We start from the raw sequence: 144,179 nt of genomic DNA, 5'->3' as shown, positions 1-144,179 counted from the left end.
AGGATCCTGTTTCAAAATAGCTCTCATGTGCTCTGCAATTCTTTCTTTCAAGGATCTGATTGTACTACCTACGTATTTCTTGCCACACTGGCATTCGATTATGTAGATTACGTATTTGGTGGTACAGTTGATATTGGCTCTAATTTCATAGGTTTCTTCAGAGGGGCCCTTGAAATGTTTCGTTTTGTGTTTAGCCCATTTGCACATCGTGCAGAAGCCACACTTGAAGAAACCGTTGCTGCGTTGTGTCAACCAGTTAGGGTTCATGTCAGAGCGAGGTACTGTGGGGCTGAGCCTGTTTCTCAGGGTTCTCCCTTTGCGAAATGTAATCTGAGGCGTTATAGGGATCATTTCTTTTAGTGTTGCGTCCTCTTTAAGTAGACTCCAATGCTTGGTCATGCTTGTCCTGATTAGGTTGTGTAGAGCATTATATTCCGTGATCATTCTCACTGTTTTGTCTCGTGGTTTCAGTTTGTCTTTCGTTTTCAGGGTTTCGTGTCTCTCAATTTTGTTTAGCTTGATTTTCGCTTGGGACAGAATGGCTTGTGGGTAACCTCGTTTTTCAAATCTCATGTTCATGTTCCTTATCGTATTGTCAAATTCATTATCGTCGCTACAGTTTCGCCTTGCACGAAGAAATTCGCCGAATGGTATCGACTTGATCTGATGGAACGGATGAAAACTGTCTGCTCTCAGAATTGCATTACAGGATGTCGGTTTCCTGTATAGTTTGCTTTGTAGGGTGTTGTTCAGTATATAGAATTCCAGATCCAAGAATTCTATATGGGTTTTGCTATGCTTCATAGTGAAGCTCAGTTCCCATGTATTCTTGTTGAGGTATTCGAAAAAGCTTTGTAATAGATCATCTGTCCCAGTCCATAGTAAAATACAATCGTCTATATAGCGACCCCAAAATAGGATGGAATCAGTGTATTGGCTGCTGTCAGTACCCCACAGGTGGTCCGCTTCGAATGCACCCATGAAAAGGTTGGCAAACGAGGGTGAAAATTTCGAACCCATGGCCACTCCTCGTTTCTGTTGGTACCATTTTCTATTGAAGATGAAAAAATTGTTGTTTAAAATTATGTTCATCATAGAAATTAACATTTCTGTGTGAGCCCAAAGGGAGGCCGGACGTTTGGATAGTACTTTAGTAATTGCCGCAATGCCTAGCTTTGGATTGATGCTGGTGTAGAGGGCAACAACATCCATGGTGACTAGCGTGGTCCCTGGTTGCCATTCTAAATCACCTAACAAGCTGAGAATGTGTTTAGAATCTTGGATATATGATGGTAAGTTTCTGACCAGTGGGCCCAGAAACAAGTCCACATATTCCGCTATCCTTTCCGTCGGGCCTCCGATGCCTGACACTATAGGTCTTCCTGGAGGAAAAGGAAGATCCTTGTGGATCTTGGGAAGGGTATACAGCCACGGGTAGGTTGGTTTAGAAACTTTCAGATACATATGTTCATTGTCATTTAGAAGACCATCTTCTTTCCATTTGAGTAAATGGTCATTTATAGTCTTCGTGAGTACACCCATGGGGTTGGATGCAAGGGGTTCATAGCAAGAGGGGTCTGCTAATTGATTCGATATCTCATTGTTGTAATCGCCGGCGTTCATTACTACAATGTTTCCTCCTTTGTCAGCCTCACGGATAGTGATGGAGGGATTCTGAGTAAGTGTGGACAATGCAATGCGCTCTCCTTTGGTTAGATTATCTCTAAATATGAATGTTTCATGTAGTTTTTTAATGTTGATTTTGTTAAGGTCTTCTAATACATGTTTGTGAAAATTGTCAATACTATTCCCACCTGGTAACGTTGGTGTCCATGTGGACTTGGATTTGAGCCCACTGGCAACCCCCAAGTCCATGTCTATGTTTAATTCTTCTAGAAGTTGACCCATTTCCATGGGGCTGTCTTCTCGCTCGGTAATAGACAACAATAGATGTACTGCTTGTATATCATTTATTGTGTGAGAAACATTTTCATCCAATACAACAGGAATGTTTTTAACATTTCTTTTGTCAGAAGGTTTGCCTGTAAAGTACTTTTTAATCTTTAAGTTACGGACAAATTTAAAAAGGTCTATTTTTGTTTGACAGATGTCACCAGTAGAGTATGGGTTAAAGCTTAAGCCCTTGGCCAGTAAGTTTGTCATGTCAGAGGTAAGGGGAAAAGAGGATAGGTTAATAACCTGAACTTCGTTGTTGGAGTTGTCTAGTTCTTGGGTCTGCCAGATCTTAGTTTTTTGCGATACTCGTCGTTGTCCCCCTCTGCTCCCTCTGTGGGTTTTGGAGGACCTCTTCTTAGTTGTGCCCGATTCCCCTTGCAAATTCGCTCCATTTCTAATAAAAAAGGATTGCTGTTCGCATCTAGGTTATCCTCTGTTTCAGTTTCTGGTTCGCTTAATCCTACAGTGTTTAGAGATGTATTGCTCGAGGAAACAGAGCCAGGGGCAGAGTTGTTTCCTTCTGGTTTTCTAGATTTGGTGGTGGGAATCATGGCATCATATTTACGATCAAAGGTGAATACTCTACCGTTGCGGTAGTCCCCATCATCTCTTTTAATCTGTCTGGCTTTTCTAGTTTTAATCTCTTCCTGATGTTTGAGTAGGATCTCATCCAAAATTGTATAGTTTTTTACAGTGGGTTCTGGTAAATTCAAGTCTTTTATTTCCTGTTCAAGGGTCGAAATTTCTCCCTGTAGTTTTAGGGTCTTCCGGTCTGCGCTTTCTATTAGGATGTCCATAAGGACAAAAGAGTTGTTATTGACCGAGTCTTCCCATTTCTTCATCAGATCTACATCTAGGTTGTCATAGGTAGGAAAGATCTGAGAGCGCAAGCCTCTAGGTATTTGTTTCAGGCGCATGTATTGTTTGAGAGTGGTGGCATCCCACCTACGTGAGTTCTCTTGCAATTTAAGTTTTTCAAGCCTTTTAAATTTTTCCTTGAGGCCCTCCACACGAGGGGGACCAGAATTCGCTGCTGCTGTATGGGTTGGCATGCCTTTGGCTAGATTTTCGAACAGGTCCGCAGCCACTTTGTCTCTGTTCATGTTTAGGAAATGTGTTTGGAAAAATTAGCCTTTCACAATATAGGTCTGCTACAATTGTATTAGCGGGGGGCAGCCTACTCTGGAAGTCTGTGGATTGCAACAACTAGGAGGTCTTTTAGTGCTACAGAGTATTATGGCGCACACCTGGGTGACCGCTGATTGGTGTATAAAAGCAAAGTAAACAGTGTAGGCAATGGGGCGAGTGGTAACACCTCCCAACCACTCAATTAGATCAGAAAACTGGTCTGTATCGATTAGAACTGCAATGCCCCTGCACCAAACACAAATTGTATGGTATGATAGTAAAACGTGGTTAAATACAATGGTTGATATAATTGCAGCACTCCAAACACATAGTGAGTATTCACAGTTCAGTGATCATGAGCACAAAAAGAAGCTGTGATAAGGTCAATGGTCCGTTCATATGTTCATTTTCTGTTTAATGTTCCCAAAAGATAAGCCAACACGTGTTTCATCGCAGGGAACAACTGCGAATCTTCAGGGCTGAACAAAAAATACAAATGGGGTTGTGTAAGAACATATTCTGTTTGTGCCAAACTTCACGTAAATGACTGTATGGTGTGCACCAAAGTGACAGAAAGCATGCCTATGGGGTGACTTGGAGTGTTTGTGTTGGGAAAGAAACATACATCAGGTGACATATGTGATTGAGAAACGACATATGTCAGGTCTACAAAAAGAGATCTGTTATCATAAAAACATTTATAAAATAATACACTGGCCGGTTTGAAAGGTGAGTGAGGTGAAATAAGGGTGTCCGGTAGGCTGGACGGTATCCCATGTGACTCCTAGCTATAACATCTCGCAATCGGCTAAGATGAAATGTCTGAATTATACATTTGTAAATTTGGGCTAGTATTAGTAGTGCGTTAAATATTCTGATGAGTCTGGTACATTTCTAGATATAGATTCGTGGCAGGTCACGCTATCCGATTGCAGGGTTATTGTACGAAGTATGGGGCCTTATTTAAGAATATACACTCAAACATGGAAATCTCATATTAGTCGTTCCGAAAAGTCACTGGCCTACCTGGAAAAGATGGCTCATATGATAAGTGTTCTAAGTCAGAAACATCAAAGAGTAAGGGCGCGAAAGAGCCGGTCAGTGTGTAGACTCTGGTTCTTGTCTACAGAGAGGAGTGTAGATTGTACTTAGTCAAAAAAATTAATATAAGTATTGCACCAGAAAGCAAAAAGCAGAAAGCTTAAAAAGCAAAAATTAACAAAAGAAAGCAAGAAGGAAACTAAATGACTCGTGTATTCTGATATCGCGATAATTGATTGGATATTAAATACACTACTATTTAGGCGTGTACGCATAGAGACTGCCTGTTACAACATTAAATATTTTGGTGAAATGAATAGAGAGCACACTCTACAGAGAAGCCACTCTCTATGAGCGTACGTCCACCCAGTATTTCTTCGCTTTCTTTGCCTACTCCTCGCACATGGAAATTTGGGCAACGCTCTAGTTCTTTTCTTTTCCGGCTTATCCACCGGTATTTAAGGGAATTCGTCATCCGGTCACGTGTCCGTACCAGAAACACGGCGCCGGGAAACTAAAGGAGGGGGAATTACGTTACTAAGGTAAGCGGCCGACTCAGTTTGGAGCTAGGGACTTCCTTTCGTCCTTAGAATTGTCCGACTTACACGTTGTGTGGCTCCCCATGTGCTGGTTGCTAACTTTCTGCCGCTTCTATTTTTCTTACGCAAAGACGAAACACTCCGTGAATAGAGGCACACCCGCCCTATCACGAAGACTTATCTCCTCCCGGTTTTCACTCAACTTGTGAAAAATCGAGGTACGTATTTCGCTACATGTTATTAGTTTTGCAAAACCGAGGGTGTATATTTTTCCTGTCCAGAACACTGGGGGTTCTACACCCCCTAGCTACAATATTCAATATATGTCTTTACTCATGCAGATTTATGGTAAATCTTTACTAATCGGCCGTCCATTGAGGTTGACAGAACTGGAAATCCTTAGCTCACCCAGACCGGGCCACAGCTATTTAAAATTACTAAGAATCGCAACCTCCATTTCCGGTGAGTTGATGTGTAAACACCGCCCCACCCTCATTTGCGAACGCATTGACTCACAAAAGATAACATGCTTCCTCTAATACGAGTATAATTTATCTTATCCCCCTTTTTGTGTGGAAGATGACATGCTTCCTCTAATACGAGTATAATTATTCTTATCCCCCTTTTTGTGTGCAAGAGATTTTTGCCCAATTACGTTTACTTTGCACCGTCATTACCTCATCACCATAGTATAATTATCACTATGCTTACGTAAGATTATACCTACACCCAGCCTTTGTTAATTATATGTATCTCTCACGAGTCATTTAGTTTCCTTCTTGCTTTCTTTTGTTAATTTTTGCTTTTTAAGCTTTCTGCTTTTTGCTTTCTGGTGCAATACTTATATTAATTTTTTTGACTAAGTACAATCTACACTCCTCTCTGTAGACAAGAACCAGAGTCTACACACTGACCGGCTCTTTCGCGCCCTTACTCTTTGATGTTTCTGACTTAGAACACTTATCATATGAGCCATCTTTTCCAGGTAGGCCAGTGACTTTTCGGAACGACTAATATGAGATTTCCATGTTTGAGTGTATATTCTTAAATAAGGCCCCATACTTCGTACAATAACCCTGCAATCGGATAGCGTGACCTGCCACGAATCTATATCTAGAAATGTACCAGACTCATCAGAATATTTAACGCACTACTAATACTAGCCCAAATTTACAAATGTATAATTCAGACATTTCATCTTAGCCGATTGCGAGATGTTATAGCTAGGAGTCACATGGGATACCGTCCTGCCTACCGGACACCCTTATTTCACCTCACTCACCTTTCAAACCGGCCAGTGTATTATTTTATAAATGTTTTTATGATAACAGATCTCTTTTTGTAGACCTGACATATGTCGTTTCTCAATCACATATGTCACCTGATGTATGTTTCTTTCCCAACACAAACACTCCAAGTCACCCCATAGGCATGCTTTCTGTCACTTTGGTGCACACCATACAGTCATTTACGTGAAGTTTGGCACAAACAGAATATGTTCTTACACAACCCCATTTGTATTTTTTGTTCAGCCCTGAAGATTCGCAGTTGTTCCCTGCGATGAAACACGTGTTGGCTTATCTTTTGGGAACATTAAACAGAAAATGAACATATGAACGGACCATTGACCTTATCACAGCTTCTTTTTGTGCTCATGATCACTGAACTGTGAATACTCACTATGTGTTTGGAGTGCTGCAAATATATCAACCATTGTATTTAACCACGTTTTACTATCATACCATACAATTTGTGTTTAGTGCAGGGGCATTGCAGTTCTAATCGATACAGACCAGTTTTCTGATCTAATTGAGTGGTTGGGAGGTGTTACCACTCGCCCCATTGCCTACACTGTTTACTTTGCTTTTATACACCAATCAGCGGTCACCCAGGTGTGCGCCATAATACTCTGTAGCACTAAAAGACCTCCTAGTTGTTGCAATCCACAGACTTCCAGAGTAGGCTGCCCCCCGCTAATACAATTGTAGCAGACCTATATTGTGAAAGGCTAATTTTTCCAAACACATTTCCTAAACATGAACAGAGACAAAGTGGCTGCGGACCTGTTCGAAAATCTAGCCAAAGGCATGCCAACCCATACAGCAGCAGCGAATTCTGGTCCCCCTCGTGTGGAGGGCCTCAAGGAAAAATTTAAAAGGCTTGAAAAACTTAAATTGCAAGAGAACTCACGTTGGTGGGATGCCACCACTCTCAAACAATACATGCGCCTGAAACAAATACCTAGAGGCTTGCGCTCTCAGACCTTTCCTACCTATGACAACCTAGATGTAGATCTGATGAAGAAATGGGAAGACTCGGTCAATAACAACTCTTTTGTCCTTATGGACATCCTAATAGAAAGCGCAGACCGGAAGACCCTAAAACTACAGGGAGAAATTTCGACCCTTGAACAGGAAATAAAAGACTTGAATTTACCAGAACCCACTGTAAAAAACTATACAATTTTGGATGAGATCCTACTCAAACATCAGGAAGAGATTAAAACTAGAAAAGCCAGACAGATTAAAAGAGATGATGGGGACTACCGCAACGGTAGAGTATTCACCTTTGATCGTAAATATGATGCCATGATTCCCACCACCAAATCTAGAAAACCAGAAGGAAACAACTCTGCCCCTGGCTCTGTTTCCTCGAGCAATACATCTCTAAACACTGTAGGATTAAGCGAACCAGAAACTGAAACAGAGGATAACCTAGATGCGAACAGCAATCCTTTTTTATTAGAAATGGAGCGAATTCGCAAGGGGAATCGGGCACAACTAAGAAGAGGTCCTCCAAAACCCACAGAGGGAGCAGAGGGGGACAACGACGAGTATCGCAAAAAACTAAGATCTGGCAGACCCAAGAACTAGACAACTCCAACAACGAAGTTCAGGTTATTAACCTATCCTCTTTTCCCCTTACCTCTGACATGACAAACTTACTGGCCAAGGGCTTAAGCTTTAACCCATACTCTACTGGTGACATCTGTCAAACAAAAATAGACCTTTTTAAATTTGTCCGTAACTTAAAGATTAAAAAGTACTTTACAGGCAAACCTTCTGACAAAAGAAATGTTAAAAACATTCCTGTTGTATTGGATGAAAATGTTTCTCACACAATAAATGATATACAAGCAGTACATCTATTGTTGTCTATTACCGAGCGAGAAGACAGCCCCATGGAAATGGGTCAACTTCTAGAAGAATTAAACATAGACATGGACTTGGGGGTTGCCAGTGGGCTCAAATCCAAGTCCACATGGACACCAACGTTACCAGGTGGGAATAGTATTGACAATTTTCACAAACATGTATTAGAAGACCTTAACAAAATCAACATTAAAAAACTACATGAAACATTCATATTTAGAGATAATCTAACCAAAGGAGAGCGCATTGCATTGTCCACACTTACTCAGAATCCCTCCATCACTATCCGTGAGGCTGACAAAGGAGGAAACATTGTAGTAATGAACGCCGACGATTACAACAATGAGATATCGAATCAATTAGCAGACCCCTCTTGCTATGAACCCCTTGCATCCAACCCCATGGGTGTACTCACGAAGACTATAAATGACCATTTACTCAAATGGAAAGAAGATGGTCTTCTAAATGACAATGAACATATGTATCTGAAAGTTTCTAAACCAACCTACCCGTGGCTGTATACCCTTCCCAAGATCCACAAGGATCTTCCTTTTCCTCCAGGAAGACCTATAGTGTCAGGCATCGGAGGCCCGACGGAAAGGATAGCGGAATATGTGGACTTGTTTCTGGGCCCACTGGTCAGAAACTTACCATCATATATCCAAGATTCTAAACACATTCTCAGCTTGTTAGGTGATTTAGAATGGCAACCAGGGACCACGCTAGTCACCATGGATGTTGTTGCCCTCTACACCAGCATCAATCCAAAGCTAGGCATTGCGGCAATTACTAAAGTACTATCCAAACGTCCGGCCTCCCTTTGGGCTCACACAGAAATGTTAATTTCTATGATGAACATAATTTTAAACAACAATTTTTTCATCTTCAATAGAAAATGGTACCAACAGAAACGAGGAGTGGCCATGGGTTCGAAATTTTCACCCTCGTTTGCCAACCTTTTCATGGGTGCATTCGAAGCGGACCACCTGTGGGGTACTGACAGCAGCCAATACACTGATTCCATCCTATTTTGGGGTCGCTATATAGACGATTGTATTTTACTATGGACTGGGACAGATGATCTATTACAAAGCTTTTTCGAATACCTCAACAAGAATACATGGGAACTGAGCTTCACTATGAAGCATAGCAAAACCCATATAGAATTCTTGGATCTGGAATTCTATATACTGAACAACACCCTACAAAGCAAACTATACAGGAAACCGACATCCTGTAATGCAATTCTGAGAGCAGACAGTTTTCATCCGTTCCATCAGATCAAGTCGATACCATTCGGCGAATTTCTTCGTGCAAGGCGAAACTGTAGCGACGATAATGAATTTGACAATACGATAAGGAACATGAACATGAGATTTGAAAAACGAGGTTACCCACAAGCCATTCTGTCCCAAGCGAAAATCAAGCTAAACAAAATTGAGAGACACGAAACCCTGAAAACGAAAGACAAACTGAAACCACGAGACAAAACAGTGAGAATGATCACGGAATATAATGCTCTACACAACCTAATCAGGACAAGCATGACCAAGCATTGGAGTCTACTTAAAGAGGACGCAACACTAAAAGAAATGATCCCTATAACGCCTCAGATTACATTTCGCAAAGGGAGAACCCTGAGAAACAGGCTCAGCCCCACAGTACCTCGCTCTGACATGAACCCTAACTGGTTGACACAACGCAGCAACGGTTTCTTCAAGTGTGGCTTCTGCACGATGTGCAAATGGGCTAAACACAAAACGAAACATTTCAAGGGCCCCTCTGAAGAAACCTATGAAATTAGAGCCAATATCAACTGTACCACCAAATACGTAATCTACATAATCGAATGCCAGTGTGGCAAGAAATACGTAGGTAGTACAATCAGATCCTTGAAAGAAAGAATTGCAGAGCACATGAGAGCTATTTTGAAACAGGATCCTAAATACCCGGTGGCTTTGCACGTTGCGAAATGCCAGCCAAACAAAGAGGACTTTCGAGTCTCATTTTTCGGAATTGAGACCGTGCCAATCCATGTGAGGGGTGGCAATCGAGAATTACTGCTGAGACGTAAAGAGGCAACATGGATCATGCGTCTGCGTAGTATCGAGTGCGGTTTAAATTATGACCCAGAGTTACAGTTCTTTTTGGGCGATTAATTATGCACCTAACTCGAAATTGTTTATCTCAATTTTTCCTTCTGTCGTTATCACATAGCAATATAACATGACTACTAACATGCACGATTGAAAACTATGTATCTTTCGCTATAGTACTTAAGTGTTGTTGTCGTCGGTTTTTATTTTATGCCCACTAGGAGTTTTTCAACATAAACTTAGTCTGTGACAAATAGCGCTGTACATACATAAAGCGGGAATATAAACTCTTGCAGTATACCATATCCGGTATTCTTCTAAATACCATGTGTCCACATTGTCTACGCGGAGACTAAGTTTAGTACATTTCCCTATCCGCTCTCATTGATAACTTTCCAAACAAGACAATGTCACTAGCGTGTCTTAGACACAATTGTATCTGGCTGGGTGTGTGTTTTTGACATCCACCTTCCTACTCATTTTACAATGCGAAAATTATTTCCTTGCTTGTATTCTGATATCGCGATAATTGATTGGATATTAAATACACTACTATTTAGGCGTGTACGCATAGAGACTGCCTGTTACAACATTAAATATTTTGGTGAAATGAATAGAGAGCACACTCTACAGAGAAGCCACTCTCTATGAGCGTACGTCCACCCAGTATTTCTTCGCTTTCTTTGCCTACTCCTCGCACATGGAAATTTGGGCAACGCTCTAGTTCTTTTCTTTTCCGGCTTATCCACCGGTATTTAAGGGAATTCATCATCCGGTCACGTGTCCGTACCAGAAACACGGCGCCGGGAAACTAAAGGAGGGGGAATTACGTTACTAAGGTAAGCGGCCGACTCAGTTTGGAGCTAGGGACTTCCTTTCGTCCTTAGAATTGTCCGACTTACACGTTGTGTGGCTCCCCATGTGCTGGTTGCTAACTTTCTGCCGCTTCTATTTTTCTTACGCAAAGACGAAACACTCCGTGAATAGAGGCACACCCGCCCTATCACGAAGACTTATCTCCTCCCGGTTTTCACTCAACTTGTGAAAAATCGAGGTACGTATTTCGCTACATGTTATTAGTTTTGCAAAACCGAGGGTGTATATTTTTCCTGTCCAGAACACTGGGGGTTCTACACCCCCTAGCTACAATATCAATATATGTCTTTACTCATGCAGATTCATGGTAAATCTTTACTAATCGGCCGTCCATTGAGGTTGACAGAACTGGAAATCCTTAGCTCACCCAGACCGGGCCACAGCTATTTAAAATTACTAAGAATCGCAACCTCCATTTCCGGTGAGTTGATGTGTAAACACCGCCCCACCCTCATTTGCGAACGCATTGACTCACAAAAGATAACATGCTTCCTCTAATACGAGTATAATTTATCTTATTCCCCTTTTTGTGTGGAAGATGACATGCTTCCTCTAATACGAGTATAATTATTCTTATCCCCCTTTTTGTGTGCAAGAGATTTTTGCCCAATTACGTTTACTTTGCACCGTCATTACCTCATCACCATAGTATAATTATCACTATGCTTACGTAAGATTATACCTACACCCAGCCTTTGTTAATTATATGTATCTCTCACGAGTCATTTAGTTTCCTTCTTGCTTTCTTTTGTTAATTTTTGCTTTTTAAGCTTTCTGCTTTTTGCTTTCTGGTGCAATACTTATATTAATTTTTTTGACTAAGTACAATCTACACTCCTCTCTGTAGACAAGAACCAGAGTCTACACACTGACCGGCTCTTTCGCGCCCTTACTCTTTGATGTTTCTGACTTAGAACACTTATCATATGAGCCATCTTTTCCAGGTAGGCCAGTGACTTTTCGGAACGACTAATATGAGATTTCCATGTTTGAGTGTATATTCTTAAATAAGGCCCCATACTTCGTACAATAACCCTGCAATCGGATAGCGTGACCTGCCACGAATCTATATCTAGAAATGTACCAGACTCATCAGAATATTTAACGCACTACTAATACTAGCCCAAATTTACAAATGTATAATTCAGACATTTCATCTTAGCCGATTGCGAGATGTTATAGCTAGGAGTCACATGGGATACCGTCCTGCCTACCGGACACCCTTATTTCACCTCACTCACCTTTCAAACCGGCCAGTGTATTATTTTATAAATGTTTTTATGATAACAGATCTCTTTTTGTAGACCTGACATATGTCGTTTCTCAATCACATATGTCACCTGATGTATGTTTCTTTCCCAACACAAACACTCCAAGTCACCCCATAGGCATGCTTTCTGTCACTTTGGTGCACACCATACAGTCATTTACGTGAAGTTTGGCACAAACAGAATATGTTCTTACACAACCCCATTTGTATTTTTTGTTCAGCCCTGAAGATTCGCAGTTGTTCCCTGCGATGAAACACGTGTTGGCTTATCTTTTGGGAACATTAAACAGAAAATGAACATATGAACGGACCATTGACCTTATCACAGCTTCTTTTTGTGCTCATGATCACTGAACTGTGAATACTCACTATGTGTTTGGAGTGCTGCAATTATATCAACCATTGTATTTAACCACGTTTTACTATCATACCATACAATTTGTGTTTAGTGCAGGGGCATTGCAGTTCTAACCTATTATATACTAATACATATAATTATTGTGTATATGTGTTTTAACAGCACTACTGAATTGGTCCCACGTATTCCTTCATGAGTTTGAGCCTGAGGGGATGTGAAAAAGTGCACACATGTTGTGAGGCGTTACCTCAGAAGTCATTTCACATCCTGTTTCTTTGCATATCTACAAGTCAGTGGGCACCTCTATTACTCTCTACTTCATAGCTTGCTATGTTGTTATAAACCTATCACCTGAGAATTGGTTGTGGCATTTATTCATACAGTGGCTGAACCACCTTATAAATTCATTGAACTTTCAATCATTGATCATCTATTTCATTGCAGGCTCTCTACTATTAAAAAACGACAGGTACATATCGTCAAGATTGCTAGTGACTCCCTTAACCTCTTGAAAGCATCTTCACTTGGCACTGAACCTAAAAGAGCCAAAAATGATCCTACATCTCCCTCCAGTCATCTTCTAATCCGGTCTTGGACTCAATTTTAGATGAACTACGTGCATTAAAACAGTTCATGAATACTACCAATGAAAACTTACAACTGACTGTTGGAAGGTAAAATGGAAGGTAAAATGTTCAAAATGTAACAACGTATAGGTAATCTTCAGGATGTGGCTAATAAAATACCCTTGCTGGAACAAGAAATTCATAAGCTTAAACTACATACCAAAGATCTTGGAAATCGCAACAGAAGGAAAACTCTTCAACTGTATGGTTTACCTGAAAATGGAAGGTCCTGATCTTCTTTCCTTTTTTGTCCGACCTTCTCAACCTTCAATCTTCTACTCCTCTTAATATCCAGAGGGCACATCGTCTTGGTCGCCATCAACCTCAATCTAACAGACCAGGTGGCATCATAATGCTCTTCTTAAAATTCACCAACCTGATGCATTTATTAAAATCTGCCAGAGAAAAACTATGTCTTCTCTGGTCATAACATCTTTTTCTCACAGGATCCTTCCAATGCAACGAATGCCAGACGTAAAAAATTCCTAGCACTTCATCCACAAATAAGATCCATGAACATCCATTATGGCACATTACATCCTTGTCTATGCAAAATTACCCACGAAGGTGTCTCTCCCTTCTTCGAAGATCTGTCTAAGCTAAGACTGTTCTTGCATACCATCACTAAGACACCTATAGACACAAATGCTCAATTTCCTTAAACTGTTAAATTGATAAGGCTTCTCATTTTTGGCTATAATCTCTTTGTTCTGCCTTTTCAACATGGGTTATGCAGCCTGAGTATCTCTATTTTGTCCCTCTCTCAGTTTCCTTTTTCTCCATTGTTATTCTTGTTTCTGAGTGCTGACATGCCTGGTTCATGTTTCTTTCTCTTTTTACTTCAGATCTGTCTTTATGTCCTTGATCTGTCCCTTTTTTCTTTATTTCCTTTATTCTCTTCTCATTCTCTCGATCCCTATATCCTCCCTTTCACTTCCCTTTTCTTCTCCTACTTCCCTTTTCTGTCTTTATATTTATACGAGTGCCTATTTGTCTTACTTCTTTATGTGTGTATCAATTCCATCATGGTACCCGACTTTTAACGCCCGGTATCTTTTTGTTTTCATTGTTGTCTTTGCAATTCATCATCATTGTGCCTGTACCCCTGCTTTTTAAACATCAACCTGTTGTAATGTTGTATCGTGGAACGTCCGTGGTCTGCTTCATCCTGTTACATATCAAAAGGTACTTTCTCATTCATCGAAACTTGATCGTCAGATTGCTTTTTTTGCAAGAAACTAACCCAGGGCTGAGTATGCAGGGCGGCACTTCGCGTAGTTCCACAGAGTTAAAAAAAAACGTAGTGGTACTCCATTCGGCTCCACTCCACTCCACTCTGCGGGCAGCCCTCCTCCTCACTGTGGTGTCTCCTTCTTGCCACCGTCCTCCTGCTCGTTGCGAGTTGCAACCCCCTCCGGCAGTCCATGTAAGATGTAAAATGTAGGGGTTTGCAGTGAGGACAGCTTAAAGGAGGAAAGACACCATGGTCAGCTGTCAACTGTAAGGGTGGTGTTACCATCCTATCCCATAAATCTCTGAAAATACAAATTGTATCAACTGAAAATGATACGAGTGGACGATGGGTAATACTTAATGCTACGGCCTATAATAAACAGGTCACCCTCTTTAGTATTTATGGGCCGGTTAAGTCTGATCTGGATTTTGGGCACACTATTAAGCTAAAATTATCTTCAATTATTAACACCAATATTATTTCAACAATTGGTTAGACCCCTTTTCTGATAGGAAATTAAATTGTAAATTTAAATCAGATAAATCACATAAAACAAACTGCTACTGCCTTTTGTCTGCTCCATGAGGCATGGAAAACTAGTAATCCTGATATACATGAGTTCACACATTTTTCAAATGTTCATCACATCATGTCTCGCATTGATTACATTTTAATCTCAAAACCTTTACTCCCTTCTCTCCAATCTTCTGAGATTGGCTCCATTTTTATTTCTGATCATGTCTCTGTTTCAGTCTCTTTTGATGCGTCCCTCATTACCCCCAAACATGCTTGATGGAGATTTAACAACTCCTTATTTTCTGACCAAACTTATATTTTAGATGCCACCTCCTTTATAAGATAATTTTTTTCAGTTTACCACATCCAGTGATACCTCTGTTCACAATAACTGGGATGCCTTTAAAGCCTCTTTTAGAGTGTGTACCATCACCTATGCTGCCAGAAAGAAAACGTTTTTATATTGCCAATACCTTTCCACCCTCATACATATTAAGTCTCTTGAACACTCTTATTATACATCTTCACTGAACACCTCTGGGACCTCATAAAGGCTACATCTGATTTAACTACAACTGATGCTTGTAACATTCTACTTAAAATAAAATGCAAATTATAATGCCGGACAGAACAAAGCGGGTAGAATGTTGGCCAATTATTTAAAAGTTAAATCAGGAAGGAAAACCATTGAACCTATTCGTAATGCCCTTACTAACAATTTACTACACTCTGACTCAGACATTGTCAATGCGTTTCAGACCTACTGTCACTCATTATACATGGAAGACACCCACCCTCCCGAAAATGACACTCAGCTGTTCTTTGACGGTCTCCCCTCTCCTCTCTCTGTACCGGATGCTACGGCCCTCCTGGAATAAGATATAACTTTTTAGGAGAATTTAGATGCAATTAAATCGTTAAAGAGAGTTAAGGCTCCTGGTCCTGATGGTTTCCCTATTGAACTTATCTCTTGAATTTGAATTTGAATTTTTGAATTTTAAAATATTTATAGAGCGCTCTTATACCGGATCGGTTTCATGGCGCTAGATAGCCGAGGATCGGTGAAAGGCGGGCTAGGCTACAACGGATCTGGAGAACAAAAAGGTCTTCAGTTGCTTGCGGAAATCCAAATAGGAGGGAGACATCCTGAGAGGGAGTGGGAGTGAGTTCCAGAAGGATGGAGCCAGCACTGCAAATCTGGCCCCCCCGGCCTTCTGTTTCCTGAAGCGTGGGACTGACAGGAGAGCCAGATGAGTGGAGCGAAGTTCTCTGGACGGGAGATAGGGGGAAATGGCTTCGCACAGGAAGACGGGGCGGTCCCAGATCTAGCCTGGTAGGTGATACATCCCAGCTTGAAAAGGGCCCTCTCCCTCACTGGGAGCCAATGGAGGGACTGCAGCAAGGGGGTCGTATGATTGAACCTGGGGAGGCCAAAAATCAGACGGGCCGCCTGATTTTGAATCAGTTGGAGTCGGCGGATAAGGTAAGCCGGTGCACCGTTAAAGATAACATTCCCATAGTCAAGGCGCGAGAGCACCATGGCCATGAGAATGAGTTTGAGTGCAGCGGCAGAAAAAAAACATGAAACCCTCCGGATAATCCGGAGGGAGAAAAAACAAGCAGACACAACAGAACTGATCTGAGTATGGAGGCTAAGCAGTGGATTAATGAAAATACCCAAAGTTTTGACTTTGGGAGCTGGGAGGGGGGGAGGACCAAGTGAAGGAGGCCAGAAGGAAGGGGACCAGGGACTGCAACCACCCCCCGTCAGGACCCCCCGTCTTCTTTTTCATCATTTTTTTGCACTATACTTACTTGAGATCTTCACTTTTTTCCTATTGCATTCTAAACCTGAAGGCTCCTTCCTTGATGCTATCATTGTATTTATCCCCAAACCTGATAAAGTTCCTTCCCTTTGTCAAAACTATCGCCCAATTTCGTTAATTAACTATGACTGCAAAATATTTGCAAAAAACCTTGCATCTAGGCAAGAAGTTCTACCCCTACTTCTTAAATCTCATCAATCTGGTTTCCTTAAGGGTAGGCTCACTTCAGATGATGCTAGAATGTTCGCTAATATTCTTGCTCTGGGGAAAGGAAATCCTGATCTTTTGGATGCATTATCCCTTGATGCTGAAAAAGCATTTGATCGCATAAATTGGCAATTCATGTTCAAAACTCTTCACTGGTTTGGTTTTGGCCACAAATTTATTTTGTTAGTCAAGCTACTGTATTCAGAACCACATGCTTGTGTCCCTGGCAATGGTTTTTCTATCCCCTTATTTTAACTTGCACAGAGGCACCAGGCAAGGTTGTCCCATCTCTGTTATTTTATTTCTTTCTATGTCTCCAACCCTTTCTTGATCACATTTTCCGTAATTCTTTAATAACTGGCTTCCAACACAACTCCCATTAAATTAAACTATCTGCTTATGCAGACAATTTTCTGATCTACCTTACAAAACCCTCTAATCCTCCCAGCTTCCCTTCTCACAGCAAATAGATTTATATTCTAAATTATCTGGCTAAAAATTGAATTTCTCTAAAACGGAGATTTTGCCCTTAAATTCCTTATACTACCAATTCATGTTTTCGGACACCAACTTTAAATTGTGTCCATCTAAAATTAAGTACCTAGGTGTCTGGTACCCTCCTACCATTCCTAAAACTCTTATTCACAATTTTAGTGCATTAAAAATTAAGATTCAAAACTCACTTTCTTCTTGGTCCCTCTCCATTTATCCTGGTGCGGTAGACTGGATGACATCAAAATGATGATTGTACCGCTCATCTATTCTTGCTTTCTATGTTATATATTTTTTTTAATCCTCAATTACTATTTTAATCAAATAAATTCTCTCTGTACCTCTGTACTAAATTCCTTGGGAACAACAAACCTGCCCGTATTACTTTATCTAAATTTATCAAACCAAAAAACAAGGTAGATTCCCTCATTTTAAATTATATCACACTGCTTTTTTAATTAGACAAGTGTATGCATTGAACAGACAATATAATGATGTATTGATACCTAGCTGGATCAATTTTGAACGTTCTTTATTACAGGAATTCTCTATTTATGACATTTGTTTTATGCCCAATTGCACTTTTATTTCCAAACATGCTATCTTAACCCCTTGGACGCTGGTGACGGAACCACTCCGTCACCAGCCACGGGTGAGCTGTGCTAATGACGGAGTGGTTCTGTCACGGCCTGCGCTGAGCGTTCCATTGAGCGGGCGGGGCCGTGATGGAACCACTCCGTCACAAGCACAGCGCGCCCGTGGATGGTGACGGAGTAGTTCCGTCACCAGCAAGGCGGTGCCACGCGGCCCCCCTCCCCCCCAGCGCCGCGGCGGAATTACCGCCGCGGCCAAGGGGTTAAAATATCCCCAACACTTGATACATTCAATGTTCACAGACTGCTCTATTTTTTGTCAAGCTTTTTTTGCCTCCTCTATTTGGTATAATAAATGTATTAAGTTTGCCATATATGCTTCTACTGCAAACACTGGAAGGAGAAGAATATTCTATATGTCCACCAACTTGTTTCCTAAAACTCCATTATAACCTTTTATACTACTGCAATCATTTCTCTATCTCTGACTTTATTTAACCATTGCTACTGAAGCTGAGGGGAATTCGGCGGAGTTTTCCAGAATGACCCTTAATGGCAAGCACAACCTTTTCTATGCTCTGAGAATCTGCATGGGTTTCTATACAGTAGTTTAGGCTCATTAGTTAGATAGGGACTGATTCTTTTATGGAACACAATGTTAATTTATGCTGTCATTAATCAACCTTTTTCTTGATATTTCTGTAATTGGACTAAATTGAATAAAAATAAAAAATAAACTATACTAACCTTTTAAAAAGAAAAAAGGTTTTAGAAACGTTATCAACCTCTCGTCATTGACTGATGATTAAGAAGCTGACAGTTGATGATAAATGACTTACACTTTTATTTTAGCTCCATTCCAATACAGTGGCAAAAGTCTGTCAACCTGACAATGAAGCGCCACAGGTTTTCGAGGATCCCAATTGTAATTTTGAGGTGATTGATTTAAAACCCGATTTTGACTAATCCTTGGGTAATAACACTGCTTATGACTGAAAGGTGGCTGAAGGAAACTTCCAAGCTATACACAGCTTTATCTGTGATAGATGGATATTCCCTTGTGTAATAGGCTAGGTTCACAGATCATAGGTAATAGTTTCTAAGGTCATTCTATTGCAGGTATCTCCAACCAGTTGATCACGAGCTACCAGCAACTCTCCAAAGCATTCAGAATAGCTCCTAGCCTTGAATTAATTTTTAACTAAGAACTGAAATAAAAAAGTGCTGCATTTCCATTTTAAAGTTAAGGTAAGGCTATATTTAATTTACATTATTATCAGGCTGCAAATAGCAGAGCCTGATAATGAGCAGTTATTATAGATACACCAAAAGATATTTTAGGGAAATTGATAATCTACTTAGGATATTTATATGAAAACAGCAAATTCCACGTATTAACTTGATGGTTGTCAAATTAGTCAAGAACCAGGGAGGGCTGGCCCTACTCGATTTATATTATTTTTATCAGGCATTCTTTGTAGATTATCATGCACGTCTGTATGCCGATCCACACCCACCTGAGACATTTTCCAAGAAAGTTGGTGTAGGAGGTCGGATTGCAGTTTTCTTTCTTTCTGAAATCGTAGAAATGCCAAAAGAAATCTGGGTATAAAACTCTAGAAGAAGTGATTCTGCGTAAGAATGAACTAGGGGTAAAACGTAATATAATTAATTGTCATCCTTTTTTCTCTGTACAAGATTGTAATATTTTGGGCTTGCGGATTCCGGATTCCACAATTGCACTTTCAATAAGATTAGGGATTTCTATTTTATCCGATTTCACTGTAAATGGTAGATGGAAGATTTGGCAGCAGTTAGCTCTGCACTATTATGAGAATTCTTCAGCATTATGGTTTCGTTTTGCACAAATTCTTCTTTTTGATAGGAGTCGGGAGTTGGTATAAAGTACTGCATCAGAAAACTCAGCAGAACTATATCTCAAAGTGTCTTCAAAATGCAACATTAGTTACAGGGGGTCCTATCTCTCAAAACCATTGGTTGGATATGTCGGCTTTTGGATGTAAACTATTTAGAGCAGCTCATTTAAAAACAATGAGTTTTTTTCAAAATGGGGGCTTTAGTATACCCCACAATTTCTAAATACATGTTTTCCTAATGTTTTATTTAACCCATTGTATGCGTTGGATGGCCGGGTGCCATCCGACGTCACAGTGAGCATGTGCGTTGAACAGCTCCCGGCCGTCTGACGCACCCACCCAAGGGGGAAGTGCTGGCGCTCCCCACGTGGGCCACCCTTCATGCTGCCCCCACCAGGGAAGGCGGGGGAAGCCCTTCCCCTGCCCCTTCGCCCCCTCCACGTCATCTAATGACGTCAGCATGCGAGGCGCGCTGATGTCCTTAGAGGATACCGGACTCGCTGGAAGCCATTTTCATCCAGTGCGTCGGCAGGAGAGAAGGTAAGTTTCTTCTCGTGGAGGGTGGGGGGGTTTAAAAAGAGGCATTGGAAGACAGGAAAGTGTTTTCCTTTCCTCCGATGTCTCTTCAAGCATACCTGCTGCACCATGATGCATGGGGCGCGATCGTGCAGCAGGAATGCCTGGTTTTCTTTTTAAATGCCCTTTGTGTCTGTGAGAGGCCCCTTGTACAAGGGACGCTCCCCTTGGGGGAGAAATTTGTTTGGCTGAATCAGCCCCCCTTGGGGAAGGCTGATCGGATATTTTATTTTTTAAAACTAGCTGTTTGCCCTATTTGGGCTGTTTCTGCACCCCTGGGATTGCAGATTGGCCCAAGTAAACAATTAATTTTATTGTGTGCCTACTAGGCCACCAGCGATTTTGTTTTTTTCAAAAATATGTTTGTGGGAAGCGGCCCCTTAGGCAAGGGTCGCTCCCATTTGGGGATCATTTATTTTGGCTGTTTCTGTCACCCTTGGGGCCAGATTGGTTTGTGATTCTAGGCCCATCTACCCCCAAGGGGGCAGAAGCCATTAGACACCAGGGATGGTTTTAGCGTTGTTGGGGAGCGGCCGCTTGGGCAAGGGCCGCTCCCCTTTATGGGGTGAATATTTTTGCTTTTCCTGCCCACATTGTGGACAGATCGACCTTATGTTTTTTGACCCATCTACCCCTAATGGGAGCAGAACCCATTAGACACCAGGGATTGTGTTCATGTTGTTGGGGAGGGACCCTTGCTCAAGGGTGGCTCCCCTTTATGGGGCGATTATTGTGGTAGTTTCTGCCCTCTTTGGGGGCAAATCGCCATATGTTTTCAGGTTTATCATTCCCCAAGGAGGGCAGGAGCCACTAGGCACCAGGGTTTTTTAAATGTTGGTTTTGGGGAGTGACCGCTTGGCCAACGGTCACTCCCCCTTTATGAGGGTAACTTTTGTAGCTGTCTCAGCTCCCTGTGGGGCAGGTCGGCCTTATGCTTTTAGACCCATCTGCCACCCTTGCTTGGCTGGTGAATTGTGTGTGGACTAGTGCATTATTTGCATATGTTATTGTAATGTTTTATTTCTCTTTTATATTCTAGTGCAAAGCTTTTGATTCTTCTTTGCGGTTTCGGCAATGGTTGATCTGCAGTTTTGTATAGTTGCATTTATTTGGTAAGAAAAACATTTTTGCTGTGTTTACTCCAAAATGAGTATTATTGTCATGCATGAATGTCATTTTTGTAAGTGGTGTCATAATAGCAACATATTTAGTTAGTATTTTGAGCATGAATTTCTTTGCGATGTGTTTTGCGTTGTCTCATGTGTAATTTTCTTTTCTTTTTTAGTTGGATATTGTTGGTTCTGACTGTGTCTGTGCAGAGTAGATGGTGGTGAGTCTAGCTGCTTCTGGCAAGTGAGTGGTATAGTTTTGCAGTATGTAGGTCTTTGTGATAAAGCCACATTTTGCTTATTACTTATTTTACAAAGTGTTTGTTGTTGTTGACTTGTTTGAAAAGTTACCTTTATTAGTAAAGATTATGAATAGCCGTAGAATTACTACTCAGCAGGTAGTTGGTATCCTGTTTGAATCGTCCTCTGAGAAGGATTATGAGACTGGGGGAGAGGAGGGAGTGCAAGATTCTGGCAGTGAGTTTTCTGTCCACGAGGAATCATCTGATGATAAAACTACTCTCAGTGCTGATGAAGCTACTCTCAGTGCGGATGAAGTGCCTGTTTTAGAGGAAGACACTGATGTGTCGATGGTGCAGCAAGAGACATCAGGATTTTCAAAGCTTTCTACTGGAAGTGCGGGACTCTGGGTTGATCCAAACATGGTGCAGCCGGTGTTGCCTGCCTTTAGTGGTGATGCAGGGTGTAGAGTGGATTGTGATTTTTTTGCCTATACAGTTTTTTCAGTTGTTTATGGATGAAGTATTTTTGGCTGAGATTTTTAAGCAGACTTATGTGTATGCTGAACAGTTTTTGAGGGACAACAGTGCCAGACTTAGGCCCTGCTCTAAAGCTACCCGATGGACTCCCACAAATCTGGATGAGATAAAGAAATGTTTGGGTTTTACTTTTTTGATGGGCTTGATAAGGAAGCTGTCCCTGGCTTCATGTTGATCTACCAATCCCTTGATGGCAATGGCCATATTTTCTGCAATTATGAGTCATGATCGGTATTTACTTTTGTTTCGGATGCTGCATTTTGTTGATAATGCTTTGGAATTGCCACATGATCACCATGACTGTGACCGTCTTTTTATGGTTTGGCCTGTTCTTGATCATTTTGTAGATCGATTTTCAGAGATCTAGACTCCAGGGAAATAAATAGCTGTTGTTGAGTCTTTGGTCCTGTTCGAAGGCTGTTTGGTTTATAGGCAGTACATTCCTAGCAAGAGGACATGTTACGGAATTATAATGTATATGTCATCTGAGAGTAGGACTGAATATGTCTATAATTTTGGGGTGTATACTGGTAGGGATTTCACTATTGACCCACTGGTTATCCATCACCTTTGGCATTTAAGAGAAAATTGTGTGGGTACTTGCTAGAGGACTGTTTAACAGAGGTCAACATTTGTACCTTGATAACTTCTACTTTGCTGTGCAATTCTTTAAGGAATTGTTCAAAGTGGACTCTTTTGCTTGTGGCACAATCCGCTCTAACTGTAAAGGTTACCCAAAAGAGCCTGTTTGCAAAAAGCTTCAGAGGGTTCAGTGCAGTGCCTTGCGTAGTAAGCAACTGCTAACTGTGAAATTTGTGGACTGGAGGGATGTGTACATGCTGACTACCATCCATGATGACAGTACTTCACCTGTGACTGTTTGGGGTCAGGTTGCTGAAGTGCGCAAACTTGTGTGCATTATAGACTACAATAAGCACATGGGTGGTGTTGATAGAGTAGATCAGAGGTTGGAGCCTTACACTGCTGTTTCTTAAGGTTTAAATATGGTATAGGAAGTTGGCCATGCATCTCTTCAATTTAGCAACTTTTAATGCTTTTGTTGTGTTAAGGAGTGTTCTCCTGCGTCAAGAATGGCTTTTGTTCAGTTTCAGGAGTCTGTGATAGGCAGCCTTGTTGTAGTGGAACAGTCAAGTGTTTTATTTGATTTGATTGTGGTTTTTAGTGATTTTTGAAAGGAGATAAATGTTGGGCTATTTTTGATCTCTATAGTAAGCGAATTCCAAAATTTCACCGTGCCCAGTACGAAACTCTTTCCTCCCCAGCAAGCTTTCTTGTATGTTGGTGTCTGGAGGAGTCTATAATGGGCAGATTTTAGGTTTCTGGTTGGCTGGTACCAGATGAGATTTTATTTCAGGAACGCGGGTCCTGTTCCATGCTGAACCTTGTGCGCTATACAGAGGGACTTGATATCTGTGCTCTTGTTTACAGGGAGCCAGTGGAGCTTTCTTAGGCTTTGTTATATGGACTGGAATTTGGGTATATCCAGCAGCAGTCTAGCGGCTGCATTCTGTGCCCTCTGGAGTTTGAGCATGTATTGTTTTTGGAGTTCTCCATATAAGGCGTTTCCATAGTCGAGCCCAGCCATGACTAGAGCAGTTGCAAGAGTTTTTACCGCTTTGCTGGGGATGAAGGTGCGCACTTTCCTGATTAATTTTAGTGTAAGAAAGACCAAAGAGGAAACCTTGCTGACTTGATGTTGAAAGGTAAGTCTATCTGTTCCTAGAGTTGGAGTGGTGGAGGATGTGGCTAGATTGAAAGATTGTCACTTTCCTGATTTAATTCCTCCGACGCCCCCCAAAAAATCCCTGTAAGAGATGTAGAGTGTGCAGAGAGTTATGCTGAAAGGAAAGTCTTATGCACTGTGCTGATTGTCCTTCTAATCCTGGGCTGTGTGTGCCCCCTTGTTTCAGATTGTATCACACTCAAAACATTTTTGAGCAACTGTGAGTCTAATAGTGTACTGCCTGGTCTGTATGGTTTTATATAGTTTACTTCAGTTTCACGGTTGGCATTAGAATGATGTCTTTAGTTACCTCTGTTGTTTTTGTAGTTATAGTTTTGTATCTAGTTCCAATTGGTTTGTGTTTCCTTTCCTGTTAAAAAAAATTTGATGACGTGTGTGTGGACTGGCATTTGGCTGGTGGTGTGTATGGACTGGCGGTGTGGCTGGGCTGGAGCTTGTCTGGCGGTGTGCGTATGCTGGCGCTTGGCTGACAGTGTGTGTGGGCTTGTGGTATGCATGGCCTGGTGATATGGGTGGGCTGGTGCTTGGCTGGCAGTGTGTGCGTGGGCTGGCATTTGGCTGGCAGTGTGTGAGTAGTGACTTGCTGCTGGTAATTATACACTCTGCTAGTCAAACTCCACTGTACACACTATGTCAACCACCAGCCGGTGTGATTGCTGTGTCAGTCATGTGGGTGTATGAAATTGGTGAGCCCTTGAATGCTGCTGTCATTTGATGTGGACGTTGTAATGTGGTGGGCCCGCGGTTGGCAGTGTGAATGGTCTTGTGTGTCATGTATGAAAGGTGAGTGAATGGCCTGGAAAGAGGTCATGTGCTGAGAGTCATTGGTTCAGGTTTTTAACATTTTAAATATGAAATTTTATACTCTCCACCTTCACTCACCCTCGTGCCAAATCCAACCAATATGTGTGAGTACTTAAGGAATTGTTCATTATGAACTAATATTTGTCGAATGTGATTTTTTCTGCTAAATGTGAGGTTTGCATAGGATTCTAGGTAGGAATATGTTGAGGGGCCCATGCAAACCATACCTCGCTGGACTCCCCTGAGTGTCTAGTTTTCAGAAATGTGTGGGTTTTATAGGTCTCCCAAGACGGCCGCCGAGCCCTGGGCCAAAAACCCAGGTGACCCCCCTTGCAAAACCAGGTTGTTTTGTGTTAGTTCATTTTGATGTCTCCTCAATATGTTTTGGGCCCTTGCCTGTCATGGGTACTTGACTAACCCTGAGCGGAGACATCCGCTCCGCCCGCAGAGTATGCAGAGATTTGCTTTCTCTGCGTTCCGCAGAGAACGCAGAGAAGGCAAATCTCTGCACACTCCGCAGCATAAAATACTTAAAGACCTTAGGACTAGAAAAGCGGATACACCTATTATATCATCTACGCATCACTGCGATGAGTTAGCGACCTTCTTTGTTGAAAAAGTTCGCATCATTTATCAATCCTTTCCTAATCCCTCCACCTTCCCCATCCTTGTCAGGTCTAGTGGGGGTCCAATGTCTCCCTGGCAACAATTCCATGCCTTTCAGAGGAGGAATTTATTTGGCTGAGTGGCAAAATCAAAACTGGCTCCCCTTTGGACCCTTTGCAGCCATCACAATTTATGGAATCCCTTGCCATTTTTATGGATCCGCTCCGCAGAATAATCAACTCTTCCTTCTCAACTGGGACTGTTCCGGCCTCCTGGAAACAGGCATGGGTCTCCCCTATCCTGAAAAAACCGGCACTGGATTCCACCAAACCAGAGAATTTCAGACCTATATCCCTCCTTCCTTGGGTAGCCAAAATCGCAGAGGTACATGTTAACAACGTGCTAACTCAGTTTGTGAATTCCTATAACCTTCTGGATCCCTCTCAGAATGGGTTCCGTCCGGGCCATAGCACGGAAATGGCCCTTCTGGCCACAACTAAGTACCTGCGGTCTATCATGGATGCTGGTCAAAGTGCGGCGCTGTTCTTGTTAGACCTCAGCGCCGCCTTTGACACGGTATCCCACTGTATACTACTTCTGAGGCTTGAGGAGGCAGGGATAGGGGGCCTGGCCCTGGAATGGTTACGTTCCTTCTTGGCCAATAGATGTTTTCGAGTTTCTGTTCCCCATTTTTCCTCCCAGATCCACTCTATCGATCAGGGGGTTCCCCAGGGTTCAGCCTTGAGCCCATCGCTCTTCAATCTTTACGTCCAGCCTCTGGCTGCGGTCGCCAAGCAATGGGACCTTACTATAGTCTCCTACGCTGACGACACGCAGCTTGTTATCACCTTGGCTGAAGGTTTTTCCCCTTCTGCTTCTAGATTTAAAGAAGGTATGACTGCGGTAGCAGAATGGATGGCGGCCAACTGCCTGCAATTAAATGCTGGAAAAACGGAGATTCTGTTGGTGGGGAAAAACGCCAAATTGTGGAACGAGCAGTGGTGGCCTACTGCCCTGGGGGCAATACCAACGCCCAAGAGAGTGGTAAAAAATCTCAGAGTCCTGATGGACTCGTCTCTCTCTTTTCAAGCTCATACAAAGCAACTCGCCGCCATGTGCTTTGGCATTCTGCGAGGCCTTAAACTCATTTTGAAGTACTTTGATCCACCAATACGACAACTGATCGTTCAGGCTACTATTCTATCTCGCCTGGACTATGCGATCTCCCTTCTTCTGTGTGCAAATAAGGTGGAAATACTCTGAATGCAGCGTGTCCAAAATGCGGCGGCCAGAGCTCTGGTGGGTCTTCCGCATTTTTGCTCTGCCACTAGCACTATCCGGAGACTGCATTGGCTTCCCGTTGAGAAGCGTATTCACTTTAAGGCTCTTTGTCTATCTTTTAAGATCTTGAAATCCTCGAGCCCTACCCTGTTGGGCAACATGCTTAACCCCTACGTTCCATCTCGTCCACTCCGCTCTGCCGAGCAACATCTGGTGGTTGTGCTTGGAGTTAGGCTTTCCCGGGCGGGTGGACGTTCTTTTGGCTACCTCGCCCCCAAGCTTTGGAATTCCCTGCCCGCACATATTCGTGCTATTGACTGCCTACTTGTTTTTAGGAAGGCTATCAAGACCTTTCTTTTACCTTCATCATAGTTGGTTATAGGTTCTATCGCTACTGTTCAGTCTGGTATTTGCTGTCTGTGCCCTCTTCATGGCCAGCACTGGGACGCCCCTTCGCTGGGGCAGCTGTGCGCTTTACAAAACTGTTAACATAACATAACATAACATAGCGGAGATGGCCAGCCCCCACCTCCACCCCTCCATTATAAAAGAAATTAAACATTCTTAAAAAATAATTTTAAAACCCCTTACCTGGCATGCGGCGTCCCCGGGCTGCCCTCCTCTTCTTCGCCGCCTCGCTAATCCTTGTGAGAACAGCGCATGTGCGCATACCCGCGCATGGGCATTTCTCACAAGAAATGCACGAACGCATGCGCAGTTCTCATAAGGATTAGCGAGACGGCGAACAAGAGGAGGAGGGCATCCTGGGGACGCTGCATGCCAGGTAAGTTGTTTTAAGTAATGTTTAATTTCCTTTTACATTGGGGGGGTGGAGGCGGCTGGCATAGCGTATTTCCACTGAGTTTGTTTTCAACTCTGTGGACCTCCGCATAGCCCCGCCACGCACACTCTCCACACTACGATGGGGTTATACTTGACCCACCCACATGAGTGAAGTACCATTTTTATCGGGAGACCTTGGGGAATGCTGGGTGGTAGGAAATTTGTGGATCCGCGTAGAGTCCAGAACTTTCCACCACAGAAATGTGAGGAAAATGTGTTTTTTAATTTACAAAGTTTGAGGTTTGCAAAGGATTCTGGGTAACAGAATCCGATGGAGCCAGACAAGTTACCCCATTGTGGATTTCCCTGGGTTTTCAAAAATGTATAGGTGTGCTAGGTTTCCCTAGGTGCCGGCAGGGCTAAGGTTCAAACTCTACAGCTAGTCACTTTGCATAAAAAGAGTCCTTTTTCCCTATGAAAATATTGTGTATCGACATTGCGTTTTGGGCCGTTTCCTGTAGCGGACACTAGACTTACCCACACAAGTGAGGTACCTTTTTTCTCAGAAGATTTTAGGGAATGTGGGGTGTGTGGAATCCTGTGGATCCACACAGATTCCAGAACTTTCCACCACAGAAATGTGAGGAAAATGTTTTTTTTTCTGTTTTTCAAAGTTTGAGGTTTGAAAGGGATTCCGGGTAACAGAGGCAGGTGAGAGCCAGACAAGTCACCCCATCCTGGATTCCCCTGGTTGTCTAGTTTTCAAACTTTTTTGCTAGGTTTCCCTAGGTGCCGGCAGTGCTAGGGTTAAAAATCTATAGCTAGGCACATTGCAAAAAAAAGGTCTGTTTTCAATGTGAAAATGTTGTGTGTCCACATTGCGTTTTGGGCTGTTTCCTGTTGCGGGCACTAGGCCTACCCACTCAAGTGAGGTACCATTTTTCTCAGAACACTTTGGGGAATGCGGGGTGGGTAAAATTCGGTGAATCCATGCATATTCCAGAACTTTCCACCACAGAAACGTGATAAAAATGTGGTTGTTTTTTCACAAAGTTTGAGGTTTGCAAGGGATTGTGGGTAACAGAATCTGATGAGTGCCAGAAAAGTCACCCCATCCTGGATTCCCCTGGGTGTGTAGTTTTTGAAAATGTATAGGTTTGCTAGGTTTCCCTAGGTGCCAGCTGAGCTAGGGTTCAAAATCTACAATGGGCCTACCCACACAAGAGAGGTACCATTTTTCTCAGAAGACTTTCAGGAATGCGGGATGGGTGGAATTTAGTGGATCCATGCGGATTCCAGAACTTTCCACCACAGAAATGTAGAGGAAAATGTGTTCTTTATTTACAAAGTTTGAGGTTTGCAGGGGATTCTAGGTAACAGAACCTAGTGGGAGCCAGACAAGTCACCCATCCTGTATTTGCCTGGTTGTCTAGTTTTCAAAAATGTATAGGTTTGCTAGGTTTCCCTAGGTGCCGGCAGAGTTGGGGTTCAAAATCTACGTCAGTTTTCACTGTGAAAAGTTGTATTTGAGTTTATTGTCACGGGCACTAGGCCTACTCACTCAAGTGAGGTACCATTTTTCTCTGAAGACTTTGGGAAATGTGGGGTGGGTGGAATGTTGTGCATCCACGCATATTCCAGAACTTTCCACTACAGAAATGTAAGACAAATTTGATTTTTTGTTTACAATGTTTGAGGTTTGCAAGGGATTGTGGGTAACAAAATCTGGGGAGAGCCAGACAAGTCACCCCATGCTGGATTCCTCTTGGTGTCTAGTTTTAAAAAATTTATAGGTTTGCTATGTTTCCCTAGGTGCCGGCAGAGCTAGGGTACAAAATCTACAGCTAGGCACTTTGCAAAAAAAGGGTCAGTTTTCAATGTGAAAATGTTGTGTGTCCTCATTGCATTTTGGGCCATTTCTATTGCAGGCACTAGGCCTACCCACTCAAGTGAGATACCATTTTTCTCAGAACACTTTGGGTAATGTGGGGTGGGTGGAATTTTGTGGATCCATGTATATTCCAGAACTTTCCACCTCAGAAACTTGAGGATTTTCTTTTTTTTACAAAGTTTAAGGTTTGCAAGGTATTCTGGGTAACAGACACTGGTGAGAGCCAGACAAGTCACTCCATCCTAGATTCTCCTGGGTCTCCGTTTTCAAAAATGTATATGTTTGCTAGGCTTCCCTAGGTACTGGCAAACCTAGGTTTCAAAATCTAACAGCTAGGCACTTTGCAAGAAAAAAGTCATTTTTCACTGTAAAAATGAAGTGTGTCCACGTTGTGTTTTGAGCGACTTCCTGTCACGGGCACTAGGCCTACCCACACAAGTGAGATACCATTTTTATCGGGAGACTTAGGGTAATACAGAATTGTACAGCAACTGGTATTACCCATTAACTTTCAATGCATTTCTGCCTTCCAAATGAAAGACAATGTGTAAAAAAGAAGTCACTTTGAAAAATGTACTATAATTCTCATGCTAGTATGGGTACTCACAATTTCTTAAATGTGCAAATAGCTACTGTTTCTAAACTCTCTATTTTGTTCTAATTTCATAAATACATAGATGTCTTTCATCCTGATTTTTCACTGTATATATTTTCCCAAATTAATTGCTTTATACCCGGTACATAATAAAAAAACATTGCAAGACGCAAGACGCTGCTCAGTTATTGGCTCTGGGTTTGTCAGGTTCTTGGTGAACCTACAAGTTCTATTTTTTATTCTTTTTTTTAGAGTTTTATATAGCTTGAACTAGACCTGAGACATCGGGTATAAGTGCGCTTTACATGAACATCAGTTTCGTTACAGATGGACACATTCACTTTTGTTAGGCAAAGGGAATTTAAGTGATTTGCACAGTATCACAGAATGCTGACCGTGGTTGCCGAGAGTCGAACCTGGTTCCCCAGCTTCTAGGCCAGCCTCTCTAGCCGTAAGGCTACATCCTTTCCCCCAATATATCCCCACAAACAGAACAGTCCAACGGATGTAAAGGTATATTGCTTTCAAACATCTGTCATAATTAGGAGAAGTTACAGGTGAATACGTTGGTACAAATGGCTGTTTTTTCAACTCATTTTCAAACTTTCTTATTTTCAACTGTTAGTTTCTATAAAGAAACCTTGAATGATCTACACAAATGACCCCTTGCTGAGTTCAAAATGTTGTCTACTTTTTAAAAATAAAATATTTAGCTTTCTAGGACCCATTATTGTTTTATACCCATTTCTACCATTAACTGGAAGAAGGCTGAAAGCACAAAAAATAGAAAAAATAAGCTATGTCCCAGTAAAATGACAAAACTGTGTAAAAAATGTCAATGACAAAAGTCTGTCATTTCCTGAAATCTGGGAAATGGATGATTTCAGCCCTACAAATCCATTGTTGATACCATTTGCAGGGAAAAAATCAGACGCTTTCATTTGCAGCACTTTATTCCCATTTTTCTACAAAACCACTAAAATGTAGCTGTATTTTGGCTAATTTCTGGGTCACCTCCAGGGAAATCCACCACCCCTGAGTACCTTTAGAATCCCCATGATGTTTGAAGAAAAGGACGCAAATTTGGCGTATATAACTTATGTGGTCAAGAGTTTGCAGGGGCCTAAGCACGAACTATCCCAAATAGCCAAACAAAGGCTTAGCACGGGGGGGGGGGGGAGGGGAGGCAGGCCTAGCAGCAAAGGGGTTACATTTTTTGAAGATATGACCGCAGTACTTGGAGACTGGGTGCAGATAAACTTTAGCTGCCCTGCTTTGCAAGTGTTTTGGCAACATATATGTATGTTTATATCTAAACAATTATCTAATAGGGTGCAGCCAGGTTTATTAGAAGTTCTTTTTGGGGTGCTGGCAAATAATGTGCCTTTTGCAAGATCTGAGCAAAAGTTTATCTTTTTGGCAGTCTCAATTGCTAGATCACTCATTTTCCAATTCTGAAAGACTCCTAGATGTCCATCATTTGGTCAATGCAAACTAAAATGAGAAAGATATGGCAATTGCAATACACTTATGCCAAGAGGAACCGTCAAACTGTTAAATTTGAGCAGTATTGAGGTTTCTTTTCTCTGGAAATGGCAGGGAGATAATGATACTTAAGAAAAGGGCCGGCTATGTCATCCTTATTTGCACTTTGGGATTTAGATTGTTTTACAGTTGCATATTTGCACAAGTATATTTGCACTTTATAGGCATTATTGCACTATGTTTGATTGCAACTTGCACTTTAAAGAATTTGCATTTACTTTGTTGATAAACTTTTTCTTTCCTTTCCTTGCCAAGTTTTAAATACTGTCTTTTATTTCTTGGCGAACATTGCACTTTAATGTTCTGCTTTTTGCAAGTATTTATGCACTTTGCACTTTAAATATGTATAAGTATTTCTAGCTCTTTAAATGTATATGCCACTGCCGCACCAAAATGATGTTTGTTTGTACCAGGTATGACTATAACTATCTACATATGAACAGTTTGAATTACTTGCAGTATACCCAGAATTTGCAACTATACAGGATTTGTCTGCTTTACCTATGGTACCTATGATACCTCTATAAATGTTGATTGGTACTGGACTGGTGCATGGGTACCAGTTAAGGGACAAGATGCCAATAATATCTATGGATGTTTTAAATGTTTTGCCAATCTGTACTCAAAAGATGGTTTGCCTACTTATTGACTGTTTGTGATTCAAATGAGAGTGTATGCTTAATGTACCACCTAAAATAAATAAGAATTTAATAAAATAACTTCTATCAAGCTATATATGAGAAGAATTGATCCCTTTAAATTAGCTGTTGAAACATTTTTGAAAGAGCCAGGACTTAATTAACATCTGAGAAACAGAAGTCCTTAAATACATATATTTCACAGAATTTGGAGCAGAAAACTATACAATCCCTTCCATCTGCCCTGGCCCCAGGTAGGATTGCTTCCCAAACAGGTGATACAAACTGTTTGCTGATCATTTTATTCCAATTTTGAACATGATTTTTCAACAATATCATACAACGTAGGGTATCATTAAATCCTTTGAAAGAGGGAATCTAGAAGTATTTGTGAAACCTGGAAAGAATACTGTGGCCAAGGGGTGCTATTAACCTATTAGATATTAAATTCAAATGAAATGACCTTCAAAAATGTAAAAGCATTATGATTAGCTGGGATAATATATCAACTTGTGTCCAGTACTCATAGGAGGTTCATCCTGGGGAGTTTATCAGCTGTTAATGTGTGCTGTCTCTAAGAGGCTGTGGACTATGGTGAGGTAGAGAAGACACCTCTAGTAATATCGTTTTTGGAAGCTGATTTCTTTTTTAATTTAGTGAATTTGCAATTTGCATGCTTGAAGAGAAAAGAATGTATTGAGTGTGGCAGGATAGGACATTTTGCCAAGGCATGTAGAGATGAAAGGAAGAAAACTTGTATCAAGCGAAAAGGGGTTTCCTGTAAGAGTAGCGAAGTCTCCTGTGTGAAATGTGCCCATGTTTCTGATGTTGAACGTGCTGAAGGAAAAGGTATTGTTGTTTCTGTTATAAGTCTTGGTGCTTTAGAAGCTGAAACAGACACAATAACCATTTGCTGAAAAGCAGCATCCTGTGCCAGTTTTCCCCTCTTAATGTGCTAAAATTAAGTTTATGAATAGTTGACCAAATATGGGGCGACATCTCGAAATTCTCATGATCCGACCATTTCTTAGTGGCTTTCAGCTCAAGATCCACTCCCTTAGTCAAGGCTAGATATTTCTTCCAGGCACCTGGTTTTTTATCCAAAGCTCTAACCAATAGTTCATCAACCAACTGGCTCTGGTCAATAAAAAAGAGACATTTAATTCTACAAAATATTTATATAGCATATGATATGAATTTACCAAAATAAAATCATTTGAGATCAACTGTGACATTTCAGCTATTGTCACCCAGTTCCCATTCCTCCAATAGTCTGATACTTTGGTAAACCCAGCCGCTGCCCATTTTGGTGCCAGATGTAAAGGCTGTCTTACCCCTGTCAAGGGCAAAATTCCTTCTACCAATGTGGCTCAATTAATTGCAGGAATAGAGTACTTTTTAAGAAAGGCCTGTCGTTTTTTAAAAAAACAGTGAAGGCACTTATAACGCACCAATTTTTCAGGGATCTAACAATCAACAAGGGGGAGTGAATTTGACTGTCTTTACAAATTAGGTTCATAAAATTATTACAAAAAAGGTTTGGTTGCGGTGAAAGTTTGAATCTAGATAAGTATTTTGCAAAATAAGCATCATAATAATCCCTTAGGTTTGGAAGGGCTAATCCTCCCTGTTCCAGATCCTCATATAAAGTGCTGAGTGCAATTCAATGGTTTTTTTTTGCCCAGAGAAATGCTGTAAACATGGACTCTACCTGAGTGAAAAAGGAACCTAGTAAAGTGCATGGTATTGAGGAAAACAGGAAATTAAATAACGGAAGAACAGACATTTTGATTAAAGTCACTCGCCCCAAAATAGAAAGGGGGAGCGTGCTCCAACGAGAAAACAAGCCCTGCACTTTCTTGATAAGAGGAACAAAATTAAATTGAAATAAATTGTTGATAGATTCAGAAAAATAATATATATATATATCTCTTTGGGCTGCTATTTACAAAATTACGAATGTCGGGGTGGAGATCTAAAATTGCCCTCCCGCATTGCAATACTTCGGTCTTCCCTTTATTTATACGATAGCCACCGAATGCCTCAAAGTCTTCAAACAACTGGAAGACTTTTGCTTGGACCTCAATTGTCGGTTTGATTCTGAGCATGATGTCATCTGCATACAGTTTTAATTTTGGCATTGATGGAATTGGGGGGCAGATATCAGCACAGTTCCGAATGGCTATTGCCAAGGGCTTGATGAAAAAGGCAAACAGAACTGGCAATAAAGGGCACCCCTGCCTTGTGCCTCGCTTAATTTTCAACGACCCTGCCACAGCCGTATTGATAACTACATTGGCTACGGCATCAGCATACAGATTACGGATTAAAAATATAATCTGAGATGGAATACCAAAATGCTGCAAAATTGTAAACAGTGTCTCCCAAACCACGAGATCAAAAGCCTTCTCGGCATCCAATAATGAAACTAGGGCAGGTATCTTCTGTATATCAAAATAATCTAAAGCCTCTGTCAAAAAGTGGGTATTCGTAGCTAATTGTCTGCCAGCAATAAACCCGTTTTGATCCGGATGGATCAAATCCGCCGCATACTTATTGTGACTAAGTGATAAAAGTTTGGTGACGATTTTATAGTCAGTATTAAGTAGCGTTATTGGGCGATAGGAATTGGGATCCCTCCTGTTCTTATTCTTTTTCACAAAGCTCCCAATATTCCCCTCTCTAAAAGATTCAGGTACTACCCCTCTTTCTAACACAGAATCAACTGAAGAAGAAATTCTGAAACTGAATCAAAAAAACTTTTAAAAATTCAGATGGAAGACCATCCGGGCCGCAGGCCTTCCCATAAGGTAGGCTTTTCACAACTTCCTCCAGCTCTTTCAAGGAAAAAGAGGTAACCATGGATGATTTCTCGGATTCCGAGAGTATAGGTGGCGGATTATCATGAAGAAATGTTTCTAATAAATGATCATCCACCGTCTGAAGCTTGCTGTAAATAGCCTTATAATGATTAAGCATTATGTCCCCGATTTTATCTGGGTCCTCTGTACATACGGCAGTCAAGGGGCAAGTTAGTGATTTAATTTGGTTTGCAGCAGCCTGATCCCTGGCCTGCCACGCCAGGAGTCTACCAGTGTAGTTATAATACACAGAGCAGAGGGGAAACAGGCTATGTAGAATCACTTTATCTACTTTAGTGAAGGCTAACAGGAGGAGCACTCTGCCTTCACTTGCTGGGAGCTAATTAGCCTTCTTTCCAGAAGGGACAGAAATAGACGATTATGGTTTTACTTTGAACTAAATCGTCATTGCAATTATGAGAGTTTGAACCAACTTTGAAACTAAAATTAGGTTTTACTTCTACCTCTTAATTTAGGTCATTTAGCCAAGGCAAGGATATGAGGCTGGCATTGATATAAAGTTAAACAGTCAAAACGTTACTCATAAACATTGCAGGTACTATTCTGTTTCTTTTTATAGTAGTTACAACACATACTGTGTGCACTAAGATGGAATTTAGATGTTTAAATACATCTTTAAAATATATCAATTGTTTTCTAGTGTTCTTGAGAATGCATTTCCAACATGAAAGGGGGTTTAGGTTCCACTAATTATCCCTGTGATATTTTACAAGATTGATCATTACCTGAGATGCATCTCAATCAAGTACTGTTCAGTAGGTTGCAGGATGGTTGCAGTCCAATTACATTTCTGTCTTAAGTTGACATATTTAAAAAGTCCTTAGTGCCAGGGATACAGAAAAATATTGGATAGTGGAGGGAATAAAATTACTATTCCAACTCCAGAGAGTTCAACAGTAGGGAAAGTGTTGGATAGCGTAGGGGTAAAAATTACTATTTCCACTCCAGTGAGTGCAACAGTAGGGAAAGTGTTTGCTAGCGTAGAGGTAAAAATTACTATTTCCACTCCGGAGAGTGCAACAGTAGGGAAAGTGTTGGATAGCGTAGGGGTACAAATTACTATTCCAACTCCAGGGAGTGCAACAGTAGAGAAAGTGTTTGATAGCGTAGGGGTAACAATTACTATTCCCACTCTATTGAGTACAACAGTAGGGAAAGTGTTGGATAGCGTATGGGTTTGAAATAACTTTCTTATCATTTAAATTTTTTTTAGTTACATAATGAATTAAAAGTAAATCAACAATACATTAATTATAAATACCAATAAAATAAAATTAATAATTACTTTAATAACATTAAATTACTCTCTATTCCCCAATAAACCCCCAACCTGCTCCACATAAAAATTACCACAATTAATATAATTATCAATTAATCATTCAATAAAAATTAATTACCAATTAATATTTAATTACCAAGAAATTAATTATCAATACCAATACATAATAATGAATAAAAATTAATTAGCAATTATTAATGTATTAACAATAAATTAATCATCAATACCAATAAATATTATTTTTTAATTACTTAATTATAATACATCACTTCCCTCCCTATTCCCCTACATTGATAAGCGCACAAATACCCTCAGGTGTCTCAGCACTATGGCAGCTGAGTAGAGAAAGACTGAGGAAAGGAGATTTATTGATTGAATAGCCAGGTTTTTAAGTGTTTACCGAAGGAGAACAGTGACGAGTGTGCTGATGAGAGTCCTGCCCGCATTAGGTGGAAGGTAAGGTAAACGTTTTTTTATCATCCTGATGGTGAAAAAGGATGAGGAGACGACAGTGTTGGCGTGATGAATAAAAGATAGTTTGTCGTCAAACATGACCCCTAGGTATCTAACTTTTGTGACAGGGGACGGAGGTGGGCATAACTCTGCTGCCCACCAGGAAGGAGACCAGCTAGGGGAGAGATTGCCAAAGATCATCAACTCCGTCTTATTGGAGTTTAGTTTGAGACAATCGTTTGCCATCCAGGTGCTTATAGCAAGCATTCCCTCTTGGAAGTTAGCTGAGACTGTCCCACCATTGTTGTGGATCTCTACCACAATCTGTGTATTGTTGTCATAGGAAGTTTGTCGCAGGTTGTAGGACTTAATGATCCTGGCCAAGTCCGACACGTATGTATGGAACAGGGTCGGACTTAGCGAGGATCCCTGTGGGACCCCGCATGGCAGTGAAAAGAGTGGGGAATTAAAGTTGCCGAGCTTTACAAGTTGGGTGTGGTTAGACAGGGAGGATGTCACATTTGTGGTACAGCTTGTATCCGGCTCCTGGTTGTCCTCGACATCTCCTGGTCCTGGTGGCTACAGAGTCAAAAAAACCCTCAAAGCACCTGAAGCACCCGACATTGGTGGGCATTTGTCTACGGAGCCACTGGTCACTCCTGAGTGACCCAGACTCTGTCCCCTCTGTTTTCAGGTACTCTTCAACAAGAATCCAACTTTGGATTCCAATAAAACAATTTTCTTCCTACCAGAAGCATTCGACAGCGGTTTCTGATGCCACTTCAGGCCAATGCACACTGCTTCCCTGGAATAGGTAACTCTGGTACTTCGGAATCCACGGGTGGGGTGGCTCTCCAACCTTCTAACTTCCACAGTTTTCTGCCGCTAAAGCGGCGATAATTGTAACACCTTTCCTTGATAATATGCCCCGTAGTTCGTTCGGTATGAGGCTGTGCACCTGGGTTCTCCTGCTAGTGCCAGGACGCTCCTTGGAGTTGCTGTGTGCTTTAAAAAAATCATCATTAATTCACAGGAAGCTGTTGTCACTGGTCTACTAAACTTGCATCTTTCTTCCCCTAGACATCTCTAGACTTAAGCAGATTATTAATAATTTGCATGGATCATGGATGAATACATTTGTATAATTAACACCACAAAGAAAGGTTGCTTAACATTAATTAATTTAGAGACAGTGGAAATACATTTGGGAAATATATTTGCACATCAGAATAAGTATGTCCTCAATGCACTACTGTACAATACTTGTTTCAGTTTTTCTCATCAGTTATAGTACGTTTGCAGGACTTGAAACTGAATACCTTGCAAACATGGTTATTTCAAATAATTATGTTTATTTCAATTACAGTGTGTGCAATCAATCATCATTCAAAAATAGAACACATTAATTATAGAATATATCAGTATATGTCTGCCTATCTATATTTTGCAAGCTTTATGCATTGGTATGCATGGCTGTTGGTGTTTTCCAAATACTTATTCTTGTCCTTATATACTCTACGGAGCAGCAACGGAATTATTTTGGTATTTCCAACCTTGTTGCCACAAGCATGACAGGAGTCTTACGACAATTCTTTCATCGAATTGTAGTCGGAATGGTTTATTCTACTGTTTGGTATTATAATCATAGTATATAAAAGTCAAGAGTTGATGATTGGTTGTGTTTTGAAAGAATAACACGTTACTCCAAGTGTCTCATATGAAAAAGAATTTGATTATGCATGCGTAAAAACGTAGCAAAAGATAAGGGGGCATATTATCAAGAACGGCGTTAAAATTATCGCAGCTTTAGCGGCAGGAAACTGCCGCTAAAGTGGCAATAATGGGCTTGATAATATGCCCTTGTGAATTCCCATAGAAGCCCATGTTCACACCAGAACATGGGCTTCTATGGGAATACTCAAGGGCATATTAGCAAGCCCATTATCGCCGCTTTAGCAGAAGTTTCCTGTCGCTAAAGCGGCGATAATTTTATCGCCTTTCCTGATAATATGCCCCAAAATTCTTTTAGAAAAACATCTGAAGTACTGAAACTTAAGAAAGTTCCAATCCCACCACCAGCTGTCAACAGGCGCCCATATTGTTCTTTTTTTTTAGCCCCGATTTGATTTTCCATAGGTCAAAGCATTTCAAACTGGTGTTCCATAGGTTAAACATCGGCATTCCTGTGCATTAACCCATGGATTTGGCACAATTTCAGATTTATAAAGGTTTGTAAACCTGGAACTGTGTCAAAACGGAATGGTGCAATGAGAATATTTTTTTTCTTATTATTTCTCCTTTGAATTGTTATTTTACAGGAACGTATGCCTTTCTGTACATGAACAATCCTGCCCGTAATGCAGTCACCCTTGCAGTATGGAGAAAGGGTGCCTGCTTTGCACTGTATTTGCAGTGCATGAACCATTAATACATATGCCCCAACATTCATAGTTGGGAGATAATCAGGTTAAATCTCACCACCGTAGACATTACCTATGGCTGTACCATCAGCATTCCATAATCGGGCTGATTCAGAAGATTCAACAAACACGAACATTTTCAGGTGCTTGAGAGTGGCACCTTGGACAAGTACCGGAGATCGAAGGATTTACTTGATTTCTTTTGTCAGGAGACTTAGGAAAGCCTGTTGACAGTGTAACAGCAGGTTCATTTTTACATGAGGGGATCGAGCACCTCATTGTAACATGCTCAGAGATGCACACCATAGAGTTTCCAGCTCTCAGGCCCTTGTTATGAGTTTGGTGGTCCTCCTGCAGCACCGAGATTGTGTCATCTGCAGGAGGAAGGCCAAAGCTGTGGTGCCCCTGCCCACCGGATAATAATTGTAATCCATGGTGGGCAGGAGGTGCGGCAGCGGTTGCATGGCGGTGGGCTTTTAGGCTCATGGGAGAGCCTATCATGCACAATGCTGACGTGAGAGTGCCTTGCCCATGTTACTGCATGGAGTGGCATGCATGCCACACCATGCAGGAACAGGGGTACACAACATGTGCGTCCCTGCATGCACCCTCAGGCCTAGGAGTAGCTCAGGGGTCTGTTAGGGCACGATTAGTTGCCACTCCCCCACCCTTTCCATGTCGGGCTCACAACCATAAAAGGGCGGGGGACACCGCAAGCATATTCCTGCTGCTGACCGCTACATTTCCATTTGAGCAGCATGAATCTTAAAACAAATACTTTTGCTGAATGACGTTCACCTCATTTCATCTGAAACCATCTGCAGCTTGCTCTGACGCTGATACTGTGAGCAACAGGTTGAAGTGCTACAGGTGATATGGCCTCAATTTCCCAAGAGCCCTCCTGACTATCCTCTTCTTAGTTCTTCTGAAAATCTCTCTATTGAGTGAACATATATAAAGACCAAGAGCCCGATTTCTAACCTGGAGGCCGGAGGTAGTACGAAGGCATTTCTTCTGGCCACACTTGTCTTTCTTTGTATGAAAAATATGTACTGTCATGTGAGATACGCAGAAAAAAAGTAATCATGAAGAAATAATTTATTGAACCAATTATAACCCATTTAAGCAATGAAGGCAAACAAAAAAAACACATACATACATATTTCAAAATCAAACCCCACAATAACAAATAAAAATAACGTATTATAACATAAATGAATAAAAACTAACTAACTGACAACTTCTCTTTTAAAACTAAGACCACAATTATTTAAAGAATCAAACGAAATAAATTGTTTATGACATAATACTATTTTACCACCCTTTCAAAAGAAACACCTGTGGCAAAAGCCATCTAAATTGACAAACAATTAAAATGGTGCTCGTAAAAACCACAAAAACATCTACATCGTAGGCATAAATGTACAGAAATCTTTTACAAATGTATAAATAGATATTTAGTAAAAAAATACTTCTATTAGAAAATTAGTATAATTTACTATTGTCTTATCCAAATGGTTGACAGAGCCACATTCACAAGATCTCAGAAAGGAAAATGATTATTGGACAACATAGGATTACTGTACTGCAAAGAAAGTACAAGCAGTGAGGGAACACACTATACATTTACAAAATATTGCTTTAGCTCATGTTACAGCAGGGCAACTACAAAAAATATATTATTTAAAAAGTAGAGCATATTCATCCCCCCAGCAGAACAGAAACTGAAGAACGAAAAGTACTGCAAAATCTCAGGAAGCTAGTACGAGCTCATAGGAGTTTACTAGGGCAATTTTATTTTTTATTTTCCTTTTTTCTTTTAATGTTTTTTATCATTCAGCTTGAGAACAAAACAATGACACATAGTATTTAAGTTTACATGGATATCGGTATGAATAAAACATTACAAATGTCGTATATAGCTTAATACAGCCAAAAGGAAAAAGAAGGAAAGAAACAAACAGATACAGTAAACCGTTAACAAAGGTAGTTCTTCTGCTTCAATTATTCAACCATTGCGTAAATGGAGCCCATATTTGTACCCCCCTCTCCCACCTCCTCCTACACTCCCCCCCCCTCAAAAACACAGCTGATTCTAAATTATGGAGAGCTAAAATCCTTGCCCTCCAATCCGCAAAGGTGGCGGCGGCGGGATTAATCCATTCAGATGTAATACATAAACGTAATAACGACATAGCAATGAACATTAGGGCTGAGGCATAGCTCGTTCTAACCGACAAAGTATCGGTCTCACAGACCAGTATTACTAATTCGGGGGATAAAACCACAGATATTTTAAGACTTAAATTAATAAATGATTGGATGTCTTGAAGAAACAAATCAAGTTTGGGGCAAGTGAAGAAAATATGGACATCATTGGCAGCTACTAACCCACAGCGTGGGCAGGAATGGCCGCCCCTTCCACCCCATTTGGAAATTTTGGCTGGGGTGTAGTAAAGATCATACAGGGCCATATAGCTTTGGGAGCGTAAGCTCCCTGAAATTATCACCGTATTAGATAACTCTAGTGCCTGGGAGATATCCAGACCAACCTTACCTAGCTTATTCTCCCATTTGATATTATGAAGAGATAAGTCATCAGGGAGGCCTGAAAGTAAATTTTGGTAGAGTAGTCCGATTCGTGACCGCTTCAGGATCAAATCCATAAGTTTATTCTTAACAAATAGACTTGGGTTTTTACGCACAAGTTTATCTAGATAGCTTCGAACATGAAGGTATTTAAAAAAATCATGCGTATCCAGGGCAAATTTATCTTTTAGAAAAAGAAAGGAGGCCATGCTCCCCTCTTGAGTTAAATCCCCTAAAGCAGTAATGCCATGCAACCTCCAGCGGATTGTAATTTGGTCTTGAAAAATGGAAGGTAGCAGTCTGGCTGCTGCGAGAGAGGTATAGAAATTAATATTGGGAATTAACCATTTCCGCCGTACCTTCCTCCAAACTAAATACATAGAAGCAATAACTTTAAATTTTTTTTTTTTATAATAACTAGTTTCAAGAACTGACAGCAGTATCCCCTTGGCGTCCTCTCCTAGGCCGATCTCAAAGATGGAAGGTCTATAGCATGGTGGAATTACTGCTCTATCACCAAAGAGTGGTACGGCAAAGTGTTGGAGCAGGGCTGTCCAACTGTAGAGCAGAAGATTAGGAACTGACCACAAACCCCTATCCAGTGGCAATTGCATCCATTTCGCCGCCCTGTGGGGCAGGTGATAGCCCCATAGGAACCTACTGCAAGATCTCTCTGCATGGGCAAGACTTGACTGAGCAAACTCTAACGGAATGGTCCTAAATATATAAAGACATTTCGGCAAAATCAGCATTTTTAACACATTCCTAGGGCAATTTTAAAGAATATAATACCCAGTGATCCAGATTAGACTACAGACCAGCTCTCTGAAATTTCCAACTTAAAAAGAATCATAACCAGAATTAGAACCAGACAAACACCTGGTGCTCCAAAAAGATTCAAGAGAAATTAGACTTTCCTCTCATACGACAATAGCAACAATGAAAAGAGAACAATTGTACATGCTACTAGCAATAACATACTAACACACATCTAGAACAACACGTGGATGATGGGTGGCATGGTGAAATTGTGCACCTCCATCATTCACACAAATCTACATAATCCATGGTCAGTACCAAAACGCCATCACTTTAGTCTTTTTTTTAAAACAAATTTTATTGGCATTTGGTTCAAGTACAGTTCCACTGCAGCCATCGTGCCTAGCATAGTGTTATTATTTTTGCCTCCTCCGTTCCTTTGTGCGGTCTCTGCTTTAACCTTAGGCTGCTCTTTCTCTGAGTTTCTACTGTCCGCCAGCCATCTCACAAGCCATTGAAGCTGTGCTGCAAGATAGTACGCCTCAAAATCAGGGACTGCTGGCCCTCCTGTCGATGTGGAGCGCAGCATTATGGCCAGAGCTATTTGTCTAAAGCCTGCCTCCCAAACAAATATAATTATCTGTGAGTTTAGGTCCCGGAATGTCATGCTCGGGATCCATAGTGGAAGTGTCCCAAATAGAAACAGCAGGTGTGGCAGTGCCATTTTCAGTAGGGCCACCCTGCCTGCCACTGACAGTGGCAGTGACCCCCAGAAGACCATGGAAGAGCGGAGTGCCCTTATGCCCCTACCCACATTGCTCTCCACCAAGCGTCCAGTGTAATGATATACTGTCACCCCTAAGTACTCTAGGCAAGTGGGTTCACATTGTAAGGATCGTAGCCCCTCTGGGTTTAATCCATCACCGTTCTTTAGCCCACTCTGCCACCCCAGTTCAGACATGGCCATATGCAAATTAGTCTGACACTGTGCCTCATGGGAACAGTCGAGCCCAAACTGTGTGTATTATTGGTTTTCAGCGTCGTGGGAAATAGCTTAGATTTCCGCCAGTTCACCTTCAGCCCATATAATCCTGTCCCATCCTAGAACGGCATGGTAGTGGCTCCATGGCTAGGGTGAATAGTAAAGGGGTTAATGGGCATCCCTGCCTAGTGCCCCTCTCCACCCTTTGGCTTTGGGATATGGTTTTCCCGGTATGCACCCTGTCTCATGGGTCTGCATATAACAGCCGTACCCATCCCACAAAATCCCTGCCTAGTCCTATTTTCTCGAATACTTGGTAGAGGTAATGCCATTCCAGGCTATCAACCGCCTTTTCAATATCGACTGTAAAAATTCCAGTCTCGTCTTTGGTGCATTCCTGTGTTCCAAATATAGCCATGAGGTGTCTAACATTGATGGCAGTGTCCCTATTTGGGATGAAACCCTCTTGGTCTATATGGACCATCTGGGACATATACGGTGATAAGGTAAAACCAAAGGGGATGATGGACGGAGTGTTGAACATTGCAAGCACTCACCCCCAGTCAACTGATCTGGGTTTAATCCATCATCATTCTTTAACTCACTCCGCCACCGCAGTTCCGACATGGCCATATGCAAATTAGTCTGACACTGTGCCTCATGGGAACAGTCGAGCCCGAACTGCCAAACTATGTCTTCCCTGGACCGGAAACAAGCATCCTGGGTTTCTACAGTAATAGTCTGTTTGCCATTATTTTACTCAGTATTTTATAGTCCGTGTTCAGCATGGACAACGGCCTATCGGCTGTTCCTGCAGGGTGACGTCCTTCCCTTAGTCCTCTGCCTCCTCAAGGATCTAATCGGGGTAGCACCAGATTGTCTAGGTACTCCCCTATAACTTCTTCTCTGCAGCTAGAGGCACTACTGTACAATTTAGTGTAATATCTGGCAAAAATGTAATTAGTTTCTACTTGTGTGTATCCTCTGTTTCCGGCTTCATCCTCCCTTTCTACTATTGGTGACCCCCTGTTGTTTGGGATGGTTAGCCACCCCAGCAGAGAGCTTGACTTGTCAAATTCCGCGTGTGTACGGTCTATATATTTCTTTTAGTCAAAACTCCATAGTCTCTCTGTTTGGTGTGCTACTGTCTTGAGCGATTCTAAAAGCTCTTCCTGCAAGTCTGGGCGCCCAAGTCTTCTCTGTTCCAGCTTTCTAAGCTCCCTTTCAGATGATCAAACTTCTACTGTTAATCTACGCCTAACCCTTGTGGTCTCAGGTATGCAGTGGCCTCGTATTGTTATACTGAAGGCATCCCATTCCGGTAACATAGAGGTTGCCGTCCCCTCATTCTCCTGAAAATATTGTGTAGCCTTTCCCGATTCCTTCCTTAAAGACCTGATCCACCAGCGTCTTGGGCGTAGTCTCCAAGCAGGGATGGCTGGAATGGTGCTTTGCCAGTGGAGACCCAGTAATGCAGGATTATGATCAGATATCGTCCTAGCAAGGTATTTGGCATTGCCTACCTGTCTGTGTATGTCTGGGGTGCACAGGAATTAATCCAGACATGTGTGTAGGTTGTGTGTCACTGACATAAATGAGTAGTCTTTGTCATTGGGATGTAGAGTCTTCCAAGAGTCTACCAGTTCCGAATGTCTCTGCCAGTCTCCGAACACCCGAGCATGTCGGACAGTTGGGGAGTCTAGTAGTGGTGGGTGTGATCTATCCATATTCGTGTCAAGTACAGCACTAAAGTCTCCCCTATGAGCACTGCAGAGGTCAGGTATAGGGCTAGCTGCTACGATAATCGTGCCAGAAACTGTGTTTGGTCCACATCTGGAGCATAGACACTTATAATGCTCACCTCTTGACCTTCCAATCTACCTCTTAGTGTAACATATCTGCCTTTGGGGACAATCAACTTGCTGGTTACCTGAAAAGGTACTCCGGCTCTGCCCCAGATCATTACCCACCTAGCATAGGCCGAGTATGTGGTGTAAAATGTCTGCCCGCTACCTCTTCTGAAGGGCCTGACCCTCCATGGCAGTGAGGTGGGTTTCTTGGAGAAGTGCAATTTGCACCCCCTTCTGTTGAGATAGGAGAAGACATCATACCATTTGACAATAATGTGCATGCCCCGTATCGTCCAGGTTAAGCACTTGTGTTGCATAACATTCACCAAATATATATGCCCCATCTCCACTTTCCCCCCTCCCCACTCCCATCACATTCTCTCCCCAGATCTGATGACTCCACACATATCTGCCAGTGTGAGATTGTACTGCGACTCGTGGTATCCCATCCCAAAAACAAACAACTGTTTAACATGTTCCCCACAGCCCCTTCCCCAGGACAAGCAGGAGGTGCCCTCCCATCCAAACTGGTAGTCCAAAACCTTGGACTATCATCCATAAAGTTAGGGGGTGAGTCTGGGGATGTATCTGGTGTGTCCCCCCACCAGCTCTCCGCTCGGCTCATTTATTATTGTCATTGCAAATTAGCCTTTAATATTGTCATTGCGAGTTAGCCTTTCCCCAATATACTTAAAGTCAACTGTGCGGTGTATTGTCCATTGCCTGCTTGCCAACACTCTGGAACCCCGCTACCTGCATCTTCATATGATCTTGTCTGCTGTTCCAGGCTTCACAATGGGGAGCTCGCCTCTCGGCGCCTCGGAGATATTTGAGTCTTGCTCTGAGCACGAGTCTGCTCCTGACCCGCCTGCCTCTATGTTGTTTCGGTTGGAACTTTTCCCGCTGATCAGTGTCATTACATGCATGGTGTGTCGCCTCTCCTACTGTTTCTCTGCTTGAGTGGGTGCCATTGCACCTTTTTTGGGTCCCCTACTGTGAGATCTCCTGCTACGACCTCACCCTCTCCAGGGTATAGAATGAAGAAAGACCCACTGGCCGTGCGGAGCCATCCCTCCAGATACCTCACCATATCTGCTCCTTCTATTTCCTCAGGTAGGCCAGTCACCCTGATATTATTCCTCCGCGAGCAATTTTCGGCATCCTCTGTCTTGAGTTCTAATACTTTCACCTTTGTCTCCAACACCTAAAGTTGTGTTTTCATTTCTGCAAGTGCGAGGGCCAGTTTCAGTGATTTGGTGCCCAGTTGTTGCCAATCTTTCAATTAGCCTCCTATGGTCGTCCCACAGCAAGCCTACATCGCCCCTATTGAGTCTATATTGCTCTCCAACCTTTCGCTGGAAGCATTGGTGGCCTGTAGTATGTCTGGTAGGGTTGGGTTCTCATTGGTATCCGTCGAGGAGGAGTGCATTTCACTCCCTTCTGGAGGACTGTCCGTCTGCGCCTCCTCCTTGTCCTTCCGCTTGGTTTGTTTTTCCACCCTCTTGTCTTTAGGTGACTCATCTTGCTTCAGCGGGTATCATTCCCACTGCTCTGCTAGGGAGCACCCCCTGTCATGTTGGCTTTGTTTCAGCTATTCCTTGAGCCACCGACTCTTCAGGGTGTGGATAGTAGGTGAGTACAGGACTTGTGGTTCGTGTGATCAGATCTTGCTCGCGGTCTCGTCATCGAGTGTACGGGGAGAAGCTGTGCAGCGGTTACTACCTGTCTGAATTCGGGGTTCTCTCAAAACCTTCGATCCATGTCCGCAGCGGCTTTGGCATTGCTTGGGTCTCCCTGCTCACTTTGGGTGATCACCGATCACCAGGCCTGGCTTGCTCCCACCTGTGCCCCCTTATAATGACTCGGATCCGTGTCCCCAGGGAAAGAGGGGGGAGTCTGCCTCGTCAGCCTGGTCCCCCCTCCGAGTAGTCCCAGTAGTGTCCCAACTTCTAGCGCGTCTCACCTTTCCTGTATCTCCCAGAAGTGGGATCAAGCTGGGGGGTCGGGGTCCGTGTCGCCTCTGGCGGTTCCACAGTCTGTTATCTCGCCCTGTTCTTCCTCACTGGAACAGCCTGCTCTCCTGACCCCAGGTTCTGCGTGCGCCTGTTATCAACTGTTACCATGCCTGGGTAGAAGCTGGGGGGCACCTCTTGCTCCAGATTCATCTCCCTGGTCGTGAGGCCCAAATGTGCTATCTACCTCCTACCGGCATTCGGGATGGGGAGGAGGGTTCAGTCTGCCTTTGGCACGTTCAGCGCTGCTTCTGAGAAGCCTGCTTCTGCTCTGTCTTTTCCTGTCCCTCAGCTCCACAGCCAGACCACTGCTGGGTGCGATCGCGCCAGTGTACACGGAGCACCCCGCTTCTCACGTCTTGTCTCTACATCTGATGAGGGTGGGAGGAGGAGGGCTCAGCCGGAATTCAGCACGAGCACCGCTGCCGACTATCTTACTTGGGCCGTGCTCTTCCGCGACCTCCAGCCCTCAGTCCTCTGTCGCCAGCACTTTCCCTTCTTGCCAACCTTGTTGTAGGAGGCAGGATTAAATCAGGCTGTCTTGCAGTGTTTTCTCGACTTCAGGATGAAATGGGTGTGCTCGCCATGTCGTCGCTCCCGATGACCACTGCCATTTTTCGGGGTGTATCTCCTGCCTCTCGGGCTTGCTCAGCAGCATTTCTCAGCGAGTGCGTGCCGCTGGGGAGTTCAAATTGTCTTCCTTCAACTCCTGGGCCCTTGGGCTGTTAATGTGGCTCGGTATGTTTCTTTATGGCAGTCAGGATAGAATCAAGCAGGGGCTGGCGGGATGGAGTTCACAAGGTCTGCCACTTACTCCATCGGCTCTCAGGCTGCGCCCCCTCCTCAACATCACCTTAGTCTATGCAATTTTACTGAAAAGTGCAACATGCTAATGTTAGAAATGGGGTTGCTGGTTAGCAGAATATAAACACTGTCCAGTCAGGAACCACAGTCCTAGTCAGGATAGGTCACTAAACAACCTATATTATACTGTGCTCACACTCTGGTCACTTAGAACAGAGCAGTCAACTAAAGAGGCAATGTGTAAAGTAGTTGTGAAACACTTAAAGAGTAATACAGAGAAAACACCACAAAAAGCCTCCATAGCAGTTTAGAAAAATAAAGTATGATTTTATAAATAAAACAAGAGCAAACCAATAAGAATCTTTTCAGTATAATTTGAAGTGAATGTGGACAGAATCCAAAAGTGAGAAAAGCTCTTAGAGACAATAGGAGCTTATGTGTATGATCAGTTTGCACTAGGTCAGGACACAGACAAGAAATCAGGAGGACTACAAGGGAGTACAGGCTGGAAGCAACGTCCTCGTTCGGTCCGCTGAACAAAGGTACCTTTGAATCGGATGATGTTGTACCTATGAAGCCACGTAGATCATGCAATTAACAAGCTGCTTAGAGGTCCTCGACGTAACTGCTGCAATGCGCAGAGTTCACTACACATAACAGCAAGAGAGCGCTGGTTCTGACCCACACTGTGGCAGAGAGGCATCACATCTGATGTGGATGTGTGAGTGTGGGTTGTCGAGCACCTTAGGGCCTCACTTCGAAAAGTCCAAGACTGGGAAGGCACCACTTGACAGGGCAGACTCATGGCTAGGTGCAGATGCAGGAGGTTCAAGTCTTTGATATCTGTGAGAGTTGGGAACAGGAGGCAAGTCAGTAATCCTTGGAGTCAAACTGGGTTCAAGTGATGCGAGTTCAGTCATCTCACTCACTCGGTCAAACAGAAAGCGGCAGGGCTGCTCAGCATGGCAAGTGCATAGCAAGGCATAGTTCAACAAAGCAGTGGTCTGGCAGTGTAGCAGTCCTTTTAGCAACATCGCAGGAGTTTCTTCCTGGTGGGGTGGTCACAGGTCCAGAAGTGCACTACTTGGTAGGGTCAGCAACCTTGTACTTATACCCAAATGTGCCTTTGAATTGGTGGAGACTTCAAAGAAAGGTTTTTGAAGTGCAGACAGGTCCTTTCTTCCCAGCTCCAGCTCCTAACTATCAGTAGAAGGTAATAAACCCTATGTGTAGGGTCGGGTCACTACCTATTGAAGTGTGATTACATGCCATTCCCTCACTTCCTGCCCAGGAAGAGGCATCACAGGAGCCCTACACATGAGGTGCACTGTGACACAGGCCCTCATCACAGCCGACTTGATTACGGTAACGCCCTCTTTGTAGGAATCGCCACACACCTCCTGCAGAGACTTCAGACAATACATAACGCTACAGACAGACTCATCCTCGGCCTTCCATGATGAAACCATATCACACCCCACATTAGGCAACTCCACTGACTCACCCTACAGAAGAGATTTCAATTCAAGCTGCTGACCCATGCACACAAGGCTCTACACAACAAAGGACCCACACACATTAACCACTGCCTGAACTTCCACCAACGGGCGAGAAGTCTATGCTCTGCCTCCCTTTCACTTGCCCATACTCCCCCCATCTACTGAAGCAGAAGTGAAGGATGCTTCTTCTTCCTCATTGCAGCAAAGACCTGGAGCAGCCTCCCAAGGTACCTTCGGACCTTCACCTCACTTATGGAATTCCGAAGGCCCCAGATGACCTGGCTGTTTGAACAGGCGTAACAGACCTGTAAGTGCCTGGATACCCTATCGGGTGATTAGCCACACTTTATAAATCCTGATTCATTGATTGATTGATTGAAGGGTATATATGAATGTATTGGGACTGAAATGCAGTTGCAAAACATTCAGATTTTGTCCAGCAGGTAAAGGGGCCGTGTGTGCTATTTGGGGCGGCCTTGAAGCAAGTGTGGCTCCGTCTGGAGTTGAGAGCGTGCAGAGTGCTGGCGTTGTAGTGGCGGCGGTCGTCGTGGAAGGTACAGGGGCCAGGGGTTCTGGCGCTGGGCGCGTACTTGGTGCGGACGGGCACAGAGGGGCTTGCAATAGGCGTGACTTCGACGCACGGCCAAGCAGCGGCCGGCATATATGGGGAGATGGGAGGGCGGAGCAGCTGGGAGGCGGGAGGTGGGGGCAGCGAATGGGCATTGGGCCATCAGTGGGACGGGGTCACAGGGGACGCAGCGGCGAGGGTGGTGAGGGACAACAAAGGTAACAGAAGAAAAAAGGGGCACAAAATCGAGAGAAAAATGAGTGGCACAGAGGGCAGGAGGGCACTAAAAAAAAACTGGAACAGAAGGCAAAAGGGGCACAAAAACAAGGGAAAAACAAGTGGCACAGAGGGCAGAAGGGCACAAAAAATGAGTGGTACAGATGTCAGAAGGGCACAAAAAACGAGTGGAACTGAAGGCAAAAAGGGCACAAAAACAAGGGGAAAACGAGTGGCACAGAGGGCAGAAGGGCACAAAAAACGAGTGGAACAGAAGGCAAAATGGGCACAAAAACAAGGGAAAAATGAGTGGCAAAAAGGGCAGAAGGGCACAAAAAAACGAGTGGAACAGAGGGCAGAAGGGCACAAAAAATGAATAGAACAGAAGGCAAAAGGGGCACAAAAACGAGGGAAAAAAACGAGTGGCACAGAAGGTAGACGGGCACAAAAAGCAAATGGAACAGAAGGCAAAAGGGGCACAAAAATGAGGTAAAAACTAGTGGCACAGAGGCAAAATACAGAAGACAGAAATACTGGGGCAGCTAAGAACAGAAGGTAGAACGGGCAGAAACGCACGGGGGCAGCGAGGGGAACAGAAGGGAAAACCGGGGAGAGACACGGGGGCAGTGAGGGGTACAGAAGGAAAGACCGGGAAGAGAGAGCACGGGGACAGCGAGGGGAACAGAGGGAAGAAAAAGGGGCACGGACCACGTACAGGCAGCTGGGGAAGACAGACAACGGCAGTCACAGACACAACAATGAAAATACAGGCAATACAATAAAAGCAATAAAGCGGAGGATGAACAAACCTACCTTCGGCCTACCACTGGCCACCCAAGATGAGGAGCAGGTGGTAGCCAACGGGTGGCGGAGGGCCTCGAACTTCCTCAGCAGTGGCAGCTGGGGCAGGGAGACACAGGCGGTGCTGTGCGGAGGGGGAGCGACCTACCTGGTGGGGTCAAGGGTTGCTCTCCTCACCACGCAGCGGCCGGCCTATATGGGGAGGTGGGAGGGAGGAGCAGCTGGGAGGTGGGGCAGCGAATGGCAGTCAGGGGGGTGGGGCCGCATGGGACGCAGAGGCGAGGGCGGTGAGGGACAACGAAGGTAACAGAAGGAAAAAGGGCACAAAATCGAGGGAAAAACGAGTGGCACAGAAGGCAAAAGTGCACAAAAAACAAGTGGAACAGAAGGCAAAAGGGGCACAGAAATGAGGAAAAAACAAGTGGCACAGAGAGTAGAAGGACACAAAAAATGAGTGGAACAGAGGGCAGAGGAGCACAAAAAACGAGCGGAACAGAAGGCAAAAGGGGCACAAAAACAAGGGAAAAACAAGTGGCACAAAGGGCAGAAGGGTACAAAAAAACGAGTGTAACAGAAGGCAGAAGGGCACAAAAAACGAGTGGAACAAAATGCAAAAGGGGCACAAAAACGAGGGAAAAAACGAGTGGCACAGAGGGCAGAAGGGCACAGAAAAAGAGTGGAACAGAGGGCAGAAGGGCACATAAAAAGAGGGAAAAATGAGGGGCACAGAGGGCTGAAGAGCACAAAAAACGAGTGGAACAGAAGGCAAAAGGGGCACAAAAACAAGGGAAAAACGAGTGGTACAGAGGGCAGAAGGGCACAAAAAACGAGTGGAACAGAGGGCAGAAGGGCACAAAAAACCAGTGGAACAGAAGGTAAAAGGGGCACAAAAACGAGGGACAAAATGAGAGGCACAGAAGGCAGACGGGCACAAAAAAGGAGTGGAACTGAAGGCAAAAGCGGCACAAAAACAAGCGAAAAACTAGTGGCACAGAAGGCAAAAGGGCACAGAAATACCGGAAAAACAAGTGGCACAGAGGAAAATACAGAACACAGAAATACAGGTGCAGCTAAGAACAGATGGCAGAACGGGCAGAGAGGCACAGGGCAGCGAGGGGAACAGAAGGGAAAACCGGGCAGAGACACGGGGGCAGCGAGGGTTACAGAAGGAAAGACCGGGCAGAGAGAGCAAGGGGACAGCGAGGGGAACAGAGGGAAGAAAAAGGGGCACGGACCACGTACAGGCAGCGGGGGAAAACAGACAACAGCAGTCACCGACACAACAATGTAAATAGATGCAATACAATAAAAGCAATAAAGAGGAGAATGAACAAACCTACCTGCGGCCTACCACTGGCCACCAGGGATGAGGCGCAGGTGGTAGCCTACGGGTGGTGGAGGGCCTCGAACTTCCTCAGCAGTGGTAGCTGGGGCAGGGAGACACAGGCGGTGCTGTGCGAAGGGGGAGCGACCTACCTGGTGGGGTCAAGGGTCGCTCCCCCTCCACAATAATATGCAGAGTAGACATTCCCATGCTTAAATAACAAAAAAACACCACTGCCGTGATATTTTCTAAGCAGCCAAATCTGGGGTGGGATCCAAAAACAGGCAATAAGCCGCGGTAGCAGTAGGAATCTAACATTTCCCTTTTACTGGTGTAAACCTGGACGACTACCTAAAATGTGAAAGGGAGCCCAGCCCAGAATCACATCTGAAGACCAACACATATCATAGAGTTACTGATCATGCAGCTCCGATACCCATGAAGGCCACAACACCCACTGCCACCAGCCTCAGGACATCCCCCCCCGGACCACCCCCTCCATACTACCAACAAGGTAGCGCAGAACAGGACAGCGGATGTTTCAAAAATGGCATGGTCCCTCAGCCACACAAAACTTGAATGTTGGCAGATATGGCAGCCAAGTATGTGGGAAGAATGCAAGTCACCCATCAATAATAATGCACACAATCCCAAGTGTAGTAGTGATGTGCTGGACAGACCACACTAAGCAGAGCACAAACCTCTCCACGTGTACATATACTGCTGGTGCTTGTAGTGCTGTGGACAGTGGACCCAACCATGTCACATCAAGCAGTGGGGAAGATCCCGGTCATGTAGCTGTGTTGTCCCCCCCCGGAAGTAGAAGTGGAGTGGGCTGGTCCAACGTACGCCACTCTAGCGTAGGAGTATGTAAGCCGGGGCTCTGGGGGTGGTTCACTTGTGTGAAGACCAACGACTCTGCCAAAGCGGCAGCCCTCACCCTGCCACGTGGCTGCACCCAAGACCACGGGCCTCCTCCACACAACCTCCCCTGCGAACACAGAGGCACAGCACTGCAGACTTATGTCTCTACAGCTTTCGATCTACACTGCGGACATCAGGGCTCACAATTCATATGGAGTAGCGATTGAAGATGACGCAGTCTAATACACAAGACACATTGCTCCCAGTGCGGCCCCCCTGGACCACATATCATCGCAGGGTGAACACACGCTGAGTGCTGCAGGTGCCACTCACTCAGTGCACCATAAGTCATTGCCACGTGGCCCTATTAAGGCAGAATTCAATAGACAAAATACATTTCCCCCAGTGTGGCGCCCCAGGACCACGCATCATCACAGGGTACGTAGACGCTGAGCGCCAAAGGTACTACTAACTCAGTGCAGCAGAAGTCAGCACGACATGGCCTTATTAAGGCAGAATTCAATAGACAAAAGACATTGTTACCAGTGCGTCCCGTTTGAACCACACATCATCGCAGGGTGCACACACGCTCAGTGCTGCAGGTGCCACTAACTCAGTGCACCATTAGGCATCGCCGCGTGGCCTTATTAAGGCTGAATTCAATAGACAAACTACATTGCTCCCAGTGCGGCCCCCCGGACCACGCATCATCGCAGGGTACGTAGACACTGAGCGCCAAAGGTATTACTAACTCAGTGCACCAGAAGTCATCGCCACATGGCCTATTAAAGCAGAATTGAATAGACAAAAGACATTGTTACCAGTGCAGCCCGTCTGGACCATGCATCACCGCAGGGTGCACACACGCTCAGTGCCTCAGGTGCTAGTAACTCAGTGCAGCATAAGTCATCATCACATGGCCTTATTAAGGCAGAATTCAATAGACAAAAGACATTACTCCCAGTGCGGCCCGTCTGGACCACACTTCATCGCAGGGTGCACTTATCCTTGCTGTTTGCACACACGCTGAATTGTCAATACTGTGCACCTCTACTCAATGCCACGTGGCTGTGGGCCCTTGCTCACTGCTGCCTCCTGTCTACACTGTGGTCATCAGGGCTCACAATTAAAATTGAATTTTCAGTCAGTAATTACAGAGTGGAGTAGGCAACTAACTACAACCTCCCCTAAAACCTACATAATATCCTTTTAGTATCCTTGCTTCAAGAACTTTTTTGATATCAATTATAGCATCATTCCAGGGTGCACTCACATCGAGTGCCAAAGGAGCCACTAACTCATGGACCCTTTATGATACAATATTTAGTTATTTTCAACAAAATAGATTACTGCATGCCGTTCATAACTGTGGTCGTTCCTATGAAGTGAAAAATGTCTCTTCAATTGAAAAAGAAAAGATAGTTCCTAGAAATGTTGAACAAGTAATAGCTGAAGAAGTTCAAGGGAGACGTACCCAGGCTCCAATTTTTACATGGGATTGCAGTAGTATTTGTAGTATATGTCAACAATCTAATGATATGTTACTAAATTTCTAAAGACAATATAGAAAAAAATTGTGAAACAGAAGATTCAAATATTACAAGAACTAAATCTTTCCAAAGTGAGAAAAAATACAGGGTTGCAAGAACATTCTCTGGCTTGTCTTTCTAGGAAAGTCTATCAAAGTTGTTTTCATCATTTAACAATGTTAGCAGTACATCATTCTGAAATGCGAGTTAGTTAGAAGATTATACTACATGAAAACTCCTGCATTATGTCTGAATGAAATGAGTACAGCTCTTTTGCATGGTTTAGAGTTGGATATAAAACAAGTTTGTGATGATATAGAGTTACGTTTCTTTGCTAGTCAAGAGGAGTGTACAGAAAATAAGAGTTGGATAAGTGTACATGTTGAAGAAGAGATGGAAGATAGTAGTGATGTGAAGTTTGAAAAAGAAATAACAAAGTTTAAAGTAGTTTTTGGTGAAAATCCCAACTATGTTTGTATTTGTTTTCGACGTACTCATTATAAAATTCAAACTAGGAATGTAGATGTTTTTTTAAAAAGTGAAAAGGAAATCAATGATAAATAAAAATAATTTGCTGCTTATCTGTTTGTGGGAGGTCGTTTTGAGTTACGTACTGTACAATGTATTTGTAAATGTTGTTACAATAATTTAGAAGAAAACAAAATGCTAGCTAGAGCTGTCCATAATGTCTTAGAATTATTTGCTATACTTCCTAAACTTACAGATTTAAATACATATGAGGCCATCCTTATACAATCTGTTCACCCTTTTCAGGCTATAATCGTATGCAGCCTAAAACAGGTAAGCTGCCTCCAACAAATCTATAAAGAGGTTTAAAAGGAAGAGTTGTGTATTTACCTTCAGATTTCAAGACATTTTTTGAAACTGTTAATGTAGAAAGAGAGGATACTGAACCTGTAGTCATTCTTGTTAATGGTATACCTATAAAGAGTCAGAAAATATGGCAAGAGTTACATCTCACAAAAGTCCAAAAGGCTACATTATATCTGGTGCAAAACAATATTTACTATAACATTGTAAATGTAGAAGAAAAAGAAATGACTTTAGAAGATGAAACACATATTTTTCAAGTGGACAAATAGCAAAAGTGGACAATTCAAGAAAAGAAGAAATGTATGAACATTATACTATACACCCTTTACGTTCAAAAGAACTGATAGGAGATGCTATTGAATTGTTCCAGATGAAAAAACCAAAAGGACCTCCCATGAGTGTGTGGGAAACAAGTTTGGAAGCTCATTGTTTTCCACAGCTGCTACCTACTGGAAAAGGTGGATGATATGATGAGCGACCAATTCATATTCTAGCTTCAGAATTCCGTACTTTACAACTATAATCAGATGAACCAACATTTCCTCAGTGTATTCCATAAATGTTTCATCTTTTGTTCCATTCACCTACACTGCGGTCAGCAGAGCTCACAATCTAAATTGAGACATGATTTATTTATAACAGAGAGAATTGTACTCTATGTCCTCGAACCTTGTGAAGAGGAAGTGACTAAAAACATTCCTCAATGTCTGTGCTGATTACTGCCTTATATGTACACTACCAATATCAAGGCTCACAATTCCCATTGAGTTGCGATTACAGATAATGCAGTCCAGTAGGCAACAGGCATTAATTCCAGTGTAACTTGCTCGCACCACAAATCATCATTGGCTACGCAGATGCTAAATGCTTCTGAGGCCCCTATCTCAGTACAGAACAACTCATGGACCCTTTATGATACAATAATTTGTTAATTTCACATCTGCTGTCCTACCTCGGTGTACCACAAGTCATGAACCCTTTACGATAGAATCTTGTCTGTTTTATTTCACATCTGGTGCCCGTACCTTAGTGCAGCACAAATCATTGACCCTTTATGATTGAATCTCTGTGTCTGATCCAATGATTACTGTTGTACTTGTTGCCAGCACCAACCATTCCCGGAGGGTTAGCTTACAATCACCCCACAAGCATCCAGCACAGTCGTCACCGGACATGTGACCCTGGTAATAAAAAGGAGTCGAGCGCACGTGCTCATGCCCAGTGCCACTATCTATCTGTGTCCGTGTGTTCATTATGTATGCAACCTGCTGCCCCTGGGCCCTACCACATTACATAGTGCTCTGGACAGCGTATGCAACCATCTTACCTTTGACAGTGGGAGAAAACTTTAGTTATGTAACTTTGTCTCGGTCATTTGTACAAGTACGTACGTAGAGACTGGATTATTCGAGTACTGCAAGGAGAGTCTATAGTGAATTTATAAGTGCATGGGGATTGGTGTAGTGATTGTAAAAGTACATATGTTGGGGCTGCCTAACTTCAATAACAAGCTTGTCTCTAATTGGCTGCCTTCCATGTGCCAAAAACTTAAACTTCAACTTTCCATATCTCTGTATTGCTTCAGCTGCAACAATCCACTGAATGTGCAATAAACATTCATATCCACATAGATGTGTCATGTCCACCATCTTTCTTGTGTAGAACTATGGATGAATGTCGGGTCATTGATTCCCTGTACCTTCCATGTTGGCCATGTTGTGGGACTTGGCTCACAGAGTGACCCTTTGGCTTTTGCAACCCGAGTGACGGCAGCACTACAACAAGAACACCCGCATGCCAGAGTTTCCAAGTTTGTTTAAGCATTCTGTCGCCCAAAGCCCACCAAAAATAACCCAAAGTAGCCCAATATTGTTACTTTAAGGAAGGAGGGACAGGGACGGCTCCACTAGGTCCCGGCACAGTTGGAGACATAGCGGTGGCATAAAGCTGAGCTGTGAGAATTTTGTCCACAGTGTGGCCACTCAGTGTCCCTCCTCATCTCTTCCTTTCTCTCCCTCACACTCTTTCTCTCTCCTTCTTCCTCTTACACTATTTGTCTCTTTCCCTCTTCTTCTCTCTCTCTCTCTTTCTCTCTCTCACTCTTCCTCTGTTTCTCTGTTCTTCTTTCTCACACTCTTTCCCTCTTTCTCTCTCTCTTCCTCTCTCTCACTGTTTCTCTCTCTCTTCGTCTTTCTCACTGTTTCTCTCTTTCTTCCTCTCACTTTTTCTTTTTTCTCTCTCTTCCTCTCACTCTCACTGTTTCTCTCTTTCTCTCTGTCTTCTTCTCTCCTTTGATGGATGTATGACACACAATCTTATCTTGCTTTTTATCTAACAGGCTGTGATTCACAAATCGATATCCCCCAAACACCACCAGAGCTGAACGCGCGCAGAACCTGTGATGATGCGTGGCCATCCTCAATGCCTGAGAAAGTTCCTTCGGCATGTGGTGGACCCTCTTACACACACGCCGGTGGTGGAAGGTGAGCAGAGAAACTTCTTTCCACAGCAGCGGCAGTCACCTCTGGGCAGTGGGAGTGGATAGTGTGCAGCAACCCGGGTGCACAAGAACGCACAGACACCTCTGAGCAGTGTGAGTGAATGGAGTGCAGCAGCCTGAGTGCACATTAGTGAAACAGAGATTTACGCGTGTCCAGTTGTATGTACTCTGCAATTACTAATTCTATACTATCTTTCAGATCACTAAACTTGAGGGTGCACTATGTCCGGGCACGTGGTTGGAGACACACCGGTGACACAAAGGTGAGCTGCGAAGATTTTTTCCAGTGTCAACACTCCCTCTCCCTTTCCATCTCTTCCTTTCTCTCTCTCACACTTTTGTCTCTTTCTCTGTCTCTTCCTCTCTCTCTCATTCTTTCTTTCTCTCTTCTTCTCTCTTCCTCTTTTTCTCTCTCCCTTCCTCTCTCTCACTCTTTATCTCACTCTCTTCTTTTATCTCACACTGTTTCTCTCTCTCTTCCTTGTATCTTACTCTTTCTCTCTCACTCTTTCTCCATTTGTCCTTCACTCTCACTTGTTCTCTCTTTGTCTGTCTTCCTCTCTCTCACTCTTTCTCTCGTCCTCTCTCACTCTTTCTCTCTTTTCCTCTCACTCACACTGTTTCTCTCTTTCTCTCTTCCTTGTATCTTACTCTTTCTCTATTTCTCTCTCTTTCTCTGTCTTCCTCTATCTCTCACTCTTTCTTTCTTTCTTTCTCCCTCCCTCCCTCTCTCTCACTCTTTCTTTCTTTCTCTTTCTCCTTTGCTGGATGCATGATGCACCATCTTATCTTTCTTTTTGTCTAGCAGGCAGTGATTCACAAATGGTTTAGCGATGACATGCTATGGCTGTACATAGTTTTATATGTTGTTGTTTTGTTTTAATAAAATGTTATATATGTAAATCCATACGTGAATAAGATTCTTATTTGTCCAACAACACAAGCATCTTGTTATTAATGGTTCGCAGAGGGACACTTGCGGGACCAAGAAGGTTGTTTGGGGTATGCTGGTGATGTGGGAAAAGGGTGCTTTACCTGCTAATGTGGGGAGATGCAGCTTGAAAGGAGTATCTCTCCCAGACAGAGCTCCGGTACGTTTTCAGAAATGCCTCGGACAGATGCCAGCTGATGGACTGAATCACAAAATGGCTTTTCAATGCTCATGTAGTGTGAATTATGAACAGTTCGCATCCAGGCTCGCAGAGGGACAACTGCGGCCCGTGGGCTCGACTCGAAGAGGCAGAACTACGGGCCGTCCGCTCCCAAAGGAACAGCAGCGTAGTAGCTCGCAGACGTAGAGGCACAGCAGCATACTAGCTTGCAAAGGTAGAGAGCTGCAAGCCGACGGACTGGCTTCTAAAGGCATACCTGCGAAGTGGTGATGTTAGACAGAGGGAGCGTTAAAGGGTTATCTTACTACTGGTGTCCTGGAGTGGAAGTCCTGCTGCCTGGCGCTCACCTGTTACTCTTTTATTATTAATAAATCATAAACCTGCATCCATATCATCATTACCCAGAGCTCTGGTATATTAAATTGCCCCCGGGACCTTTATTTTATATTTTCACTCAATGCAAGGCACACAATGGCTGCTAACACTTCCTGTTTGAAGTGTTAGCAGCAAATCAGAGGACACTTCCTGCTTTGAAGTGTTAGCAGCCAATCAGAGGCAAGCTCGTGCTCGGGAGTTAGGCACCGACCAGATATATATATATATATATTTTTTTTTCCTTTAATATCTCAAAAACTACTGAACGGATGTACACCATTTCAACAAAAGCGTGCTTTCTGGACCAAGACCTTTCTACCTGCCAAATGTGACATAATTCCATTCAGCAGTTTAACCTGTAGCCTTGTCTAAAGTTTCCTATGCAAAATGTATTGAGAAAACACGTTTTAGGACCCCACTTTTTTCTCAGCCCCCCCTTGACCAATCACCGCTAAACTTTCAAGATAGGAGCTGATCATAAAAGCGGATCTTTTTGGAAAATTTCGTAAACATTTGTCAAACAACTCCAACGTTATAAGCATATGGAGGGCTCCAGGAGACGGGCTGAGCAACACCCCTCCCAACATGAGTGAAGCCCCGGACTGCGGGGACCACAGCGTGCCCCCGCAGCCCCAGCAAGCCCCCGCTATTTTTTTTAAACCCCACCCCAAGACCTAGCCCACCCCGAGGTCTCATTAAAATAAAACGCGGGAACCCGCGACCCCAGCGCGAATTGCGCCTATTTTATTCCTTTATAAAAATGCTTTCTTTGGCCTTGGGGGTCTTTCTGAGACCACCTAAGCATGCCTAGGGGGTCAGGGTGTTTCTACCCTACCCCCTTCTCTTCATTTATACCTTTGTTTCTCTGTTTTCTGGTGACTTGATTCTACCGAGTCACAAGATGGCTGCCAACACTTCCTGGTTTGGAGTGTCGGCAGCCAATCACAGTGAAGCTCGTGCACTGAACTTCGGCTCTGCACAGATATCGAAACTTTTATTTTTCTAATTTCTCAGCAACTACTGAACGGATTTACACCATTTAAAAAAAGGTCGCTTCCTGATCCAAGCACTACCTTTTTGCCAACTTTGGGGTAATTCCATTCAGAAGTTTCGGCTGTAGCCTTGCACAAAGTTTCCTATGGGAAATGGATTTTTTCACTCTTATTTTTTGAATTTCTCAAAAAATACTGAACGGATTTACACCATTAAAAAACAAGGCCGCTTTATTAACCAAGCTCTACCTTTCTGCAAAATTTGGGGCACAAAAAATCCTATGTAAATTAACATGGGGTTAATGTGTTTTGGGACCCCCCTTTTTTCTCAGCCCCGCTTGACGAATCACCTCCAAATTTTCAGGATAGGAGCTGACATGGATAGACTTTTTTTTAGAATTTCGTAAAGATTCATCAATGGACGCCAAAGTTATTAGCAAATCAAAAACTGCTTTTTATACATATATTTTTTTCTTCAAACAAATGGTCCTAGTTAATGACACACCTGAAGAGGGCTTAGTTATGGTTCTTTTTCAACAAACGTATGTTATTGCATGAAAGATAATCCACTTTCAGGATTTCACTCAAATGCCCCTGCAGGAATGAAATCAGGACCAGCACCTCTGCAAGGATTAATTGACCTGTTTGTTTTAGAGATTAATTCTACACTTATCTACTCCAAGAGCACATTATTAACAATAGGAGTGGCCATCTGCCCGAATAGCACAGAAACCCAACAAACATATAGGAGATATTTGATTTATAAAGATTTGGAGATGTTAGACTACAACTTTCGACATAGTTTTTCTATATCCATATTTATTATACATCAAAACATACGACTGGTGGAACCAACAGTGGAGGTGACCACAGGCCATTACAGGACCAACTATCTAGTAACATTGAAGAATGGCCATAACGGCAATTCTCCTTAAGTGGCAGTACACAAATGATTAATATTACAATTCTTCCAAGATTTAGTGATGTCTCCAGCTTGATATCCCTAGTTGAGTTGTCACCCGTGCACTTATTCGTAACATCGAATTCCAAATCAAAGGTTATACATCGCAAACGGAATCTCTTAGAATAGCGATCTCAAATCTACATGCTGTTACACCTTTAGGAGTGATCAGGCTGCAAGAATTAAGCCTCTATCATGACAAGCAAACACCTTTTTCGACTAGCCTATCATCTCAGGGCCTCTGCCTATGCTGGAGGGCTTTTCACCCTCACCGCCCTGAAGTCAAAGCAGCTATGCTGCTGGAGCGTGACCGCCGCAGTTTCCCCTGATGGGAGGCTGACCACAGCGGAAGTTTGTCAGGAGCGGTCTGACGGCCAGGGCTGCAGCATTGGAGCATGGAGACTGCTGTTCGGTGCTCTGTGTGTCTTCCTCTGGGACAATCACCTCCTCCTGCCTGCAGAGGGAAACACCAGTTACATCGAATGGATAGCATCGCGCTGCCATCGCAACGCGACTATAACATCGTGGCCGGCTTCACAACGCATGCAATCAGGACGCATGCTATAACATCGCATGGAAGTTTACATCGCTAGCAATTACATAGCTAGCGACTTTGCCGCATTGACTTTTTGCAATATATCTAAATGTCGCAGTAATGGGGAGTCTAAAAGAATATAATTGGTAAAGAAGTTAAAAAATACAGGCATTTATAGTTCGACATCTAAAGAATATAATTGGTAAAGAATTTAAAAAATACAGGCATTTATATTTCGACATTTAGATAATAAATTTACACAAAGAGAAGATTTTGCGTCGGGGGCGGGGGAGAGGGGGGTGGCAGTGGGGGTCAGGGGTTAGTCTAAAAGCAATTTCGGCCCGACAGGTGAATAACTTAAACATGTGCAAAATGCAGGCCCACACAAAGGGAGAGGATGTGGCCTGAGGATAGCGACACTCACAAAAAAATTGATACACTGGGGTAAAATCTAAGACTGCAGCTTCTTCCAGTATACACTATTACACTCCCCCGTTCACCGCCACACTTAGTGCCCGATGCGCCAAGAAACAACAGCAGCAGTACTCTGCACTAGGGGGTTCACGCCTGACCCAAAGTTCACCAGTCCCAAACTGGAGCCCTCCGGGGTCAAGGAACAGAGGTCATGGGGCTGGGGCAATTTAAACACTGCAGACTGTGCTGCACGCATGCTTGTGCCAATGGACGCAGTTCATTTGACCATGAAACACCCTGCAGTGGTGATACATTTGTAATAAATAAATAATAATGAATATAGAGCCACATGGCTTTCCCTGAGATCGGATAATAAGTGAGCGTTTGGTATCAAATCCATGCACCACACACCCAGCAGGAAGTGTGCACACGGACAAGACAGCCAGACAGGGGGCGTGACACACCCACACAGGTGCATAAACATATGCACAGTGGTGCGCACACACAAGAACAGCACAGCCAGCAATTCCAGCAAACAGGACACAACCTATTCCGAGCAGATACAGAGAGGGCTTATGCGAGCAAAACGTATACACTAGACTCTCATATTGCGTCATCACATAGAGCCACCAGGCACTCGAGGACAGGTGGAGCAGACATGAACCCCCTCAGATTCACACATGTGACGTGCAAACACTCCGGTGTATATGGGGGTCGCCTATAGAAACCCGACAACCCACCGGCGCAGTCACAACTGTGGTAATATACACAACAATGTGCCAGAGGAAGGGCGTGTGCGGCTTTGGAATAGAGCAGCCACAAACAGGTGTTCGGCAAGTGAATGTATCCACGAAAGAAGATCTTTTTTCCTGAAACTGCATTTTTGCCTCTGTAACCCATGCTTTTTTATGTTAATAATATTCAATAAAAACTCTTATTTTAATTTTGAAGTTTTTCATTATAAAAACAGCTCTATGCCACTTAGCATTTCACTTTAAAGCGCTTCTTAATCGAAGGTTGTGAATAAATGGAGACCTGTATTGAGAAGTGTGAACCGTTTGCACCCCATTTGCCCCAGAGGTAACTAGACTGCAAATGACTGGACCTTGATAACTATTTATAATATCGGGAGAAGCGGCCCTCGGAGGTGTGTCCTAGTAGCAACTGCAGACTCCATGACCAGGAGCTCTGGGTTTCAATGAGGTTTCTAAATGTGTCCGAAATGTGTGATCTTGGGCAAAGGACGCTATCACCCCGTTCTTCAGTTCCATCATCTGCCGAACGTGCAACTATCCAGATGTAACAGTGGCCGATATACAACAGCATTCTTCCATAACCTACTAATTCCACAGGTGATAAGTCTATTGACTATGTTAAAGAAGTGCTGCCATGTGGGGAGTTCTGGGGGGTGTTTCCTGTGGCAGTCCCTCTCGCTATCCAGACTTTCACGGGGCGGGAATGTGGTTATTTTCTTACAGCAGTATTTTTATTTTAGGCACGGGGAGATCGAGTGATTTGCCCACAATCACTGGATGTTGAGCGTCCCTGCCGACCTGCCTGCCATTAGGCCAGGTCCTCGCGCCTGAACTCTGACCCCTCACCTCTGCCAGAAGCAAAGCACACGCTGTCATGACGTGCGATTTAAGCGCCTGCGATGTTTCATGCTTGCCAATAGGAATCAACGCATTGCCGTTGTAAATACATGCGATGTAAAAGATGGCGAAGTGTTGGACATTGCGATGTATTCACCGCGGGGTTAAAGCCCACGATGTCATGGTGCGCGATGTATGATCATACATCCGCCTGCAGAGGGAAGTGGCACCTTGACAGATTCGACCTAACAGCAGATGCAGAGTTAGTTAACATCATTGTATGGGGGCATTGCAGTTCTGTGGAGATCTTTATTGCCCCAGCCATTTTCCCCCTTCCTTTAATACTGTACTGCTTGGAAGCAAAATGGCCATGAGCTGAACTATCTCGAACTGTAGAAATAGAAAGAGAGTAAAACCACATGGGATCGGGAAAAAATAAAGGGCTTCGTCGATTAGTTGCCTACAAGAGGCAGCCAAGTTGGAATGACTATAAACTGATCGGATGTAACTGTAGAAATAGAAAGAGGGTAAAATGCCCTGGGATCAGAAACAAAAAGTGCTTCTGTGATTAGCTGCCTACAAGAGGCAGCCATGTTGGAATGACTTTAAACTGATTTGATATAACTGACCCAGCCGGATCATTTCTATGCATCTATCTACTGTGTGGGGGTCCTACGCACTCTCCAGAAGACCCTAGATGTACTCCCAGTGTCAGCAAGAAAGTCAATGGTCCATGCCCTTGTGACATCGCGTTTGGACTATGGGAATATTCTGTATCTGCGAGCCAACATCAAGTGTGTTCAGAGACTCCAGCACATTCAGAATGCGGCTGCACAGCTTGTTTTAATGCTCCTGAAGAGAACCTCATCCAGTAAGGCTCTTGCTTCTCTGCACTGGTTTCCAATGAAGAAACGTGTTTGTTCAAAGCTATGTGTATCAGTCACCGTATTCTGCAGAAGAAGGGCCCCTCTTATCTACATGATCTCCTCACCCCGTATGCTCCTACGTGAGGTTTAAGATCTAGCGAAACAGGTCAGGTACGCATTACTATAATCAAAAGAGCTAAGATGGGTGGACGCTCTTTTAGTTTCCTTGTGGCCTCCTATTGGAACGAGCTCCCAATGGGGCTTTGGCTGGAATCATCTGAAACGATCTTCCGGAAAAAGCTCAAGACGTGGCTTTTTCCTTCTGATAATTCCATTGTCTGATTTTTTACTGTTACGTCTGCCTGGCACATGATCTTGTCACAGCGCGAGGACGCACTACCTAGTGCAACCAGGCGCTCTATAAACTTAATTTGATTGATTGATCTAGGTCTCTCTGTGAAACTATTTTTTCACCTATCTACCACTATAGCTACCCTGACCCACTTAAACTGCCCTACATCTTTGATCTCCTGATCCTATGCCAGCTAAGGATAAAATAGTTACAAAGTCTAACTCTGCTCAACAAACATGACAGGAATAAATATGAAACTGACAGGAAGCAATTCCTACTCTATTCTTTACCCCTGTAACCTCTCTAAAAATGCACCCAGAAACTTCATACACATCCTGCTCAGAATGAACCCAGACATACTTTTCCTAGACTCTTCCTTCAACATAAAATATGGCACCATTATCAATGACCTAATATTTTCACCATAAAAATGGCAAAATAGAGGACTACCTTTATCAAGTGAATAAACACCCAGGAAAAGATAAACATTCCATATGGCACCAAGATACTAATGGCAACCTCACAATTCTTGAAGCAAATTTGAATATAACTTCCTATAAAAACGGCACAGTTCTTAGCCAAGCAGAAAATAAGGATCTCAAACTATTTGATGACTATTTTGCCAAGCTAAAGGTTCTTGTGTACAACAAGTCCTATCCTACTGACCATCAAGATGACAAGTGACAGCAACTCACCTCTCTTAGATCCCATATCACCTCCCATTTCCATTACCTTCACTGCTCCTAGTCCTATCTCAAGGTCTTGATCTACCCTCCTTAATCCTCTACTGATCCCACTTGGATCACAACGTGACAAGCTCTTGGGAGCAAAAAAGGAAAAAAAACATATACACCCAGCTCTACCTCACATATCACTGAACATTAGTTCTTCACTCACACAAAAAGCCTTCCTTTCGGATCCATCTAATACTGCTTAGGAAAATCGAAGGATAAAACCTAACCTAACCTCTATATTAATCCCAAGCCATCTCCCCTAAAGGATCTAAAATTGTCAGATGGAACTTTTACCAGACCCACTCACATGGATGTCTAACCGTCTAGCATTTCTACCCCCAGAACTCCTGCCAATCTACTCCAACCATCTCCTTCGTCCCAAGTAGAACTAGCAAAATACCAGTTTAGAAATTAAGAATATTTTACACCTCTCAGAAAATTATGTTTGAAAAATAAACCATTTAAAAAAAATGTAAACTCCCAGCCCACAGCAAGTTAAATACTATTCCCCTGCCTCTGTCCAATCTCCAATACCAAACATGCTCTGGTGTGAACATGGACTTCTATTGGAATTCTCCAGGGCATATTATCAAGTCCATTATAGCCGCTTTAGCAGCAGTTTTCTGCCGCTAAACCGGTGATAATTTTAACACTGTTCTTGATAATATGCCTCTTGGTTCAATGCATCTCTCAATGAAGAAAAACGCAAACTGGGACTGGCTGGATGGCAACGGAGACAACATCCTTCATCCCCCTGTTAAGAAAGTCCAGGAAACTCCTACAACAAAAATATCCTAAAATAAAAAATTTTTTTATTTTGATCGGAAATTGACAAAGAAGAAAAAAAGTAACGAGGAAACTATTCAAAATATTAAAATAACAATCAAACAAAATGGCCAAATCCGCATTCTTTACATCAAAATCACATTTAAGCAGCAAAGAATTCTCTTCCTTCTTTACTGCTAAAGCCATTTCCCTAGAGAATGAACTCAAGACTGCCTCTGGCAACCCAACTACCCCTAACAATTCTCCAACCGATCGTTCAACCCAACCTTCTCTGTCACTGCCCAAAAATAAAGCCCATTGGTCTTCCTTCAAACTTTATGACCACAGAGATATTACCAAAACCTTATCAACTATAAAACCACACAATCGCTACAACGACCCTCTCCCATCAAATTGCTTGTCATCTATCAACCATACTGTCATCCCCATTTGGACCAAGATAATCAATGAATCGCTCCCGCAAGGATCCATACCAGATTGCCTAAAAACCAGTCAAGTCATCCCCATCCGAAAAAACCCATCAGAAAACCCTTGGGAGCCAACCACTTTACGACCAATAACCAACATTTCCAATATAGCCAAAGTAATAGAAAAATGTGTTCAGCAATAGACATTGGCCAATCAGGTTTCAGTCCTGGGCACAGGACTGAAACAGCAATTCTACATATAGTAGATGACGCCCTACTCGAGTTAGACTGTAATGAAACATGTCTGCTTGTGCTGCTTGACCTCTCATCTGCTTTTGACATTGTTAACCATGGCAAAATACTCGAGGGACTTGAGAACAGTATGGGAGTAATGGGAACGGTCCTAAAATGGTTTACATACTTATTAGATAACAGAACGCAAAGATTTCTGGTGAATCCAAATCTATCTTCACCATCCCCTAACCTATTCGGAGTACCACAAGGCTCAACACTATTCCCATCACTATTTAATTTCTGTATTTAACCCATAACCAAAATATTACAGCAGGCTAACTTCTCCTTCCACATGTATGCAGATGACACTCAGCTGTATATTAAGATCACTTCCCTAGAACAGATTAAGACAATGTACCAAGCATTAAAAAAGACTGTTCAATGGCTAGCAAACTATCATCTTAAGCTAAACTCTCGAAAAACTGAATTTCTCCTAATCTCCTCCCAAAAAGCCACGATGATGAAGGATTGGACCAGCTGATCACCGCACTAAACTGTAATCCGTTCTTGGTAGACTCTACCAAGTCGCTATGAATCACTCTAGACAAGTACCTAAATATGCAATCACACATCAAGATGATGGCAAAAAAGGCCCTTTTCACCTCAGCTATCTTAGAAAAATGTAACCTTTCATCGGATCACCAGATCTCAAAACAGCAGCTCAGCCATTAGTCATCTTGAGACTTAAATACGGATGTCCAACTTCATCAGGACTACTAAAGATCTCAACAGCCCGCTTAAAACCTGTCTTAATGCAGCCGCAAAACTCTTAACAGGATCCCAAAGATTTGATCACATCACCCCACATCTGAAAGCTCTCAACTGGCTGCCTTATGAAGCAAGAATTCAACTTAAGATGGCCTGTATAACTCATAAAGTGATCCATCACAAAACTCCACTGTACCGAGCACCGAAAAGTTTGGTTTCTGAAGGAAGCAGACTCTCTCGGAGCGTATGTAATCTTCTTCTGAAACCCTCATACTTCAGTAAGAAAAAAACATACAACAGAGCCTTCTCTGGAGCTGCACCAAGAATATGGAACTCGCTCCCTCTGAGCATCAGAAAAATATAATCTTTGTCTATATTCAAAAAAGAACCTAAGTCCTTCCTAATGAGCAAATTCCTCCCTAAATCCATAGCAGCCCGTTCACACCATGTTCTAGAAGCCCCAATCAGACAATCACTCAACCTACTTTAGCCTGCTGAGTGATATTCTCTATGAGTTCATCCATCACAAGACTCTAGATGGAGCTCTTCACTCTATAGGTAGGCACAATCAGCTTGTCCTTATTTCGCACTGAGATATCCTTTTAGGACAGCTCCATCTAATGTCACCGTTGTGAATACCCAGAACAAGTACAAATGTATTATAAGTTAATAACCTAGTTTCTTTCTAACAGTATTATTGATTGTACAAATGTTTCCTCATGTAATTTTTTTTTATTTATATACCTTGCAACTGTATATAACTATCAATTTTACTGTTTAAAACTACAATGCTATATATATGTGAAGCACTCTGATACCCATTTCTGGGTCGTGTTCACACTATACAAAAGACTAAATAAATAAATAAATAAATGGGACAGTTGCCCAAAACTGATCTCAGGCTTGAATGAAATATACATAGAAGTTTCATTCTCCAAGTCCACACCCTCAAACATGCTATTCTACATCATACCGCTGAGGTGGATGACGAACAGCCGCAAGAAAAGATCATTAGGACTGGGTCTAGCAGTGGTGAAACTGTGTATATTGAGACATTGGATGTCTGTGACCACCTCATGACCTTTTAGGATTAGTTTGAATCCATTACATTGCTAAACAAGCATTGGCAATGTCAGTAGGTCATACTTTAAAGAAATGTTGCATTGTAATTTTAAGCATTACAAGTAAATAGGAAATGTATTCATGTTGACACAAAGAACTGTAAAATAATATTGGTATAGATTAGAAGGTCAGGTGACTGTTGCACTGTCGAGTCAGTATTAAAAATCCATGTAGGTTAATGACAGGCCCTCCTCTCATCTGTGCTGCTGCGCAGAAAGATAAACACGATAAAGTATCTAGTTATCTAAATCACTTTTACAGTATTATGTCATGTTTGCACCTGAAAGTTCAAGCTTAGCCAGCTGGATAAATAAGTAAAATGATCACAGCTGGTGGAGAACAAGCACTTGTTTTTTGGAAGCTCACAACTTCTGCCCAATCAAAACGTCCTCCTGGCTCCCAAACAATGGACGGAGCCAAAGCTCCTCTCTGGTGGTACTTACATAATTGTATGGTGACAGCTGCGCTGTTAAGTCAGACCATAAAAGGAATCTTTTATAATCTTAATGTACGAGCACAGATCTTTGACGCCGTCTGGGATCCATACTTGAAAAATGAAAACGCTCTTTTAACTATTGTGGTTAGCTAATACCTGTTATAGTCATTTGCTATTGAGCTAAACCAGGGGTACCAGCTTATCTTGTGCCATGTTTCATGCTTACAACATGTTGACAGGAATCCTTGCTTCCTCTCCATCTCGATCCCATGCTTCCCGTGCGTTCACCCGCTTTCAAATGTGAATTTCTGTACATGACCGTTGTCTTTTTTATTTTACTGTATTATCACATTTTTGAGACATTGTTACCCAGATTGCTGGCCTTCATATACTTTTACTCATACTTTTCAGAAAGAATGTATATTAAAAAGTGAAAACTCACAATAAGAAATTGTTTGCCAACCAAAAAAATCACCACAAAAAACAAATGCTTGTTCTCTTTTAGCATCTCTTCCTAATAGTTGGTAAAAAAAAAATCTTTTATATTCTGACTATAACCCTCCTTTTCTCCGAGCAAGATTTGATAATCAATTCATTGTATTCCCTTTTTAAGATACTTGAAACCTGATTTTTGTGTATTTTAATACTTTACATTCTTTATCGAACCGACTTAAGTACAAGAAGAATCTTACTATAAAGACATGATGTACCAAAGCTGTGAGGGCTGCAGTGAGTTAAGGCTGGGAACCTCTTCCTATAATGAACATACAAGTACTGAGCCTGGGAGAGGAGTTTTAAGCTTACTCCTGCAGTATCTGATGTGATAGGAATGAAAGATCAACATGTTTCTGAAGGGCACATACTTGAGGCTGTGATCAGATGGCATGTCACTGCCATGCACAGCTTCAGCATCTCGGGATTGCAGGCATTCATGTTACTGCAGCGCACTACTGCAAAGAGTGTAGGAATTGTACGTTCCTGCTGTGTGCTGCAGTTGAAGGTAGTATCTATTCCTGTACGGCACCGGTAATCCGTGATGAAACCACACATGCAGCTGCAGAATATAGCTGGTGAAAAGTATGGGTAAGGCAAAAAATACTTCTGCAGCTCATTGTTTCAGCATGTGGGGGTCGAGGCACAGTGTCTGTTTCTGCAGTTCCTAGCTGCTGTGTTTGCAGGCAGGGCATCCTGCTGCACTAAAATGCTACTCTATACGCAGGGCCTGCCACTCTCTTTGGCAGGTGCTGCAGTAAAGGGATAAAAGCATGACATGCTTCTGCAGTGCATAGGTATGGCAGCAGGGGTGGGGGACTCTTTATTTTCCTGGTGTGCAGTATACAGTGGTTGAAGACAGTGCACGCTTTTGTAGAGAAGTGCTGTAATTCAGCTGAGATGAGGCCATACTTCTTCATTGCACAAGTAGTGCACAAGCAATAGAGCAGTACATGCTCCTGCAGCGCACAGGCACAGCAGGACATCTTTTCGAGGTGCACTTACGTCCAGCCGCGCTCGGTAGTAGGAGTTCCATGCAGGGCGGTGACGTGGGGAGGGTGAGGGGCAGGAAGGGGGGTAGTAATGTATGGATTACGGAGTTTCGCATGTAAGTAAACATATAAATAAATAAAACAAATTTCGTTGCGTGCACTGCATCACCAAATACGATGCAGTGCGCGCAACGAAATTCGTTTTATTTATTTATATGTTTACTTACCTGTTTTTGTTTTACAAGCATTTTGTTTGGCCATGACACTGTACAGAATGTGATGGCTTCTCCTCCCCCTCCTGTAAGGACATTGCAGCCCCATACACAGATAGGTTCCTTCCCACCTCATTGTTCCCAGCTGCACAGGTCTTACACACTTTGTAACTGCTTCTTTTTTTGTCATAGCATGGCACAGCTGCACCTTTGGTTTATTTTTTTCTTTATTCGTTGTTTCGTGGGGAGCAGGGTTTCTTGTTTTAACATGTCTCTTTGCTTCCGGACTTGGCATTAGATCTGATCAGTGCTTGAAATGGAAAAATAGAAGTGCTCTGTACAAGAGTACCTGCGTGTTTCTGGGAAATGCCGGTACTCTCCAATTAAAAGTATTACATTTCTTTTGAGAAGTGCCGGTACTCTCCCTCTCCAAAAAAAAAGTGCCAGTACTTAGTAGCGGACAGTACCGGCCCATTTAAAGCACTGGATCTGAAGAACAGTGTTTTTTTTCATTTGCAGCACATTTCAGCGCACTTTCACTGTTAACAATAGCAGCCTTCCCCATACCGCCAGGCCCTGCCCTCCAAACCTTCCATGTTGCATCCCGACTATAGCGTTAAATAAACAGTGCTTGTTTGTTTTTACAGTGCTTGTTTTTATTTGCAGCACGCTTTCACATTTAACATTAGCGGCCATTTCCATCCCGCCCGGTCCCTCCAAACCTTCCATGTTGCTTCCGGACTATAGCTTATAAACAGTGCTTGTTTTTATTTGCAGTGCATTTCAACGCACTTTCACTTTTAACAATAACGGCCTTCCCCATACCGCTTGGTCCCTCCCTCCAAACCTTCCCGGGCTCCGTCACTTCCTAGCAGTCTGCCTGCTAAAGTTCCTTTGCCCCCACAACCTCTGCCAAGATGTCCAGGTCCCTGCTCACAGCGGTACAAAAAGGGGTGGTGATGGACAGAGCATCTGAAACAATCAAACACTCACACCCAGTCAACTGATCTGGGTTTAATCTGTAACTGTTCTTTAGCCCACTCTGCCACACCAGTTCAGACATGGACCTATGCAAATCAGTCTGACCCTGTGCCTCATGGGAACAGTCCAGCCCGAACTGCCAAGCCATGCCTTCCCTAGACCGGAAACAAGCTTCCTAGGACCGGTTTCTGGCATTTCAGCCGTCTTCAGCCAGGCTTGCTTGAATCCAATGGCAAAGTGAGAAAGGGACTCACGTCTGAGCATACCCTGCTAACTTATGGCGAACAAAGCGGTACAAAAGGGGGTGGTGATGGACGGAGCATCCGAACCAATCCAACACTCACACCCAGTCAACAGATCTGGGTTTAATCCATCACCGTTCTTTAGCCAACTCTGCCACCCCAGTTCAGATATGGCCATATGCAAATCAGTCTAACCCTGTGCCTCATGGGAACAGTCAAGCCCAAACTGCCAAGCCATGCCTTCCGTGGAGCGGAAACAAGCTTCCTAGGACCGGTTTCTGGCATTTCAGCCGTCTTCAGCCAGGCTTGCTTGAATCCAGTGGCAAAGTGAGCAAGGGACTCACGTCTGAGCATACCCTGCCAACTTATGGCAAACAAAGCATTACAAAAGGGGGTGGTGATGGACGGAGCATCTGAACCAATCTGGTCTCTGCTCACATCATCTGCTTCGGGCCTCACCAGGGGCACTAGTTACCACATGCTGTTACACTTAACACTTCCCTACAAATCGCTGACACTGCTCTACATTCTTAGTGTGCTTCCTCGATTGCATTTTAAAGGTTGTCATTTGTAGCTATTGTTGCAGGCACTATAGCAACTGACTTCTCTTGTGACATTTCCCCAACCCTAATGGCAATATTGTTTTTTTATTTGAACTTTTATGTTCCCGAACAAATTTACACGATTATTGTTTCTAGCTAGTGTTGCAGGCATCACAGCTACGTATCTCCCTCAGTGTATCTTTTGTGGGAATTGTTTACACGCCCCAGGCTCTAAGCGCTCTGTAGCACAATCTGCTTGTGCTTTACCGGCCATAATACATTTCCTTTACTGTTTCAGTTTTTTTTTTAAATGGCACTAGGGTTCTTAATGCACCTTCACATATTGTAATGCTTCTCCTAAAGTTATGCATTTGAGTGTGTAGCTACGGACTTCCCCAACTGTCTTCGGTGACTATTTGTTAATCCCTGGCTGAAATTGCACTGTGATACATGTAAACCATATGACATTTTTTAATTATGTTACAGTGCATACCAACTCTTTAATGTTGTCACTGCTGACCCAAATATAACTTTCTTTTTTAAAGATACAGTGGCCTACAATACGGCACTTACAGGATCCTAATTTTTATTTAGTGTTGCAGGCACTACAGCTATGGAATTTACTGACTGACTATCCCCCACCATATTGGAATTATTCGTTGTTATATACTACGGACATCCAGTACCATTTCACTTCATTACATTCAAGACAGGGGCAGGGGTACACACTTGATCACAGGGCTTCCGCCTTCACTGAGGTCCTAGTTGCCAGCAATGCCTGTGCTGGTTAGCTTCACTTTGGCTTCAAGCTGGACTGGTGCTGACGCTGACTCCCCTGGCTGAATCTGATGTCCAGGCCCCTCTAGTAGTGGTTTGTACAGCAGCAAATATCTATTGGTGGACAGAACAAAAGTTCTTTAGACAAGGCACAGAAACAGTCTATCAACAGAGAGGATAATTAAAAAATAATTCCTAGTCTTGGGACGCCCCATATATTAGCAAGGCACCCAAGAACCACTTTCATCTATCTATGAGAGAGTTAAAAAAAAAACAGCCTGGACCTATTGGCAAGTATAAAAGGAACTCTTTGGTGAACAAGATTAATAAATCACCCAATCTTAAGCAGCCAAGGACGTGTGTATTCATTTTCTAAATTCAGAGGAAAAAGAGGAAAAAGAGAAAAACAACACAGACATACCCTAAATCCTTACATTGGTGTATTTCTGTGTACTAATCTGAAAAACCCTAAAAAAAAAGGAAATGTTCTACACATTTACTCGTAAACTTTACATTACGTCTACAGGACTGCAGACACTTCTAAAATGATTCTTCTTATTTATTTATTTATTTATTTATTTTAGTGTATAGAGCGTAAACTTGACCCGTGAGGGTATCAGAGTGCTTTACAGGGTATACAACGTCTACAAACCAACATAAAATGCAGAGAAATACTAACACATCTTACCCTTACTCCTACATGTAAATGATTACAATCATAGTCAGCTTTAGTGCTCAGAACTGAGATAGGTGTTACAGATTTGTTGGCTATACCTACATTGTACGCTATAGGACCATGCTCTCATGCTATAGGAGCAGCAGGACAATCTAAAACTGCTAATTTAACAGGGTTTCTTATCTATAAAACAACATTCTCTTCAAAACATTTTTTGCGAAGGATCGCATGGGCATCTTCCCTGCGTTCTACTTTTCATGATCCAAACTATGCAACATCAGTTCTAATAAGGACTGTCAGTTTATTTACATAGACTAGCTAATAAAAAAAACTAGCAATGCCCTTGCAAAACTACAATAATGGTGTTATCACCTAAGACTTGTAGAACAAAACTACCCACATCTAATTCCCCTTAAAGATAAAAAATAAGGGAACAACAATCTAGACTACTTATCCTGTCATATTTTCATCAAACAGGATGGGCAGTAATAAAACCTATATATTTATTCATTTTATTAATGCTAACAATGTTTAAAACAGTATTACTGAATAGCCAATTAAATGTCTGGGAAACATCCTTTACCACGCAACTTTTACCACGCAGTGCTTTTACAACGCAGGTTTTACAACGAAAACCATTACAACGCATTGCACTGGGGGGCGCTCTAGGATAGGGATTAGTTTTAATTTACTATCCAACACCTTCCCTACTATCCACGGGAACTGGAGTTGGAATAGTAAATTAAACTATTCACCATCCAGCACCCCTAAGCGCTATGCATTGTAACAGCATGCGTTGTAAAAACTGCGATGTAAAGGCATGTGTGGTAAAAGCATGCGTTGTAATGTCATACATCCAAATGTCTCATTGCTATTTCACAGGCAGTTTAGACGTGCTAAGGAGAGAGCAACATGCATATTACCTAGCCTTAATTTCACTTCTGTCAACACTATCAACCCCTATGTGTAGCAACTGGCCATAAACAAAGTTATAGCAGGTACATAGCACTTTTGAGGAGGTAAAAAAAATATGAATACCCAAGAACCCCAATCCCTTTATCAAATGTACAAATGTAACATGAGGGTGAATTAATTCAAACTAAGGGGCTCATTAGGATGGCGGACGGACTTGCGTCCGTCCGCCACCCTAGAGCAGGAGGGACCGTCCGCAGGGGCAGCGGCGGTCCCTCCGTGCAGATTAGTATGTGACCACCAGGGTGGCGGTCACATCCTCTATCTTTAACATTGCGGCGGGTGCAGCTTCAAGCTGCACCCGCCGCAATGTGAAAAATGTAAGCTGTGCATTTGCGTGCACACAGCGGCAGACACCGCGCGGTGCCTGCTGCTTTGTTCACGCAAAATGCAGGGCGGTACCATAGGTACATATGTGCACCCCCCACCCTCCCTTCACCCAGGGGGCCCGCAACGGGCCCCCGAAGTGAAGGTCCGTATGCTTTTCCACGGCGGAAAAGCCACCACGGAAAAGCATACATTTTACACCATCCTAATATGGCTGGCGGTGTCTGATAGACACCGCCAGCCATGTTAGAGCTTTTCCGCCGCGGTTGTAAGCCAACCGCGGCGGAAAAGCAGCGGACTGAAACCAGGACCCACCAGCCATCCTAATGTGGTGGTGGGTCCGCAGAAGATTTTCCGCATCCGCCACGGCCGGCAGTGGCTTCCGCCAGCCCGGAGGATGCGGAAAATCCTCCATCCTAATGAGCCCCTAAATCCCATTGGCTCAGCCCTAATAAGCATTAGTGCTGTATAAATATGGCAAAGCTTACATATGCAATTGTATCATGGTATATTCATATGAGTGCATAAAAACTTGCTTTGCCAACAACAAAATGCCAACGCTGACCTTCTCTTGGAGCCCTGCCAGGCTTCTAAATATAGAACTGACATTTAACTCTTCCCAGCTATCCTATTCTGTGTGCAAATTTTCCATGCAGCTTTCCCTATTCAAAATCACCCTGAAAACGGAAAGCTGACCTATTCCCCTGTTTGTCAGTTTAATAACTTCTGCTGGTTTTTTATACATTTTTTCAATTATAAGCAGTGTGCAATATATTTGTCTAACAATATAGTAGTCAGCTATTTGTATTATACCTAAATGTATGCATTTACTGAAGCCTAAGGCACTTTAAAACAGCACAATTTGTTTTTAAATCAGTGAATTTCACCCAATTTCAACTTGATATTTGGGGCACTTAAAAATGAATTTCTTTGTATAATATTCATTATCAGAATGTTCTCTACATAGCCCAGAGATTGGACATCAGAAATATCTCATGTTTACCCTTATAAAAATGAGTTTTTTACGTCTGCGCAGAGTGATATTTCATATGCAAATTTCCTCATTATGTGATACAACACAACGTAAATTTAATTTTAATGCTAGGAGGTCACAGTATGAGTATTAAGCTTTATAAATAATAAAAAACGAATTTAAAAGCTCTTATTTTTTAAATAATTTTTCATAATTAATTTAAAAAAAAATTAAACCAATTATTTTTGATAATTCCACATAGGAAAAGCAAGCTGCATCCCTTGCCTATCATATTTAGACGCATTCATTCACAAGCCTAAGCACAGAAGCCTAACTTAAAAGATGGCAAATTTTTGCGCCACTTTTTTAAAAGGACAGTTATTATTTAACATCAGAACCAAGAATGTGCTTATAAAAAAAACTTTAAGAAAGGAAATCCTTAATTGAATTGTTTTCCTGGTATCTAAAATAATTAACCTAATTTTTGTAACTTTTTTAAAACAGCAGTCTAAAATGCAACATTTTACCCCGTGTTTAACTGGCAAAGTCCTTGCTGAGTGAACATTCCTTTCTCTCCGTGGCCTACAAAAACAACAGCTGCTTGCTTAGCGGCAGTAAAAACACAGCCATCGTAAAGCTTTTCTTAGTGTTGAAATGGAAGCACAGTGACTGTCTATTTAAAACTGAGGCCTTTCAATGCGTGTTCTATAATATGCGTTTTAGTTCAGCAAAAATTTACTTCAGATGAAGTGTTTGCCTGTTAATATCTAATACAATGTATCTAAGAAAAATGCAGTAAGTTTATTTATTGCAAAACACACAATTTCGTTTTTGAGGCCTTTTTTTATTCCTATTTAATGTGAATTCTAATTTTATGTTTTACGGATTGGCAGTTTGTAAATGTGCATAGTAGCTTACTCTATAATTTAAATAGTAACATTACATTTATTTAGCATATCATATGGTTCATTTCTGGATTTTTATTAAATTTTTATTTAATATTAATTAAATTACATTTTGCATAACAGACTGAAGACAACAAGAAAACCCACAAACACACGCATTGAGCTCATTTTAGACATATCCAGAAGGGGTCAAACACTCAGGACACATAATACAGAGCGCTTAATAGCCATTATTTCATAAAAAGCGCAATCGCTATTTGCTTACAGAAGTATCGATAATGTGAAACCACGAACCACATAGACATTTAAACACACATTTAACCCGCAGATCAACACTTAGGACAGAACCAAAGGACAGCCCACAGACTGTACTTAAACCAAACCATTTGTAAATACTAGCTGTAAGTCATATTTACAAGATGCGCTTATCAATAGTATTGCAAAAGACTGCAAAAAGAGCCCAACAAACTGTTTTATTTCCAAGAAGCCAAAATACACTCAATTCACTGGCTTTGGCTGGCAGAACACCAAAAATCGCTCTGCATATCTCCATTCATAAAATTGCGCAGAAAAAAGATTCATATTTTAATTCCCTGGGGATCCAGATTCACCAAGGAAGAAATATGTTTTTATACCTAACTATTCCCTCAAGGAAGCTGGCTAATTTAATTCGCATCTCACTGTGGTACCTCCCAAAAGCAACACATTCTTCGATGTGTGCTTGAAACAGGCATGCAAAAATATTGCAGAATATGCAAATATTATAATCAAAGTAGTGCTTAAGGTACTCTTCGTACATTGCTCCGTTCAAACAAAGTCAGTCAGAGAAAAATCTCCCCATTTCCTGCCTACATGAATTGCAATTTACGTATTACATACTTACTAATCAAAAGTTGGCCAACACAAATCTAAGTCACAGTAAGTGTTACTAAACTACCTTAACAATCCAAGGCATCAAAACCAACAGTAAGAGCCGCAGAACGACTCTTACCAAACAAATGGTTGTCCAAATCGTAACTGCCAAGTTCTGAATGACCTAATGGTCTTTTTTTAAAATACTCACGCCAAAAATGTTCCCAGTCAGGGGTGACATCATATGGAGGATCACTCCTTAGTAGAGTCCTGTCCTGTCCTCCACAGTAGATTTCTGTCTCCTGACAACATCACTCCCTCAGATAGCCACTTCTCTGATGAGGTCCACGTTGGAGCGCCATTTGAAGAAAATAGAAACCTTCTCAGGGGCCTCACTGATACTTGGTCCTTTTAAACCAACAAAGAAGAAATTGGTACAGAAGCTGAAATATAAAAAGAATGCATTTATTCACCTCAGATGAGGGAGACTACGTCACACAGAAGCCTTAGCAACTGAATGAGGCAGTCTAAGGAGTACAGAAAACTGGGGCCTTATATATGCTTAAAGTTACATAGTCAGCATAAGACTAAGGGGCAGTCCTGGCTCATGTAAACATGCAAAATGCCTAAAATGGGCATGCAAGATCTGCTTGCTCAAAAAAGTGGGAGGAGAGTTACTTCTCCATGCAGCAGCAAAAATAGCCTGACAGTTATACTAGAGAAGCAGGTGCATTCTACTAGCTAGGCCCTTCTGGACGTGTGCGAAGGTGGAAGATGCAAAACATAGTTTGTCTCTAGGCAGACTACAAGAGCAGTTAACAGAAAGGTAGGGCAGAGCACATGGCAAACAAAATGGTTGCCAGAAATACAAAATGGCTTTCAGCTCATGCTAACAAATCCATCCAATATTTAACAATAGTGTCATGCCTCATCTTTGAGCTGACAGCACTGCCTCTGTCATCCCAGGCCACATGCCTCCACAGTGGCCCAGGGCCAATCCCAATTTCGCCTCTGACTCCGCACCATGGGGTCTAGCAAGTTAGCAGAAGAAGGCACCAGGAGGGGTTCGCTTCAGGGGACAGATGAGGACAAATAGGCTAGCCGCTGTTAATAAAAAGCTAGTATCCCCTGTAGTGTAGCTCCTATTTTCCCAATAGGCTCTGCGCATTGGAATAGTACCTACAGCAGTAAAGGCCTAGGCCAGACGTTAACTAGGTCTACTACTGTCGATACTAGACTTAATTTTTGGGTTTGCCAGCTAAGCTCAGAGTTCGCTAGAAACTTTCTCGAATGTTCAAGGAAGGATTAACTCCCCTGATTAGACAAGAAGGGATTTAGTTTCTGACAACCATAGAACATGACAACTTTGCTCTCCCCTAATCAAGAGTCAATCTCAAGAGTCGTGTGAGCACAAGGCAATTATTTTACTCAGTCAGTACGTGCATTCTTAGTCTCATCAGAATGTAGAGAAAAGGAGGAGACGGGCGTGTTCAATAAAAGATGTTATTTATTGATCAGTCTCTTTTCTCGTACAAGAGAAATGGATCGATATTATTGCAATACTTATAGTTAAGTAAAGTGCATACATTAGAAGCAATAGTATAAAATAATACTGTAAAAACATTGATATGGTTTCTGAGCCATATGATGTTTAAAATGATTAAAATATATTTACATACACATATACATTTGACTAAACGTACTCAACTGGTGTTTCTAAATACGCCTACCCCGTGTACCTGACCTAAGTCTAATACGTGGGCGGGAATAGAAAGTTACAGTTTAAGTTAAGTTTGTTTTTGCCAAGTGGATAACTAAAGAATTCTCTAGGAGGGGTTATTCAGTTCTGTACCTGGAATTTAGGATGAATGAGGAATGGTATCTCTTTCTCTGCTCTCGATATTCCAGGCTGCCTGCGAGGGCTGCCCAGAAGCGCCGGTGCTGGGTCTCTCGGCTTGAGATAGCAGCGCGTCTCTCAGCGCGTCAGGAAGGCGGGGCTGCTGCCTGCGGGGTCTGCTTCTGCTCTCGGCTTCGGCAAGTATGGCTGCTCCGTCTTGTCACCACGCGTGTGTTTGCATAGGGCAAGGTCGGCAATATTTATACCTTAAAGGTGCCGGGATTGACGTAAGGATGGACATAGGTACGTCAATAAAGATGTCATACGACTTGCTCGTTAGCACATTCTTTACTAAAGTTCTCTGTGAAATCAAAACAATGGCCGCACGGATTATCCAGGTTGTCATAGGTTTGATTTGTTATGAGAACGTCGTATGCCTTATCAGGGGCTGGAGGAATGTCGCTTGTCTAATTAGATCTCAAGCGTTATGACCTAATCAGATAACACGTTCCTGTGCCGTAGTGTGACTGCGTCAGATAACGGTATCTGCATCATGGGGGTTTTCTTGCCTCATGGGCTGACTGTTAGTTAACTAGCTAGTAAGTTTAACCAGAATAGGGTCAGGAATAGGGGGATCGATTCAGAACCTATAGAAATACACGACACCCACTCCACGCTAACTATGGTCATATCTACTAATCTATGCATAGTATAACATAGTACAACATACTATAGAGTATAGTGTATACCTTACCACCCCAAAATACATAAATGCATTTTGAAATTTTCAAATATACTGAAAAATTGCAGTCATATATATTGTATGCACTTAAGCTATGAATTAAATGCAAAAGTAAACACGCATTGTTATGCATTATTGCTTGTTGGTATATGAGAAATACACATGAAATGGCTCTTAATATGGCTATACAGAAAAAAAGTCGAAACCATTTCATCACATAAAATATATCGTGAACATACCAGCGGGCAGCTAAAGTCTATATAAAGTCTATAAAGTATCTAAAAAAATAGAAATCTTAGTTCTCTAGGAATAGTTTCTTACTTTAAGCAGAAGATCAGTGTCCCGGGGAAAAAATATATAGAAAAATATTTTAAGGGCTTGCTGAAAAAAGTTGCTGTCCGTGAACTGGATTGTAATTGTTCATGTGACTTTATTTTTAAAGTTGAAGGCCGAATTCAGGGAACGCCGTGTGCGAGTTTACTCAAAAGTCTCTATTTCTGTTCCGGAGAGAACATCATATCATTCAGGCTTTCGAAAAAACTGTCAACAGCTTCATGGGAAAGTTCCACTAAGTCGGAAATAGGGGTAACCATGCATTCATGCGCATGATTGTCTGCATTGACATTCTGATTTGCATTGCTGACAGAAGGTCGTACCTGTTCGATGCTGCTTTCATCTCGTACTTCACTACTCTTCAATCGCAGTGGTGAAGATTCCAGGAATGCCGTCATCAGAATTGGCAGCCTTTGAGGGCAGCACAAAGCGTGAACCTTGGTAGGAACCAACAGTGTATCTGCATCCACCGGCGCATCCGATTGTAGCGTCAGACAGGTGTCTAACACGCATTCTTCTCCGCATAGCAGACACCTTAGTACAGGTAAAACACACCTTTGCCACATTGGTCGAAATGATAGAAACCAAGTCATGTTCAGGTCTCTAAGCCGGGAGAGTCCCAGGATTTTTGATATCCGGTCCCGGTATCCAATGGCTAGGATCGTATCTTCCATTGTCGCGAGAGTTTGATCTGTGACATGGGTTGCCATATCGAAAAATAAGGACTAGGAATAGGATTCCTGCAATTAGTCCTAGTATTAGGGGAAGTCCGCCAAAAATCGAATGGACGAAATCTGGAAAAATACCCAGTATGGCTTTGAATGGTGTTAATGCCATCGAAAATACTGTCTTAAATACCTTTGAGACTCCTGTGGTATCAGAAATATTTAAGATTTCGCTCAGGATTTCCGCGAAATGTACGGGGGAATTGGTTGATAATAATGTATGTATCTCTGCAGTCGTCCTTGCGACTTGTAGATCATACGTTTCTTTTGATGACGTGAGCCTTGTAGGCGTCTGAAGAAGCACTGTTTTCATTCTGCTTAAAGTGTCTATTCGAATAGAAGTAATTTTCAAACTGGGCCATGCCCTCGCCTCCCTGTCTGGAAAGGAGCTGGGGAACAAAGAACGTCCACAGCACTTGACCTTCGCCGTCGTAGTGACGAGATAAGGAGTCCCGGGCATAAGACTACAGCATCTGCGGTCTACAATAAGAATGTAACTCCCATTATAGAGTCTTTGAAAGAATGGTTCTATTTCAGTTGCAGGTGCGCCTTGCTGGTGACATGAAAGGTTGTATGAATTCCCTTCACAGGCTCCGTGCAAACTAATACCGTTACACAGAAGCGTGCCGCTTAGTGACATAGCACAATTGTTGCCACTAAGAAACACTTTCTGTCCTTTGTTACTGACACATGCATGTGAATAGGGCAGGTTCCAAGTTGTTTTAAGGTACCCCTTTCCCAATTTCTCGTACATGCCAGCCTGTATATGTTTTTGGCAGTATTGAAACCTGAAGGTTGAGATTGGAATATTTATGATTCCGTGGATTATCCATTCACTGACAGGTCGTTCTGACATTGTCAACGGTAATCTTTCTAGTTTTTCAATGCTCAAGATTGTATAATCAGCACCCTTCTGCGCCATACCGATTTGTCTATCAGTAAGGTTAAAGATTTGGAATAGTGACGTAGTGTTGATTAAACGCCAAGGCACATAGCCTGAACGCAGATTTTGTAACGTCCAGCCAAGCTGTACGATAGAACGCAATTGTGACTGACCATGTTGTAATAACAGTAAGTCTTGCGATAATATATCGATTGCTGAAGACACAATGCTGTCCAATGAAAAAATTCTGGAGGACAGAGTCATTAACCCATTGTCCACTACAGAAAGTGATTTTTCCAAATTAATACGGTCAATTTCCCGTATTCTTTCTGCTGTCTCAATTTGAGTAACCTTCCAGGCCTCATTATATGCTGCATATACAGAGGCTGCTATGAAACGCTTTTGACGCTGTTTGCGTGGTCCCATTATGAAATCACGCAAGTCAGCACCATCAGTAAGTAAAGTTAGGTGTTGCTTAATTTCAGGCAGTGTGGAAGACTGTAGCCATTGAAGGCATAATTTGCCCACACTGTAGGTTGTTATTATCCCTGGGTGATGTCTTTGGGGATATCTAGGGTCTGGCCTGGTCATTTTGAAACCCTGTGTTTTATTCAGGAATCTATCTTGACAGTGATTTGTATCTGTGGGCCAGATCAACCATTGTTTCCAATCAGGATGTGTTCTGTTTTGGTTAAGTATATGGTTTACGTCTATTTCTTCATCTGTATCAGAGTTATTGCTAAACATTGTTGGCTTTGGAATAGACGGGTTATTTAAATTTTTGATTTTGGCTAAGCCAAGACAGGTGGTTTGTTGAACAGTGTCATTTAAAAATATCATTTGTTCTGGGATCATGCAGGCTCTAAACAAAGCTTCTAAACCCTGTACTTGCCATTCTTTTGTGCCCCAAACACTTTTCAAATCAACATTTTTGTCCCAATAATCGAATCCAAAAGTATTCATTTTTTCAAAGAATGAATCAGAATAAATCAATTTTGTGTTGGTTATCATGGTTTTGGTCCCTGTCTTGTTTGACAATTTATAATAAAATGTTTCAGCATTACTAGTGTTAAAACCTTGAAAGTATGAATATTTGTCATAAACGGTTCTAGAGCTCCCTTTTGGAGGTGTAGCACAATGTTCCCATTGATTAAAATTTAAAACATTTCTAGGTTGTGCAGATTTATGCAAGAAATGGTTACCATAGTGGTTATAGCATTACATACTATCATAATTTGTAGAACCTTGCAAATAATCATGTTTTGTAAATTTAGCAGACATTACTAAGTCAGACATCATATTGTTTATACTTTCAAAGTCCCAATCATCAGCAAATGAGTTTGGTTTTGCAAAGTCACTCAAAGAGATCTTAATTTGGTGTGGATATTTCAGGATCTCGACCGGACCATAAATTTCATAGTCAGTGTTGTCCCAGGCTACCCCACCAGGTATTGGAATTGCTGTGAAGTTGGCTGAAGAAAGTTCTGAAGAAAGTTCTCGTTTCTCGACGTGTGACGATGTGTGTGGTTTGAGGACCAAGTTGATGTTCTGACTTGCTGTGTCCATTTTAGCATATTTTCCCTCAATGAAGCGTCCCAAAGTAAATACCATGATGAGCCAAAGTATGAGGATAAATGCACCAAAACCCACCCAAAATTCAATCCATGGAGAAATCAGATATGTTTCTTTTAGTTGTTTCAAAAGTTCCTTCGCTTTGTCTTTAAAGGATTTTGATGATGGCTCTGTCTTTTGTTCGCTGAAGCCTTCAGAGGAATCATCGAAGTTGATGAAGTAACCGGATGCAGTTCTGTCAATTGTTCCAATTGGTTCAGGATTTTTGTTTTTTGCATTTTCACTTGGTACTTCAGTATAGATTGGTGTGTCTCTGCTAAATGTCTTTATTTGGGTTTTCAGAGGTCTAAGTTCTATTGCATTGTTGCATAGTCCTTGTTGTTCTTCTGTAGGCGTTTCGAATGTGATGAGCCTCTTTGTTAGGACCTCTGTACTGGTAGCAAACCTTGGTGTTCTGCTACTTATTGGGAGTCCACTTGGCCTACTGTTTGTTATTGGCCACATGTTGTGGTTTTACCAGGTCGATGGATACAACTCGGTTCTCCTTTTTTCCAGCAAGTGGCGGTAGTACAACTGATCTTGTCCCGTTGACAGACAAGACAGGAACTGCTTTTCTGTAAGAAGGCCCAAATTCCTTCTTTACCGCGATCTTCTCCCTGACTAGATCCCCGACTTTTGGAATCCAGACAGGTCTTGCTGGGACAGGTGGTGATTCTTCAGTGGTTGTTGGCTGTTGTTTCAACTGTATGTTGCTCAGGTCTTTTCTTGTTTTGTTTAAGTCCTGCAAAATAGCCAAACGGTCTTTGACATCAAAGCTTTTTTCTGTTACCACTGAAGTCTGACTATCAAGGTCAGAGATCAACATCCTAGTTCCGAATAATAATTCGTACGGACTGAATCCCTTCAGAGAATTTCTTGGCAAGTTATTTAGACTACGTTGGACACTTATTAGATGTTTGACCCACCCAGCTCCCGAACCTAATACCTTTGCCGTTATAGATTGCTTTATGTCACGGTTTTTTCTTTCAACAATTCCGTTCCCCTCAGGGTGAAATGGACAAGAGTACCGCAATTGCACGCCCATGCTGACCATGGCCTCCTTATAAGCCCGAGAGCTAAAAGCAGGACCATTGTCCGAATGCAGAATGCCAATTGCGTATGTGCCGATAAAGACCCGCAAATCTTTTATAACAGTTCTGGCGTCAGCCGTTCGCTGGGGCCACATCCATATGAATCTCGTGCATGAGTCCACTGCGACCAAGATATATTTATAGTTACCATCCCTTTGTAAGGGACCGCAGTGGTCTAGATAAACACAGGCTAATGGTTTATCCGAGATTAGAAGGGGCGTCTGTGCCGGACGTCTCACAGTTGATACTTTCATTTTTTGACATATTTCACATACTAGAACATAGTTCCTTGTTTGTCTCCTCATTTGTGGCCACCAGTATCGCTGTTTTAATAATGATACTGTGGCTGAGACGCCAGCATGGGTAGAAGCAAGCCCTTCGTGTGCCGCTATTATTAGTCCTAACCTATGTTCCATGTTTGGAATTGCCCTATCCCCCACTCCAGGGATTTGAGCAAAAGGAACATTGTTTGCATCAGTTATGTATGAGTATTTTACTGGAAAGCCTTTAGGGAGTGGTTCTATCGAATCCTTTTCTGAAGCGCTGACAGCTTGTAATATTTCACTGTCTATTTTTGTTTTTGACCGGGTGACGGCAGCTACGGAAGCCGTTTGTACAGCTGCCTTCGCGGCCTCATCAGCCAATGAATTCCCTGCAACGTGAACGCCATCACGTTGATGACTCAGTGTATGTATCACGTGAGTCTTTGGTAGTTCTCTTTGTAAAAGAGCTACTTGTTCCCAGAGCATTTTGTGCTTGATTGTGCCACCTTTCGCATCCTTGAAACCATTTTGAAGCCAGATCTGCAAGTATTCATTGTAAGATTGAACGCAGTAATATGAATCGCACACTATGAGTGTGGGGAATTCTCGATCCGTATTTTCAAGCGCCATCTTGAATGCTAGTAGTTCAGCTCGCTGAGCTGTACAATCTCCTAGGGATTGTGTTTTAGTCAGGGTTGGTTTAAATTTCCCTTCGTGCCAACGACCTTTAACAATCGCGCACGCAGCACTGTAAGCTTGTTTACCCCCTACTGCGGGTTGTGCTGATCCGTCTGTATATATTATACAGCCGTATTGGTCTAGAGGCAGAATTTCGGTTGGCAGAGGACATTCGAATTCATATTGTAGAAATTCTTGTGTTTTTAAGTAAGGATCAAATTCGTACACCACGTCTGTTGCAGCAAGAGAGTTAGCCCATTGTATCCATCTCGGATGGAGTGCTTTCGCATTTGGAATGCTTGCCTTTGTTACCGCCTCTAAGGCTGGTATTGGTGTCACGATTATTATTCGTTTACCTTGTGCCAGGGCTCGTTCTTTTGCTATAGCTGTCTGTGTTGCTGTAAGAATTTTTTCCGTTGGGCTAAATTTCATTTCAGCCTTAGTGTACAAGTGTGATTTGAATGCAATTGGTACCTTTTCTCCCTCATTAGAGGTCAGGTATGTGAATCCGCATCTCCCTGGGATGACTCGGATCACAAGGTTGCGTGTATTATCACGGGTTTCTAATTTTGTTTTAATTAGCATGTCTGTTTGTAAGGATCTCAAAATTTCTGTGTGTGTTTGAGTCCAACTGGATCTTTTAAAGTCTGGTTTAATTAGATCGTAAAGGGGTTTGACCCTTTCTGCGTAATTTGCAATGTAAGTTCTTCCAAAATTTAGGAAGCCTAGAATTGACTGTCGGTTTTTTAGTGTTTTAGGAGCTTGGATTACGGCACATTTCTCTAGGAAATTGTCTGCCAGGCTTTTGCCTTCACTTGATAACTCATATCCTAAGAATAGGACTGTCAGATGGGCAATTCTGGATTTTTTGAAGTTGAATTTGTAACCCTCTGCAGCGAAACCAAGTATTATGGTGTTCACTCTTTTCAAGTGAGTTTCCAAGTCATCATCTGTTAAGTAAATGTCATCGACATAAGATAATGCTTCATCATCATATTGTTGTAGTAATTCTGTTACTCTCGCTGAGAATACCCCCGGGCTGTTCTTGTACCCCTGGGCTAACCGACAGAATTGTTTTTGAGTGCCATTTACTGAGAAAGCTGTTAAATATCTGCTCTCTGGTGCTATGTTTTGACAAAAGAATCCGTTGGAGATGTCCAAGGTAGTTTTGTATTTTTTGCGCACTATGTTATTCATTAGTGCAGCACTGTGTGAGTTTTGCACTGCAAAATTTTTGCAACATGTGTTAAGGTGTCGGTAATCCAAAACTAGACGGTATGAATTGTCTGGTTTGGAGACCGGAAACAAAGGATTGTTCATTTGTGAGGTGCAAGTTTCAATCACCCCCTGGTATTCTAGCTGATCTAGTATTTCATTTACTTGTTTTTTAGCTTCTTGCTTAATTGGGTACTGCCTTTGTGCAGTTGGTTGTGATTTTAACTGGATTTTGTGAGGAGGAGAATCCTCATCCCATCCTACATGATTTTTATATAAAGCAGGTGCTAAGGCCACTGCCCACTTTCTAGCAAGTGTGTATTTTTTATGAATCGGGATTTGATTCGAGAAGGCAGGCATAATTACTTCTTCGCCATGAGGGCACTCCCTGACAAACTCTGGTGGCCAGTCTTTTTCAGCTAGAAGTATGTCATAACCCTTTGAGAGGTTATCCCAAAATAGTCCCCTTATTTTCCTAGTCTTATCTCCCTCTATACGTAATGTTATCTCGTATATTTTGTGGGGCTTGCTAACTCTGGTATCTGCAGTTTCCACTTGAAGGTATTCATTCGTGTCCACTGTCTCCAGATGATCCATAAGGACTTTGCGAGCTATGCTCACCTCTGCTGCGCTGTCTAGCATTGTCTGAGCCCACTCTCCGTTTTTCAATTGTGTCCTCAGTATTCTCGGCATTGTTAACTACCTTGATACTGGCTACCTTCTTTTTTGGAAATTGTGATTTCTTTTTCAGTTGAGCAGGTTCCTTGTCTTTGGATTTGGCGTGCTCTTCTGATCGTCCTCTTCTTTCCGATTTCTGCGAGGAATTCTGAAAAGATTGAGAGGGACGTGTATCAATGTCTTGATATCTATCAGGTTTTTTAATATTATCCCTATTTCTAAGGTTATATCTATTCCCAGAGGGTTCACTCTGAGGTGACCTTTGTCTCGGGTTTGGAGATTTCTCTCTTCGCCTTGGAGACCTTCCTCTGGACTGGAATTTCTTTTCTTTTGGATTGGATTGTTTGTTCCCATCCCAGTTCTTTTTTGGTGAATTATTATTGTTATTAAAAAACATTTTTTCTGGACTTGTAGTCAGTTGCGGTTTTACTGGTATTCCACCTAGACTATCTCTGCCTAGTTCTTCATAGGATTTTTCTATGATTCTGGCAATTTCAGCTGGTTGGTCTGCTATATCTGTCTCTTTTAACCTCTGGCGGATCGCCACGTTTGCTGCTTCACCCTTTATGTTGGCTAGTAATATAGCCGAGACCTGCTTGAAGTCTTTTAGTAATTTCATACCAAGACTTAAAGCAGGTTCTGGACCGTATTCATCTTGAATTTGTTTTAGCACATCTGGTATTACCGAAATGGATGGAACACCGTGCGTTTTTGTGTAGATGGAAGCAAAGACTGTACCCCAAGTGTCACAGTCCTCAATGTGTGGTGCGATTCCCATTGGGAGACATATAGTCAGAATCCTGTGTTTTTCTAATGGGGTGGTGTCAGGAAACACCGCCTCTATTTGGGTAATTTTCTGTGCCAACCAGAATGGTATTTGTTCCCGTTTAGCTGGAACTTTACCTAGGCAGGATTGGATGTTCTGTGGTGTAATTTTATTTGTGTTCCCCTGGTGAGGGGTCAGCTGTGGAAGTTTAATCGCTGGCTGTATTGTTGAAGTCCGCATTACATACTGAACTAATTGTCTGTGAATTTTTAGTAGTTGTTTTAGCTGTATTAGCAGCTCTGCTGCAGGCATTCTTTTGATGTCTGGATGTGGTGTGTATCCGGCTAGGACCGGCCACGTTGCTCCTGGTCTTCCTAAAGGACCGAGCCTTGTAATGTGATTGTTATGTATTAGGGCGCCATCAAATAAGAGCAAATGCTCTTGGAATTTGAGTGGTACTTCCACCTCCTCGAAAGGAGTGTACTCATTAGGAGGTTCCTCTACTTTGTAATAGTGGAAGTACTTTGTTATAGTATTAGCTGCTGGAAAATGTATCCATGTATAGTATACCTCTGTCTGCCGATATTCGTGTGCCTCGATTACGAATATGACTGTGCCACCTCTAGGTGTCAGTCCATTTTCTATAAGTTTTAAGGTTATAGATCTTCTTTTGGCGACCGGAATGAGTATTATATCCGCGTCTGCTGCTTGCATGGTAGCATCAGCATCTGCTATTTCAGTAGCTAATCTAGTAACCTCTCGTTCTTCATCGCTGTCCATTTTGCTGACAGGATGGTATTATGTTTATTTGCAGATCAGGTTTCTTTATGGAAACAGAGATTAGATGCACAATATTTTGGAACACTGTTTATCCTTCAACGTTGACTTAGACCAAGAACCATACATAGGAGTTCCCTCCTGCGAGGTTTTGGAGGATATTATAACCTTTCACCCACTCCAGACGTCTTTGGAGTATTTGGGAAAAGGGGTCTGAGTGAGAAAGCACGACTGAGTTACTCTAAATGTCTTACGTTAGTTTTATCGCCCTTTCCAAACGCGTTGGGCGCCATGTAGTGTAGCTCCTATTTTCCCAATAGGCTCTGCGCATTGGAATAGTACCTACAGCAGTAAAGGCCTAGGCCAGACGTTAACTAGGTCTACTACTGTCGATACTAGACTTAATTTTTGGGTTTGCCAGCTAAGCTCAGAGTTCGCTAGAAACTTTCTCGAATGTTCAAGGAAGGATTAACTCCCCTGATTAGACAAGAAGGGATTTAGTTTCTGACAACCATAGAACATGACAACTTTGCTCTCCCCTAATCAAGAGTCAATCTCAAGAGTCGTGTGAGCACAAGGCAATTATTTTACTCAGTCAGTACGTGCATTCTTAGTCTCATCAGAATGTAGAGAAAAGGAGGAGACGGGCGTGTTCAATAAAAGATGTTATTTATTGATCAGTCTCTTTTCTCGTACAAGAGAAATGGATCGATATTATTGCAATACTTATAGTTAAGTAAAGTGCATACATTAGAAGCAATAGTATAAAATAATACTGTAAAAACATTGATATGGTTTCTGAGCCATATGATGTTTAAAATGATTAAAATATATTTACATACACATATACATTTGACTAAACGTACTCAACTGGTGTTTCTAAATACGCCTACCCCGTGTACCTGACCTAAGTCTAATACGTGGGCGGGAATAGAAAGTTACAGTTTAAGTTAAGTTTGTTTTTGCCAAGTGGATAACTAAAGAATTCTCTAGGAGGGGTTATTCAGTTCTGTACCTGGAATTTAGGATGAATGAGGAATGGTATCTCTTTCTCTGCTCTCGATATTCCAGGCTGCCTGCGAGGGCTGCCCAGAAGCGCCGGTGCTGGGTCTCTCGGCTTGAGATAGCAGCGCGTCTCTCAGCGCGTCAGGAAGGCGGGGCTGCTGCCTGCGGGGTCTGCTTCTGCTCTCGGCTTCGGCAAGTATGGCTGCTCCGTCTTGTCACCACGCGTGTGTTTGCATAGGGCAAGGTCGGCAATATTTATACCTTAAAGGTGCCGGGATTGACGTAAGGATGGACATAGGTACGTCAATAAAGATGTCATACGACTTGCTCGTTAGCACATTCTTTACTAAAGTTCTCTGTGAAATCAAAACAATGGCCGCACGGATTATCCAGGTTGTCATAGGTTTGATTTGTTATGAGAACGTCGTATGCCTTATCAGGGGCTGGAGGAATGTCGCTTGTCTAATTAGATCTCAAGCGTTATGACCTAATCAGATAACACGTTCCTGTGCCGTAGTGTGACTGCGTCAGATAACGGTATCTGCATCATGGGGGTTTTCTTGCCTCATGGGCTGACTGTTAGTTAACTAGCTAGTAAGTTTAACCAGAATAGGGTCAGGAATAGGGGGATCGATTCAGAACCTATAGAAATACACGACACCCCTTTCCAACATGGGTTTGTCCTGAGGAAGGGTCACGACAGAACACATTCAGTGTATAATCACGTTACTTGATTATACAAAGGTTTCAGGAGACCATATGGCCGCTATACTACTGGATGCTGATAAAGTGTTTGATAGGGTCTCCTGGCCTTGTGTATGGGCAATTATGGAAAGGAAAGGTTTGGGCAAGGATTTTATTGGAGCCATCAGATGTATGTATCAGGAGCCCGTTGCTAGAATAGCTATGATGGGCCACACATCGGACCGAATTAAAATTACTCGAGGAATGCGGCAAGGGTGCCCTTGCTCTCCGCTAATATTTGCACTGTATATTTATCCTTTAATTAGAACATTCACAGAAAATGATGGGACACAGGCCACCCATTCTATTAGTGGAGATACTAAGATTTTAGCATACGCAGATGATCTGGCTATAATTACATCTAATCCATTAGAGGTTATTAACGAGGTAGAAAGGGAAGCAAAAGATTTTGGTAAAATAACAGGATATTATCTTAAAGAGAATAAGACGATGGTGGTCAAAAACTCCAGAATAGAATTAGATGACTTGCGGGTAGTGGAAAATGCCAGATATTTGGGGTTGAGATATGTGCTAATATTCACAAAATTGTGCAAGTAAATCTGGAACCTCCGTTACAAAAAACTAAAACAGATTTTAACAGAATGAATGGTCTGTACCTTACATTTCTATTAAGATGTAGTGTTGTAGATGCAATTCCTGCCCAAACTTTTATACAATTTTAGAGCCATTCCAGTCAAGATAAATTAGGTCTGGTTCTATGCTTTTAATCAAATAAGTTCAACATTTTTGTGTGCTGGAAAGTGAAGATAGCAACAGAGGAAACTTCCACTAATTCTATCTATAGGCTAGTATTAGGGACGGAGGCCAATGGCTGTCTCATGCATCATATAGATTTCACTTACTTCAGAAGAGTGAAATTCAAAATTCTGCTGGGAGCTTTTAAGGTCTGGACGGCAGTCAGGAAGAAACTTAAAGTTAGTAGGATACACATATATTCCCCTTTGGCAGATAATGAGTTATTGCCTGAAATTTTTCGAGATGGATATATGAAAATATGGATGGATAAGGGTGTAAGGCTTATTGGTGACTTTATGGAGGACAATAAAATACTCTCATTTGACACAATTAAGAGGACTTTTGGGATAGGAAATAAAAAATGTTTTAAATACTTACAAGTGAGGGATTATTTATCTAAGAAGGCAATTAGCTGCCATAGAGTTCCCCTACTGGATGTGGCATTAGGGGCACCTTCCCAGAAAGCTGGAAACATGCCGAACTCAGCGCCCTTTTGAAGAAACCCACAGCAGACCCCTCTGAACTTAAAAACTACTGACCCATATCCCTCCTCCCATTCCCGGCCAAAGTCATTGAAAAAGCCGTCAATAGCCAACTCGCCACCTTCCTTGAATCCAACAACTCCCTCGACCCCTCTCAGTCCGGATTTCGAGCCAAACACAGCAACGAAACCGCCCTCATTGCAGCAACAGACGACATTCGAACACTTCTGGACAACGGAGAAACAGTGGCCCTCATTCTACTCGACCTCTCCGCCGCTTTCGACACGGTCTGCCACAGCACCCTAATACAACGCCTCAGCAACATCGGCATACAAGTAAAGGCCTTGGACTGGATCATCTCATTCCTAGCGGGGAGACCTCAGAGAGTCCGACTTCCCCCATTCAACTCAGAGGCTACTGAAGTCATCTGTGGAGTTCCACAAGGATCATCACTCAGTCCCACCCTCTTCAGCGTTTACATGAGCCCACTCGCATCCATCGCCCGACAACACAACCTCAACATCATCTCCTACGCCGACGACACCCAATTAATCCTTTCCCTCCTCAAAGACCCCAACATCGCCAAAACCAACCTGCACGAAGGCATGAAAGAAGTAGCCGAATGGATGAAACTTAGCCGCTTAAAACTCAACTCAGACAAAACGGAGGTACTCATCCTAGGATCTTCCCCCTTTGCCTGGGACGACTCTTGGTGGTCTTCCGCTCTGGGCACAGCACCCACACCCACAGACCATGCACGTAACCTTGGCTTCATCCTAGACTCCTCTCTCTCGATGTCCAGAGAAGTCAACGCAGTCTCATCCTCGTGCTTCAACGTACTTCGCATTCTCAAAAAGATCTTCCGCTGGATCCCCCTCGAGACAAGAAAGACTGTCACCCACGCACTGGTCACAAGCCGACTGGATTATGGTAACACACTATACGCCGGAATCACAGCAAAATTACAGAAAAAACTACAACGCATCCAAAACGCATCAGCGCGACTCATATTGGACATCCCTCGCCAAGACCATATCACTGAACACCTAAAAGACCTCCACTGGCTCCCCGTCAACAATAGAATTACATTCCGTCTTCTCACCCACGCACACAAGGCCCTCTACAACCTGGGACCCGAATGCCTCAACACTCGACTGTCCTTCTACAAACCCACCCGCCAACTAAGATCGTCCAATCAAGCCCTCGCCGCAGTCCCGCGCATCCGAAAATCCATCATGGGAGGAAGATCCTTCTCCTTCCTTGCAGCCAAGACCTGGAACTTACTCCCCACTCGCCTCCGCCTTACTCAAAACCACATCTCCTTCAGAAAAGAACTTAAAATCTGGCTATTCGACAAATAATGTACCCCTTCCCAAGCGCCTTGAGACCCTCTGGGTGAGTAGTGCGCGATATAAATACCTGAACTTGAACTTGAACTTGAACATCACCAATATCTAAATTTTGTAAATTACTTAATGACGTAATGGGGATGACTTCATGAAACACACTAGTCGCTGGCAGGATTTGTTGCAAGCAGGGGTAGGGGAATGCGAGGATTCTTTATTACTAAGGCAGACTGCATTCTTCTTACCAACCCAACAAGTACAATGCTTTAAGACCTGGCTTAACTTGTACATTACCCCAGCACGGATATTTAAATGGGGAGGTTCTACGGGTATTCACTGTTCTAGATGCGGATGTCTTGCTGCGGACAGCGTACATATCTTCGCAACTTGCACCCAATTAACATCTTTTGTTACTGAGGTGGGCAACTATTTTAAGCTTATGCTGAGGTTTGAGGTGGATCTCACGCCGCAAGCAATCATGTAATGACTGAGCCAAACCTCACTCTGCTTTTTGTAGCTATGACAGTGTTCAGGCTATGCCTGGTTAGTACCTGGCTGGACAGGGATACTCCTTCAGTACACTGATGGCTGGGGACATTTTTAGCTACCCACTGTTGGGAAGTAGCGGTTTATAAACAAAGAAGTTTGAAAGCCAAAAGAAGGGGGTGTTAAATTTGGTTACCAATAACTAATTGGATTAACGAGGTTTGATTTGATCCAGCTTATCTGCATTAAGATAATGAAGAGAGATAAGAATGAGACTCTATAACGCACACAATAATAAGGTTTAGTGCACATTAAGGTTTAATTTCAAATGTAATTTCCTTTGGCTCCGAAGGGAAGGGGGTGGGGCAGGTAGGATAGTGGGTTGTGAGGTGCAAAAAAATAAATACCTGGCATCCTGTACACATGTGGATATGATGTATTTATTGTAAATATAACATATGTGTTGGATGTATAAAATAAAGATTTTTTAAAAAGGAAACATATGAGGCAGGTTTAGGCAACAGATGCTGTTGCAGGTTTATTGTTGGATAATGGGGCTATTGTGCAGAAACTCACTAGAGCGCGTCCGTCATCTTGGCTAGCTAGCCACGCCCCTGAGGAAATCTTTCTTTAAGAAGAGAAGCAAACATACACATTCTGCTGGGGTTGAGGGAGAGAGGACTAACCATTGATGCAGAGCTTTTCACTCCCCTGACACAGTAGCGGTCGGTGGTGGGAGCACTCCCGGGCGATGACGTGGGCGAGGGGGGCAGGGTGGGGGGGTAGTAAACTGTGAAATACAGCCAAATGCAGATAAGTAAACATATAAATAAATAAAACAAACTTAGTTGCACGCACTGCATCGAATTTGGTGATCCAGTGTGTGCAAAGAAATGTGTTTTATTTATTTATATGTTTACTTAACTGCATCAGGCCTTATTCCATAGTTCACTACCCCCCACCCTGCCCCTCCCCAGCTCCACGTCATTTCCCAGGAGCACTTCCACCACCGACCTCTATTGCCCTGACATAACATATGTAATTGTAAAACGCACATTCACTTGTAGACATCCTTGCGCTGAATAACAGATGTTTGTTGGTACCCAACTCAATAGTACTCATTTTATCTACCTCAGATGGATGAAAGGCTGAGTTAACCCACTGGGATTTGAACCTGTGACCATGAGGTCAAACACAGGCCCCTGCACTGGACTCGTTAATCCACTGAGCCACCAGACCTGGCTGGAAGTGCCAGCACTGATGAGAATAAAATTGGATGCTAAAGGCTTATAGTCCTTGTATAAAATCCCATTTCTAAGTTCTTTATGAAAGACAACTTGTGATGGACACTCTCACCTACAATAAAGAAATGATATAGCTGCTCAATTGCAATACCTTATTACAGTTGAGTTCTGACATTACAATGCCTGAAGGTATGTCAGGTCATGGAACATAATTAAAGCAGCTGCTTAAAGAATGATCTATCAAGCTGTAAGCAGAATGGAAATATTTATGGCAAGGTGATTACTTTTTGTGCTCCCTGGTTAACTAGAGAAAACGTAGAATGGTTCTGCGTGTCTCTACACATGTTGAGCTACTGTACCTTTTTATTTAAAAAAAAAGTGGATTGTATTAAACTAATCCTTATACATTTTTGCAAGAAATATTAAGCAGCCTATTTGATGTGTTTATTTTTGTACTAGAGAGTCTGTTTCTAATTGTCATGTTTGCAACCATGTTCTAGCTTTCATATGAAAGAGCTGTGCACTTAGGATTTAAGTGGTTTGTGGGAAAGGTGTTGGTTGTGACCATGTGTTATAAGGACTAGAGTACCCCAACCATACATGATAAGAATGTTGTCAACTCAGACTTCTGTAACATTACAAATTAACTTTTTTTTTAACCTTATTCCTCTATATGGTCGTGGAACTTATCTGTGACTTGCTATATTCTTATAATATATGGCAGGGGTACTTTATTCCATATATAATCAAGATCAAACTGGCCTATAGGGCAACCTGGCTGTGCCTGATTTACTGATCTGACAGGTGAGTGCATGGGCTGATTATCTGGCTGCTTGTGGGCTTATTTTATTATCTGAAGGGCCTGTTTTTACTTTTGCCTTCCCTGATATTGCCGCAAACATTGCACACTGAAATCACAAACACATGCTGCCTCTCATACCTTGTAGAACACCTACAAAGAGTGTCTTTGAAAATTAAAAAATTCAGGTCACTTTTTTCCTATCTGATTCTCTAAGGGAGCCATATTTACTTTGGTCCCTGGGCCTGTTTACTGTTCTAGTCTGACCGTACTTATACTGCACCAGTAGGCTCATTTCCATGGGCATTCAGATACCGCAATATGAAGGAGAAAGAGTGAATAGGGGGTGCTATACCACCTACAACAAAGACTGGTTCTTCCTGAGGATACTGGGTATAGGTGAAGATTATATACAATTTGAAATTTGACAATGATGGATTATACGACCCTAATGTAGATCTAAGGGACGAAACTCGTTCGCTGGGCTGATTAGAAAACGTGTTTTGAAATATTGAATAAAGTTCGATTCAGAACTTACATGCAAGACTCCTGAATAATTGAATTTCATTGATATCAGATATGTTTTGGACATTATAATGTTTGGATTTTGTTGGAAATTTAGATTAGAAAATCTCATTATTATATTGTATGCTCCTTTTCAGTTGTTGAATTTGATGCACCAGAATATCCACAACACCTAGATCCTGGTATTCAGTCAAAGAGACACCGTCTTGTTGCCAATTTCAATGCTGAACTTGTTGATACTGGTATAGTCCGGTTACATTAATCTTCAGGTGAAAAAAGCATACCGAGGCCTTATTAGCTGCTAGCACACTTCCAATTGAGCCTCCTAAGGAAAATAAAACTGTTCCTAACCCACATCGACTATAAGACTGTGGTGCAAGCCTTAGTGATCTCTAAACTGGATTATGGAAGCACAACTCCCTGTGGTCTTCCCAGATCGCAGATGGTGCCACTTAGGGCCTCTGTCAACTCCGCTGCAAGGCTCATAACAGGCTCAAAATGTAACAATCACATCACGCCTGAGTTTAAGTCACTAAATTGGTTCCGGTATGAAGCAAGGATACATATAAAAATTGCAGGCATGACCCACAAAGCTACACACTTCAACACCCCAATATACCAATATATGAGCTTTCTGGGGGCTCCAGAACCTCTATGGGCTCCTGCACCTTACTGCTCAAGTCACAGAAATTCCATAAAAAGAAAACCTAAAATCGTGCGGTGTAACGAAGTGACACACTGAAGTAAGTCTTCAAAGTAAGTTTATTCCAATAAAGGATCCCATCCATAACAGCACTGCAACCAGGGAACAGGCTGAGCTTCAACTGCCTCAAGAGCTACTTACATCATACTATTCCGAAGCTCTTGGCAATAGGAGCAGAAGCCTAGAATGCCACACTTCTCCCTTCTTTACAAACAAACTTGAATTAAAAACAACATTAACTTTGAATATAATAGGAAAAAAGAATGAACATAACATGAGATAAATAACAACAGGACAGAAAATGAGCATGACATTCACTTGACATAATCACTTAAATATGCTAGAGGAGAGGACACTCTCGCAGATTTCCGAATGGCTCCAGAACTTCCAGGAGAAACATTTGAATGACCAGAGCAAGCAAGTTAGATGGGTGAGTCGAAACCAAATCATCTCTAACCACAACCACTCTGTTTAAGTCCCAAATGCGATGATCTGAAGTTTTGATAGCATTATTAATTATTTTAATAACCTATATGGGTTTCAGAAACGCTGAGGAAGAAAAACTTCCCCTGCAAGGATTTTTAATCAACACCCAATCACCCACTTTACACTTTTTCTCCCATCCTAAAGCTCTTCACGAGCTTCAATCTTCCTTGACTCCGCCACCCTCCAGTCATTCTTTTCATTGTATCCATCACAACTAGTTTGCAAGTCATTGACCCAAGTAGGAGATACCAATGTGTTGGCACGCCTAACCCTGAATCATTCAAAGGGAGATTTTTTTGTTATGGCATGGGGAGACAATCTGTAAATCTCAACTTTCTTGCTGATTTCTTCACGCCAATTCAATCCTGCAGATTTTGCCATCTCAATGGTCTCTTTTAACCCCTTCGCTGCTGGCACGAGTCTCCTGCTGTGCTGGGGGGTGGGGGGGATGCACAGCGCCCCCATGCTCATGACGAGCTCAGCTCATCATGAGCCACGGCGCTCCTGTGCTCATGACGAGCTGAGCTCGTCACAACCACGCCCGTTTAATGGAACGCTCAGCACAGCAGGGGAATCAGCCCTGCGTGCAAGCGTTCCACAGGCCATGACGAGCTCTGCTAGTCATGAGCACCGGAGCGCCGTGGCTCATGACGAGCTGAGCTCGTCATGAGCACAAGAGGGGTTAAGACCTGATTAAAATGTTCCACCATTTCATTAGTTTCTGGATGATATAAAGAACACGTCTTATGCTTAATGCCATGCTTACACAGAAACACTTCCATCTCTCTAGAAACTAATGGTACTCCCTTGTCAGTCAGGATAGTATTCGGTATTCCTTCTCTGGCTATAAGGGTTTCCAAAAATGCTTGCACATGTTTGGTTTCTACCCCTTGTTTAAAGGGTATCTCTGGCTACCTGGAAAACAAATCGACCAAAACCAGAACATACCAATCAGCACCAGAGGATTGAATAGGGCCAAAAAATTTTGAGACCAACTTCCTTCCAAGGACAATAAGGCTGTTGTCTTATGACTATGGGTTGAACCTTAGGCTTGGCCACTCTTTCACTTAATGCACACTGTATGCAATCTCTGATATTGCGTTCTACCTGTAAATCCATACCAGGCCACCAGTAAGATAATTTAAGCCTCTCCTTAGTCGTTGACATACCCTGATGTCCTGCATGAGCCAACAAAATAAGTTCCCCTCTAAGGGAAGACAGTGGAATTAACCTCAAACCCCTGAGAAGTAAACCTCCTTGCTCAGCAAGTTGGTCCTTAACATGCCAACATTTTTCCAATTCATCTTCGTCTTTAGGTTTGGTTTTCCACCCCGTCCTTACACATTCCAACACTTTAAGCAATGCATCATCCATACTTAGGACATCAAGCCATCTTTCTTTGGAAATGCTACCAGCTTCAATAAAACATACCATGTCCTCATCTTGCTCATAAACATCAGAAGAGGATTTCCCATTTTCTTCCACCAAGCGAGATAAAGCATCATCAACTTTGTTGTCAATTCCAGGTAAATATTAAGGGCCCGATTATGATGGCGGTTTTCCCGCATCCTCCGGGCCGGCGGAAGCCACCGCCGGCCCGGAGGATGCGGGAAAACCGCAGCGGACTGAAAAAGACCCCCGCCAGATTAGGATGGCTGGGGGATCGTTTTTCAGTCCGCAGCTTTTCCGCCGCGGTCGCCTCCCGTCCGCGGCGGAAAAGCACTAACATGGCTGGCGGTGTCTATCAGACACCGCCAGCCATATTAGGATGTCTGGAGGAACATGCCTTTACACGGCGGCATTTCTGCCGTGCAAAGGCATACGGATTTTTGTTTGGGGGCCCGTTGCGGGCCCCCAGGGGTGAAAGGGGGTTGGGGGAGCACATGGGGGGTTCCTATGGTACCCCCCTGCATTTGCCTGCACAAAGCAAATGCACAACTTACATTTTTATCATTGCGGCGGGTGCTGCTTCAAGCAGCACCCGCCGCAATGATAAAAATACAGGATGTGACCGCCAGGGTGGCGGTCACATCCTAATTTGCACGGAGGGACCGCCGCTGCCCCTGCGGACGGTCCCTCCAACTCTATGGTGGCGGACGGACTCAGGTCCGTCCGCCATCATAATCGCCCCCTTAATGTCAAAATCAAAATCTTGCAAAGCCACAACCCACCTGGTAATTCTACTTGACACCGCATAAATCACCTTTTTCTTAATGATTTCGCACAACGGTTTGTGGTCAGTCCTGACTTCAAACACACAACCTCACAATAGATTCTTAAGCTTCTTTAAGGAGCAATATACAGCGAGTGCCTCTCCTTCAACCACGGAATATCGCATTTCGTCTCCCCGCAAAATCCTAGATAGAAGCAAAATTATGTCATCCTGTCCTTGATTCTTTTGCAGTAACACAGCACCCAGTCCTTTCATACTGCCATCCGTTATCAGAAAGGATTTCTTTTTGGGATCAAAACTGCTCAATTTGGGGGCTGCATTCAATCTCTCCTTGAGAGTGCAAAACTCATCTTCACAAACCTGATGCCTTGCAAACTCACACCCCTTATGCAACAAGAAGCAAAAAGCACACAAAGAAGCAAAACCTTTGATAAATTTGCTGTGGTATTCAGCCATTCCTAAAAAACTCATTTATTCTTCTTTATTAGTGGGAGAGTGTTGCTTGTGAATCATATTATTAAGTTCTTCTTTAGGCATCACACCACCCGCTGAAATGGAATGACCTAGATAATCATTGAACTCTTTCCTGAATTTGCACTTCTCAATCTTGACAGTCAATTAGATTCATTTAGTCTGCTAACTACCTTCAAGACTCTCTCGTCATGTTCTACATTGTCTTTCCCAAAAATCAATATATCTTCCTGATACATTCTCACACCTGTCAAACCCTTCAAAACGTTCTCCAAAGCTCTCAGAAAAATGGATGCTGCTGATACCAGTCCAAAAGGAAGTCTTAGAAAGCAGTATGTACCAAAGGGGGTCACAAAAGCAGTAAGGTCTTTTGAGTCATCATCAAGCCTTATCTGATGATAAGCAGATTTAAGATCGATGGTGCTAAATACTTCGGCACCCCAAAGTAACATTAACATGTCTGCTATCTTTGGCAAAGGATATTGATCAACTACCACATGTTTGTTCAACTCTCTCAGGTTCACAAATAACCGCAAAGAGCCATCAGCCTTCTTAGCAGCTACAACTGAAGTAAGCCATTGTGTTTCTTCCACATCCTCAATTATACCATCAGCTTTCAACCGTTCCATCCCACTTTGAACGTGTTAAAGCACAGCCACTGGCACATTACGTACTTTGCTACACACAGGTTTCACTCCCTCGACTAAACGGATTGATGCATGTAATTATTCAAACATCCCAAACCTTCGCAAAAAACTTGAGGACATCTTTACGTCAACATTTACATAAAATCCTTAAAAGAGTTACTCTCTATAGTTGATATTACATTAGTCTGGAAATTCTCCTTTATTTTAATGGGAAGTGATTCATTTGGGTCCAATATCACACCAAGATCTCTCTGGTGGAACCAACTCAATATACTATCTTGTTTTGAGAAATTTATATTTTAGCATTGATCAATCAATTCTTGTATTCTAGGCATACCCAAAAGTACCCAAACAATTTAATTGGCTCACCCCTATATGCACATGGCCTAATGTAAAGTTTAAATACCTTAATTTTTGTCTTTGACCTTTATTAAATAAAACTCTTATGAGACTATACTGATCTTGGCACCGGAGTGGAACAGAAAGTTAGTACGTTCACCTTCTACCAGGATTCCATCTATGGGACAGCTCTTTCTCCCATTTTTTCCTGTAACTTGTAATAATATCTGTCCACAATCTGCTTGAACATTAGAATCATACAAGTAGGTTTTATCATCATAAACCTCATTGACCCTTCCTTTATAGGTTTTACCTTTGCAAACTGCAGCAAAGTGACCTTTCCTCTTACAATTACTTCATGTAACTTTCCACCCCGGACACTGTTTGTCGTTGGCCAAATGACCTACTTTCCCACTACGAAAGCATTTGACTTGAAAAGCGATAAACCTCCCATTTTTCTCAACATAAGTTTTCTTTTTTCATGTTCTTTTTGTTGTTGAACAAGATGAACAGTGTCATTTTCTTTCTTGTCACCATTTTTCTTTATGACTTCAACGCACTTAAGAGAGTGTTCAGTTTTTTTGAGCATGACAAGAACATCCTTCAAGGAATGCTCATCCTTTTTCTACAGTTCTTCTCTTACACGTTCAATGTTACATCCTAACATAAGTTGGTCCCTAATTCTTTCATCAAGGGCGGAGCCAAATTTACACAAAGAAACCAACTTCCTAAAAGTTGTTGTATCATTTTCAATAGATTCCTCTTCCAATTAAGTTCTGTGACCAAAATGGTACCTTTCGAGAATGGTACTGACTTTCGGTAAATAATGTTTGTCTAATTTTGCAAAGCAAATTTCAAACTCATTCAAATCACGATCTTGAATATCAGGAAGATGGTCAAAAACCTCTTGACCCTCAGACCCTAGACAATGAAGTAATAACGCTGTTTTTCTCTCAGCTCTCAAAGAATAACCACACACTATGGCATATCTTTCAAAGACTGTGCGGCACTTCTGCCACTTAATGGGCGGATCACCTGGGGATGACAAGAAAAATGGAGGCTCAGTGACATTTTGCATTTTTGAGGGAAAATTAAGATGTAGGAAACACCTAAAATAAACGCCAAAAATTATTGTGACCTAAAAGCGAATGAAAACAAATAGTAGGAAGGTAAGTTTAAAATGGCATTCCCTGAAAGTGGTTCATGTACAATAACCAGTATAAAAAAGTGGAAACAAAAGTGCAAACCACTTTATATAATACACAAGAATTTAAACCTTAGATTTAAAATTTGTCAGGGTCAAATATTTTCAAATACGTAAATGTAATAAAGAATAAATGTGATGAAAGAGTTTCTGTGTGAGTCACAGAAGATGAGCATAAGTGTGATAAATTTGTGAGAGTGCCACAGAAATGACACGCAGAATAAAAAAAACGTGTGCATGCCATGGGGAAATGAACAAAACTTGCAGAAGCCATTTTCACCTTGGATCAACACAGTTAGAATATAAATTTAATTACTGGCGCAGGCTTGTGTGCATATCACAGGAGTGACACGCAGAAGATAAAGCATTGAAGATGAAATGTGTGCATATCACAGAAGTGACACCCAGTATGCAGGAGAAAAAGATAACGCTTTGAAGTACCAATGTGTGCGTATCACAGACACGCAGTACCCAAGTCACTGCAACGTTATTGAATGTTTTTTAAGTGGAGAAGAATACACCTAAGATGGCCGCCATGCAAAGTCACGCAAGAGTAGGAGGCGTGACTGGCTCGGCATCTAGGTGACATTGGCGGTGGGAGCATTCCGAGGAAGAGTGCGAGCAAGATGGAAACTGGCATCCATGGAAACAAGCCACAAACTGGTGAGGTACGCTCGAAAGCGCTGTAAAACACATTGTGCTGCGGGAGTCAAACAGCAATCGTAATAGTGAAAAGCAACACAATCTTCAACCAGTGCTATTGGTCAGACCCCCAGGATATTGCGTCATGGATTAGCAAATTTAGAGGTACAAATATGGAAATTTGGAGGCACAAGTATGGAAATTTAGCATAATTTTTGTGCCACTTTATTTTACTCATAATCATTCATTTTCAGCCTGAAATCAATGGAAACAGTTTTAGCAGAGTATTCCACTTTGAAATGGGCATGTTTAAAGTATCTTCAGCTCTAGGGAAGTACAGCTCCAGTCCTAACCTCATGGGAGGGAGCTGTATTTCTCTCTGGGATGTTCTAGTGCCCATGTATGCCCCCTTCCCCACACAAATAGAAGAGGTACTGTATGAGCATCAGAAGTGCACGCTTCCTGCACACACAAGAATTAGCAACACATAGACATCTCCATTGCTCTCATGACTGTCTCAGCCTTTTAAGATTTTAATTCCAGATAAAGATTGAGCACAGTGGGTGACCTGACCACAATCTATCTATCTATCTATCTGCTGCCTGCCTGTCTATCTATCTATCTATCTATCTATCTATCTATCTATCTATCTATCTATCTATCTATCTATCTATCTATCTACTGTCTGCCTGTCTGTCTTTCTGTCTTTCTTTCTGTCTGTCTGTCTGTCTATCTATCCACCTTCTGTCTGTCTGTCTATCTATCTATCTATCTATCTATCTATCTATCTATCTATCTATCTATCTAACTATCTATCTATCTATCTATCCGTGTGTCTGTCTTTCTGGCGGTCTGTCTGTCTGTCTATCTATATATTGGCTGCCTGTGTGTCTGTCTATCCGTCTGTAGGCTGTCTGTCTTCTGTCGGTCTTTGAGTAGATTCCTTCAGACCTTCTCTCCTCATGTGCTTCCAGCTGCTGCTCCATCACTCCTTTGCTGCTGCTGTTTATATCCCAGCCATTACATGGACCATATATTAGTAGATTATGATATCTTAATTCCCTTGTTTTTCTCTGTGCTTTCCTTGAGCGTTGCTGCAGGAAGTGCCCCAGGAGTTGCTGTGGCCAGTGGGGGTCACTGGCTTGAGACTGTATCACCAGAGTCACTTACCACAGGTTCCCAAAGGTTACTATTCATTTAGGGTGTAGAGTGCAGCTGTTACCAGAGTAACAGTCCCACTTTTAGACCGAAAACTCACCATCAGCTGCACTCTGTAGCTGCTGAGTCTCAGGGTAGGGGCATGGAGAGGCTGAGGGTCACTCATGCAGCTGGAAGGGGTTGGGGCACTCGGCTTTCACAGTCATCCATCGATCTGTAATAAATCGACATGTTTAATGGAAGTTAACACAACAAAAGCACAACCTCCAAATGTTATCCCACAGATTCCGTGCAGGTTTGAATTGTGTCCAGTGTGAATTCTGGCACTGAACATGGGCAGTTCTGGGTCCTTGCAATGATGCAAGAATACATTTTCTATAGTTATTGTATGTGCCGGGGTATGTGGTACTACTTTTTGTAAGTCTAGCACAACTCCAGTGTCGGCACCAGGGATAACACATCTCCTCTTGCACCAAAGGGGGGAGGGGAGAAAACAAGGATGCTTGAGATGCTAAACATAATTAAAATGGGAGATTGGCAGAATTCATTGCACGCTCCCATGCCATGTATTTTTTAGAGTTTATCGGGGTGTTAAGTGGCTCTCTAATGGCCTTCGAACCTTGGATACTATTCCACAATTGAATAGGTCTCTTGTTTTTGTCCAAATCCTCGTAATAAAACATATTTTGCTCTGTTAGTAGCAACACTGTGCTCCACTGCTGACAACTCCAATTGCAGCCACCCACAGTCAGCAAATTTAACAGGCATTCCTTCAATTTCTCGTGACATTTTTACAAAAGTTCTGATTTCACGGCAAATTGCGAAATCCTGGAGAGTCTGATTGGTGCTCAAGCTTAGTTGAGAGTTTTGTAAAATGTGAATCAGTCACCCTTGTGAGCATTGGGGGGGCAACGATTACAAAAGAATTTTAAAGAAAGAGGCCAATTAAAACGCGATCGCACTCCTCTTAGAGTGAAATTAATAAATGTAAATAGTCGTTTGGCCAGAAAGAAGGTCATAAATCTTCAAACAGTCCTTGAGTAGAAAATCTGAATGTAGAGATGGAGCTGGCCATTATGCTTAAGCTTATGGATGAGCTTAATGTTTACGATGTTGAGATCCTTTTAAGAGATGTCAGCCATCCTCTGTCGCCAAGTGTAACGAAGTGACACACTCCAGTAAGTCTTCAAAGTAGGTTTATTCCAATAAAGGATCCCATGAGCTTCAACTGCCTCAATAGCTCCTTACATCATACCATTCCGAAGCTCTCAGCTCCAGGAGCAGAAGCCTAGAATGCTACACGCATCCTCTGTATTGCACAGAGAATTTGGAATTCCCTGCCCCCTGACATCAGACTGAATAATTCCACGGCTTCCTTCGAAAGGGAAGTTAAAGAGATACTGCTGAAGAAATTCTTGGGCTACATTCCCAGCCCCCAGGCATCTTAGGACTCGCTTGTTTATATTTGACTATTTTGAACTGTTATGACTGTATTGGTCTTTTGGGACCACTTTCTGTACCTTCGTAACTGCCAATCTGTAAAGCTTTCTGATACCCCCAGGGAGCTTTTAAAATTAATAAAATAAATAAAGTACATTTAAGATAGATAGGTCTTCTTAGGTTGTGTTCTCACGCCACCAAGACATGAGTTCTTCATTGGGATGGGTGGTGGTAGAGCTAGAGCAGGTGGATGTACGTTAGTACAATGCGATCTTTTAGATCGCGGTACTTTACAACGCTACCTTTACAATGCAAGTCGTTACAACGACTTGCCTTGGTGTGCGTGGATTGTGGATGATTATAATTTTATATTCTAACACCAGCCCATGTAACAGTAGGGAAGGTGTTGGAATATAAAATTACAATATTCCTTATACAACAGCGCCATCCAGCGCAAGTAGTAGTAACGACTTGCGTTGTAATGGCACCATTGTAAAGGTACTGCGGTGTAAACACCGCGTTGTAAACGATGTTCCCCAGAGCAGGTATATAAGAGTCCTCCTTTATTTGCGTAAGAGATGGCATAGCTATGTTATTCAGGAGGGATGGGTGTATTCCTTTTTTTAAATCCACTGTACTGTGTTGCGCAACTGTGGCAGTTCCATCCTTTGTCCCTGCTTCAAATCAGCCTGCCTCATATTAACTAGCATTTATAAATGCATTAGGTTTCACCTATGTGATTACTACTCAACTGTTTTTGTTGTAAGTTATAGCTGGCTGAGTAGTTGTACAATATAAGTTACAGAAAGTCTGGTAAAGTGTTATGACATGTTTATGTACAAAAACCCAATATAGTGTGCTGTTACTAGAGGTTTAGTGCAGGTAGGTAACAGCAACATTTTGAAAAATGAAATGAAAGAGTGAAATATTAGAAATAATTGATGTAATAACAATATGATGTTTTTAGAGGAGTTCGGACAACTTTTAAGCGCAGTGTGACTGCACCTGCTGCACCATTCGTATCATGCCCCTGATGCCTGCAAGATAACTGCATTTGTGACTGCCTGTTTAGTACTAAAATATAGCAATATTTGTAGTTTAGAGTGGTTCCTAGAGCTTTGGGCTTATTTAGTAGTTAAATATAGGAATATTTGTTGTTTAGATTTCTGACAACTTTTGGCCCTGGTGCCCCTGCACCTGCAGCACCATTGACATCATGCCCCTGATGTCTACTAGATAACTGCACTTGTGAACGCCTGTTTAGTAATAACGTTTAGCAATACTCTGCCTTTAATGGGGTCCCTAGGGCTTCTGACCCTGGTGCCACTGCACCTGCTGCACCATTCAAATCAAGCCCATTTTAACTACAAGATAACTGCAATTGTGTCTGCCTGTATAGTAGTGAACTATAGCAATACTTTGGGTTTCGAAGAGGTCATGACAAATTTTGGGCCCGGTGCCACTTCACCTGCTGCACCATTCAAATTATGACCCTGCTGTAATGTAACTGCACCTGTTTAGTAGTAAAATATAGCAATATTTTCTGTTTACTGAGGTGCGTAGAGCTTTTGGCCCTGGTGCTACCGCACCTGCTACACCATTCAAATGATGAGCCTATTTATTGGCTGCTCGATAAATGCACTTGTGACTGTCTTGTTTGGTCGTACAATTTAGCAATATGTGTTTTGGGGGGTCCCTTTAGCTTTTGGTCCAAATGCCACTGCACCTGCTGCACCATTCAAATCAAGTCCATTTTAACTGCAAGGTAACTGCAATTGTGACTGCCTGTTCAGCAGTCAAATATAGCAATAACATGTGTTTAGAGGAGTTCTGACAACTTTTGAGCCTGGTGCTACTGCACCTGCTGCACCATTCCAATCAGGACCCTGTTGCCTGCAAGATAACTGGACTTGTGGCTGCCTGTTTAGTAGTAAAATATAGCATAGCTTTTGTATATTAACTTTATTTTCAACATCAATGTTTATTATAATATTGAACATGTTATCATAATGACCAAATAGAAAAAGTTTAAAACATCAATCTGAAAATGCCTACAAAGTGTAAAGAAAGGTACTGTGGCATGAATAGGAAATGCCACAAAAGTGTGAAGGCTAAAGCATCGGCTTTACACAACTTAGTAATAAAAAGCAAGCATTCCAGCATACTGTTAGAAGCTGTCTGCCTTTTCCTGTGAAGAGATCTTATCTTGATAGGAAAGGGTGCTTAAACAGTGTGAACAGCTTTAGTAGAAGTATTGTAAATGCGTTTAGCCAGCAGCTGCGGCCACTGCAGGTAAGAGTGGTGGGGCCGTGTGAGGGGGGATTTCGAGAGACGACCATGAGGGAAAATTAAATAAATTATTCATTTTCCCTCATGTTCGTCTCGCGAAATCCCCCTAACCTGGCCCCACCGCTCTGAACTGCAGCGGCCTCAGCTGGCAGCCAGTGAAAGTTAACAAAACAAAAAAGTTCTTCTCAAAAGCTAAATAAAACAGTAATTCGTCTTTGGGAACTGATGAGAGCCCACTTTTAAGATATATTAAATATAGGAGAATTCACAAGCACAGCGCAAGCGCTGAGCAGGCGAAACCTAAAAACAGGAAGAATGCCCGCAGCATAATAATTATTCATTCCACACAGCGAGAAATACACGGAGCAAGGATTTCTTGTCAGTTCAGGACTGTCGGGGCCAGGCAATGTAATTACCTTCATGGTAATGTCATTCTGTTAATCACACTGCCCAGCTCTGACAGTACATCAAGGCACGTTGCCTGGAGGGAGTGATTTTGCGTGGCGCTTGCCTTGCAGAGAGAGTCAGGAGGACCCTGCACACAGGCTTCCCATACAGGGCAAGTTGCTTGGAAGAGCACTGTCAGAGTCCAGGCAATATATTCACGCCGATGCAATTATCTTTTAGGTAAGTATAGTTAGTTGCTGGTCCAACACAGTGCTACTAAAAGCAACTGTGTTGGGCTTCCTTTTTTACACATGTGGAGCAACTCTGATTCTGCCCCCAGATGGAAGAAAAGACAGATTTTGCAACTTGTGAAATTCGCTCGACTATTAGCCCATCCCGTTCAGGTGTTGCAACTTTACAAAGGCTAATTTGAGTGTAATAGTGTTAATTTTGGGTCGACCTCGGGTGTTTGTACTGAAAGCAGCAGTACAGGTTCGCCATTAAATTTCGATATGCACGGTAACTCCTGTGACTGTAAATATCAGAATTATGAGTATTGCGACAAAAATCGCATCCTCTATATTCAGATTTTTCGGTTGCTATAAACTTGTGTCCAATTACAGCTCCACTTCTAAGTGTGCCATGAAAACGGCAGTACCAAATCTAAATCGAGGTGCAGTGAGCAAAGGTCAGGAGGAGAGGGGCTGGAATACAACAATCTAGAGCTTTAGACATTATAATATCGAAACTATTTCTTTTTTTTTTCTGCTCTTGCTCTCGGGGTGGAGGGGTTTTCATTGAAAATTAAAGAATGCAAACCCGAAATGAAAGTAGAATTGAAAAGCACTTTCAACCCGTTTACGACATCAATTTTTAGAACACATTTCTCCTTCTGCATCCGAAAATATGTCATTTTGCATAAACAGATTGGGCAAAGGATCTGCGCTACTTAGAAAACAATTTATGAAATGACAGTTTGCAGAGAGCAGATAAGCTTATTACGATTATTCAACCATCCTTAGATTAGAATCAAGATCTAGGCCAAGCTCTATAGAGAATATTCAGCAATTCTAAAAGCTTAATAATATTTGGAGGGCCACCCTCTGTGCTTGTTAGGGATATATAATTGAGGGATTAATGGGACAGTGGGGGAAGGTGGGGGACAACAAACAGATGTGACGCCACACAGAAAACCATTTAGGCAATGCAAGGCAGACTCATTTCAAGAACATGGGAATATTACAATAAAAGATTGCACAGTACAATGTAAGCCCATTGGGCGTCAGCGCTTTAAACAAAAGATGCATTCAGTGAGCTGAATGCTCACTGTTGAAACATGCAGTGATCGGAAGGTCACAGCTTGACCCAGCAAGACAGAAGCGCCATGTTTCTAAGGTCGTTAAACTGAGTTTTGTTAAACTGGGTTATGCAACGTCTCTTGTGAGGAGCAATTCCACAGGGCAGGAGTGAAAATAATATTTGTCTTCTTCTTCATCATCTTCTTCTTATCATTATTATTCTTATTGTTATTCTTATTGTTATTATTCTTATTATTATTATTATCATTACTACTACTATAGATCGCTGAGATGTAGAAAGATAAAAGACTCAGTTCAACCCCTCCAGAGCAGAGTGAAATAGTATCAATTGATCATTCCCATCTGATGGAAGAGCAACATAGCTCTCTGGCGATAGAGCTGCAGCCCAGGGCTAGAGCGGCACTAAAGAGTTCCGCTAAGACACCCTGGAGACTCGTTTCCATTTATGCAGAAGCGTGCGTTTCCAGACACGTGCCATGCACACGATAAACCATCTGCGTTAAATGAATGGGAATGGAGCCGAGATCCCTGTATGACTGTGCTTGGCAGAGATGGCATATAAATGCCTGAAGCTGCTAACGCACTGGTACTACTCATTGCTCGCTTTAGAAGCATTCTCAGTGAGATTGTCCCAATGAGATGCAAGGTATATGTTAAGCTAAAGGTGTCACTGGCTACTCTAACCAGTGCAACCCCATAATTACATGCATAGGGTTTCCACATAGCCGATTTTATGCAGGCGTAACCGGTATTTTAATGTCCCTACTGGTAAAAAAATTTTTAAAAATCACCACAAGTCATTTTTTTTCAGCTAATCAGTACATACTTTAAACACTAAATGTAAAGGTAAACAAACACAGAAAGGCCATGTTAAAAATGAATACAGACAACTTTATATAAGGTTCTGCTGAAAGAAGCATGTCCCTGTCTTTGCAGAATCATAAAATGTGAACAGATGGTCAGCATTTTTCTCTGAGAAAGGTGGTAGCCCTAATTCTATATAACAATATAACTCCCTTGACATCGCAGGCTATGGTGTACCATGAAAACAGCTCTGTGTTTGAGGTATTTGATTTTGAGGTGGTTAAACCTTCCAGGGATTTTTCAAGTAGATGTGCAAAATGTTACTTATCAAAATACCATTGGTGATCATGAGAAATATACAGCGCTAAACTGAACCAATGCTAAATGTTATAATGACAAATTACATCATCACCAGAAATTTTTGACTCTGATAAATTCAAATACCCCCAGCACAAATCACTTTGCAAGATTAATATTTTTTGCATTAGTTGCATTGCACATTACCCCAGAAACTGCAAATATTATAAAAGAATTTGGAGAAATTATCAAAAGCATGGCACATTGATGCAATTCTGATATTTTCTGAAACAAGACTTTTGAAGTTTTACACATGTATTTAATATATTTTATTTTTGGTACTACTAATATGATCCAACACTATGATGATTAAATAAACAGGAAGAATTGTCATGCAAAATGGAATTCATTTGTAAATTTAAATCTGCATTATTTATTAACACAACATGAATTAATACATTTGAGATAAAGTATTCGGTATGATCTGAGACCAGCGAAAGTTTGTGGTGCGTGGGGGAGGATGTTGAAAATGGTGGAACACATTATCAAACTGTGATTAATGCCTACACACTCTAAGAGCGACAACAGTGTATTTGAAAAGATCATTTATCACATCTCTACGGGTGCTTCATTGTTTAATGGTACTATTGGTACTACTGACATGAAAGAATAGATCATGCTGCCAGCATAGGTAGGACAAAGCGATACCAAAGGGGGATGATGGGCGGAGCCTTTGACAAATCAAACACTCACGCTTAGTCACCTGATCTGGGTTTAATCCATCATCATTCTTTAGCTCACTCCACCACCCCAGTTGAGACATGGCCATATGCAACTCAGTCTGACACCGTGCCTCATGGGAACATTCCAGTCCGAACTGCCAAGCCATGTCTTCCCTGGACCGAAATCAAGCATCCTGGGACCGGTTTCGTGTTCATAACCCTCATCAGCCAGGCTATCTTGAATCCAGTGGCAGAGTGAGCAAGGGCCCTACATCTGGGCATACCAACTTAGGGTGAACAAAGCGGTTTTAAAAGAACTGTAGGGGTTCTTAAAAGGAGAAAAACCTCCGGTCTGCTCACCATTCTTTTCTGGCGGATCCTTAGCCAGTCCAGGTTTTACACAGCCCAATTGCGGGCCCCGCTCCTGACTTGTGTGGGCCACCTGGTTGCGCCCGTCCCAGGTTTTCCTTCCTGCTGATCGCAAATCGGGTATTGCCCTTAATTGGAGAGTGGGTGTGTCCTCTACCTGCTTTTAAAACCGCGGGAGTTTGGACTCGGGTTCTGCGAACAGCTGAACTTTTGTTTCCACGCTCGGAGGGACTGCTCTGAAGCAGGATAGGAGCCCTTCGTGTCCGTGCTCGAGTTAGGCCCGCTGCCGCCCTGGGCCCCCATTACGCCCTGTGGGGATATTTTATTTTTAAAGAAAAGAACTTAGTCCATGTAGTGTCGGGCCTCGATAACTTGCCCGGGTTCCGCCACTCTCCATGCTTTAAATGTAGGGGTGATTTAACCGCCCTGGGATCGCCGCCATGCCCGATACTGAAATCGAGTGGGGATGGCTTTAGAAGTAGCTCTGAATCCCTCGACCAGTCTTAGCCATCTTTGAGAACGCTATTTCTTCTCTGTTATTCTTAGAGCCTCAAAACGCCCGAACCACTGATGTCCGTCGATGCCGCTTATCTATTCTCCTAAGCCGTGAAACAATTTTATTGGGAGCTGCGTTCTCCACTTGCGGACTACACCTGGAGGGTAAGCATTTATTAACTGAAGTTATCCTTGCGTAAAAATACCGGATAACTGAACCTAGAATTTTGGTGCGACTTTGGCCCCTGATATATCGTATATCTTTTTTCAGACCGATCAATTAATCCAATTTTGCAAGCTTGAAACTGCACACAAAGCTGTCTCCTGCTTCCATCTTTTCCCGGCTTATAAGTAAGTGTCACGTCGAGGATGGGTGCCCTCTCCCCATTTGTCCTGACCTCTGATATTCTTCTAACTGGTAGGATGGTCATTGTACTACTTTCTTTTCCAGCAGAGCCTCCCCTAAGTTGGGATTGATCATGTGTATTCTTGTTGATTTGAGCACAACCATTGTGAGAAAAACGTAACCCCCGCAAACACCTTTCCAAGAAGTGTGTGAGACAGCTTCCTACACCACTCGGATTTGAGGTAAATGTTAAGAGGGCCTCTTAGTGGTGAGCCTAAAACTTTGAGCACGTATGATATATTCTCAGGGATTCTAACTGCACTTGTGACCTATTAGATAAACAGTAGTCCTGTCATTGTGAACATCCTCTTCTCCCTTCCCTCCTACTGCTATACATGTTCCTTTTTGACCCAATGACTGTGTGAATGAATGTACTGATTATTTCACTTCAAGGGATTCCAGTGTTCTTTGGCCATGTCGGGCCAATAGTATATTTTATAATGTTGTTAAAAATCCTTTGGTATCCTGGCCTTACGCACTTTGAGCTCACTGCATGCACTCTTTGAATCATACAATATAATTTTTTTTAAAATGATGACTATAAAAAGACGAACCTATGAACTTGATACTGTGGAATTTGTTTCAATGCAATTATTTATTAAATGTACTACTGCAGAATAACCCTTACAAGAGAAAAAAAGTTGTTAGTCATGTATGATGCTACAAGTTCTGTTTTTTGTCTATCACGGAGTGGCCGCTGTCCTGATATTCTGTTGCCCCTTTGCTCCCCATCGTATACATGCCCTGATAAAGGTGCGGCCGTAGTTCAGGCCTGGCACTGAAACGCGTGTCGGCGTGGTTACCTTTTGTCCCGCTATTAACATCTTGGTTCCCCAGCAAGCTGCTGACAGGACACCACAGGACAACCTCAGTGTATTAGTGTACGATATGTACAGAGGCTTTTATATTGTGTTAACTGCATGTGATTGATGGAATGTGTGATGTTAGTGTAGTTGAATGATTCTGAGATGATGAATGATAGATGAATGGGTGCAATGGGGCATTTTATTTATGTCTATAGTGATTGAATTACTGTTATTTGTGTACATTTGGAGGATGATATTTTTGTATATCTTTTGAGCAACATTTATATCCTGAAAATAAAAATAAAATGATATATTTTTTCAATTTCTGGGTGATGAATTTAATGTTGCGGCCTTGAATAGTAGTGAGCTCAAAGCTGTGTTGATTGAAACTGTTGGACCCTATACGAGCCTTTAATCAAAATATATAGGGCAGACTCATCTCCTTTGGTCTTTGGTCAATTTCCCCCCGCTAGCCTGCCCTACATCCTCCCCAGGGGGCCTCTACTTGTACCAGCACTCACTTGAGTAACTTAGTAGGTGTTTGACTTACATTAATATCTAGGGTACCTTGGGCACCCAGACCAATACAATAGGGGCCCACTAGCCCTGATGAATTCCTCAGACCTATTAAGCTAAATATTGAGGGCAGAAACATGTTGGCAAGTTTAGGAGGTTTCTTTCAGCACATTTTATCATGGTAAACTTGTGAGTTGCTATGAATGCCAGAAAATCTTATGGTAGGAATAATGTCTACTAATTCGAGTTATACCCCAATTTATTGTTTAACACTTCTTCTGGTCAGCATGCTGCTGTTGGCGATTTATATGATGTTAGATGATTGAGTTCAGAAACATCTTCGTTCATTTTAGAGAGCCAATAAATTTAAATGATTTGCCTTAAGAGAGGCTTTAATCGTTTTGACATTTGTTAAATCTTGTGTCGAACATAAGTTTAGCCCCATTACAGTAAATATGGAATCTGAGGTTTTTCTGTACACGTCCATCCACCATCCCCATTTATGGGCATCTTTTAGAACAAAGGTTCTGTGTCTTATATTACATGTACGCTTCTCACCTGCAACTCGACTGTCATGCCTTAGAACTGCTTCAATGTGTGTTTTTCTTCAATCACTTACTTTTCTGCAAATGTGACTGGGACTTTGGGTTCCTCCACTCCTAAAATGCCCTTTTTGGTGCAATTTGAACATAGGTCTTCGATAAAGTGCTGAAAATCGAGGGTGTATGTGTATTTTCATTGTCGCTCTTTCATTCTACAGATCAATCATGTTCATTCCTTGAACCAATCGCAACTTACTTGGAAAGATACATATCATGATACATATCATGTACCTCATCCACTCATTCTCTAGTAGGAGAAAAACCATGGAGTCAGCGAATGATATACTTGTGGTAATATAATACAAATGAATGCTAGAGGAACATACAGTGTTTCTTTCTACTAATTCAACTGAGCAGCCGTGAAAACCCAATCCCGATTACCACAGCAGATTTGTGAGCACTACGTTATATAACCCAACATTCTTACCTAACACCATAGCTCTTGTGACCCCAGATTGCAGGATATAGGAGAAGCACTGAAACCTTCTTACCTATGCGGTATATTCTCTAAAATATAAATATTTTTGGAACGGTGCTTGCACAGGGGAACTCCTCTACAAAACAACATACAAGAGATATATTATGTTAAAATCAAGTAGCCAGAGACAGAGCGTACAGTTGGCACAAGCAATTGTTATGGCCCGGCTTGACAGCTCAACTGTCGCCAGACAATTATGTGGGCATCCCTAGAGGGGCTTTGGTTCCGCCCCCACTATTTTAGGCGTACATGTTTAGATTTGGCAGAAGATGTGTTTATCCACAAAAAAGCACTTGCCCTACACGCAGCTGTGATCATTTTGTTTATTTGTCCAACTGGCTGAGATTGAACCCTCAGGGGCATTCACGACATGGTAACGCTGTAAAAGTGTCTTTTATGACTAGATAGTTTATGGTATTTGTCGTTATCTAGTAGCACAAATAGATGGTAGGTTGGCATTACCCTACAAAGATTTGTAGGTTTGGCTTGATAGAGAAAACCATCACCTGCTCTTTTAACCTACACTAATATTTATCTGCGGTTATTTGCTTCCACACAATACCTATTAATCCCCATGCTATTTAATTGTAGTACTCTATATTACCATGCAATATTCCTTTAAAGCCAGACCTTTTGACAACGCTAATGCTTGGTGTGAACTGTGTGGCAGCTTGTTCAAGGTGTATTAGTATGTTTGAACAATATAAACAGGCTCCTGCTACACAGTCAAGGTGCCTTTTATACAGAGTTCCTTACTCAAGGGACTGTCACCACCACTCATTCCAAAATGAACATATGTTTCTATGCTGCTGGCTGGTATCCAATCAATTATAATTATAAATTAAAAGAAGAATGTATTATGGTAAATACAGAGGAATTTGCAAATAAATCGACAAAGAATAGATTATGGTGCGAAAGTAACTTAATGGTGCATTTGTTTTAATCAAAAAGCACCCCTATTGTCACAGCATTGCTAAAAGGACAAAAATACAAATAAAAAAGCAACATATTTCATAATGATGCTTCTATACTTATGTATGTTTGTGATTCAGGACATTTCTTGCATACGTGTAGCATATTAATGGCACATTTACAAGGTGCTTCTGCCACCACAGTCTCAATTCTTTTACGCTGCAGCAGCTTTTTTTGGCGCCATATTTACTAAGTGGTGATAGAAGCCTTTAGCATAACTTTTTCACCCCCAGCACCAATTTTTTGCAGTGACAGCCCCTGTTGCAGCAGTTATTGCTAAAGTTATGCAAGATAGGTGTGCCCCCTGCACAAAACCAATGCAGCCGTATTTACAATGATTTTTGGAAATGGCGTTACTTTGTAAAAACAGGCACAGATTCTCAATAGCCCATAGACTTTTAAAGTTACGGAAAAGCAGGTGGAAAAATTAAGCTTGGCCACTGGTAGAAAAGCAGAGCATACCCATCTCACTCTGGAAAGCTCTATGGCACCATGGACCTACTTCAAAGAAGAGAAGGGTACGAAGTTCCTTGGTGGTGTATTGAGCACTTTTCATATGTATTCTAGCTAGTGAGGAGGAGGGGAATTTCTTCTGTCAGAACTGAGGCCCTCACACACCCAGCAAGCTAGGTGTCATGCTCATCATATGGGTCTGCTCCCTGTTGGGCCGGCGCTGCAATGCCTGACAGGCTGCCATACAGGGGCTCTTTGTTGGAGATCTTCTGTTCCTTTACCATATAGGTGCCGTGAGTGTGAGGGACCTAAGTGAGTGTAGATGTAGGAAGTGAATGTTTTAAAACCGGTAAGGGAATCCTCTGTAGTAACTTTAATCTGAGGGGGACCCAACCCGACTAAAAGATAAGGGGGGCGACTATTTTGTTATAATGTGACAAAAAATTGTGCTCTTCCTCCGGATGGTCAACATGTTTCATGCCTCAGATTTGTCAAAATTTGATCAGGGGCAAATCTTCAGGACCGAGTGAAATGTGAAAACTATCTACAACTGGTGGTGAAGTGCTATGCTACCTATCACTTACTGACCCTTTAGGTCATTAACCCAGAGGGGGGGCAGCCAACCTATTGAAATTATATAGTTGTGCCTCGTCAGTAGCAGCAAAGTATTTGAGACACAGAAGGTAGTGTCTCTACTCCAATTCAGAGCCTCATGGTTGACCTACGAGCTCCGCTGCAACCATTGACCTACTCCCACTGCAGCTCAGAGCACCAAAAAGACCACCATCACCTCCACCATCACCACCAACATCACCACGGAGGCAGTACAGAAGAGGGAAGCATACCACCAGAGGATTACCCTCATTGACCTCAGAGTGGAGAATGTCATTGGCCATTACAGGCTCTGGAGGGAGTCTGTTGTAGGCTCTGGAGGGAGTCTGTTGTCTGTCTCCAGGACCAGTTTGCACAAAGGCCCCAGCCAACATTGGCAGCGCTTCACCAACATCCCTCTGCTGGCCAAGCTAAAGGCTGTTCTGCATCTGGAACTTTTTAACCTACCACGGCCGGAGTGGCAGGTCTATCCCAGCCATCCTTCTCAGAATTCCTTCCGTCATTCCTGGATGCCATCATAAGCCTCACACGCCAGTGCCTTTTCTTCCCCAACACAGCGCGGCAACAACAGGGAAACAAGCAAGGCCTTAATGCCTTTGCAGGATTTCCAAATGTTTTGAGGGCAACAGACAGCACCCATGGGCAACTAGGGCTTTCAGCGGCTACATCACACTTGTACCTCAATAGTGACACATCTATTAGATGAATGTGCAGGCAATCGTAGACTATCTGGGCCTCTTCCTTGCAAAGTACCTAGGTAGTGCTTATGATTCCTTCTTCCGTCATTCTATCATCAATGAGCACTTTCAGAATGTGACATATAAGAATGGCCTACTGCTTGGTGAGCACTTTTTAACCCCATGACAGACCACATGACAGTTGAATATGTTGAAATACATTGATATATTAGTCTTCGGCTGAATGAGATAGTGCATGTGTAGCTGGTGTGGGCCTACATACATTGGCCATGGTGCATGGCATAAGTGCGACACAATCCTACAAGTCACACAAGTTGAGACTGCCTATGCCACTCGACATGGGGCATCACTTTTCATGATGATCTGGTGGAACAGCTCTCCAACTCATAGTAATGAGGTTATGCAATGTCTGTCTACATGCCATTGCATGGCCTCATAGGTATGCAGTAAGGCAATTCCAAGCAAACGTTAACTCAATGTTAAGGATGTGTATCATGGGCCTTGCAGTGGCCTTTCCCATGCAACACCAAAAAAGATCTCGCACATTACTACACATCCAGTTTTCAGGGACCCTGGTACTGTGTGCAAACAGTGCACCTCCCAATGGGAGGTGAAATGAGGATACATAATGATATGCCTCTTTGCCATGTCCTATTACTGTGCATCCTGCATTCCGCAGAACAAAAAGAAGGAAGGAAATGCATAGATTGTTTGCTTTTGGTGCAAAAATGTGCCCCTTAAAGATTACGTTATTTCAGGGAACTAAGCTGACACACATGCACCATGGTGAAAGGGGGACATGTTTGCACTAGTCACTATCATGTGATGGTGCATATGCAGACTATCCAAACAAAAGAAGGGGACCTAGGAGCTAATTATGGTCCAGTGTTCAAGCTCCTCATGCCTAGCGATTAGAACAAGAGAACACTGTTCCTATGGTCGGGTGCAAATAGTCACCCAGGCCTATCAAATGAGAAAAAGATAAAGGGAGAGACAGAACCCCAGGTATTGTGAATGAACCCACTAGTAGAGTGAGCAGAACACATCCTTTTACTTGTTGCCCTAACACACCCCGAAGGATGTCATGCTTCATCATCGCGCAGGTGCTCCTCGTTGGGCCGGCGCTGCAATTCCCAATGGGTCCCCCGAAGGGTCACGTTGTCGGAGATCTTTTAAGGACTGACGGATGGTGCATGTGGGTGTGTGGGGGAGATGGGTGCTCTATAAAAGGTGAACAATAACGTGCAAGGTGATTAAAAACTGACTAGAGAGCGTCATGCAATAGATGTAGACATGATGGAGCCCTAGGCAGCATAAAAAGGAAGTATTGTCCCGAAGGGCATAGTATGTCCTAATGTGATAGGTCTAATAGGTCGACATGTTTTGCACCTCTATTGCCGTAGAGGTCATTGGTGCTTCCTCAGGACCGAAACAAAGTAAAAGTGGGGTGCACATGAAATCCAAATTTAAAAAATAGGTACCCTCTTAATAATTCAGGGATGGCAAGCAGGACTGTGTGGTGGCTACAACCCATTGGTTGTAAATGCTTCTGATGTTAACCTAGGAAGAAGAAACACAGGAAAGAAGACAAATAATGATAATCAGACTGGCTTGATGTACTATAGTGTGCCACTGTCGTGTGCACACAATCACACTAAAAAAGACCCCAAGGCAAAAGGGCAGAATTATCATACCCACAAAACCCCCCACAGATATCCATTAAAGGGCCCAAGTACCAATGGCGGTCAATGACCATGGCCGGTGCGGGCTCAGTCCCTCAAGGGATCGTACAGGCAAAAAGATATTAAAATAACACTGTATGTACACTTTAAACTCAGTGGGAACACAAAAATGAGTCCAAACTTGTGGGACACACATCACTACTATGGCGGAACCGAGTAGCTCCCTGGTGGACGCCAAGCAGGACCATGAGGTCAGTAAGATAACACAAAGCAAACAATGCATCCGCTTCAATTTCGGCTAAATGTTCATCATTAGGATAAAACAATGATTAAATGAGCGTTCGAGACAATTCCGTAAAACATCTATTCTTGAAGTAGACCCAACTGAAAGTACAACAACCGTATGGAATCCACCAGAAGATTGGCTCAAGAGTATAATGTTCCAAGGGAGAATGTGGTATATGCCAGCGACAGCTCGTACATAAGTTCGATGACTCAGAGAAAAGAGTAAAGGAACAACCTGTTCCGTCAAATAACTGGGAAAGTCAAAATAATTGGCAGTAGGCTTCTATATAAATCCTAAAAGATCGAATCTTATTTAACATCTGTGTTTGAGGATCACATAATTCCAGTCATCTATATATATAAAAACGAATGTATGTCTGTCTGTTTGTCCTTTATGCATTACTACACCATTCATCCGATCGCCATGAAACTTTGGGAAGTTGTTGAGTACACTCCCGCGAAGGTTTCTGGCATAAATTTGTTTGTCAATGTGCATCAGAAAAGCTTTTGTTCTCCTTCTTCTGATTTTACCTGCTGCTCTTGCGAACGCTGTGTGCCCTATCGTTCTGCGTGTGGTTTTCACTCAGAAGATGGCGGTGCTTTAACTCTGTGCTCCGTCCCAGACTCTCCGGGGGCCTGTTAGACAGGTCGACACTCTAGCTGCCTTGCTCGTTGCTCCTGATACTTTAAATAGAGTTTGGCTGCCAGCGCGCAGCTGTGAGTACTGCTTGCTATGTGCTGATGTAATTGCGGTTTTAACTTTGTCTACTACGTTTTAAAATTAAACTGTGTTTTCTTTCTCTTACTCGCACTTTAAAAATTCAATGTGCATCAGAGAACCTTTTGTTCTCCTTCTTCTGATTTTACCTACTGCTTTTGCGAACGCTGTGTGCCCTATCGTTCTGCGTGTGGTTTTCACTCCCAAGATGGCGGTGCTTTAACTCTGTGCCCTGTCCCAGACTCTCCGGGGGCCTGTTAGACAGGGCGACACTCTAGCCGCCTTGCTCGTAGCTCCTGATACTTTAAATAACGTCCCGATGCTAGCGCGCAGCGCACGCGCGCAGCGAGCACGCCGATGGCGCGCCCAAGGCGCGCCAGATGCAAGCACGTCTGCGCCCCGACGCGCCCAGACACGACCAGCAGCCAGTAACTATGCCGCAACTGACATAAGCTCTCGTAGCCAACTTACGTATGCCGCGGAAGAGCTCTTGTTATTCAGTTTTTCCGTCTTGCATTGCCTGTAACTTAACATTAGGCAGCCATAGATGTGCTAACTGTGGTTTTACGCTGGGCTTAAAGTATTTGAACTCGGGTACCATTGCATCTAAAGACAGGGATACTACCACATATAAAATCTCCCTCCCAAAGGCAGGCAAACACCTACGCTTTTGGAGCATTAATTGCCGCTCCCTTCCTAAGAACAAAGCACACATATTCGACTTCTTGATTTCAGAGACTTCCGATGCTTTGTTCCTAACTGAAACCTGGCTCCATACTAGTTCGGGCCCAGATGTTGCCAGTGCTCTCCCCCCTGGCTACGCCATCTTGAGAAGGGAAGTGGTTAAGAAAGGAGGTGGGATTGCGGTAATTTTTAGGGACATCTACTCCTGTAAATTTGAGCCCCAAACTTTTCCAGACTGTGAAGCCGCGTTGTTCCAATTGGCTGTTTCTCCCAAAATGAGCTTATCGGGCCTGCTTATTTATCGTCCCCCTTGCAACTCTAAGAAGTGGCTATCTGTATTTCCTGACTTTGTTGCCCCGTTTGCTATGAAGGCGGCCAATTTCACCATCCTGGGGGACCTTAATCTTCATTTAGAAGACCCTCTGGATAGTGGGAGTTGAACGTTTGTAGCTGATCTTGAAGCCCTCAATTTGTTGTTAAATAACCAGGGTCCTACTCACCAGGCTGGTCACCTCCTGGATTCAATTCTGTCCAACATTGTGTGGGACTGCAGTTCTCCTGCGCTTCCCCTATGCTGGTCAGATCACTACGCCGTCCAATTTAGATTAGTAGTCCCAGGGTGTATGGCACCTGCCCGTAGAGATGACTTAGTCAAACGAAGGCCCTGGAAGAAGCTAGACTCCCCTAATAACTTCTTAATGATGAATCCTCCGGACATCAAGTTACCTTGCTGTTGCCTGAACTCTACGGTGTCTCACTGGTTAGCTAAATCTATTGACACCTGCCTGCCCTTGGTATCAAAAAGCAGTTCCACCCACCATCCGCCCGCCTTATGGTTCAATGATGAGCTAAATGCCTTGAAATCCAAGTGCAGGCACTTGGAAAGAAGATGGCGGAAAACCTATACCCTTAGCGGCAAGTCCGAACCTACATTTACAAGACCTACCATCGGGCCTGTAAGGCGGCAAAAATCTTCTTTGTATCAAATACTATCACTAATGCAGCGAATCGTCCACGGGCTTTATTCTCCATGGTTAAAAAGCTGGCTGGATCGAATGTAGCTCCGACGCCACCTGCCCTGAACGAGAACCAATGCAATAATATTGCAAACTACTTCATCTTTAAGGTTGAGATGAATCACAGCTCACTAATACCTTCTAGTGCTGCAAATTTAGTGAGCCTTTGGCCTGATTTGACTGGTGGGAGCTACCAGCACTCAGCAGCTAAGATTTCAGCATGGTCCCCCTTTGAGAATCCATCCTTCTTAGATTGCCTAGCTAGGGTAAAACCTGGTTCTCCCCTAGACCCTCTCCCTGCTAACATCATACAACAGCTTTCACCAGAAGCTCTTGGAATTCTTAGAGCACTTCTAAACACTTCTTTGCATGAATCCTGCGTTCCCCTAGATTGGAAGCACGCAATGGTGGTTCCTTTATTGAAAAAGCCTGGAGCTGATCCCTCGATTATGTCGAATTTCCATCCAATCTCATTGCTGCTGGTCCTTTCCAAGATCTTGGAAAAACACGTCAATGGCCAGCTCTCAGCTCACGTGGAAAGCTCAAGTTTCTTACATCCGTCTCAATCTGGATTCAGAACCCATTTTTCTACAGAAACTACTTTGTTGGGGGTCACTGAGAAACTGCGCTCCTGCCTTGATAGGGGGGAGACAACGGCACTCATTTTACTTGATCTGAGTGCCGCATTCGATACTGTGTCTCATACCATCCTTCTTAAGTCTCTCAGGTCGGCAGGCGGTAAGTGTTGCCGCCACTTGTTTTACCATTCTAAGATGGCTGCGTAAGATCATCTGGATGCTTCCAGACTCCACCAAAAGAACGGTAGTCCAGGCATTGGTCACTTCTCGCATGGACTACGATAATGTGCTGTATCTAGGCGGAAGTCAGGAGGTGTTGAGGAAACTCCAGGTGGTGCAGAAGTCCGCAGCCCATCTTTTATGTCAGGTCCCAAGGAAATCATCCATCACTCCTTTCCTTCGGGACTTACATTGGCTCCACATTGACAGCCGTATTAAATTCAAGACCTTGTGTCTTGTTTTTAAAATTAAGCAAGGAACCGCCCCAGCCTATCTTCAGGAGCTTCTCCATCCATATGCCCCTTAAGGGCCTCTACGCTCAGCCTCTCTAGGCAATCTTGTCACCCCTAGTTGTAGACTTACTAGAGTGGGAGGTCGCTCCTTTTCACTTCTTGGTCCTAGATTATGGAACTCTCTCCCTAGTCTAATGAAACATGAATCTCTCTACCCCAAGTTTAGGCGAGATCTTAAGACCTGGCTTTTTTCTCAGTAACCAGCCTGCCGTCCATTTGGTATGCAACAGCAGACATGCCTGCGCCGGGAAACCCTGTCTAGCGTAGCTGCGCGCATTACAAATTCAATTAATAAAATAAAATAATAAAAATAAATATCGGCCCCCCAGGGCCCTCATAATCTTTCGAATACTGATGTACGCACCAGAAGGAAAAACAACAAATCGTGTATCCAGAAGCACTTAAATAAATAAATAGAATTAAAACACCATTCATCTGATTGCCATGAAACTTTGGGAAGTTGTTGCGTACACTCCCGCAAAGGTTTCTGGCATAAAATTGTTTGAAATATCGGCCCCCCCAGGGCCCTCACAATCTTTCGAATATTGTTGTATGCACAAGACGGAAAAACACAAAATCGTGTATCCACAAGCACTCGAATAAATAAATAGAATTAAAACAGCATTCATCCGATCGCCAGGAAACTTTGGGAAGTTGTTGAGTACACTCCCCCGAAGGTTTCTGGCATACATTTTTTTAAAATATCGGCCCGCATGGCCCACATAATCTTTCGGATACTGATGTACGCACAAGACGGAAAAACAAAAAGTTGTGTATCCACAAGCAGTTGAATAAATAAATAGAATTAAAACAGCATTCATTCGATCGCCAGGAAACTTTGGGAAGTTGTTGAGTACACTCCGCGAAGGGTTCTGGCATAACATTTTTTTAAATATCGGACCCCCAGGGCCTCATAATCTTTCGAACATCGCGCGGAATTACAAAAATCATCAGTGGCTCAGTGCACGTGCTATGTTAGCAGCTACGAACAATGATGTAAATGCAATCAATTTCAGCATTCAAAATTGAATACCAGGTGAAGCGACAACGTATAAGTCCATCGATACTGTGATGAATCAAGACGAAGTTGTTAATTACCCAACGGAATTCTTGAATTCAATGGATTTGCCCGGTATGCTACCGCACATTTTGACATTGAAAATTGGCATGCCTATCAACGGAATTCTTGAATTCACTGGATTTGCCCGGTATGCCAACGCACCTTTTGACATTGAAAATTGGAGTGCCTATCTTTCTTCTCCGAAACATCAATCCACCACGACTTTGCAACGGTACAAGACTTTCGGTGAAACAGATGATTAACGATGTCATCAAAGCTACAATTTTGAATCGGAAATTCAAGGGGGAAGATGTGCTGTTGCCACGTATTCCAATGATCCCAACAGATATGACATTTGAATTCAAAAGTTTACAGTTTCTGGTGCGACTCGCTTTTGCAATGACCATCAACAAAGCACAAGGACAATCGCTGCAAGTGTGTGGACTCAATTTGGAGAATCCGTGCTTCTCACATGGACAACTGTATGTGGCCAGCTCACGCATCGGAAAACCTTCCGATTTATTCGTGTACGCACCAGACGGAAAAACAAAAAATATGTTGTATCCACAAGCACTCGAATAAATAAATAGAATTAAAACGACACTTTGCAACGTTTTCCATATTTAAATGAATACATTTCAATAAAAATGACACAATGTAAATTGAATGTTATCATAACTAGTTTCCTTGAATTTCCTTTCCTTTGAGATCGCAGCAACCCGTGACGGGTAAGCTTGTTTATTCATAAATAATAAACTGTCAACCGCCTTTGATAAACTCAGCACTGACATATAGGGTCAGTGCTCAATGTCCCAGTCCAGCCCAACGGGCTCTCTTACATCCCAACCTCATGATCACTATTTCAGGGTACTTAGCTGACACACATGCACCATGGTGCAAGGGGGGTGTATTGGCACTAGTCACTACCATGTGATGGTGCATATGCAGACAAACCATGGATGTGCTGTATGTTAAGACTATGTCACATTCCAACCCTTTACTTTGGATGCAGGTCAGCGCAGCCAGATTGCATCCAGTGCTGCCCGGTGCCAACAACTGCTACATGAGGCCCTGTGTGTACATTCATTTGTGTCAAAGAGCCTTGGTAATACAACACCATGTGAAATGATGCGTCCAAACACCCTCTTGAAGGCATGGATTACCTGTCTCTAGTCTGTGTGTCCACATAAAAGCCACATAAAAACCTGTGAAAATGAGAAATATAGTCATATATTATCACTCATCATACACACAAATCACATCCTATGTTCACAAGGTTTTGTTTGCACAAACCACTCTATCAGTCCTCCAAGGCTTCAGACTATGAAGCAAGGTGGAGCTTCATGCACTAACTACATCTCACATGACAGCCAACAACACAGTCATCTTGGTAATAACATGCCTGTCTTGGCTCAATGCTGTACAGTTTCTGCAAGCACAGACACAAAACCATGGACGCAGAATCATTTGAAAAATATGGCCTACACTTCCCACAAGCAGTGTGGCAATGTAGTGTAGTTAGTCTACCAGCACAAGATTAACACATATCTCAATCCCCTTGTGTATTGTCACCATAGTGGCCACTGTGCACTGCCATGAGGAATACTATCATGGGCCACATTGATATTCACTTACTATCCTTCCCATGGCAGTACAAAATAAACAACATTGACTCCAACTCTCAATGCCAAATATGTGTGACTGAAGTATGCCACATCACCTGCCCCAGTTACATATTGTAAAATCAGACATGTATGAGTTCAGGAATGGCAATAGTAGCCAATAACACACACAATAGATGAATGTGAGAAGTGTGTCTACTGAATGGCTAATTGACTAATCTTACTGTCAGCGCAAGGGCCTTGTAAATAAGCCCCATAGTGATGAGCAGATGATCCTCCTTGGCATACGTTCCCTGAGAGTCAAGTATCAATGAGGCCTGCCATGGCTTACACTGCTTAGCAAACCTTGAATGTGGCAAACACATACCACTCTCTTGAACAGCATTTCCTATGTAAAAGTTATGGCTCCTAAATGTCCACTATGGCAAAGCTGTACTTTGCACTGGCTTGCCTGACTCCATACCTCTGAACGCATATCAAATCCTGCATGCTGCCTTTGCGTGGCCTCATGGAGGTGTTGTGAGGCCACAGCCCTTGGAGATGTCCTTTCATATGAGACTTCCACTGTACATGCCTTTTGTATGAGAGGCCCAATGTATTTCAGAGGGGAGCCCACTCTCATGGTACTTTATCCAAGGGTATGCCAGCCTGAATCTGACACATCTCAATATATTCCCCATATGCTATTGTTACATTTTGCAATATAAACCTTAGGCATGCATGGAACATGTCTGAATAATATCTGGAACTCTGCAGCACTGACCGGTACAGAACTAACCTAACTTAAGGATCAAGTACCCATCATGTGTGATGTGTGTAGCATTACTCATTTCCTAGTGCCAAAATGTAAGAGGGCATGGGTATTGCTATACAATGTTGTGTGGTATGTACGTTATGTACGTGCAGAGACTCATCAATGTCAGCTTTTATAGTGAAATATAGTAGTGATGATGTTGATTAACTTGTTTAGTAAATTGGCCAATAGGTGCATGCTTTAGCTCATCATATGTATGTACACTTCAGCCTGCCTTACAGATGTTTGTCATGCAGACATGTCAGCTGTGCCATTTGATTACTTACAACCTGCAGGGTTACATAGCCAAAGCTATGCATATGTACTCTGCTTCTGTTGCATATAATATAGGTATACTAAGTTTACTTGTGTGTTTCATATGTTATGTCTTGTAGGTGAACTCCCCCAGCATACACAGTTGGTGAGATGGATGGTTTCAAGAGACCCAACTTCCCCGGTGAGTGATTCACCAATGCTAATTGTGTAGTGCAAAGCTTGAGTGTGATGTGAGATGCAGTCTGACTTGCCAGATTCAATGTGTACCAATTCACTTTTGTATGATGATTCATAGGTCAGGAAATGTGGATGTTAATTGTTGCATGTCTATCAGCCTCTGACTACTGTCAAGGAGAATACATTGCTATCTGGAATGGACCACATAGTAGAGGCTTGACAAGGAGCCATGATCACAGTGGCAGACTATGTGAACATATAGTTCAAAAGTTCAAAGTTCAAAAGACCTTTATTCGAATTCCTTAAAATTCATAAAAGTACCGAACACAATTCATCAACACATCATGAATAAATATACATACAGTAATAAAATAAAATAGACATACATATGACATTTATATTCCATACAGTGACAATACAATACATTTCTAAACAATATGCTAAATTACCATAGTAACACCAATAAACAGCAGATATACAATACTCAGGGGTTTTCCATCATCTTACGAGCTCGTATAGCCAGTCTTAAAAAGGAGCTAACCCGGAATGTTAATTCATCACTATCCAGAACAATCAACATGTTATATGAATCTTGGAGCGTCAGTGGTCTGGATTTTTTAAAATACGGTGTTAAAAACCATTTAATATACACAAGATAAAATTTACAGAAAAATAAAAAGTGCAAATCATCCTGGATACTCACGCCATCACAGGGACATAAAATAGAATCAATACTGTGACAATGGCCTAGTGGAAAAGACAACATATGTTTTACTGTTCCTGCCCTTAAACGAAACAGCAGTGATCTCTCCCAGCTAGTCATAGGCAGCGAGAGATAGGGCGGCAAAGTCTGTCCACACAGTCCGTTGCCTATATATTTCATTACAGTAGATTTTTGTGATTCGCTTCTGAACCTTTCACTGTTATAAAGTGCATATAGTGCATTCTTAACCTCGACTTTGTCCTGAAGTTTTATAGTTATCGGATCAGTAAACAAAGTACTTCTACCAACTTCATCCAGTGTTTTAGAGACTTCAGACAACCATGGAATTCTCATGCCATGGTCGCAGTTTAAACAATCCTTAATAATATTCTGAGTAAGAGCAGCGGCCTCATTCCTCCAGATTCTGATCCAGAAGAGTGCCGGTCTTGCTCTAATAAAATCACTAATGTATGGTAGGGTTAATTCACTATGACAAATGAAAGTGGAGGAGGAAATTGGTACACCCAACACTTTCCTGCAGAAGCGATTTTCCTCCCTTTGGATGCAGGGGCTGTTTCTTGATCCCCATACCTCTGCACCATACGTGGCAACTGGTGCACACTGTAGTTTAAAAATTTTAAAAATAGCCTTAGTGGCACCTATTCTCTTTGGGCGTGGGAGGCTCAGAACAGAATTGTTGGCTTTCGAGAACTTGCTCGTAGCGTGGGCCATATGCCCACTCCACGAGCCGTTCGCAGCGAAAACCAACCCTAAATATGGAAAATTAGGGACAGATTCCAATTTGTCTGTGCCTAACCGTATAGTGCTGAGTTTCCTTTTGCCAGGTCCACAGGACATAATAAAAGACTTTTTAAAATTTACCTTTAAATCCAGATCCTCCATGAACTTAACAAAACTATGTACAAGCAGGCGAAGAGCATTAGGGGTGCGGGCCATAAGCACCGCATCGTCTGCGTATAAAAGTACTGGAAGGGGTTTCCCTAAGATAAATGGGACATCCGTGGTCACTTCTTTCAGACAGTTGGATAAGCCGTTAATATAAATGATGAACAACAGGGGTGCTAAAACGCACCCCTGTCTCACCCCCCTCCCTATCTCAATTGCTCCTGATACCTCTCCGCCCATCCCAATACGTACCCGTGCTTTCAGGTCAGTATGGAGATATGCTAAAAAATTTACAAGAGTGATATCAAGACCATTGGTTGAGAGGATGGACCAAAGCTTTGATCTGTTGACGAGATCAAAAGCAGATGAGAGATCCATGAATGCAAGGTAGGTAGCGGAGGAGCGGGCAACACTGTATTTGTCAATTATCAGTTTCAAGTTTAAGCATTGCTCCACCGTACCTACCCCACTACGGAACCCCATCTGACTCGGATCTAAAAAATCGTTGTCATTTGCCCAGTCCAGTATTCTATGGAAGATGATACGACCCAATACTTTTAGAGTATTGTCCAAAAGGGAGATAGGGCGATAATTCGCGGGATCAGATCTATCTCCCTTTTTATAAATAGGGACAATAATACTGGTAGTCCAGGTGGACGGCATGGCTGTTTTTGGTAAACTGTTAAAAATATTAAGGAATATAGGTGTCCACAAATTAACATCATATTTAATGATGTCAATGGGAAGACCATCAGGTCCAGGTGCCTTATTTCCCAAACTCTCTTTTATGGCTGTTTTAACCTCGTGCTCTAAAATTAGTAGACCACTTGGTTGGTCAAGAGTGGGTGGAAAATACTCCTCAATAGGGGCTGCATAAATGCCTGAAAAATGGGTCTCCCATGCTGTGCTTGTAATATTACAACTAATTTGGGTAAGTTTCTTTCCCATTTCCCGTGTTTTTCTAACTGCTGACCAAAATGGGCCACTACCACCCAAGTTTGCACTGAGTACCAAGGAGTCCCATTGCTCTGAAAGTAAATTTGCCTTCCGTTCGGATATTTTAGCTTTATAATTTTTCCTAGCTAATTGGACGGTTGATTTACACCTTGGTTTCATAGAGAGTGCCTTTCTTAATTCTCTATTTGCCAAGGAGCATGTCGAATCGAACCACCTTGGTTCTTTACCTTCCCTAGGAAGTGGAACGGATAAAAGAGTTTTGATGACAGAACACAGAGTTTCAAAATCTGCAATTAAATGACCATGGTTGTTACTTGGTAGTTTACAGGAATCAATCAAGTGTGGATATAACAGTTGTACATTAGTTAAAATGGCCTCACAATACACTCCCCTCCATTTTAGTCGTAAACCATCAATTGATGGAGTGATGTCCCTAGCACCGGTTAAGTTTCAAAGATCGGGCTAGGCGCAAGATCCAAAACTACAACCAGGGGGTTGTGGTCACTAAGGGGTGTCTGTAGCACAGAAGTTTTTACTATGCAATCTGTTAACAGTGGAGATGTAAATACGTAGTCAATAGTAGAACTACTATTTGCACCAATATGTGTAGGAGCGTAAGGGGAATCACTTTTTTGTCCTATTTTCAGGGCATCATCTAGATCAAAATCAGTGAGCAATTTGGACAATTCAGAACCCCTGCGCTCAGCTGGGTCAGAATAGGTATGATTAACAGATCCAGCACTTACTGTTAATTTTGCATTGAAGTCACCCCCAATCAAGATACCTGACTTATTGTCAACTGTAAGGGAACATTCCAAATTACTTAAAACCTTGGATAATGCCAAAAAGTTCTTGTTCGGTACGTGATAAAAATCATTGTTATAAAAATTTATTAAATAAATTGTGGTCTTTGACTTCAACTTATATTCAAGAATCTGGATGTTAGAATTTTGCGGGCCATCGCTCTGCAGGTTTTTAATTATGCCACCTGCAAGAATCTTGATCCCGACAAAGAGGCCACCCACCGCTCTGCCAAAACTTGGTTTGGACGAAGTTAGGCTGAAACAGTGATAGCCCTCTATAAACACATTACCAACAGCCCATGTTTCCTGAAACATAAGAATGTCCGCATCATTAATAATCTCAAGCCATGCAGGGTCTGATAGTTTAGATTCCAAACCTGCAACATTCCAGCTTAGGATAGATAACCCATGAATATTACAATAGTTGCCTAGCCTAACCCTATTACAAGTACTCACTGTATTACCAGAACTAACGTTAACAACATCAGTTTGGTTACTACAAACAGATTTTGATTCCAGGATTTCTACAGTAGCAATTGAGAGCTGACAATCAACAATCGAGGCTGAGTGACCCTCTTGTATGGTGACTGTAGCTGGGTTATCAATGTGTGTTTTTCCTAGTGCCAAAATGTAAGAGGGCATGGGTATTGCTATACAATGTTGTGTGGTATGTACGTTATGTACGTGCAGAGACTCATCAATGTCAGCTTTTATAGTGAAATATAGTAGTGATGATGTTGATTAACTTGTTTAGTAAATTGGCCAATAGGTGCATGCTTTAGCTCATCATATGTATGTACACTTCAGCCTGCCTTACAGATGTTTGTCATGCAGACATGTCAGCTGTGCCATTTGATTACTTACAACCTGCAGGGTTACATAGCCAAAGCTATGCATATGTACTCTGCTTCTGTTGCATATAATATAGGTATACTAAGTTTACTTGTGTGTTTCATATGTTATGTCTTGTAGGTGAACTCCCCCAGCATACACAGTTGGTGAGATGGATGGTTTCAAGAGACCCAACTTCCCCGGTGAGTGATTCACCAATGCTAATTGTGTAGTGCAAAGCTTGAGTGTGATGTGAGATGCAGTCTGACTTGCCAGATTCAATGTGTACCAATTCACTTTTGTATGATGATTCATAGGTCAGGAAATGTGGATGTTAATTGTTGCATGTCTATCAGCCTCTGACTACTGTCAAGGAGAATACATTGCTATCTGGAATGGACCACATAGTAGAGGCTTGACAAGGAGCCATGATCACAGTGGCAGACTATGTGAACATATATGGTAATGGATTCTGTTGGAAAATGAGGCAGCATCTGTGAGGCCTGCACAAATAACATAACTACATTTGTCCTTCACTGGGAACCAACACCAAATGGTAGCGCATCACTCTCAGAGGGTAGCATTGCAGAGCAGTCTGAGGCTTACTCAAGGGAGGTGGTGTGGGCTAGTAATTACCATTTGCAGGTGCGCAAGAATAATACTCAATAATTGATTGTCCAGTCTGTACTTCGCTTTATAAAAGTAAGAGTACATGTATTAAACACACACACTACTCAATACTATGCACCAATTTACAAATATACATAAGTTGTTGGAATTACTTTGTAACATTGCGTAACATCTCCACCCCTTGAGCAGGGGGGTGGATTCTAGAACCACCACTCCAATGTATGCAAATCAGCTTGCCCTAAATGCAGTTATTTGAACACAACTTGGAGTGAGGGCCCTGTGCGCTGGCACCAACCCAGTGGCAATTCACCCCATTCTCTCAACCAGCATTTAAAATAGGTAACCCTGCCTTGGTGACACACAACCCTGACTGAGCATTTCCCACGGACCATGAAGTATACACCTTTACATCTTTTTTTTCTCAAAGGTGTTTTTATTGAATTTTCAGAACAGAGAAAAACCACAAAAAAACATGCGACAATCCCGCACAACTTCCCACGCAGGGGGCATATATGTGAGTCAGGCGGTATACATCACAAGCCTAGAGGAGGTAACGCGAATCTAAGCTATAACTAGGCCTTGAGGAAAGAGAGAGCATTGGAAGCCTAACCGAGGCAGAGTCCTTTAAGGTAAGCAACCGAGAAAGAGCTACGAGAAGAAGCGGGTGCTGTCACTAAGCCAGGATTCAATGGAACAAGGCTCGCACCCCACCCCGCGGTGGCCAGATCTCCGCCTCAGCAACTGGCTGGGATGTCTCAAGAACACAAACCAGAACCCCCCCCCCCTCAACCCCAGTCCCCTCCCCCCTCCCCAGTGGTGGTAGCAATGTCCGCACACAAACAGCCCGCCCGGAGGAACAACACTCATATCTGAAACAAATGGAGAGCTCATACATTGGGTGGACAAACTGCTGATGAAAGTCCTACGGAGAGAAAGCAGACCAGGGGCCCCAGCGGAACGTGAAGTTCTTAAAATCATCAAGGGAGATGTCTGCCATTTTCTCCACACTTAACAGCTTCCATAACCTTGCATGCCATAGGGAAATCGCAGGGGCTTCCTTCTTCTTCCAAGCCGCTGCCAGGGTTAGTTTGACTGCTCCCACACACAGCCACAGTATCTTTTTGTCCGCCCTGGTCTGGAGGCCAAGGTCCGGGTCCCGAAGTCCCAACAGAATATGGGCCATCGAGTCCGAGATCGGGTAACCCAGCATCTCCTTAATATGGGACAGGACCACTTCCCAGTAGGGACGTATGACAGGGCAGTCCCACCAAATGTGGCGGAAGTCCCCCAGTAGGCCGCAACCACCCCTACACCGATCAGAGGAGCCTGGAAATGTCTGTCGCAACTTGGCCGGGTATAGGTACCAGTCCATCATTGTTTTGAGGTGCGCCTCACGGAGCTCCACCCAATGGTTGTGCTTAACTATATCGTTCCACAGGTGGGACCACTCTGTGTCAGATATATTACGGCCGAGCATCTCCTCCCAAAGGCCCATGTAGCGAGGCCTGGGGGATATGGCCTTAGAAAGAAGGAGGCTATAGATGAAGGAGATGACACCCCGCATGGCGGAGGTCTTAGAGAGGAATGCCTCGAAGGGTTTGAGCGGCCTAGTAGCCGCATCTCTGACCGTGGGGGACATTGCCCAATGGAGCAGCTGGGCATGGCGGTACCGCTCGGTTGGCTGGATCCCATAGTCCCACATACAGTTCTCAAAAGTAAGCGGCGCAAAGCCATGGAACAAGTGTGTGAGGGCCAGGCAGCCCCCCTCCCTCCAAGCATCAAAGGGACCCTCAAGCATAGCCGGCGGGAAGGCAGGATTAAAGTGTATAGGCGTAAAGGGAGATGGAAATGTTGTCCAGCGCTCATCGCCAGAGACCGAGTCCCAGACCTTCAGGGTAGTGCCAGTGGGGGTACTAATGTAGGCGTTCTTGGGTCTATCGCTTTTGGGCTTCCACACTAAGTCCCAGATCGTTCTCCCCGCTATACTTCTGTCCATATGCAGCCAATGTTTTTCCGACGTAGGCTGGGTCCATTCCACCAACATTCGGAGCTGCGCGGCCTTATAGTATAGGTGCATGTCTGGTAGACCCACCCCCCTTCCTTCTTCGGGCGGCGTAGTGTAGCAGAGGCGAACCGAGCACGACCCCCTTGCCAAATGAAGCGAAGCATCAATGTTTTTACGCGCCGGAAGAGATCTCCCTCAAGGGTAATGGGGAGCACCTGAAATAGGTACAAAAGCTTAGGGAGGAGGGATGTTTTGATCGCATGGATTCTCCCCAGCCAAGTTATGAACATCGGTTTCCACCGAGCTAAGTCACTCTGAATTTTTGCCAGCAGCGGGGGAAAGTTAGCAGAGTAAAGCTTCCCGAGCGTGGGAGTCAAGTGGATCCCCAAGTACTGTATGGAGGAGGGGGCCCATGGCAGAGGCGTGAGCGGCTGGTGGCGTACCACGTCGGCTGGCGAGAGCGTGAGATTTAGGACGTAGGACTTATCATAATTGATCTTGAATCCTGCCACCCCCTCGAATCGTAACAGGGCCCTCTGGACGCCAGGGAGAGAGCGCGCCGGGTCCGAGATGGAGAGGAGGACATAGTCGGCGAATAAGGTGATCTCGTGCTGCTCCCCCGTGAAGGGAAGTCCCCTAATATCCGGGTCCTCTCTCACGGCCAGAGCCAGCGGTTCTATGCTCAGGGCTAAAAGCAGGGGGGAAGGGGGCATCCCTGTCTAGTGTCCCGGGAGTGCGAAAAGAACACCGACAGGTGTCCGTTGACCGCCACTCTAGTACGGGGGCAGCTGTAGTTCGCTCTAAGCATCATCAGAAATTTAGCCGAGAAACCGAATGCCGTCAAGGTCTGGAACAGGAAATCCCAATCTACCCGGTCGAAGGCCTTTTAGGCATCCAGGCCCACCAGGACAGCCGGGATTTAAAACCTATTGGCCTTCTCAATCAGGTGGATTACTCTTCTGGTGTTGTCGTGGGTCTGACGTCCCTTAATGAAACCGGACTGATCCGGGTAAATGAGTGCCGGCATAAGGTCATTGAGCATATTCGCAATGATGGATGAATATAATTTAGCATCTAAGTTTAGTAGGGCGATTGGTCTGTACGAGGAGCATTTAGTCGGGTCCTTCCCAGGTTTATAGCCTCAGCCATGGAGCCAGAAGTCATTCCTTCTTCCGCCATGGTATTAAATAGACGTACAAGAAAGTCACCGAGCTCAGTGGCGAAGGTTTTATAGAAAATGGCCGTAAAGCCATCCGCTCCCGGGGCCTTATGAGGGTTCAGGGCATTAATGGCAGCCAATACCTCCTCGCCGGTGAAGGGGGCGGTGAGCAGCTCGTTCCATTCCGCCGACACCTGGGGGAGCGGTAATGCGCTGAGGTAGTCCCTTTGTGCCCCGCGGTCCAGGACATCTCCAGCATACAGAGACGCGTAGAAATCACCAAAGAGGCCTGCCTTGGTCCCATCATGGTTTGTCAGGGCCCCAGCCGTGTCCTGGATACCCTCAATGTACTCCCTCTCCCTCTTATCTCGAAGCTGCCGGGCCAGATGTTTCCCTAGTTTATTCCCCTGTGAATAGGAGAGACGCTGTAGTTTCAGATGCGTGTATTCCGCCCTGTTATTATAATGAGCCCTGAGCTTGCCCCTAACAGCCGTTAGTTGCCTCATTGTCCGTCAGGAGGGGTTCTGTTTGTGCGTCTGTTCAAGAGCGTATAGTTCACCCTCTAGTCCTTCCCTGTCCTCCCTTCGCAGTCTGTTAAGGGCAGCGTTAAGTGCCAAACAGTTGCCGCGGATGGTCGCCTTAAAGGCGTCCCATGTGGTAAAAATCGATGTGTCACCTGTATCATTAAATTCAAAAAATTCGCGAACAGCCTTCCGTAGTTCTTTACAAGAGGGTTTATCCCGGACCAGGGAGGCCGGAAAATAACATTTGCGCTGGGGATTATCCCCTGCTTCCCAACGGAGGCAGATAGCGAGCAGACTATGATCAGAGACCGCTAGAGGAAATATCTTGGCCTCCCGCAGGTTCCCCCGGAGAGACTGACTTAGAAAAATATGGTCCAGGCGAGAGTAAGAGCGGTGGACATGGGAGAAAAAAGAGCTATGATTAGAGACCGCTAGAGGAAATATCTTGGCCTCCCGCAGGTTCCCCCGGAGAGACTGACTTAGAAAAATATGGTCCAGGCACGAGTAAGAGCGGTGGACAAGGGAGAAAAAAGTATAGTCCCTAGACTGTGGGAAGAGAAATCGCCAACCATCTATAAGCCCCATGTCTTCCACCATCCGTTGCGTCTCGGCGGAGAAAAGGCCGGTGTGGGATCTCTGGCCATGAGAGCTATGCCAAACCAGATTAAAGTCTCCCATCACAATCAAAAGTCCTTCAAAGAAGTCCGCTACAGTCCGCAGCAGACCCTGAATAAATCCATTTTGACCCGCGTTGGGAGCATATAGGACCAAAAATGTGCACAGCTTGCCACGCAGCATGCCCTTAACCATGAGCCAGCGGCCCTCTTTATCACTACCGACTCCCATGGGTTGGAAATGCAAGGTCGAGCGGAACAGAAGGGCCACTCGTCTATGTTTTGTGGGGGCTGAGGTCCTATAAATAAGGGGAAATTGTTTGTGTTTAAGGCGGGACTCGTCCGGCCTGGCCAAGTGGGTCTCCTGAAGGCCCACTACATCTAGCTGGTGGTCAAGAATATATTTCCAAACCTTCTGTCGTTTCTGGGGGGAGTGCAAACCCTTCACATTCCATGTCCCCAAAGTGAGCGGCATCACGGACAGGGTACCCGACCGGGCTCAACAAGTGGACTCATGTCGGCCGCCTACCCACCCCCAAGCCAGGCTCGATACAGCACATTCTCCACGCCTCCCCCAGAGCTAACCCCCCGGACAGCCCAACCTCTGGGATGCCAGTCACCTTGCAGAAACCAGTCGCCACCCCCAATCCCCCCCTCAGTCCTCCACACACTGCACACTCCAGCCACAAAGCACTCCTCGCAAACAACCCCTTACTACCACCACTGCCCTCGCCCCGCCTCCCCCCCTCTCCCCTCCAACTCCCAAGAAACTCAGGCCTAAACAAGTAATGCAAGATAAAACAACAGAAGGGCCCATGAAAGAAGTCTCTGCAGGTGACCACAAGGGGCGGTGGGAGTGGTACCAGTCAGCATCCCAGCAGTTCTCAGGACCAGTAAGAGTCTCCAGAAAGTACATAGAATACCCGTGGTACCTGAAAGGGGCGGGCCCCTCCGACGCCAACGAACCTCCACCTCAGGACCTCACGCCGCTGAAGAGCTGTCCTGCGATGCTGCCTCCGTCACCATCGCCACAGAGGCCACCGCCGTGCCTCTCTCGTGGAGGCTGGTAGTAGGATCCGGCCTCCTCGCCGCCGCGGGCCGACCCACTCTCTGCCAGGCCAGGGAGCGCTGCCGTCGCCCTGACGGGGAGCCCTCATCCCCAGGGGCCACAGTAGTGTCATCCAGGCCAAGGATCTCCCTTGCCGCCTTCAAAGATCTGACCTGGACTAGCCTGTTCTGCCAGCAAAAAAGAAGTCGAAAAGGGTGGCCCCATGAATAGGCCACATTCTGATCTCGCAGGTACGTAGTTACTGGGTGGAATTCTCGCCGTTTTTGTAGTGTCGAAGCAGCCAGATCTTGGAACAACTGGGGACGATGGTCTCGAAATTGCAGTGGATTAATCCCTCTTGCATTCCTGAGTATACGCTCCTTCAGTTGGAAGTAGTGGATGCAGACTAGAATATCAGGGGGCGGCGCCCCCGAGCCCCGAGGCAGACCTACTCAGTGGACTCTGTCCATGCATATCTCCCGTAGATCATGCTCATCCAGAATTTGTAGAAAGAGGGCTTCCACGTAACCTCTAAGGTCCCCAGCTTCACCATCCCAGGGCACCGCTCGGATCCTGATGTTGTTGCGGCGCGACCTGTTCTCTAAGTCTTCGGCATGGGCTTGGAGGTCCAGATTCTGCTCCGTGAGTCGGAGCACGTCCTGCTGGAGCTGGTGCACGTCTCCTGACAACCTCAAGTCATGCTCCTCCAAGGTCGCCACACGCTTCCCAATGCCGTCCACATCTCTCCTCGCGAAGGTCAGACGCTAGCTGGGAGCGGAGGTCCAAGATGTCCTCTTTTATGGCCATGAAGAGTTCTACCATGAAGGCCTTGGTGGCGGGCGCATCATCATCACCCTTCTGGGGCAGTTTGCTGATCCCTGGCAGCGCGGCAGGTAATGCTCCTTTCGGCTGGCCCTCCTTGCCAGGTTTATCCTTGCGTGGTCTGGTCGCCATGTTCTGGACTCGGAGCCCACGAGCATTCGGGAGCGTCAGGCCATGCAACCCCTTCAGCTCTGCTGGCCCGAGCTGTAGAACAGGCTCCTGCCGCCTCGTCCCTGCTGTATCGTCCTCCCCCTCTTGTCCTCGTGCCTGGGACTCTGAGCGGGCACTCTCCCACCGTGTCGCCCCTGCTCCAGCTCCGCGGAACACTTGCTCTCGCCTCACACTGCTCCCCCAAGGTCACCAGGGCGCAGATCCGTCGAGCCACACTCCCAGCCTTGAGCCGTCGACTATGCCAGACCAAAGGCTCAGTCCAGGTGGAAACTCTGGGCAAGGAGCTAGCGGCCAACACACACGCCCCTGCTGCCCGCAGCCACTACAGGTACTGCTCCCCCGGCGCGGAAGCTCCAGTGGTCAGGCTCAGGTCTCCATAAAGCCACGCCACCACCAACCGTAGTCGTTCCTTTGTCAGCCAACTGCAATTTGTCCCGGGAGTCCACCGGGGGCCACCCTCCGGCACCGCAGGATATTGGGGCCACCCCTCGTCTGCAGTCGCAGAGCCCAGGTCTCCCCGCGACACCTGCTTCACCGATCCCGTGTTCGTCCACCTCCGCCGGCCACCTCACTGTCCCAGTCCGTCGTATGTGGTCAGCAAAAAGGGATCCACCAAGGGTAAGTCTGTGCAGGCCGCCGACCGGGCCGCACCAGGCCACCTCTCTATCAAACGCGGGATTGTCACTGCTCCCGGGCCCTTCCTGAACCCCCAGCACCTCGAGGGCAGCCAGCCCGGACGCAGCCGCCCATCCACCACGTGCTGTCTCGTCCAACACTCCCGTCGCCCCCACACACTGTCTCGCGGCCGAGGACCGCAGCAGTGCTCCCGCAGGCCTCCTGGTCATCCCGAGTAAGTGGCCGTCACAGGCCCAGAAGCCGTGGCCTCGGGAGACGAGGCCGTCCAGCCGCCGCTTCGCTCCGCGGGTTACTTCACTCGAGCTTCGGGGTGGCACCCTCGTCACAGGCCCTGAGGCCCCGGCCGCAGGCCAGCGACCCTTCTCTGCCACCGCGCCTCACCACAGCTCGCTCCTTTCCGCTTTGCTGCCAGCACCACTTGCTCTCGTTGGTGGGACCCCTTGCTCAGGTACAGAGGCCTCCGCTTCTTCCTTCTTCTCGGGCCAGCCCTCGTCACGGCCCCGTGGTTGCGCAGGCCTCGCTACGCCCCAGCTCCGGTTCGGGAATCACAAGGTAATCAGGCGGCAGGAATAGCACCACCGGACATTCCCCTGTTGCAGCGGGCACTCAGGTGGGGCAAAATCACGAGTGGAAGCGGGTACCAGAGGGTTGCTGGACAAAGCTAGTGAGATTGGCGCCGGAGGGACTCAAAGGCCCGTCTCACTCCGTCACCATCTTGCCATGCCCCCCCCACCTCTACATCTTTAAGGGCTAGCAGTCTGGGTTCTTCACCGAAGCGCAGCAACAAGAATACATGTTTAAACATCACTTAGAATGACAGTACTCTTCACATTTGTGGATCATTAGAATGCATTGCAAATACAGCCCCTAAAGGTATCACAGATGAAATCACAGGAATACTCATATACAGCCAGACACCCTAGCAGGAATGTCTGGCAACATAACCCCACTTTGCTTATGACATCACCTTACACAAGTACATCACATTACACATGTGACCTTCAGTCCCTCTGAAAGAAATAAAATTAGTAAATTCACTACGGGTGCAATAACATCTCTTCACCTCCAAGGGATGCCCTTCTACAGACATCCAGCGAGGAGTACTGAGGAATTCCTACTACGGCCAGCCCTTTTCCACAAGAAAAAAACTTATGACAGAGCGTTCTCTGGAGCTGCCCCCAGAATATGGAACTCACTCCCTCCTAACATCAGGAAGATCCAAAATGTGGCATCATTTAAGCGAGAAGTGAAGAGCTTTCTGTTGAAGAAATACACTACCTAGAATAGAACATGCACGATCTGAGCATGACCTAACTGTCAGACTCGCTTTTACATTTTACCTAAGATAGAAGTACACCTACCATTGACTATCAACGCGAACTGCACACGTATATTGTATATTTATCATCTACCTCATATTTGTTGTCCGTATAATTGTCGTATATATATGTCTTTCTCATATACCTCTATGTTAAGCGCTCTGATACCCACGGGTCTTGTTCGCGCTATACAAAACTTTACAATAAATAAATAATAAATAATCCCCAACTCAGCCCTTCAATCCTTGATGCACCTCTCAACCAGCCTGCAGCTGTAGAACAAAAGTTCCTGCCCAAGAGGAGTTAAACTGCTGGCTGAGCCCTTCAGGGGTTATTCTTTTCAAGTCCGCATGAAACCTATGGAGGGACTTTTTTATTTTCGTGGCTGGGGGAACTGCGCTCCTCCAGCAGCTCCCCCTGCCCCTTGGCATTCACTTGGTGGTGACCCCGTTCTCCTGGGGACACCACAAACAAAGAAAATAGCTGGTTGCCCTTGCAGGCAGGTCCTGGCCTGCAAGACATTATGGGAAAGCCGCGCTGTCTGTCCTCGGCCGCCTTTACCTCTTGTTGGAGGGTCCGGTCCCTGTGTCTGCATGTTACCAGCCCGGTGTCCCTTACTCCAGCTGCTGCACAGTGGCCTGGTCAAGCCAGGGGGACACCAGTAAAATCCTCATACAGTCTCTTTCATCCTGAGTTCACTGTGGGTGAGTCCCAACTTCTGAGGCTCCCCCACAGTAAAACCTCAACAATTTGGTGCTCAAAAAGCAAACAATCTGGGAAGCCCATAGTGTCAGATCCAGCTTCAAACAGATATACATCTGTACATGGCCGTGGTTGTGAAGAATTCAGAATGCATATAAGTTGCACATGCTATGATGTTGGGGTCATATAATGAGCAGTGGCTTGGTGCACCATGGAATTACAACAGTTCATATAGAAGAAGTTTGTATATGCCTCTGTGTGATGTGAGGTACTTATCCAGTGTCCATTGTTACAGTATAGTTAGCAATGGGTCCTTGCCATATTAGTTACACTATGTTCTGAGATAATACATGCACTTTGAAGACATTGTACATCTTACTGTAGCATGTGCCTATGGCATAAGGGCCATTGCAGGATGCAACAGTGTAGTATTCTCTGTTTTGTGCCTTCCTGGCACCTGTAGTTAGAACCTTCATGTACCTATGTTCTATGGTTCTGTAGTAGAATGTTGCCTTCTGGCAGTTGATAGCCTTTGCCTGGTTCCTGTCGCTGTGCTTCTCCTAAGCTGAATAAACCTAATCCACAAGCCTAACTGATGTGCTGTCTTCATCAATGCTACAAAAATGTTGGCGACGATGCTGCTTAGGAGAAGGTAAAAGAACCTGCCTTTACCTCGTTTGAAGATTTCTCTTCCTTCGAAACCCAAGGAGTGTAGTAGAAGACACTTCTTTCTCTCTGCGCGATATCTGGACGCGCCTATAGCTCCCAAATAAGTCTCAAAGGCATCAAACCATTTTTTCCAAACAATAGGAGGATTGCCTGGAGTCTCGAGAAAAGGATGAAGACCAAGAGGACTGTTTTGTCGCGGGTCTGGATCTTGAGGGCATGTGTGCAATTAGTGAGAGTGAGTGGAAAAGAGAGTTGTTGAAAGATGCTATTCTTCTACGAGTTGTTGACTATCTGAAGTCTGGTTGGCCCAAGGAGAAGAATGTTACTGGGGTGTTTCAAACTTTTGTCAAAGTTGCTGACGAGCTCACTGTTGAGGATGGCATTCTCATGCGATGTGGGAGGCTCATCCCTCCTGAAAGCCTGCGGAAGCGTCTGGTCGATGGTGCACATGAAGGGCATTTAGGGAAGACCTTCACCAAACGCAGGTTGAGAGATGTGTTCTGGTGGCCGCAGATGGATGTGTGCGTTGATTCCTTGATTGACAACTGTGTAATTTGCAAGTCCTCAGATAAAAGTCATAAGATTAGGTCTCCTCCCATGGAGCCTGTCCAATTTCCGGAAAGGGCGTGGGAAAAGATTGGGATTGATTTGGTCGGTCCTTTTTACCTTTTACCTTCATGTTCCCGTTTTGCCATAGTTGCCATTGATTACTACTCGAAATGGCCAGAAATTCGTTTTGTCAGTGAAGCCTCCTCTGCAAGTGTAATTTCTTTTTTGAAAGATATCTTTTTGAGAGAGGGGTTTCCTTCTGTTGTCATGACCGACAATGGTGTCCAATTTGTCAGTTGTG

Source organism: Lissotriton helveticus, chromosome 1_1 (assembly GCF_964261635.1).
Source record: "Lissotriton helveticus chromosome 1_1, aLisHel1.1, whole genome shotgun sequence".
Lineage (NCBI taxonomy): Eukaryota > Metazoa > Chordata > Amphibia > Caudata > Salamandridae > Lissotriton > Lissotriton helveticus.
Note: the sequence above shows the minus strand (reverse complement) of the source record.